Source organism: Palaemon carinicauda, chromosome 30 (assembly GCF_036898095.1).
Source record: "Palaemon carinicauda isolate YSFRI2023 chromosome 30, ASM3689809v2, whole genome shotgun sequence".
Classification (NCBI taxonomy): domain Eukaryota; kingdom Metazoa; phylum Arthropoda; class Malacostraca; order Decapoda; family Palaemonidae; genus Palaemon; species Palaemon carinicauda.
Window position 1 is genome coordinate 36,550,972 of NC_090754.1, and position 144,179 is coordinate 36,695,150.

Genomic DNA, 144,179 nt, shown 5'->3' on the forward strand with positions numbered 1-144,179 from the left:
TCCCATCGGCTACGCTGATCTTTGGCTCGTACCAGTGGTACTCCTAGCCTAGCTTGTGCCAGAATTAGCCACTGGCTCGTACCTAGTACTTGAATTAGTTGGATTTTCTGCCATGCACTATCCCCACATATCGAATCCTATTGAGCAATTTGTCAACATTCGCATATCTCCATTACCCAATTTAATCACCTTTAAGTTTATTTATAACTTCGGATATCTTCAGTTTGAAGTGGTCCTCAGTTAGATAGCGCTCAATCTGAGGGAAGGTTTCTACACACCCAATGATTTTAGGTTAATCCATTGTAGTATGATTACTAAGACTGGAATTCCCTTCTTCTTTCCCGTCGTTAAGGGGTCGGTTACCTAATGCGGCCTCTCCAGTGTCTTCTATCAAAGGTATCCACTTTCACCAAAGGCATCCTCGTCTACCAGACCTCTTCTCTCCATATCATCCTTCACGTTACCTCGCCATCTAATTCTCTCCCTCCTTCTCGATCTTTTCCCCTTAACAAGCTCCTCCCAATGCTTCCTCATCCCTCCCCACCATCAAATAACCACCTAAATACCTCTTAACTCATCTCCCAAACCTGAAACTTATATCCCTTTATCAAGAAATGCTCTCCAATCCCCATCATATCTCATGACATTCTTTCTTTCATGTTATATTTCATAAGGGGAATGGAGCTAACTTCTCCATAATCATATTTCTTTCCACAAAACAGTGCAGGCCTCAGGCTCATATCCCACCTCCACCCACTCTAATACACCCTCACTTTACATAGGTGGGATTGAGGATCTTGCATGTCTGCTCTATGATCAAAATAGTTGAATAATCAATGCGTCCCTTTTTGCTTTTTGTTTGACACTTCTCTTGTTAATTTTTCTAGTATCTAATCCTCCTAAACTCTCTCTCTCTCTCTCTCTCTCTCTCTCTCTCTCTCTCTCTCTCTCTCTCTCTCTCTCTCTCTCTCTCTCTCTAATTAATTAATTATTTCTTTGGCAGAGAACTTAGGTTCCAGTTTTTCGTTTTCATTTCCTGCAGAAGTATTATTTTTGAATCAGAGATCATGCGCTTTAAACCCATCGTTTTAGTTATGTGATTCAAACGTTGAAGCATAGTTATATTTGCCTACTGCATTACATACCCTTTAATTCAACGTTTGGCTAATTTGTAATACACATATTTGAGGATGGCACTTACAGCACCCATTCCAAGATCCAAAAAGAGAAGCATTGGAAGAAGTTACACTACTAAGCTAAAATCTGCCCTGATATTGTCTCTTAATGAAATAACAATCACCAATAACACAATTAATTGGGTAAACTTCCTTCATTCCAGCGTCCATTAGTGATCTCTCCTCCACCAAACCGTTTTCAGATTCATCAACGACTACATTTTAGGAGGTTTGTGAACCATTTAGCGCTCCACTTACTGACCTACGCTTCTAACCGTTCTTGATTACTCAGGATCATGTTCGATTAGCTGTTCCTCCATTTGTCAAGATTCGACCTTCATAGCATATATGAATGGTGGGGATATAATTTAAACGTTGCTAAACAGTTTACATATCTGGATAGTCTCTCGTAATATTCATTAATTGATATATAACTAGAAATATCAGCCTTTCTCCTCTTAAACCAAGTTGCTTTAAACGTTTATCGAAGAGCTCATTATATTTCATCGAATTGAATAATTCCAATCATGGGCGCAAAGCATCAATAAGTGTAAGCTACAGAATTAAGTTTTTTAAATTTGAGATGCCTACTTTTCAAAAGAATGAAAATCTTAGCTGAAACTGCGATGGATTAATTTAAAACTCTTTTTGAATTACTGATCCAGAGATTATAATTAATAAGTCTCCATATAAAATATAAATTGTATTTTCTTAGAATCATAGCCTCTGTGGCTATCGTGGAGCGACAATGAGGACCCAAATTTTAAAGAAGAATGTATTAGCAATACATTAATCATAAATTTTCAAGTGTAGTATGTGGCTCAGGTTAGCAGTGTACACCATTGGATTAATTCAGTTCAGTAACTCTCTCTCTCTCTCTCTCTCTCTCTCTCTCTCTCTCTCTCTCTCTCTCTCTCTCTCTCTCTCTCTCTGTGCCGGACTGTACTGCGTGTCGTCTATCAGGTCTGCTTGCATTTCTCTCAAGATTTGTGTTACGATCTTCCGGGAGTTGTGTTCGCAGGAAGTCATTAGTTCGGGGCCATTATTCTCAGATCCTGGTCATTACAGATTAAATACAATTCCCATTTCACCGATGTTACCTGGAACAATACAGAAAACACAAGCATTTCACGGGTAGTTGGATGTCTGACAAGAACAATGCCTAGTAAATTACCTGTCTATTTTCATAACTTTTAAGAAACTTAAGTATAAAACTCTGTACTTATTTAATGCAAAGTTGGAAGTCGCAGTGTGAATGATACAAATAGTTGGTAGTATGAACGGCCCAAATAGTATCCAATGTAAATGGGACAAATAGGTTGTATAAATGAGATGAATAGTTAGTAGTTAATGAGACAAATAGTTGGTAGCGTCTCAAAAATGACAGATGTCTACAAATGTTTGAGAAACAAAATTTCGCTTCAATTATTAGGACAATGAAGAAATCAGAACACTTTAGTTGCTGAACCAAATTGTCATGATTAATTACAGGAAATGAAAGCTTATCATAAATACTTGGATTCTGAATCGTAAAACGGAATGACATTAATTTGTTCAACATTTGGGCCATGTATCAACCACAAATCAACACAGCCAAACGAGGACGATAAAATCCGAAGAATGCATTGGTATTAATCAAAGAATAAACCCTGGTGGATAAAATCAAGGAAAACGATGTAGGAGGTAAGGAATAGAGCACTTATCAAGGAAATTGTTAAGAGTTGGGCGTATTTGAGTCTGATAGCATATGGATATTTTGTTTAATGGGATATCTTGGTCGATTTTGAGTACCTCTTATATGCGAAAAATTTTATGAGATTATTATTTTTCTATTATGGTTTACCATATATATATATATATATATATATATATATATATATATATATATATATTTATATTTATATTTATATATTATATATAATTATATATATATATATATATATATATATTGTCTCCGAAATATAAAGAAAGGAACGAGATAATGGTGTTTATTGTAATTCAATAAGTACTTAATCTTAATTTATCTTTGCCTGTGGTCGAAGAAATGTTAGTCTTTTTTAGCTTCATTCATAACTTTATATAAAAAGAAATAATGTAAGAAGATGGGAATTTTCTTTATAAAGAAATAAAAATGTACTAAGAACTTCTTGTCTATCAGATTACATGGATTGGTATATTGGGAAATTATGGCAACATTTTCTATATTCAAATTACTAACAAACTTTCATTCTTTCAGACTATGGTTCTTGAACGCAATTGGAAAAACTGCACTAGTTGTCTATCGGTTATTATTAAGAAAAGCTGCTGATCATCCAAAGTGATTAAAAGAATTGACATTGTTCGGTCTCCTGGCATTACAGATTTCAATGACATTTCTTCACCGGTAAGTTGGCAAGTTTAAATGATTCCGTTGGATGATCAAACTATATTCAAGTTTAAAAGCATTAGAAAATATTTTTCTTTACTGTAAAATAAATAATGCTTTCTAGTTTAATACCGATACAATTCTACTATGTCCCGAGGAAGAGATAATATTTTTCCTTCTGCTTTTTTATATATAGATGAATGCAACGACTCTAGTTCTATCATATTCCTCTTAAATGCACAACTATTGCGTGTTTACGTAATACACGCGTTTCTCGGTTATGGTCATCGCTGTTTGCACAAAGTCATTCCCATTACTTAGTTATGCCAAACCTGGATAAAGTAAGTCGGACTACCATAGAGTTGAAGAGTCGTGAACGTTTGCTTTGAATTGACCGTATTATTTGGTGTGATTGTGTGTGTTTCAAGAGCAACTTTAGCCCTCGAATTCTAGGGTAAACACTACTCAAATGAGGACTATGGTTTAGCATGTTGCCAAACTGACTCAAATAAACCTATATGGAGGACTTATATTTCTGTTAGCAAACCTATATGAATGACATTTATGTTAGTAAACTTCTATGGATGATTTCTATTTCTGTTAGCAAACTTAAATGAATGTCATAATTCTGTTAGTAAATTTATATGGATGACTTCTATTTCTGTTAGCAAACCTATATGAATGACATATTTCTGTTAGTAAATTTATATGGATGACTTCTATTTCTGTTAGCAAACCTAAATGAATGCCATAATTCTGTTAGTAAACCTATATGGAGGACTTATATTTCTGACAGTTCTGTCTAAGTTCTGTAAAGCCTCAGAGGATGAACAGCATCCCATGATTCACGGATGTCCGTGATAGGCTAGCAAGTGCTCGTTACTCTGTGATACGTGAAACCTATGACCAGTGAGATCACTGAGTTGTATGTTAGGGGGAGATTAATGTAGGATCCAGCCTTGCAGTTACCAGTGAAGAGACGAATTCCATGATGAAAACTATTTTTTTTATCTTTGTAAATCCTGCACAACGGAATGATTTTTCTTCTTTCCTGAGGAAGGTTTTTGAATGCGTAGGAAACGTGTTCTGGGAAAACCTCCCTTCAAATAAGTGTACCATGAGGTCACACCCGTGGTCATGTGACCTGAGACTTGAATACCATATAAAGAAAAATATACCCAAATATGTCGAGTACAATAAATTTCCCGCACAAAGCTTGAATTGTGTAAGCCAAAATTATCTAAAGAAATTGCATGACACCTAATCTAAAAGGGGGAATTGTGTAGCCACATGTAAACTTGCAGCTCATGTGAATGTTTTGTAATTTTAAGCCATGTGGTCAGATTTATGGTAGTGTCTTCAAGTTAACACTTTCTTCAAGCTGGTCCATCCCTAAATCCCTTGTTATTCGATGACTAGGGTTACTGAATCAGGTTCAAGGTTTGACCTTTCTTCCTGGGGTCACTGGTCCAACGAATCCTGTTCACAGGAACTCGTTTTTATTCTGTTGGGCAATCTTTTGGTTTCAGGGGAAATGCTCAGGGATAGACCAGAATTCAATGCCGGCATGACAGGTGTAACATGAACACCTGTAGGCCTACACTTGGTTCACGAGCGAATGGGTGATCCCTTGGGAAATTTGTCTGCCATTATCCCGGGAGAGTAGATCTACATGTGTAGTTTACATATCTTGAGTTATATCGGGTTTACACCTTGAGGCTTGGTTGACTTGTAGAAAGTTAATTTTATGCAGGTTTCCTATTTGTTGATACAAGGAGTAGTCTGTCGATTCCAGGGGGAATATACAGTCCATAAGAATTACCCTAACTGTCTGGCATACAAGAAATTAATCAATTAAAAAGGTATTATAGCAAAGGTCTGTGTGCAGTAGACCAAATATATTTCCTACACTCACAAAATCGAGTCGAAGTTAGAGAGATAAGAATGAAATGCTTAATAATAGAATCCAGTAAGTATTCAATCTCGAAATGCGTAGCTTAAAGAAGAATCAGCGTACGCGTCGTATGTCTTTTGTCTTGATATCTACCACCATGATGTCACGATAACAAGGCACATATAGCAATGGCAATTCTACCATAGTCTACCCATATTTAGTTAAAAGAAAGCGAAAATGGATCTCAAATAGGAAAACGAGAATACGGAGTTAGCATGCGTAACTATGCTATATTATACATGAACTAGAAATAAATAATAAAGAAGAGGAAAAAGTAAGGAGAAAAAATTCTTCACATTTCCTCCATAGGTACAGACAGTGGCAGTTAATGAGTTTTTCTTAGTACATAACCTAATCAGTTAGGTTTAGGAGTTTTTATATGCGATGGAGTTCCATAATTTTATCCGTGAATTGAGGTCGGAAACCACTATCTAACACAGTTGAAACAAAGGAGGAACTAGATACTAATAAGTACGCCAAGTTAACCATATTAATTCACTGATACTAGTTGGTTTTATTTTGAAACTCTCTCTCTCTCTCTCTCTCTCTCTCTCTCTCTCTCTCTCTCTCTCTCTCTCTCTCTCTCTCTCTCTCTCTCTCTCTCTCTCTCTCTCTCTCTCTCTCTCTCTCTCTCTCTCTCTCTTTACTAACTTACTTTGATGGCTGCTTTTCCGGTCCCATACAGCAGGGGAACCCCACTCTCTATAGGACCTCCACTGTCGTTTTACCTTGTTCGTTCAGAGTATTTAACGTTTCATATCGCTAATTGTTCATTTACTGTTAAATCGCCACTGTTGTATGACTGTTGAAATAAGAAAGTCTTTAGCTTCCTCTTGAAAGCCTTAATGTTTTCAATCATTCGAATGTTTCTTGGGAGCTTATTATATAGTCTTGGGGCCGCATATTTAAAGGCTCTGGAGCCTAAAGTAGACATAAATCTAGGTTCCAACAGTTTGAAGCCATCTGTACTATTCTCGTGTCGACATGATTTGTTGGCTGCGCAATATGTAGCAATTCTCTTGACTATTTTGGACGCCCGGTTCTGATAACTTGGTGGGTTATTGTACTTATTTTAAATTCAATTCTCGCTTTAATCGGCAGCCAGTGTAAATCGATTAGTATAGGGGTAATCCTTTCTCTAGGAGGGACACCTTTTATCAGTCTTGCTCCTCTGTTTATTATGTCTTGTAATTTCTTAAGTTGCACTTTTGGTAATTTGTAATAGATAGAGTTGCAGTAGCCAATCCTTGTAATAACACAGTTTATCACAAGTTTCTTTACAGAATTTTCGTCCCAGTTTTTATTACATTGTTTATTTGGGCATTTAGAGACAGGTTACAGTCAAGAAATACACCTAGATCTCGAACTTTACTAGATATCGGCACCGAGTCATTATTTATGTTCATTTGAATATCACTCAAGTTTCTCACGCTGTTTCTCTTGCCAACCACCATGAATTCAGTTTTGTTCTCATTTAATTTTAGTTGTTTAAATGTCATCCATTCTCTAACACTATCAAGGATTCGGTTTAGAGTTTCATTAGTGTCATGTATATCATTTATGGAGTAGTCAAATTGTGTCATCTGCAAATAGTTTGAACTTCACGCCATGCCTTTGTAGCATTTTCGATAGACCAATAGTATAGATGCAGAATAAGATTGGGCCAAGTACACTCCCCTAGGGTACCCCTCTGTTTAAGGGTTCATATGATGAATAAGAGTTTCCAATTTGTACACAGTAATTTCTATCAACTAAGTAGTCTTTTAGGTATTCGAAGGCTTGATCTTCAACACCGATGGACCGCAGTTCATGCACAACTGTATCAAAGCAGCACACACTCTCTCTCTCTCTCTCTCTCTCTCTCTCTCTCTCTCTCTCTCTCTCTCTCTCTCTCTCTCTCTCTCTCTCTCTCTCTCTCTCTCTCTCTCTCTCTCTCTTAGAAATGCCATTAAGATCAATGAAGAGGTAAGAGCGGCTTCAGCTAGTAAAGAAAATGGAAAATTATTTTTTGCATTGGAAAACAGTAGGAAACCAATCAAAAAAACAACATTTGCCCATTAAGAGACTCGGAGGGTAACAAATGATTTGGAAAAAGCCGAACTGATGAACGCATATTTCACAACCGTATTCACTATGGAAGAATCAATGACCCTCCCCGAATTAGCTATTAAATATGAAGGGCCACAACCATCAAATAGAATCACCTTTGCAATGAAATATGTCAAAAAGAAAATAAAAGGGACTTAGTAAGGCTGAGGCACCAGGCACAGATGATATTCATCCAAAAGAGATTATAAAACTAGAAGAAGAGATAACCCCACACTTTTTACAACATTTTCCGAAAGACAGCCAACGAAAGGAAGGCACCGCAAGGATGAATAGGCAATGTTACTCCAATCTATAATTAGGGACCAAGAGAAGAACCTGGTAACTACAGATCTGTGTGTCTAACTTCAGTGCCTTGCAAAAAAAAAAAAAAAAAAAATAATCACATATAGTAGATTCAATAGTAGAATATATAGAGAAAAGCGATCTTCTGACAGACAGCCAACATAGTTTTAGACAAAAGAGATCCTGTATGACAAATCCACGTGTTTAGCATTTATGATAAAAGCAGGACAATAGACATAATTTTTCTAGACTTTTCAAAGTCTTTTGACAAAGTCTCTCATTAAAAATTAATGGTTGAAATTATAGCACTAGACTTAATTGACGAGCCAGCTGAATGGATCAAAGATTGGCAAACAAACAGAAAATAGAGAGTTGTAATCAATGGAGAAGCTTCAGAGTGGACAGCTGTTACAAGCGTTGTACCTCGAGGATCCAACCTTGGTCCATTTATCATCATCATCTCCTCCTACGCCTATTTACGCAAAGGGTCTCGGTTAGGTTTCACCAGTCGTCTTTATCTTGATCTTTTAATTCAGTAATTCACCATTCATCATCTTCTACTTCATGCTTAATAGTCCTCAGCCATGTAGGCCTGGGTCTTCCAACTCTTCTTGTGCCTTGTGGAGCCCAGCTGAACGTTTGGTGAACTAATCTCTTGGAGTGTGCAAAGTGCATGCCCAAACCATCTTCACCTACCCCTCATCATGATCTCATCCACATATGGCACTCGAGTAATCTCTCTTATAGTTTCATTTCTAATCATGTCCTGCCATTTAACTCCCAATATTATTCTGAGGGCTTTGTTCTCAAATCTACTAAATCTATTGGAGATTGTTTCATTGTCATACCATGACTCATGTCCATATGGTAACACTGATCTCACTAAACTGATATATAATCTAATTTTTATATGTAATTTCAAACGATTTTATTTCCAAATTTTACTTAACCAAGCCATTGTCTGGTTTGCTCTTTTCAATCTTTCACTAAACTATAATTCTAAAGACCTTGTATTGGAGATCATAGTACTTATATTTAAATGCTTCTACCTCATTAATCCTTTGTCCTTCCAATGATGTTCCATCTTCCATTGCATAATCCGCTCTCATCATCTCTGACTTTCTTTTATTTATCTTGAGCCCAACCTCATGCATTTTAGTAAGCAAGCATTGCAAATCCTGTGGTGCTCTGCTAATAAGGACAGCATCATCGGCATATTCTACGTTTGCTAATGTCCTATCTCTAATCCAGTCTAATCCTTCCCCACCATCTCCGACTGTTCTATGCCCATTACGATTGCTGATTTACATTAACGACATAGATTTAGTATCAACTAGTAGAATAGCCAAATTTTCCGATGATACTAAACTTTGCATAAATGCTGCGAACTCAGAAGACGTAGAAGCCTTAAGAGAGGATATAATTAAGTTGAGAAAATGGTCCAGAAAATGACAAATACCCTTCAACTGTGGGCAATGCAAAGTCATACACATAGGTTATAGTAACCCACAAACAGATTACTCACTGCTGGGTAATGAAATCGAAAGTATGGACCAGAAGGAAGATCTCGGCATTATTATTAGCAAAGATTTGAAGTTCGCCAAACATAGCATTAAAGCTGAAAAGAAAGCACGAAAACCAAAAGGTTACATAAAGAGACAATTCAAATATAGAAACAAAGATAGATACTGTAATACAGCTGTGCATATCACTAGTAAGATCCCATCTAGAATACGGAGTCCAATTCTGTGCTTCAAGTATTCAGAAGGATGTAGATAAACTGGAATCAGTACAAGCTAGGGACATCAAACTAGTTCCAACGCTAAGGGAATTTAGATATAGGCATGGGATGGAACGTTTGAACTTATTTGATCGACAAACTCAATGTATTCAAAATTCTTAAAGGAATAACAAATGTAGATTACAACAATCTATTCACGCTTAGCACAAATCAGTCCAGAAGTAACGGATACAAACTGGAATTGAAAAGCTACAACACCACTAAATGTGGTAATTTTTTACATACTTTCCTCTTGGTAAGGGTAGAAGAGGCTCCTTAGTTATGGTAAGCAGCTCTTCTAGGAGAAGGATACTCCAAAATCAAACCATTGTTCTCTAGTCTTGGGTAGTGCTATAGCGTCTGCACCATGGTGTTCCACTGTCTTGGGTTAGGGTTCTCTTGCTTGAGGGTACACTCGGGCACACTGTTCTATCTAGTTTCTCTTCCTCTGGTTTTGTTAAAGTTTTTATAGTTTATATAGGAAATATTTATTTCAATGTTTTTGCTGTTCTTAAAATATTTTATTTTTCCTTGTTTCTTTTCCTCACTGGGGTATTTTCCCTGTTGAAGCCCCTGGGCTTATAGAATCCTGCTTTTCCAACTAGGGTTGTAGCTTAGCATTTAATAATAATAATAATAATAATAATAATAATAATAATAATAATAATAATTATAATAATAATAATAATAATGATAATAATAATAATAATAATAATAATAATAATAATAACAATAACAATAATAATAATAATAATAATAATAATAATAATAATAATAAATAGCAAATAAATGGAACAGACTTTCAGCGGACGTAATAAACAATAACGGGGTTTTTTCTTAGAATAAGGAATTTAAACGTTTTCTCTTGATATTTTTTACTTACCCTCATGTATATATATATATATATATATATATATATATATATATATATATATATATATATATATATATATATATATATGTATATATATATATGTGTGTGTGTGCGTGTGCGTGTGTGGTGTATATATATATATATATATATTATATATATATATATATATATATATATGTGTGTGTGTGTGTGTGTGTGTATATATATATATATATATATATATATATATATATATATATATATATATATATAAAACGTAATAAATCATAACAAAAACTTCATTGCGAAACGGACAAAGTGAAAACCTTTTTTTTTTTTTTTGTAGGAAAAGAACATCTTTTAATTACCTAAAGCAATCAAGCTTGAATACATACAAGTTAACAAGGGCGTTTTTTGTATGTTTTCTGGGGATTTAATCAAACAATAAATTATACCTCACTCCAAGGAACCATTGATTAATTTTATTTTCTTCACTTGTACTAAATGAATTCTGTAACTTAGAATTTATTGTAAAATTTTTTAATTAATTTTATTTCTGCATTGTTACCGGAATAGACCAAGAGATCATTCTTCCTCTATCTTGAATTAGGGGAGATTTTTCTTTTTTTCAAGAATATCTTTTTTTGTACTTGACTATTTTTGTTGTATATACATGGCCCATCAGAATTTTTTTAAATTTTTCATATATATATTTTTAAGGCCTTGTGAAATTTGTTATTTCTAATATACAATATATTTGTGCACTTCCTCGAATTCATATTTTTCTTGATACATATCATCGTCAACGGAATGTACTATTCTTGTTGTTATTTGTCAATTTGTGGTCTCCTTGGAAAGTACTATTTTTGTTAATACATATTTTATACCCTTTTTGTTTTAATACATATCTATTTACACTATTTATATGCCCTTCGTAAATTATTTTCTTTTCGATACATATACTGTAGATGTTCATGGAATGCACTGTTTTTGTTGTTAGGCCTACCTACTGATTTATGTCCTCATTGAAATGTACTTTTTCTTAATATATATTTTATACCCTTCCATGAATTTACATTTCTTTCTTGGTGTATATCAGTGCCCCATGAATGTACTATTTTTATTGTTATATATCATTTTATGGCCTACTTGGAATGTAGCTTTGTTTTTAGTATACAGTATATTTTATACCCTTTCTGGAATATTTTTTGAGTAAATATTCTTATATACTATTTATACCCAACCTGGAATTTACTTATATTTGTTAACTGTGCTTTGAATGCTTTCTGTGTATACAGGAAGCTCTTTTTCTTTTGAGGCCTTTCTAAATACCTTTCAATAAAAAGAAAAAACTACTATCAACATTAATATGGTTAGTTCCAATTTACACCAGCAATTCAGCGCAGATTTCAATGAAATAGGATGTTCAAGATGATTGAGAATTGGGAATAAATAATTGACAAAGTGTTAAATTTGTCTAAATATTGTTGGCACCCTTTTGGGGGTGCAAACGGTTGCTGAAAATTTTGAACCTTGAAATTGGAACAATAACGGTTTCAGAAATCAATTAATAAAGGCAGAATCATTATTTTTTTTTAGATGATGCCTTAATAATTGCAGAGGATATACATAATGCAAAGCGTAATATCCAGATATCAGTAGAAACTGGTAGAAAATGTGGATTAGAAATTAGTAAAGAAAAGAGTAATTTTATGATTTACAACATGAAAGAAAAGCCAGTTAACATAGAGGGAACCAAAGTAGTAGAAAATTTAACATACTTAGGAATAAAGCTAGACAATAATAAGAATATATTTAAAACTCAGAAAATGTTAATGATAGAAAGAACACAAAAATTAGCTAATTTAACATTCAGTTAAAGAGAAAAGTTGCAATAAAGTAATGATTGGAAAAACGTTCTGGAAAAGTATTGCTTTACTATCTATTTTGTATGGAACAAGTATTATAAATCTAACAGAAACTGAAATAGAGAAACTACGAAGAATAGAGAATGGGGTATACAGGAAGATTTTAGGTGCCACTAAAAGCACAGCTAATACTACTCTAAGAGGGGAGATAGATGCATCTTCTATGAAAGCAAGGGTGATGGATGGGAAGCTGCAATACTTAAATCGTACCCTGAATGGGATGAAGGAAATACTGAAAACAATTATCCTGGATATTCAAGAAAAAATAGGAAGATGGTGGAAACAACCTGCAAAGAACTTAGAAGAATTAAGTATAGGCATAAGACAGATAAGAAGAATGAACAAGGCAGAAATAAAATCGGAAACCAGAAAGTGGGATACTGAAAAGTGGAAAGAAGAAATAGAAAGTAAAGTGAGCTTAGAAATATATAGAATGCGGAAGAAAGAAATTAAAGAAGAGTTACTTCATGACAATACATTTGCTTCAGATATAATTTTAGAGCAAGAACTAATACATTAAAACTAAATATTGTAAATAGACACAGGGGGGGGATGTAAACTGTAATTTTTGTGAAAATGAGGAGGAAGATTTGATACATTTTTTGTTGTTTTGCCAGGAATATAGAAAAGAAAGGTATGAAGTAATTGAGCTACAGCAACCATACGAGGAAGACCTAAAGAAAATAGTAGGATTATTTTTATTTAGTAAAACAAATATAGAAAAGAATAAAAAGAAGTATTAAACCTGATGTGGAGGAAAAGACCAAACAGTATAAGAACTTAAAGAAGATAAACTTTGGAGGCGCCGTTGCAAAGGCTACGAATGCCTACGATGCCTCACCCCAGAAGAACCTAAACCTGAAGTTACTCCACCCTGGCAACAAGAAATAATGTTATATATATTTTATATATATTGAATTGTTCTGGTATGGTGTGCAATTCTTCTGTTTGACGTTACTGTGAAGGTAATGAGTGGTAATTACTTTATTGATATTCAAATGATTTTACAGTGAAAAAATGTGGTAGTCTTTGTGTGAAAGTAGCGTTATAGAAATTATTTTAAAGCCTAGCCCTAAATTTGTTTTCATTTTTCGAGGTTTGCAACTTTGTTAGATTAGGCCTACCCTCAATGTATGACATCATGGAATTTATAAGAAAAAAAATATTCAAGAAGGCAATAAAGTAGACGTAAACCAAATAAGAACAAAATTTATTAGGTAAACTCTCCTGTTAACATTGTACCTGCCTAACCTCACATTATTTACCCATATCTTACCTGCTATTACCTTACCCACCCCTATTTTATCTAATCTTACCTTACCTACTCATACCTTGTATACGTTAATTGCATACTATCATTTAACCGTACATTACCTAATCTCACTTTACCTAACCCTACTTTTTCGGTCATTTTTTATTGTATTACAGGGTGAGATTTCGAACAGAAAATATATGTTTTCCTATAGTAAATAACGTGATTTAACTGAATTTGCTATTCATTTCAATCGGAAACAAACAGATCAACCAATTCGGCTAACTTTAAGTTGCACTCACTTCTCTTAAGAATGTACTGCGAACGATAACATTAGCAACGTTACCAATAATACACAGTGTTACCAACGTTGACGTATGGTACACAGAGTTACCAACGGCACGCTGACATTACTAACGATAGCAATGATAGATATTTCCATGTGAATTTTAAATAATTTCTCCATATAAGTTTTACCCAATGTATAAAAAGTACAAAAAGGGCACAGAACCTAGCCTAGTAGTATGACAGGTCACAAAATAACATTTGATCTACAGTACATCGGACGTTGGCAGCACTGGTTATTGTATTTTTTCATGACACAAACTTTGCAACGGCGCCTCCAAAGTTTATTTAGATATATTGTTTTGTATTTTCCTCCGGTTATTATAATTTCAAGAAGGTAATGAATAGAGAAGAAAAGGCTTGTTTTACGTTTATATATCGATTCCCCAGTATGTTTTCCCCACCCAAAACCCCGAGTTCCCACTGGGGGTCCCCCGTTATCGGAGGATATAGATGTATATATATTTCTGAAACTATTCATTTGCGACGGGAACGAGTGTCATTTTCGAAGAGAGCGTAATTTTTTGTATAAGAAAAAGTAGTTGTTTTCCTAGGTTACATCGCCCTGTAATACACTACAATGAAACCACTTTTTCTAACCTTATTTTACCTAACCCTACCTTAGCTAACGTCACTTTACCTAACACTACCTTATCTAAACACACTTTACTTATCCTCACCTTACCTAGCCTCACTTTACCTAACCCTACCTTATACAGTGATACCTCGGTACTCGACCATAATCCGTTCGAGATCCGTGTTCGACCTCCGATTTGTTCGAGTACCGAATTTTTTTTCCCCATAAGAAATAATGGTATATATTCTATTCCGTTCCCAAGCACTCGAACAGGCCCAAAATATTAATAAAACGTGTACCTAAACAACAATAATTATCTAAATGTGTATGAAATTGGTCAGAAAATCCTATAAAACAATTTTAAACCATTTACTGTACTAAAATAAAACAATTTTAAACCATTTTCTGTACTGTAGTGAACATACCTTTGAGCAGCGGTTCGATGGCATACAGGGATGGATGTGGAGAGGATGGAAGGGGGAGGTTACTGCTTGGAAGGAGAGTCCCCTTCCATGATGTGGCGGGGTAGTTCTCCTTCAGGAGTTGTTTCTCTCTCCAATGAAAGGGTGGGCAGATCTATTTCAGGGGTTTCTTCTCTTCTTTGTCTCTTCTTTGGAGGAGAAACAGGCTTTGATGTAGCAGCTTTCTTTTCTTTTGTGAAAAACTGGTCTATTGTTAATTGTTTCTTCCTCCTCTGCAGTATTCTTCGAAAATGATACATGACACTATCATTAAACATATGCACTGCCCGGTTTGCTACTGCAATTTCTGGGTGGTATTTTTCAGCAAAAGCCTGCACATCTGCCCACTTGGAACAAATTTCATTGATGAGAGAACTTGGAACATCCTCCCTTACCTCATCCTCTTCTGAAGATTCCTGCTCCACAATCAGATCCTGCTGCTGTTGTTGTTGCAGGTGCAACAATTCCTCCACAGTCAACTCGGTAGAATGGCTTTCTACAAGCTCATCAATATCATCCTTGTCGACCTCAAGCCCCAAACTCCTGCCCATGACAACAATTTCCTCAACGACATCAGTGTCATCAGAAATTACAGGGGTAGCAGTGCTTGGACCCGCCTCTGGTTGGAAACCTTCAAACTCCCTCTCTGTGACACATGATGGCCACAGCTTACGCCAGGCAGAGTTCAATGTCCTATAGGTCACACCTCGCCAAGCTTGGTCAATCATGTTAACAGAGTTGAGGATGCTGAAGTGTTCCTTCCAGAATTCCTTTAGGGTCAACTTCGTGTCACTGGTCACTTCAAAACACTTTCTGAAAAGGGCCTTGGTATAGAGTTTTTTGAAGTTTGAAATGACCTGTTGGTCCATGGGCTGGAGTATGGGAGTAGTATTGGGGGGCAAGAATTTGATTTTGATAAAGCTGTATTCTTCTTTCAAGTCATCCTCGAGACCTGGAGGATGTGCAGGAGCATTGTCCATAACCAGAAGACATTTCATTGGCAAGCTCTTTTCAATGAGGTAAGCCTTAACCTGGGGGGCAAACACTTCGTTTATCCACTCAGTAAAGAATTGTCTTGTGACCCAAGATTTAGTGTTCGAGCGCCACATAACTGGTAGTGCACTTTTACAAATATTATTTCGTTTGAACACCCGGGGGTTGTCCGAGTGGTACACTAACAAGGGTTTGATCTTGCAATCGCCACTTGCATTTGCACACAGCAACAATGTTAGCCTATCTTTCATTGGCTTGTGACCTGGCATCTTCGTCTCGTCCTTGGTAATGTACGTATTGGCTGGCATTTTCTTCCAAAATAACCCAGTCTCATCACAATTAAAGACTTGTTGTGCGATCAAATTTTGTTCATTTATGTACCGATCGAATTCCCCCACGTATTTATCGGCTGCAATTTGATCCGAACTAGCTGCCTCCCCATGCCTAGTAACACGATGAATACCTGTTCTATTACGAAACTTTTCAAACCAACCCCTGCTCGCTTTAAATGTAAATGAATCACTTTCACTGGTACTCGGACTTTTCTTCACTAATTCTTCATAGATATGCAACGCTTTTTCACAAATGAACGCTTCACTAACACTTTCCCCGGCCAACTGTTTTTCTTTAATAAATATTAAAAGCAACTTTTCCATCTCCTCAATCACTTGTGGCCTTTGCTTAGTTACCGCCGTAACTCCCGTTGCAACATTCGCCTTCTTAATCATTTCTTTATGCTTTAAAAACGTAGAAATGGTCGACTTCGCCATTCCGTATTCTACCGCTAAATCGGACACTCGTACACCATTCTCATATTTCGCTATAATTTCCTTCTTCAACTCGATCGTTGTTCGCACTGTTTTCCTCTTCTCCTTCCCCTTAACACTCATTACTTTCTTGGGACTCATTATGAAAGCTAAAAAAGCAATTAAAAGCACTGAAAATCACTAAATCACAACGAATGCTGATCGCGCGTTGTCTGAGTGACGCTCTCGAGAGAACTGATGCTTCCCGAACAAGCGAGAGTGGCCGAGATGGCGCGATCATCACAAAGCCCATGCGGTCGTCACGTGTTCGGCTGGTCGAGTACCGAATTTTTGGTCGAGCACCGCAGCAAAAATTTCTCGAAAATTTTGGTCGAACTCCGAATTGTTCGAGTATAGAGTCGTTCGACTACCGAGGTATCACTGTATAACCTCACTTTACCTATCCTCATATTACCTAACCTCACTTTACCTAACCTCACTTTACCTATCCTCACTTTGCCTATCCTCACTTTAACTACCCTCACCATACCTAGCCTCACTATACCCAACCCAACTTTATCTAACGTTACTTTACCTAACCCTACCTTATTATATCTACTCTTACCTTGTGTACGTTAATTGCATACTATAACTTAACTTGCGAATCAGTTTGCCAACACTCATCACGACCGGTTACGGCAGGGAGTAGTCCAGAGGACAGTCCCGCAGCAACTAGCAGCAGGTGGTTGACAAAAAATCAGGCACCCCACAAGAGCCGGAAGGAAAGCAGTTGTGGACAACTGTGCCCACTGACACCTGCATGAGAAGGAGAAAAAGGATGAATAGTAGTGAGACTCAGTAAGTCAAAGGGACCGAGTGTGGAGTGGAAGTTTTTTAGTCGGATTTTAGTAGGAGAAGTTTGAAAGAACTGGGATTTAAGCCCCAGTAATTAGCCATAGCCAGAGGCCAGTCTAAGAGCAGCCCCTCCAAGGAGGTGTTAGCTCTAGCTCAGCACAAGAGCTCAGGGTTCCCTACCAGGGTAGAGAATAGTCAATTGATTTCTTTCTTATAAGATTGGGGCCGAAGCCCCAGTTTGCGACTGAGCCTAAAAGGCCAGTCATCAGGATAGGTTCCCCTGGGGGACACTGCATGAGCTCTGTCCAGGGACAGAGTGGGGGACCCCAACATACAGTAGTTGGGGCCACAGTCAATAAGATTTTTACTTTTTTAAATAGCCCTTTTATATACTTTTGTGCATTAGACAACCCGTTAAGGCTTTTGCGAGGTGTAATTACCCTTTGCTAGTTAGAGGAGGGGGGCTAGCAATAGTAGACCAGCCATCACACCCATACCTGCACTAGTAACAAACCGTCACTTTTTATTTCGGCTTAGTGGAGTACATGCGTTGTCTTGCTCCCCTGTCAAAACCAAATAAAATTTCCCAATAATGGCCTAAAAGCTAAAAAATTTTCTTTATCTTTTTCTCTTCCTGGTTTGTGTGCCTGTGGGGATCAATAACCATATGGGTTTGTCCCAGCATTGATGGGCACCGTTGCAGCACTTTCATGTCGGTAATGGAGACTGATCCTCACGACGGTCTCTGCCGTGTGTATAGGGATCACTCTTGCTCAGAGGAGTCTCCATGTAACGATTGTCGGGAGTGGTTGCCCTCCCAGTTGACAAGGTTCAACAGGCGGCAGAAGAAGGCTAAGAGGGCTTCTATCCATTTGGGGTCATCCTCGAAAGGGAAGAAGCCTCGCCATTTGACTCTGTCGGCTCGACCTCGCCCTCTTGACTCTACTCGGTCAGCTTCCCCTGGGGATGGGTAGAGTATGAGTGGTGCCCATGTGACTCCAGAACAATCCTATGCTTCGGAGACCTCTGTTGCTTCTCCTAGCATAGCAGCGCTGGCCGCCATCGTAGGAGAGTCTCTTTCTGATGATGTGATGCCTCTGCTATGGCTTTAGTGCTCACAGGTTTCCAGTGCAAGGAAAGGCTTTCGAGAGGACTTGCAGTTTGGTACACAATGGAAGCATACAGCCTCCTCAGCCGTTGATTCCCATCTTCCCCCTTGAAACTCTGTAGGTCGCTGACCGAAAGAATCTCATACATATCCAACCACCTCAGCCTCGGTACGTGCTCGCCTCAGTGCTCGCTTTGCTTTGGTGGGCAGGGATGTGCAGTTGTTGACAAGTACCCCTCACAGTGACTTGTCATGGATCTTTTTGAGGTGAACCCTGGGGCTACATTCGGCTATGTTCCAAGGGCAGTTCATGATATGGATCCTCTGTCTGGGTTTGCTCAGCCAAGGGGGGAGCAAATTGAGCTGCCCGGAGCTCTGCCTCCAGGTGTTGGACAACCTTCTCTTCTGATGAAAGTTGATTGATGGATTGATTTGGAGTTTTGTGGCATCTGAACATTCCCGAGGGAGAGTTGACCTTCACCAGGTGTTGGTCAGCCTTCCCTTCCAAGGAAGAGCTACCCTTCATCAGCCACTGTTCAGCATTTTTCTCATGTCCAGGGAGAATTGCCTATAGGCAAAAGTGGTTGATCATCCTTCCCGCCCGCGGGAGAGATGGCCTTCTTCTGATTGGGGATTCCACCGAAGGGCATTGGATTCTTCCATGACCCGCCTGGACGACGATGCAGTTAGGCAATGTCTTGTGATCCCACTCCTCTACCTCTCGTCAGGTAGAACCTGCTCCACTGCCTGAGCGCAAGTCCTTTGCAGTTTCCCGTCCTTCCTCTCCCTTGCAGGATAGAAAGGATAGAGGAGCATAAGAGTTTCTCCCCATGACACGTTAGCTGAGGAATGTGCTAACCTCAGTCTAGCAGATGATTCATGCGCAGTTTTGCACACCCTACCACCTAGCGAGGTGGGTGGGCAAGCTCATCCACCTGATGGGGTTATGTGCTCTACATCTACAAAGCGTATCGCTCACTATAGCGAGTCTTGTTACCTTTACTTGCAAGCACAAGAATCTTTGACTAAAGCGCAGGTGAGCTCTACTTCACTAATGCACTCTGTGTGCTATGCCCAGGTAGAAAGGCAAGCACGGTACACTACAACTTACCTGTGCACTCTGAGAAAGGTTTGCACACTAACACAAAATATCAGCTATCGCCTTGCCAGCGCTTATCTCGCTATCTGTCACCTCGCCATTGGTCTACCTTGTGAGAGGAACAGCATGTTATCTTACAAGGTAAGGTAGCTTTACCTGCTTGGACTGATCGCTAGGTTAGTCGTGCTGCATGTTGACGGTCTCTGCTTCCCTAGGGAAGCAGAGCATAGGGAACAGCACAAATCGACATTGTCTGGGGCCCTCCTATTCCTTAACACTCCATCCAAGTCGAGGAAACAGTCTTGTGGTGCTCAACCGAGAACAGTTCCATTCTCAAGAGAGACACAATGGTTCTTGAACCTCATTCAGGCAGTGAACCAGGTGGTCGCTGGACCGGCCAATCTTCGTCCCACTGTTCCACCCATGACATTCCAACTATTTCATTGGAGGCTTCGACTTCCTTCAATGGGAGTGAAGTCCCACTGATCCCAGTCATAGTGGTTCTACTAGGCAGGTACCTCTTCATGCCGTCCTCAAACCTCCTTCTCCCCAGAAGTCCGCAAAGTTTCAGAAGTATCTGACTACCAAGGATTCCATCGGCCAGGGTCCTATCTGGGGGAAGCTGGTGGTGATTCCCATCATTTGGTAGAGAAGGAAACGGAATCAGAGGAAAAACACTCCCCCGCCGGAGGACATGGTCTATCCATGAACCATGTACAGACAACTATAGGGTGTTGCAAGCCAGAGCGAGATCCTATGCCGATTCCCTTACTTCCAGGTAAGAGGTCTCTTTCTCCCTTCCAGATGCTAAAACCACCCACTCCAAGGAAGCAATCGCCAGCCCTTAGCTTTCCCAGTGAGATGCCTTCTTCAGTACCACCCTTTGAGAATGATGTACCCTGATTTGATGTGCAAGTGAGAGCAGTTAGCTTGGCAGTAACATGTGCTGCTCCAGCAGGTAAGCATGTTCCAGCAGCCTCTACTAGTACCCCAAGGATTCCATTGGAAATACAGTATTGCAATCTTTTAAGACTTTTTCTCTTCTGCACGACCCGAGGCGCAGGTCGGCGATTCTCTCACCTTCTAAGGACCAGTAGCCCCTGGTAATTGTCTCACCTGTCAGATCCAGGATGGGGCACTCCTCTGGCTCAGCAGGTGCAGTGCAGCAGGACTTCTCCCAACAGGAGATGACTGCAGTCATGCCCTCGAACAAGAGGAGAAAGCAGAGGAATCCGACTACCCCCTCCTTAGAAGACACGGTTCACCCCCGTATAAGCCAGGGTTTGAGATCCCCTCGGGAGATCTCTTTGACGTCTTCATATTGCCTCTCTCCCATTGGGCTCATCTCTCCAGGTCAAAGTATTGCAACAATGGTGTCAGACCAGCTTCGACCAGTTTCTTCCACTAAGGATGTTCATGATTCTTCCACACGCAAGGAGAATGCAAGACCTTTCCTGCATGCAGAGTTCCTTCTTCCTCAAAAAGAGAGTAAGGGCACAAAAACTGTACCAAAAAATAGGGCTGCTAGTGCTTCCTTTCAGGTACAGGAGAGATCCTTAGCGATAGCTAAGGCAGCAGTAGAGGCTCCCACGACATTAAGGCTGTCTTCGAGGCTTGATGAGGACTACGACCCATCCCAGGCTCCTATGGGTGAGAGCTCGTGGGAGGATGACATCCAGAACTCGGGAAATAATAACTACCTTTCAAGGGCAGTGAGTCCTAGATACTCCGAGACTGAACAAAAGGAGTCTGATTACCCCTTTTGGCAGGTGCTGGCATGCATGAGGGGTATCAATGCCTTAGACAACCCTTCAGTACCCCTTCAGGAAGATAAGGACACCATATTGAACCATCTCTACAGCATCCAAAGATCTCCTCCCAAGGCCATAACAGCTTTGCCATGATCAAGGGTGTTGAAAGGTGCCAGGAATAAAACTTTGGCGTAGATAGCCAGCACTTCAAACTCTCCGCACTGGCTCCTTTTTGAAGCTTCTCCTGCCTCCTTTCATCCAAAAGAGGGGGTACTACGAGGTGTCCAATGAAACCCTCCTATCATTGCCACTAGACCCAGCCATTGAAGCCCTGACAAGAGTGGTTTCTTGCAAAAGACTATCAAGCCTCTGGGTTACCTTCTCCTCAGCGGACACCCTGAACATGAAGAAAGTCGCGAAGTTTGCCATGCAAGCAACTTCGTAGCTGGACCTATGGTTAGGATTGGTTGGACATGTAATCAGGACTGAAGATTGATCCCAGGAGAGCACCAGGAAGTCGATGGTAACGTTCCTTTTGTCGTGGACCAGAACCATTGAGTTTCTCACCGACCAGGTGGTCAATCTGTGGGCTAGCCTGATTCTTAGGTTAAGGGACTCGATAATTGAGAATTGTTCCGTAACCGAAATACAAACCACACTATTTACAGAGGGTTTACCTTTTAGTGCAGCTGAAATGACGAGCCAATAGTTTTAACGATGGTTAATTACCCCCGCGCTAGTTAGCGGGGGGTGGGGAAGGGTAGCTTGCTACCCCTCCCCCCTCCACACACTGGTGACTTGCTTCACTTCACTTTTAGCTCGGCGGTGATCAGATGTGTCTGCTCATCGTCCTCGTGACAGCCTTTAATTTTCTGCTTTTTTCTTTTCAGCGTGTGTGTTGGTTGGAAGTTGACCTTCATTATTATTTCTTTACAATGCGTACATGCCCTGGAGTTGCCGGTCGTCCTTGTGGGACTTTCATGTCGGACGTAACTACGGGTCCGCACACCCTCTGCCCTCAATGTCGGGGCCGACGGTGTGACCAGGAGAACATGTGCCGTGAGTGCAGGGAGTGGTCTGCATCCCAGTGGGAGAGGTTTGGCCGTCGGCGTAAGAAGAAGTCCAAGAGAGACCGTTCTCCTTCGGGGTTAGCCTTGAAGGAGGAAGGTTCTCGGGACTCTTCTTCCGCCGCCCAAACCACCTCCGAAGCTCCCCCTCGTCCGCCTCCTAAGGAGAGTCGGCCGAGTGGGAGCGCAGGCCCTAGTTCTGTTTCCCGACCTTGGGTGGGGGGAGAGGGCGTCGCCTCCCATAGCGAGGCAGTTCCCCCTCCTCCTCCGGGGGAGGTTATTGATAATGCCTTAACCAATGATGATCTTTTACAGATTTGGTCGTCCCTGGGGCTTAAGGGCTTGCCCTCCAGGGTCGCTTTTATTGACCTTGTCTCGTTGGGGGCCGCTGTTAAGCAGTCGCCGGCGGTAGCAGAGGTAGACCCTCTGTCTATTGTCGACGTCTTGGTGACAGAGTCCTCCGACGTTGCTGGGCAATCCGCCGCAGGTGCTGTTGTGGATGATGGTGCTAAAGGCTCTCCTCCCCCTTCCGTACATCCTTCGAAGGGGGAAGTGAGTCCTTCGGTCTCTGCTGCTGCTCAGCTTCCTTCTGAGGGAAGTGCTTTGACGGAGACCCCCCTTCGGAGGACCGATGGTCCCGACGATCTTCCCCAAGGCCACCTCTGCCGTAAGGCTCACTGTCCGCTATGCCGCAAGGGCCTCCCTTCCCCTTACAGGGGGACTAAGAGGTGCCTTTTTGGGTTTTCATCCTCCGAGGGGGACTCTCCTCGTCAGCCTCAACCTACAGCTCCGTCTTCCTTGAACCTCTCTGCAGACCGTTCACCATCTCCTGCCAGATCTTCGCCTTCTGGAGAACTCGTCACCCGACGGGCAACGGTCCCTTCGGGGCTAAGGGATCCTTCCCTTCCACGAGCAGTGCTAGCGCACAGGCGCTCTCCTGCTCGCCAGCGCTCTCCTGATCTTCAGCGCTCTCCTGCTCGTCAAGACTCTCCTGCTCGCCGACGCTCACCTGCTCGTCGGCTCTCTCCTGATGTTCGCCCTCCTCGCCAGCGCTCTCCTGCTCGTCAGCTCTCTTCTGAGCGTCAGCGCTCATTTGAGGACCATCGCCCTGCGGTCTCTGACCATCCTATAGTTCCTGCTGAGCTCCCTGCTCACCATCTGCCTGGTCCTGTGGCTACGCAACATCGTGCTGCGCGTGTGTCAAAAACACATGTTCGCCAACGCGCCAGCGATCTTCCAGTTCCTGCTAGTGAACGCGCCGCACAACCTGCCGCGCCACCTGTCCTTTCACATGACACGCGTCGACCTTCTGCTCGCCAGCGATCTCCGGCTTGCCAGCGATCACCTCGCCAGCGTTCACCTGCTCGCCAGCGCGCACAGGCGATCTTAGTATCGCCTATTCAACAGCGACAGCCGGCGCGCCAACGTTCTCCAACGCTTCTGAAGGAACATGGTTCGCCAGCTACTAGCTCGCCATCACGCGATCGCCCTCCTGCGCATGCTGCTCGCCATCGCTCGCCATCGCACGATCGCCCTCCTGCGCATGCTGATCACCATCGCTCCCCATCACGCGATCGCCCACCTGCGCATGCTGCTCGCCATCGCTCGCCATCACGCGATCGCCCTCCTGCGTATGCTGATCGCCATCGCTCCACATCGCGCGATCGCCCTCCTGCGCATGCTGATCGCCATCGCTCCACATCGCGCGATCGCTCACCTGCGCATGCTGCTCGCCATCGCTCGCCATTGCGCGGTCGTTCACCTGCGCCTGCTGCTCGCCATCGCTCGCCAACGCGTCGACATGCCACATCGCGCCATCGCCAACCTGCGCGACCGCGCTCACCAGCTCATCATTGATCGCCTGTGGATCTACATCGCCAGCGGTCTTCCTCACCCACGCGGCAGCGCGTATCCTCGCCGTCGCGCCAACGCTTGCGTTCGCCGCCTCGGACACGCGTTCATTCACCTGCCCACCCTCGCGCCCGCGCGATCATTCGCCTGCGCGCCCGCGCGACCGCTCGCCTGTGCGCCCGCGCGATCATCCACCTGCGCGCCCGCGCGATCATCCACCTGCGCGCCCGCGCGATCGCTCGCCCGCGTTCCCACGCGACCATCGTTCGCGGCGAATTCCGCAGCCGGTGGTAGCAGCAGGAACGCGTGCTCCTAGACGGCACTCGGGATCACCTCCACCCAAACATAGGTTGGTAGTGCAGGACGAGGAGAGGTTAGTACATCATTCTTCCCCACCTTCTTTTCAGGCAGTTACCGTGGTGTCCACTCCAAAGGATCGCCCGATCCCTTTCCCTTTAGCGAGGATTTCGGACTCTGTGTCCTTGGAGCAACAGACTTGGTTTGGTCCTCTGGCACGGGCGTTAGTGAGGGTTATGAAACCAGCACTCGCCGACCAGGGTAACAAACCAACGGCTGTCTCTCCTACGCTGAAGAGAAAGAGAGGAGTGGACTTCGTGGTGACTTCCCCCAGGGCGAAGTTGGTTCCCAAGAGGTCGGTCGCGAAGGTCCCTTCTCCTGCACGAGTGCTCTCTCCTTCTCCCGTGGACGAGGCCTTTCCGTCCTCAGGTGACTCCAGTGGGGCGGTAGTCTTCCCCTCGGCACCAGGGGGGGAGACTTCGCTTCATGCAGGAGAATCGTCTCGTGAGGAAGGGGCCCCTCGAACCTCGTTGTTGGGATCCTGTATCCCTCCCAGGAGGGAATCCAAGGACTCCAAGACCGTCCCTAAATCCTCTGCAAGGATTCGTCAGGAATCCACGACTACCCAGGGGAATGTCCACATGTCACCCCAGGAAGAGATCCCTGGGGCAGGAGACTCAGCTGCCATCCCGCAGGGAGGAGAACAGCAAGAATCCGAACATGCCTTCTGGCAGGTCCTAAGCCTGATAAGGCAACTTAACGGGCTTATGGATCCAGTCATCGCCCCCCGTGAAGGCAAAGACACGATTTTGGATGAAGTGTTTGACGTTCGGAAGGCCCCTAAGACCAGTGCGGCTCTGCCCTGGTCTTAGGGGCTGAAGAGTGCCAGGGCTAGGGCCAACGCTCAGCTCGCACTTCTTGCCTCCTTCAGTCGTTCCACTGCCGGGAACTAGCTCATCCCTCCTCCTCGTCTTCAGCAGAGGAGGTATTTCGAGATCCTGGGTGAGCACAACCTCGCTCTTCCTCTCTATCACTCTGTGGAGGAGCTGGCGAAGGGAGTTCCCCTTAAGAAACTCTCTGCCCGGCAGGTGTCGTTCTCGGCGGCAGAGATCCTTAGCCACGAGAGATCGCTAAGTGTGCCATGGAGGCCACTTCGTGGCTGGACTTTTGGCTAGAATCTCTGGGCATCCTATTGCGATCGGAGGACTTGTCCAAGGAGACCAATAGGAAGGCCCTGGAGACCTTCTTGCTCTCGGGCACCCGCTCCATCGAGTTTTTGGCGCACCAGGTTACCACCTTGTGGGCCAACTCGGTGTTGAAGCGTCGCGATGCTGTGTCCGAGAGATTCCATCCGAAGGTCCCCGCCGTGGATGTGTGTAGGCTCCGACATGCTTCCCTTCTGGGGGAGAACCTGTTTGAGCCTCAAGACATGGAGCGAACGGCTGAGAGGTGGAGGAAATCCAGCACGGACTCCCTCCTCCATAGGGCCCTTACAACTCGGTCCTATAAGCCTCCAGCCCTGCCACAACAGCAGCAACAGCCTCGTAAGGCTCCCAAACAGGCACCGGCAGCTAAGAAGGTGGTGTCTAAGCCCCAGCCCTTTCCAGCCAAGGTCAAGAGGGGTGGTAAGTCCTCCAGGGGAGGCAAGACTCCTAGGGGTGGCGGCCGTGGCCGCAAGCCCTAGGGGTGGCAGTCCCCCTGCATGTCCACCTGTGGGGGGATGCCTTCAGCGTTGCGTCCGCAAGTGGCAGCAACACGGGGCCGATGCTTGGACGGTCTCAGTTATCGGCCAAGGCTTTCGCGTCCCGTTCACAACATCTCAACCTCCCCCGACAGCGAATCCAGTGTCTTTGAGCTCCTATGCCACGGGATCGGCAAAGGGGCTGGCCCTTCAGGCCGAAGTCGAGACCATGCTCGAGAAGGGTGCTCTCCAGGAGGTCGTGGACGGCTCCCCAGGCTTCTTCAGTCAACTCTTTCTTGTAGAGAAGGCTACTGGAGGCTGGAGACCCGTCATCGATCTCTCAGCTCTGAACAGGTTTGTCAAACAAACCCCGTTCAGCATGGAGACAGCAGACACGGTCAGACTTGCGGTGAGACCACAAGACTTCATGTGCACACTGGATCTAAAGGACGCGTACTTCCAGATCCCAATCCATCCGTCTTCCAGGAAGTACCTGAGATTCTGCCTAGACAACAAGATCTACCAGTTCAAGGTGCTGTGTTTCGGTCTCTCCACAGCTCCTCAGGTGTTCACCAGAGTGTTCACCCTGATTTCATCTTGGGCGCACAGGAACGGCATTCGTCTCCTTCGTTACCTGGACGATTGGCTGATCCAGCAGACTCGGAGTCGACCCTTTTCGGCACCGAGACAGGCTTCTGGATCTTTGCCAGGATCTGGGGATCGTGGTAAACCTCGAGAAGTCCTCTCTGCAGCCGTCCCAACGACTGGTTTATCTAGGCATGCTAATAGACACCAATCTCCACAAAGCCTTTCCATCAGACGACCGGATAGCAAGACTGAGGAGGGTGGCGGAACTCTTCCTCAGGCGAAAAGAACTCCCCGCCCAATCGTGGTTGCGTCTCTTAGGCCACCTATCCTCCCTGGCCCGTCTGGTTCCAAACAGCCGCCTCAGGATGAGATCCCTTCAATGGCGGCTCAAGTCCTGGTGGAATCAAGGATCCGATTCCCCGGACATTCTGATCCTAATGGGGTCTCTGGAACAGACGGACTTGCGGTGGTGGCTAGTCGACGAGAACCTGCGGAAGGGAGTGAGTCTTCTCGTCCTCCCCCCGGAATTGACTCTGTTTTCGGACGCGTCAAAAGAAGGGTGGGGGGGGCGCATGTTCTGAACCAGAGGGCCTCAGGCCTTTGGTCAGAATCAGAAAAGTGCCTACACATCAACCTGCTAGAATTGAAGGCCGTCTTTCTGGTTCTTCAGCAGTTCCAACGGTCCCTGGCGGGTCACTCCGTGGTGGTGATGAGCGACAACACCACGGTAGTGGCTTATATCAACAAGCAGGGAGGCACTTTTTCGCAACAGCTATCCCATCTTGCAGTAGAGACTCTGAGGTGGACCGAAACCCACTCGATAACACTATCAGCTCGCTTCATTCCTGGCAAGAGGTATGTGCTCGCCGACAGTCTGAGCAGGGCTTCGCAGATAGTGAGTATCGAGTGGTCTTTGTATCCTCAGATAGCCAACAAAGTCCTGACTTTGTGGGGTTCCCCGACTGTGGACTTGTTCGCGACAGCCTTGAACTTCAAGCTGCCCCTGTACTGCTCCCCAGTCCTGGACCCCAAGGCACTCTGGCAAGATGCTTTCCAGCAACGGTGGGACAACATCGACGTGTACGCCTTCCCACCGTTCTGTCTGATGAGAAGGGTGCTCAACAGGACCAGACTATCGGTCAACTGTTCGATGACTCTGGTAGCTCCGCTATGGCATCACGCGGAATGGTTTCCGGACCTTCTGCAGCTCCTGACGGAACTCCCGAGGGAGCTTCCTCCACGACACGAGCTTCTCAGACAACCCCACTCCGGCGTCCCTCACAGGGCCGTAGCCTCGCTTCGGCTTCACGCCTGGAGACTATCCAGCGTCTCCTCGCGGAGAGAGGCTTTTCGCAACAGGTTGCGGAGAGAATGTCTCGGCACCTGCGAAGGTCCTCTGAGGGAGTCTACCAAGCAAAGTGGAGAGTCTTTTGTGGTTGGTGTCGTGGAAGGGGTATCTCTCCACTCGATGCCACTATTCCAGCAATAGCGGACTTCCTCGTGTATCTGCGGGAAGAAATGCGCCTTTCTGTCTCGGCAGTGAAAGGCTATCGCTCAGCCTTAAGCTTGGCCTTCAGATTGAAGGGCGTGGATATTTCTTCATCGCTAGAACTCTCTTTACTCATACGTAGCTATGAGCTTACCTGCCCTCAGTCGGAAGTGAGACCCCCTCCTTGGAACGTGGTTCGAGTCCTCAGGTCTCTTAAGAGACCTCCCTTCGAGCCATTACGCCAGGCCTCCGATCGCCACCTGTCTTGGAAGACGGCTTTCCTACTCGCCTTGGCATCGGCCAAGCGAGTTAGTGAACTTCATGGTCTCTCGTACGACATCGCCCATTCAAGGGGATGGGGGGAGGTAACGTTCAGGTTCGTCCCTGAGTTTGTTGCCAAGACTCAGAATCCTGGAGTGCCGGATCCTCGGTTCGACTCTTTCAGGATCGCGAGTCTCCGTTCTGTAACAAGCGACCCAGACCAGCTGCTACTATGTCCAGTGAGGTGTCTGAGGCACTACTTGAAGAGAACGACTGCAGTCCGTCCTCATGTGCGAGCTTTTTTTGTGAGCACAGGCAGGACTAAGAGGGGGTCACCAGGAACACCATCTCAGCTTGGATTCGAAGGGTTATCCACCATGCCCTGAATCCTGACCCTCCTCCGTCACGTCGCCCTCGGGCCCACGATGTCAGGGGTATTGCTACATCCCTGGCCTTCAAGAGAAACTTCTCTGTGACGCAGGTACTTCAAGCTGGGGTCTGGAAGCGTTAAACGACCTTCACAGCCCACTACCTGCAAGACGTGACCCACAGGAGCCTCGATACGTTTTCTATCGGCCCTGTGGTGGCTGCACAACAGCTGGTCTAACCTCAGGCTCCTTTTTTGGACAAGTAGCAGTAGGTTGAGGGCGTTGTTACCCGGTCTTAGTCTGCGTGAATGAAAGAGTATGTCTGACCCTTACTTCTTTCTTCATTCTCCCCTCTCTTGGGGAAGCAGCATCCTGGTCCTCGCATAGCTGACCTCGACCTCTGCAGGTAACCCATGCTTCTTTGTGCTCCTAGTATTAAGCTTAATACTGTTGCGTCTCCCATACCCTGACGAGGTGGTATTGGGAACGTCCTATCCTAGAATTCCTATCTGAAGGTCTCAAGGTCAACTTCATAGGACGAGTCACACTCTCCTCCTCACACTGCTTATGTAGGCCACTCGTTCCTAGCGATGCTAGGAACTTGTGAGGTAGAGGGGCTCCCTCTCTCTAGTGCTGCTCACTGAGGGATCGAGCCCCCGGGCAAGCCGAAGTCAGTAAGGCTGGGGACTTTCCACCCTTCCTAAGGGGTAAGTCACCCTCTGTAAATAGCGTGGTTTGTATTTCGGTTACGGAACAAATGACAAATTCGAAGATAATTTGTATTTTTCCTAACCATACAAACCTTAGCTATTTACACATATGTGCCCGCCATCCCTGATCCCCAAGTCAAGTCCTACCTCTAAGTGAAGTGAAGCAAGTCACCGGTGTGTGAAGGGGGGAGGGGTAGCTAGCTACCCGGTAATTAACCCTCGTTAAAACTATTGGCTCGTCATTTCAGCTGCGCTAAAAGGTAAACCCTCTGTAAATAGCTAAGGTTTGTATGGTTAGGAAAAATACAAATTATCTTCGAATTTTTCATGTTCGATCAATAGGTTCCGAAGTCATAGGCCACCAAACTTCGGAATTCGATGATGGAGGATCCCTCCTTTTTCAGTTTGGACAATTTTGAGAGGGCGGTTGATCGTTGAAGGAAGTCTAACCAAGACTCCATCCTCTAGAGGGCCATGACTTTCAGGTCCTACACAGCAGCTCTTCCACTGAGGAAACCCCAATCGTCCAGGCCACAGACCAGCAGTAAGAGTGCAGGCTCTTCCAAAGATATGTCTAAGAACCCCTTTCTTGTCTGTGGCCAACAGAAGGGAAATAAATCCAGTCAAGGAGGCTAAGGAGGAGAGGTAGCCGTTGAGGCAGCTCCCACTAGGGAGGGCAATCCTCCCAGTCGTCCACCAGTTTGGGAATGCCTGCAACGCCGGTGGTATGGGTGGCTGCAGAATGGAGCCAAACCCTGGACAATCTCCGTGATCCGTTCTGGGTATCACGTCCCATTCACGCAATCTCTCCCTCCATTGACTTACAGTCCAGTTTCATTGAGCTCTTACACTAAGGGATCCGTGAAGTAGCTTGCCCCGAAGTTTAGACCATGTTGGAAAAGGGTGCTCTCCAAGAGGTCCTCGACGTATCCCAAGGCTTCTTCAGTTGACTCTTTCTTGTGAAAAGGTGTCTGGAGGCTGGAGACCCATCATCAACCTCTCAGCCCTGAACAAGTTTGTGCAACAAACTCTGTTCAGCATGGAGATGGATGACAAGGTCAGGTAAGCAGTAAGACCACAGGACTTCATGTGTACAGTGGACCTCAAGGACGCACACTACCAGATCCCAGTACATCCGTCGTCAAAGAAGTATCTAAGGATCATCCATGACAAAAGGCAATATCAGTTCAAGGTGCTTTACTTCAGTCTTTCTACAGCACCTCTGCTTTTCATGAGTTTTTACCCGAGTGTCAACCTGGGCCCACAGGATCGGCATCTGTCTCCTAAGATACCTGGACGACTGGCTGATCATAGCAGACTCGGTGGTGACCCTTCTTCAACAACGAGACAGACTACTCGAATTTTACCGTGATCTGAGGATTGTGGTAAATCTCAAGAAGTAATCCTTGCTTCCATCACAGAGGCTGGTATACCTAGGTATGATCATCAACCCCAGCCTGCAAAAAGTCTTCCCTTCAGATGACAGGATTCAGCGGTTGAAGAAGGAAGCAAGTCCCTTCCTTCAATTAGACGCTCTCCAAGCCCAGCAGTGATTATGTCTCATAGGTGATCTATTATCCCTGGTTTGTCCAGTCCTCAACGGCTGCCTTCTAATCCAATCTCTTCAATGGCAGCTAAAATGCTGGTGGGTTCAGCATGAGGACTCTCCGGATACTCTGGTTCCTATGGGACCCTAGCAGAAGACGGGCCTGAGATGGTGGGAGGCAGACGAGAATCTCCGAGGTGTTGACCTTCTTGTCCCTCCCCCAGAATTGATGCTCTTCTCAGATGCACTAAAAGAAGGCTGGGGAGCCCACTTGCTGCACCACATGGCCTCTGGGCTCTGGTCATGAGTCCAAAAGGTACCAGCTCTTTAATCTCCTAGCCATACAACAGTTCCATCAATTCCTGGCACGTCACTTGGTGGTGTTGATGAGTGATAACACTAAAGTAGTGGCTTATGTAAACAAGCAAGGTGATACTTTTCTGCAACACCTTTGCCATCTACCAGTGGAGGTGCCAAGATGGGCAGAAGACCACTCGGTTGTCCTATCAGCTTGCTTCATTCCTAGGAAAAGAAATGTACTCGGGGACAATCTTAGCTGAGCGACTCAGATAGTGGGCTCCGTGTGGTCTTTGAGTCATCGAGTAGCCAACAAAGTCCTGACTTTGTGGGGTTCCCCGACAGTAGACCTGTTTGCGACGTCCCTGAACAACAGGCTCCTGCTCTACTATTCACCAATCCTGGATCCCGAGGCTCTCTGGCAGGATGTATTCCAGTAACGGTGGGACAACATCAACATTTACGCTTTCCTTCATTTTGCTTGCTGAGAAGGGTGCTCAAGAAGGCGAGAATATCCTAAAGCCTAGCAATGACCCTCATAGCTTTGCTATGACATCACGCCGAATGGTTCCCAGACCTTCTGCAGCTGCTAATGGAAGTCCTGAGAGAACTCTCTCCATGACATGATCTACTCAGACAACCACATGTGAACATCTACCTCAAAGTTGTAGAATCTCTACGCCTTCATACCTGGAAACTATCCAGCATATCCTCACACAAAGAGGCTTTTCATAACAATTTGCGAAGAGGATGCTCAGATACCTCCGGAAATCTACAGCTGCTGTTTACCAGGCTAAGTGGACTGTCTTATGTGGTTGGTGTCGTGGAAGGGGTATCTCTCCCCTTGATGCCACTATTCCAGCAATAGCGGAGTTCCTCATGTATCTTCTGGAGGAAAAATCCCTTTGGTCTCAGTGGTGAAAGGCTACTGCTCATTCTCTTGAGACTCGCCTTTATGCTGGAAGGAGTTAACATTTCCTCTTCATTAGAGTTGTCTCTCCTCATTTGGAGTTTCGAGTTTACCTATCCTCAGTTGGAAGATAGACCACATCCACGGAACGTGGTTCGCGTCCTTCGATCCCTGAAGGGTGCCCCCTAAGAACCATTACGCCAGGCAATAGATCTTCACCTGACCTTGAAGAAGGTTTTCCTGCTCACGTTGGCTTCAGCCAAGAGAGTCGGCGAACTCCCTGGTCTTTCCTACGACATCTCCCAATTAAGGGGATGGGGAGGTAATGCTCGGCTTCATCCCTGAGTTTATTGCCAAAACTCAAAAAATCCGTGTGAGTAGCGGATACTAGATTCTGGCCCTACCGCATTGGGAATCTTTGTAACGTAACCGATGATCCAGATCAGCTGTTACTGTGTCCAGTGACAAGTTTGAGGTATTACCTCAAGAGAACTGTAGGAGCTTACCCCCGAGTGTCAGCACGGGGAAGGTCAAGAGGAGGATCACCAAGAACACGATCGCTGCTTTGATTCACCAGGTCTTGTCTTCCTTATAGACAAGATGACCCAAAGCTCATGACATTAGGGATGTAATTATGTTTCTAGCGTTCAAGAAAAACTACAGTGAAGCAGGTCCTACAAGCGGGTGTATGGAAGCATCAGATGATCTTCACCGCCCACTACCTGCAAGACATGACCCACAGAAACATTGAAACATTCTTCATTGGCTCTGTGGTGGCTGCACAACAAGTTGTTTAAATACCTACGGCTCTTTGATGGACAAGTAGCAGATGGTGGAGGTCAGAGGTTACCCGGGATTAAGTCCAAGATGAACGTTAAGAATGACTGGCTCTTTCTTTCCTTATTTTCCCCTCTCATGGGGAACAGTAGCAACATCTGTTTGCTAGCTGGCTTCCTCTGTCTGCTGGTAAAACCATTTCCCTTGGGTAACCTGGTATAGATATATATGCTTGTTGCGTCCCCATACCTCTGGCGAGGTGGGATTGGGTAACATCTATGGTTGATTCAAAGATTCCTACGTCTCTGAGAATTCTTGCATATACTAATCACATTGCTAGTATTATACAATCACACAGATTGCGCAGGCCACTAAAGCGTGCTATTGCACATGAAATTTAGTGAGATGTCATGGTTTTCTCCCTCATATGTGCAGAGCACATGCAAGAAAAGATGGATAAAACACAAGATAGCAAGTAAGAACAATATGTAGTTTGTATATTTGGCTTGAAATGAAACTATCATATATTTTTTGAACCTTCATGGAAAGAGTTCATACAAGGCGAGGCAGGATTTGCACTGTGAATCATTTCCTTCAAATTTCCTTTAGGTATGACAGCATCAGCTCTAACTTTCACTTGCTAAAACAAACATTGATCAAATGTAGGTCTTGTTCCTTGGAAATTACAGAAAGTTATTGCCAAAATTAAACGTCTTTTGTGGGGCGCATCATTGGCATTCAAGTGAATGAATCAGAGTTTGGGAGGTGAAAATATAACGAGGAAGACCTTCGTTTGGTGCTTAGATGTAAGGTAATATAGAGCAGAAGACCAAAAACTTCTTGGATTCCTCTTGGGAAATAATTAAAAATTAATACTCTTGTACCCAAGAAAAGAATTTTAATAAGTAGTAGTGGGCAATTCAAAATGGAGTGCCGATAAACATTTTACCAGTAATGGGTATGTGCACCTCTGTTAATCACTCGGAACTCTTTGTAGAACCTGTTACAGGTGCATATACCCAGAATGCCAAGAGGCTATGATCAGATATAGAGATATGTTCTCCACTGAGGTGTAAGAAAGTCATCTTTTAACTAATACCCCTTATGTTTATGTTCATTCCACCTGGTAAAAGTATCTTTAATGTAGATTTTTATAAAAATTTTGCGCTGTGAATCATTTCCTTCAAATTTCCTCTAGGTATAACAGCATTAGCCGTAACTTTCGCTTCCTATAACAAACACTGATTAAATGTAGGTCTTGTTGCTTGGAAATTACAGAAAGTTATTGCCAAAACTGAACATCCTTTGTGGAGTGCATTATATGCATACAAGTGAATGAATTGGAGTTTGGGAGGTAAAAATATAATGAGGAAGACCTTTGTATGGTGTTAGATGTATGGTAATATAGAGTAGAAGATAAAAAACTTCTTAATGATTCCACTTGGGGATTGAATAAGAAATATTAATACTCTTATGTCCAAGAAAAAGAATTTTACCGAACAGTAGTGAGTAATTCAAAATGGAGCCCTGATAAAGGTTTTGCCAATGATGTGTATATACCCCTCTGTTAATCACTCAGAACTCATTGTAGAGCCTGTTATAGGTACATATACCCAGAACACCAAGAGGCTATGATCAGAGATGGAGATATGTTTTCCATTTAGGTGTAAGAAATACATATTGTTCCGCAACTGAAATACAAACCACGCTATTTAATATGGGTAATTACTTTCAGCGTAGCTGAAATGACGAGCCAGAATTTTATCGAGGGTTTACTACCCCACTGCTAGTTGGCGTGGGGTAGGGAGGGTAGCTTGCTACACCACCACCCCCCTCACACACCTGTGCTTGAGCACACTTTGCTCTCGGCTTGGGTGGTAGTCGGACGTGTCCGCTGTCACCCTTGCCTTCTTTGACAGCCATTGCTAATACTTTTTGCTTTTCCTTTGACAGGTGTGTTTGAAGTTTACCTCTCCTATGCGAAAGTGTCCTGGATTACCTGACCGCCCTTGTGCCACGTATATGTCGAGACGGACCCCCACACCCTATGTCCTTACTGTAGGGGCCAGCGGTGTGATAGGAATAAAGTGTGTGGTGATTGTAGGGAGTGGTCTACCTTCCAGTGGAAGAGGTTTTCTCGGCGCCGGAAGAAGTAGTCCAGACGGGATATTTCTCCTTCGAAGGTTTCTTTGAAAGGAGAAAATCCCAAGGGCTCTTCTTCCGTGGCCCAAACCTCCTCCGAAACTCCCACTCGATCGGTTTCTTCGAGAAACTGTCGAGTAGTAGAGTAGGCCGTAGTTCTGTTGACCGATCTCGGGGTTTGGGAGAGGGAGTTGCCTCCCATAGCGAGGCAGCTCCTCCTCCTCCCTCGGGGGAGGATTTAAATATAAATATGCCTGTTTCTAATAATGATTTGTTACAGCTTTGGGCTTCCTTGGGGCTTGAGGGTTTGCCCTCCAAGGAAGCCTTTTTTGACATGATCAGGTTGGGGGCAGCTGTCAAACAATCGCCGTCTTTAATAGAGGTTGATCCTCTGTCTATCGTCGACGTTGTCGTGGCAGAGGCTTCCGATGAGTTATATCAAACCTCTGCTCGTGATGTTCCCGTTGTAGCTGAAGGCTTAGTTCCCCCCTCCGAACATCCTTCGAGGGACAAACTAAGTCCAACGGTCTCTCCTGCCGGTGATTCTCCCCCTCCCGGAGTTCACTCAGAGACTCCTCTTCGGAGGACTGCTGATGGTCAGCCCGCTGACCCCACGGCCCCCAGAGGGCATATAAGGCGTAAAGCCCGCCTTCCTCTTCGCCATAGAGGCCTTCTTTCTCCTCACAAGGGTGTTAGGTGGCGCCTCTTCGGTTCATCATCTCCGCAGTCCGCCGCAGAGGAACCTCGCTGTCGTTCTCCGACTCTACCAGCTACATCCCTGGACCTCTCTGCAGATTGTTCGCGATCTCCTTCGGTGGAAGGTCGTCCTTACAAAGGGCACGCCGACCTTCCACCCGCCAGACCTGCTGACCTGCTGTCGCCGGTCCTGGCTGCTGACGCGCTGTGGGCGCCAACACATCCCATTTTAAAACTGGCAACGGTCCCTTCGGGGCATCAAGGGCTTTCGCACAAGTTAGTGCATAAGTCCCTTACGCGCCAGGTCTCCCCTGCCCGCCAACGATCACCTGCGCGCAAGCGCTCGCCTTCAGAAGTGGTTCCTGTTAAAGCGCGCCAGCTCTCTCCTGATCGCCAGCGCGCTGCTGCGCGCCCTCATCCTGCTGCGCACCATGCGCGCCTTCGTTCTCCTACACGCCAGCGCTCGCCTGCGTGCCAACGATCTCCTGCGCGCCCACAATCTTCTGATCTGGGGAAGTTAACCTCTTCGCCTGCTCGCCAGCGCTCACCAACGCGCCATCGATCGCCAGCGCGCCATCGGTCCCCGCCTGCGCGTCATCCATCACCAGCGCGCCATCGCACCCTGTCTCCGACACACGCCCACGAGGTTGCGCACGCGCGCCCTGCGTGCCCACCACCACAGCCAGATGTGCACTCTCATGCGCGCCCGCGCGCAAGGGATATGTCTCCTGCGCGCGCCCCCAACGTTATCACCCGCACGGGCTCTTCGGCCGGACCCTGCACGCCCGCGCTCGCTAGCGCTTATTCATCCTTCAGCGCGCCCTCTGCCATCTCCAACCCGTGCGTGCCCTCGCCATCGCCCTCGCGCGCGAACAATCTCCCGCACACGACCCAGGGCAATTCCCACTCCTCCTAGGGATCGAACGATCCCCTTCCCTCCAGAGGGAGTTTCTGACAGCGCAGCTGTCATTCAGCAGCCTTTGTTTGGGTCCCTGGTCAGAGCGGTCATGCAGGCTTTTAAGCCTGTTCTGAGCTGGGTCACAAATCATTGGCAGCTTTACTCCACTGAAGAGGAAGAGAGGAGTGTCTGACGTGGTAACTTCTCCAAGGGCGAAGCTGACTCCTCGGAAGTCCTTGAGGAAGGCCGCCTCACCCCCCCAGACTTTCACTTCCTCCCCTTCGGACGAAGATTTCCCGTCCTCAGGGGAGTCACGCGAGGCGAGGCGTTCCCCCATCGCACCAATGAGGGAAACCCCACCTTGCGCTGGAAAGTCTTGTCGGGTAGGGGTGGAGAAGAGCCTCCCACCATCGCTGTTGGAGTCCTGCATTCCTCCCAGGAGGGAGTCGAAGGACTCTAAGACTTTGCCAAAGTCATCCTTAAGGATTAGACCTGAGCCAGCCAAGCACTCGGAGAACGTCCACGAGTCCCCCCAAGAAGAGCCTTTGGGGACAGGAGACTTCACTGCTAGCCCTTCAGGAGGGGAGCTGCAGGAGTCAGAGCATGCGTTCTGGCAGGTTTTGACTCTTATGAGGAATCTCAATGGGTTTGCGGATCCAAAGATTCCCCCTTGTGAGGGCAAGGACACGGTCTTGGACCGAGTCTTTGGTACTCAAAAACCCTCAAAGGCCAGCGCGGCTTTGCCCTGGTCTCAAGGGATTAAGAGTGCCAGAGACAAGGTCGAAGCCCAGCTCTCCGAGCTTGCCTCCTCCAGCTGATCCAGCGCCGGCAACAAACTCCTCCCGCCTCCTCGAGTCCATCAGAGGAGGTACTTTGACATCATGGAGGAGACTTGTTTAGCTCTTCTCATACACCACTCTTTGGAAGAGCTTAACAGGGGAATCCCTCTAGAGAGATTCCCCAACGGGCAGGTCCCATTCTCGGCAACGGAGATCCTTAGCCAGGAGAAGGTAGCGAAGTGTGCCATGCAGGCAACTTCGTGGCTGGACATCTGGCTAAGGTCTCTGGGCATCCTGTTACGATCAGAGGACTTGTCCAAAGAAAGTACCAGGAAGGCCTTGGAGACCTTTTTACTCTCAGGCACTCGTACAATCGAGTTTCTAGCCCACCAAGTCTCAAACTTGTGGGCTAATACCATCTTGAAACGTTAAGATGCGGTGTCTGAGAGATTCCATCAAAAGGTCCCCAGTACCGAGATCAGCAGGCTCAGACATTCTTCTGTTATGGGGAAGAACTTGTTTGAGCCTAAGGACGTGGAGCAGGCGGCTGAGAGGTGGAGGGAGTCCAACCAGGACTCTCTCCTACATAGGGCTCTAACATCGAAGCCCTATAAACCTCCAGCAACCTAGCAACCACGTCCTACCAAGACCACGAAACCGACAGCTACAGCGAAGACAACGGTGTCTAAGCCCTTTTCTGTCAAGGACAATAAAGGCAAAAAGTCCTCCAGGGGAGGAAAGAATCCTAGAGGGAGCGGCCGAGGCCGCAAACGCTAGGATTGGCAGTCCCCCTGCATGTCCACCAGTGGGGGATGCCTACAAAGTTGCGCAAACAGGTGGCAGCAACTCGGGGCCGATTCCTGGACAATTTCCGTAATCAGTCAAGGATATCGCGTCCTGTTCACAACATCTCTACCTCCCCTGACAGCGAATCCAGTGTCGTTGAGCTCCCTTGCCATGGGATTGGCAAGGGGGCAAGCCCTTCGGGCAGAAGTCCAGACCATGTTGAAGAAGGGCACTCTCCAAGAGGTTGTGGTCGGGTCCCCAGGCTTCTTCAGTCGACTCTTTCTTGTAAAGAAGGTGTTTGGAGGCGGGAGACCAGTCATCAACCTCTCAGCTCTGAACAGGTTTGTCAAGCAGACTCCGTTCAGAATGGAGACCACAGACACGGTCAGACTTGCAGTGAGACCGCAAGACTTCATGTGTACACTGGACCTGAAGGACGCGTACTTCCAGATCCCAGTCCATCTGTCTTCAAGGAAGTACTTAAGATTCAGCCTTGACAACAAGGTGTACCAGTTCAAGGTGCTGTGTTTCGGTCTCTCCACAGCACCACAGGTTTTCACCAGAGTGTTCACCCTAATATCGTCATGGGCACACAGGATCGGCATCCGTCTCCTACGTTATCTGGACGACTGGCTGAGCCTAGCAGACTCAGAGTCAGCCCTTCTTCGACACCGAGACAAACTTCTGGGACTTTGCCAAGATCTGGGGATCATGGTAAATCTCGAGAAGTCTTCTCTGCTTCCCACTCAAAGACTGGTATATCTAGACATGATCATAGACACCAGTCTCCACAAAGCCTTCCCATCAGACGACAGGATAGCAAGGCTGAGGAAGGTCGCAAGTACTTTCCTCAGACGAGAAGAGCTTCCAGCCCAATCTTGGTTATGTCTCCTCGGTCACCTCTCATCCTTGTCCCGTCTAGTTCCCAACGGTCACCTCAGGATGAGATCCCTCCAATGGTGACTCAAGTCCCGGTGGAATCAGGGTCACGATTCCCCGGACGTCATGATCCCTATGGGTCCTGCGGAACAGACTGACCTTCAGTGGTGGGTGACAGACGAGAACATACGAAGGGGAGTGGATCTTCTCGTCCTCCCCCCGGATTTGATGCTGTTTTCGGACGCCTCAAAGAAAGGGTGGGGGCCCACGTTCTGCACCACAGGACCTTAGGCCTGTGGTCAGAATCAGAAAAGTGCCTCCATATAAATCTGCTAGAAATGAAGGCTGTATTCCTGGCCCTTCAACAGTTCCAACAATACCTGGCGGGTCACTCTGTGGTGGTGATGAGTGACAACACCACAGTAGTGGCTTACATCAACAAGCAGGGAGGTACCTTTTCAAAGCAGCTACCCCATCTCACAGTAGAGATACTGAGATGGACCGAAGCCCACTCGATTCCACTATCGGCTCGCTTCATTCCAGGCAAAAGGAATGTGTTCTCCGACAGTCTGAGCAAAGCGTCTCAGATAGTGAGTACCGAGTGGTCTTTGGATCATCTAGTAGCCAACAAAGTCCTGACTTTGTGGGGTTCCCCGACTGTGGATCTGTTCGCTACAGCGCTGAATTTCAAGCTCCCGCTGTACTGCTCCCCAGTCCCGAATCCCAAGGCGCTCTGCAAGATGCCTTCCAACAACGGTGGGACAACATCGACGTATATGCTTTTCCCCCGTTCTGTCTGATGAGGAGGGTGCTCAACAAGACCAGAATATCGGTCAATCTTTCAATGACCCTTATAGCTCCGCTATGGCATCACGCGGAATGGTTTCCAGACCTTCTGCAACTCCTAACGGAACTTCTGAGAGAACTCCCTCCACGACACGAGCTATTCAAACAACCACACGCCAATATCTTCCACAAAGCCGTAGCTTCGCTACGACTTCACGCCTGGAGACTATCCAGCATCTCCTTGCTGAGAGAGGATTTTCGCAACAAGTTGCAAGCAGGACGTCTGGACACCTGCGAAGGTCATCCGCATCTGTCTACCAGGCAAAGTGGGGAGTTTTCTGTGGTTGGTGTCATGGAAGGGGTATCTCCACTCGATGCCACTTTTCCAGCAATAGCGGAGTTCTTCGTGTATTGGCGGGAAAAAATGTGCCTTTCAGTCTCAGCAGTGAAAGGCTATCGCTCAGCCTTAAGTCTAGCCTTCAGGCTCAAAGGAGTGGACATTTCTTCCTCGCTGGAACTTTCCCTACTCTTACGAAGTTATGAACTTACCTGCCCTCAGTCGGAAGTGAGACCTCCTCCATGGAACGTGGTTCGAGTTCTCAGGTCTCTTAAGAGACCTCCCTAAGAACCATTATGCCAGGCTTCAGATCGCCACCTAACTTGGAAGACAGTGTTCCTACTAGCTTTGGCCTCGGCCAAGCGAGTTGGTGAACTTCATGGTCTCTTTTATGACATCGCCCATTCAAGGGGATGGGGGGAGATAATGTTCAGATTCGTCCCTGAGTTTGTTGCTAAGACTCAGAATCCGGGAGTGCCGGACCCTTGGTTCGACTCTTTCCAGATTTCGAGTCTTCGTTCTGTAACAGATGACCCAGACCATCTCCTACTGTGTCCAGTAAGGAGTCTGAGGCTATATCTCAAAACAAATGGCTGCAGTTTGTCCCCAAGTGCAGGCATTGTTTATAAGCACGGGGAGAACTAAGTGGAGGGTTACCAAGAATACCATCTCGGCATGGATTCGTAGGGTGATCCTTCTGTCCCTGAATCCAGACCCTCCTCCGTCACATCGCCCTAGAGCACATGATGTCAGGGGCGTAGCTACGTCCCTGGCCTTCAAGAAGAATTTTTCAGTGACGCAGGTTCTACAGGCGGGGGTGTGGAAGCATCAGATACGTTCTCTATCGGCCCTGTGGTGGTTGCACAACAGCTGGTTTAAAACCTCAGGCTCCTTAATGGACAAGTAGCAGAAGGTTGAGGGCATTGTTACCCGGTCTTAGTCTGCATGAATAAAAAGGTATGTCTGGCCTTTACTCTTTTCTTCGTGCTCCCCTATCTTGGGGAAAGCAGCATCCTGGGTTCTCTGCACAGCTGACCTCGAACCACTGCAGGTAAACCATGTTTCCTTGTGTTCCTAGTATTAAGCTAATACTGTCCCGTCCCCATACCCTTACGAGGTGGTATTGGGAGAGTCCTAGCCTAAAGTTTCCATCTAAAGGACTACAGGTCAACTTCCTAGGACGAGTCACACTTCATACCTTCACTCAGCTTACGTAGGCCGCAGCCCTTGCACAGCAAGGTTCTAGCGAGGTGCAGGGACTCCTTATTGTTGAGTCCTGACACACTCAGATACTGAGACCCCGGGGAAAGCCAAAAGCCAGTACTGGCTGGGACTTGCCACCCTTCCTAAGGGGTGAGTCATGCATATTAAATAGCATGGTTTGTATTTCAGTTATAAAACAAATGACAAATTCGTAGGTGATTTGTATTTTTCCTAACTATACAAACCTTAGCTATTTAATCAAATTTGCCCGCCAGCCCTATCCCCTGTGAAGTCCTACCTCTAAGCAAAGTGAGTTCAAGTACAGGTGTGGGGGGGGGGGGGGCTGTTAGCAAGCTACCCTTCCTACCCCGCGCTAACTAGCGGTGGAGTAGTAAACCCTCGTTAAAATTCTAATGGCTCGTCATTTCAGCTACGCCGAAAGTAATTACCCATATTAAATAGCTAAGGTTTGTATAGTTAGGAAAAATACAAATTACCTACGAATCTGTCATTTTATGTATGTTCATTCCATTCATTAAAAGTATCTTTAATGTAAATTTTTATACCAAATATTTTTTCATTAATTATAGTTATAGTAATACAGATATTTTGATTCAACAGAACAAAAGCAGGAACAGTTACACAACTTCATGGAGGAAGCAACTACATTTTACATTCACCTAACAGTAGACAGTGGACTTAAATTGATAGTCCCCGTAGCTGCAGAAAGACCTCAGTCTTCGATCTCATAGACTTTGGAAAGGAGCAATTGAAATTTTACTTCAGCCAATGTTTTAATTATAGGTTTGTATGTGAAACCGTATTGGGAATGAACTGTCTATACCAATTAGTTGAAACTCATTGCTAAGTAAAGAGAAAGACCTGGATAATGTGAGTGGGATTATGCTAGCTAAAGTCCATTTTTGTTCCTTTTTCTATATTTTCTCAATTTGGGAGACCATAGTTTCCCAGGAAACACACATAGTTCCGTAACTGGAATACGAACCACGCTATTTATTAGGGGTATTACTTCCTGTGAAGCTGAAATGACGAGCCATTAGAATTTAGCGAGGGTTAATTACGCACACCGCTAGTTAGCGGGGGTTAGGGGGTGTAGCTTGCTACCACTCCCACTCACACACCGATGTTTAGCTCACTTTACCTTTGGCTCGGATGGAGAGCGGTTGCATCCGCTCTTCCTCCTCGCCTATTCTGGACTGCCATTAATTTTTGTCTTTCAACTTACTTTTTCTTATATGTATATATATATGAAAACATTCTTAATGTTTATGTATAATATATATATGTATACAAATGTTGTAAGTTTCCTTTTCAGTGTTTGTGCTATGCGTGTGATACTTATATGACAGGTTCTCAAGACACTTGCACAAGGCCAGGGAATCTTCCCTTCCGACCTCTCCCCCCCCTGGTCCATCGGTCTTCCCATCTACATGTAACCTACCGTTGACTTGGCTGCCGTCGGAGGGGTATCGTCATCGTTTGGACCCTCCTCGTTCAACTGTTGTCTTCGCCCTTCCCTCTTCCTACGGAAAACATGGATTACTGAACGAAGGGAGTGTGGCCTCTCAGAGATTAACTACGGTCTTTCTCTTCTCAAGACCGTTCACCTTTTATGGGCCTCCGACAGTGTACTAACGGGGAAAGTACCTTTCCCATTCGTGGGTTAGGTTACGCTTCCGATTGTTTTTCTCAATTATTTAAGTGAAATTATAATTGTTGTAATTTTAACTTTTCAGCTTCTTCTCCGTGGGGAACACTTCCCTTCGGAGGATCAGTGGTTCTTCCTATTAGTGAATATTTTAGCTGATTTAAATACTTGTAATTCTTGTTTTATTACAGTTACTCTCCACTCCCCATTTCCCGTCGATGTCGACTGGGGAAGGGAGGGCGCAATACTTATTTTATGTTTGTTCCCTCGGTGGTCCCTCTTCCCGTCGCGGACTAGGTGTTCCTCTCTAGGGAATTTTCGGTTACATGATTTATTTCATTTTTCCTCAGCTAGCGATGCAGTTTTCTTCGTTTGACTAAGTGCCGACAAAGCAGGGCTGTTCTGTTCAGGCCTGGGGAATCTGTTGTCACTGCTGTCCTTTAGAGGATGTCATCATTGGCGTCATCCCTTCTCTTGGAAGTATGCCCGTGGCAACACCTGATCAGCACTTCATCTTCGAGGAACTAGCTCCGGCTACGCTTCCTCAGGTAGCACTCTCGTCAGATCATCTTAGAGCTCTACCAGGAAGTTCGCCTCCAGGGGTTGGACAACTTTCCCTTCCGAGGGAGAGTTTCCTCACCAGGTGTTAGGTTGTTTCTCCCTTCCGAGGGAGAACTTCCTGCATCTTCATCACTTCATCGAATCCGACTGCTGTTGCTGTCTTCGCCTAGACTACACTCGCCCTTTGCTGAGTCTCTCTTCCTTCGGGGGCGGAGCATAGTCTTAGGCAAGTCTCTCCTGCAAAGTGATCACCTCTCTCGTTCGCGAGAGGGGCCACTCAAAGAGATTACTCTTCGGAGGATTGCTACTGGGCGTCATGGGCGTCATTGGTTCCTGAACTTTCTCCTGACGACACTACAGTGGATATTCGCCTTTCCAAAGGGCACATCCCAGTTCCTGATTGTCCTACCAGCTGACCTGCATGAGTTTACAAAAGAAGAGATACTGGCCATGTGTCCTTTAACTGTATGGAAAGTGCATAAAGTCCCTTGAACATCAATGATTATCCTTACTTTCTAGAATGCTGATGTACCTTTCCAGATTGACATAAAAAATGAAAGAATTAATGTTCGACCCTTTAAGCAGAAGCCACTTCAATGTTTTAATTGTTTTAAATTTGGACACCCATCTAAAGTTTGCCCGAATTAAGAAATGTACTATATAGCATTTGCAAAGTTCAAATCATACCATAGAGTGTGTACACTTGAGGCCAGGTGTTTAAACTGCAGTTTGAGCTGTATAAGTTGGAAACTGCCCTCAACAAATGCAGTTTAGAACACAAGTGTGAGACATGCCAAAAGACTACTGAATAAATCAAGCAGATACAAAGGTATTAAAATCAAGGTGAAACTTATCACAGGACAAATCAAATCCACCTAGTACTGCCAGTAGTTCTAGAAGAAGAAATACATCATTTAATAGTAAAATGCTGCATAAGAAAGTAAGTATATGGCCTCCTAAGGCTTTACCCATTTCTGTACAACCTTCATCCCCCATTACAAACATTAGTACAAACCTCTCCCAGGCCGTGTCCTTGCCTGATCGGATGGAGGTTCCACTTAAAACTAACTTACCTGATGCACCTCTGGGGAAGGTGCATACCTAGTAGTTCACCACCTCTTAGACGAAAAAGAGAGAGACCTCCATCCATCTTGCCCATTTCCATAAGAAACGCTAAAGTTATGACATCAAATGAATATGTTTGGTCTGATGATGTTTCTGATGAACCAGAAGACAATTTAAATAGATAAAAAATTCAAGTTGAGATCCACCATCTCCCTCAACAAAAGCAAAACCCATTCTGTCCAAGACCCCCTCTAATGAAAACACTGGGAAATAGTTTTAGATAAAGAATTTTTAATGGTAAGACTTCATCCAAGGTGTCTTCTAAAAATTAAATAATAATTTTTGCCTTCATTTTGCAATGGAATTGTCAGTGTTTAAGGGCCAAATAGGAAGAACTTAAACCCCTCATTCATCATCATTACCCTATAATTGTATGTTTACAGGAGAGCAAGCTTGATACTAATACTCCATGTCCTTGGGAGTATGGTAGCTATGAGACACCATGTAATCAACAAGCAGGGAGTCATGGTGGAAATCTTATATACAGTACGTTCATCAAGATGTTCCCCAAATATCTTTAATTATTTTTACACCTCTGGAGGCAGAGGTTGTACAAAAATATATAGGGAGAAAATACACAATTTTCTCTTTACTTCCCTTCAATTGATAACATCTTGCTTGATAATTTAGTAGAGGTGAGTCAACAACTCCCTCAACCATATCTCTTACTGAGAGATTTGAATAGTAGACATCCTTTATCGGGTGATGTTTTATCAAAAGCAAGGGGTAATATTATATTATCAATAGTGGAGAATGAAGATGTAGGACTCCTTAATACAGGAAACTCTATACACTTTCATGTCTAGACAGGTACCTTTTCATGCATTGACCTTTCAATTGCAAGCTCTGACTGCCTTCTTGGGTTTGATTGGAACACTTAAGATGATTGGCATACTTGTATGTGGATCAGATGTTTTCTATCTTCATTCACCAGGGAAGCTCCTCAATCTTTGTGGGGAAGGGTAACGCTCAGGATTTAGTGTCCTGGACCTAGAACCCTACTGCTCACGACTTCACGTCTTTCTGCATCTCTTCCCTACAAGAAGTAACTAGCGGGGAGAGAATGACTTACCTTCCAGTCCTAGGTGAACACTGACTCCTGCTACAGCAATAGAAGGAATAAGAAAAAAGATTCTAGAATACTGCGTTTTTTCTCGCTTCATGGGACATTCAGATGTGCTTCTATTGCAGGCAAGGGAAAGAAAGGATCACCCCAGATTCAAGCACATAAAGTCAATCATATCTGATCAATCCTAGCTCACAGGAAGAACCAGTCAAGCTTACAGCTCCTAAAAAAGAGTTAGGCGACAATAGACAAGCCTCTCCACTCGTTACTGATGAGGATATATTCACAAGTTCATAGATACTTGTATCTTTAGTCCAGCAATTTTTGTACAACAGATCGTATAACAAACCTAGCTTCTCTCTGGGACAGGAAACCTCTCATCTTAAGATAGCAGCCATAATGTAAGTCTAGAATGAGAGGTAAGATCAACTGGCCTTTCTACCTATTCTTGCTTCTCTTTCCTTATGTTGAAGCAGTTACTCCTATTTTTGCTGGATCACACACTAGATGGAGGAAGCTACATAAACGAGCAGCTTCTCGTAACAAGTTTATTTATTTGTATTTCCCCCATTTGTTTATTTGTATTTCCCCCATTCCCCCAGTTTAAGCAAACCCATAACCATAAATGCACACACATTCAGACTACATATCTTTTAAACAGATACAGGTTCTTCGTTGATTCTGGTAGAGACTAAGCCTAACACCTGACTCATCTTCATGCCCATGTCACTAGGAGGTTGACTTTTGAGACAACATTTTCTCCTATAGAGGATCAAAGGGCTTTGATATAACTCCAGAAAGTAAGCTAGCTAGTTATAGGTCCTTCCTCCCTCCTAAGGATAATGCTCCTATTAAATGACAAAGGTTTGTTAAGTTCTTGTAAGAACAAATCACAAATGTTTAAGTTTGTTTTTATTTGTTCTAACTATACACACGTTGAGTTCTTCAAGTTTCACCCCCTGCCTTAGCTACCCGGCAAGACGTAGATTTAAGGTCAAAGTGGGAGCTCAGTGGTCTGTCGGGAGAGTGGGGCATCCTCGTCACCCTCAGCTAACTACCACCATCTCATTAAGTTATAAGAGCCGTATCCAGCTTCACTGAAAGCATATTCCTGTTAAGAGACTCGAAGTTTGTGTAGTTAGGAAAAATACAAATTACTTTTTAATTTTGGAATAAAGTTTTTGCTGCAGTTTCCCATGTATATAAGCTGCTCTTAATCTAAATTTTTCACTTGTATAACATTAGGAATTTATTGTGGGATTTATGACTTTGCCATGCAATAATATTCAAAGTTTTAGTTCAACTTACCAGCTGTGTTTGTACAAGGTAGTGTATTAAACAATATGGTCCTCAATCCATCATCTAATCTATATTTACCTCTGATGTATGGAGTTATCCATCTTACCAAAGAATTTATAGGGAAAATGGTGCGACTAATCCTCATTAAAAAATTTTTATAGTCTTTATTAGGGTAGGTCATTCACTATTGAGATTGCTGTCCTACTTTTCTTAACATTTTTTTTTCAAAGAGTTAAAAGAACTCTGAAAATTAAGGATTGATAACAAAAAATAAGTTGTTGGTGACTGTATGTCTGCATCAACATATTAACTGTTGGAAATATAATTTTTAAATATTTAACTTAGCCGGTGAATATATAATAGCTGCAACTCTGCGGCTCGACAGAAAACACACTCAAAAAACTCGCGAGCGATCGCTATGAAGGTTGCGGGTGTGCCCACCAGCGCCAACTGTCGGCCAGATACCACTCTTGCATGTAAACAAACCCTTCAATTCTTCTCTGTCGACGTTGACGACAAGACGTATTCATACTCGCTGTAGAACCTGGAGTTTTCTCATCATATTTGGTGAAGTACTTTATTTTGGTTTGAGCTTTCGCAGTGCAGGTGTTTTTCCTCAACATAAACTCTTGAACTCTTTTTTTGAATCAGATTATTTGTTGATGACTTGGATTGTTTTTGGAATTTTCTTTGACTAATTCAAAATGGCTGACCCTTCTCAAGTACCTAGATTTCGAAAGTGTAATGCTAGGGACTGTAATAGGCATCTTCCAAAGGCTTCTCTCGACCCACATACTGTTTGTTCCAATTGTCGGGGTAAAACCTGTCAATTGGGAGATCGGTGTGAGGAATGCGTGGGCCTTTCGGAATTCGATTGGCTCGAATACGATAAATATGCACGTAGACTAGAGAGAGATAGGGTAAGGAGGAGTTCATCTAGGTCTGTAGATTTTTCCTCTCCACATGCCCCTGAACCTAATCCTTCCCCTGTAGTGGTTGGTCCTAACCCCCCTTCTAGCACTCAGGAACCGTCTATGCAAGACATGTTACGTGCTATTCATGCCTTGGGGGAAAGAGTTGAAGCGTTAGCAACTGATCGTAATCAACTCATGGCTGACGTGAAGGAACTTAAGTGTCATAGTGCCACGGCGGAAAGTGGGAAAGTGATTAGTGCGCAAAGTGTTGTGAACAGTGTTGCGACCGAGGGTTCGTCTGTTCGTTCCTGTCGTTCACCTAGTCCGGGACCTCTTGCAAGCTCCCAAGCCCAGGGGAGAAGTAATGTCGTACGACTTATGGGTTCGAGAGGCCTTGATCAGCGAACAGACGTTCCCTCTATGGTATCAGGCGTATCTCACCAAGATCGCCCCTACCATAAGACGAGAGAGCCCATTTTTCAATATTAATCTTACCCGATGATCATGTAGCTGCAACTCTGTTGCCCGACAGAAAAAACCTAAGGTCGGGATACGCCAGCGATCGCTATACAGGTGGGGGTGTACAACAACAGCGCCATCTGTCGAGTAGGTACTCAGGTACTTCTTGTCAACAAGAACCAATTTTTCCTCTGTCGTGCCACCGGCAAGACCTACTTGATACGCTGTTGTTTCTGGAGTTGATTTCACGCTTTTTGGTGATGTATTCTCTCTAGATATTAGCTTTCGCTGTACAGGAGTTATTATCATTAACTTATCAAGCTTTTTTGATTAGTTTTGGATTAATTGTTGACGACTTTGATAGATTTTGGATTCCCCCCTTGGCTAATTCAAGATGTCTGACCATTCTCAAGTCCCTAAGTACAGGCAGTGTAGCGCTAGGGACTGTTCTAGGCGTCTTCCGAAGGCCTCTATAGATCCTCACACCGTTTGTTCCAATTGTAGGGGTAAATCCTGTCAATTGGAAGATCGATGTGAGGAATGCGCTGGGCTTTCGGAATTCGATTTTAATGAATTCCTTAAGAATGCACGTAGGCTAGAGAAGGATAGGATCAGGAGGAGTTCGTCTCGCTCTTTTGATTTTTCCTCTCCCCATGCCCCTCAACCTATTCCTTCCCCTGTAGTGGTGACTCCCGACCCTGCTACTAGTGCTCAACCCTCGATGGCGGACATGATGCGTGCCATTCAGGCTCTTGGTGACAGAGTGGAGTCATTAGCTAATGACCGTAATCAACTCTTGGCCGATGTCAAAGAGTTGAAAGAGAAAAGTGCAGTGGGAAGTGTTGTGAGTGCAAGTGCGGTGAAAAGTGTCAGTGTCAGTGTTACGCATGAGGGTGCATCTGTTCGTGCCAGTCGTCCTCCCAGTCCGGGACCTCTTGCAAGCTCCCAAGCCCAGGGGAGAAGCAATGTCGAAGGACCAAAGGGTTCGACAGGCCTTGATCAGCGTACGGATGTACCCTCAGTGGTTGCGGACGTATCTTGCAGAGATCGTCCCATCCACAAACAGACGAGTGAGCCCATTCATTCCTCGTCTGTGGAAGAAGTTTCTAGGAAGAAACGTTGGACCAAGGTCTCACGACCTCTCAAGCGCAAGGTCCCTTCCGAGCGAGTCCAACGGCCCAGGTGTAGCCACTGGGTCAGTTCGGACTCGCCGCAGTCTTCCGAAGACTGCACACCTCCCAAGAGAGGTAGAGTGGTTCCGCAGCAGGCAATCACTCCGTCTGTTGCCGCACCAACCACGGTAGACCCTAAGTGGTCTATGCTGCAGTCTATGCAGTCTCAGCTTGCTTCCTTCATGCAGGAGTATCGTGCTGAGAAGGTTGACACTGCACCTGTTAACCTACAACCTGCCACGGTTGTGCGCTCAGCAGATACTGCGGCTGCCTGCTCCCACACTCCACCTGTGAGAGCTCCACCACCGATGCGCAGTCAACCCTGCCAGACGCATGTTGACGTTAGCCGACATGCGGCACCCTCCGTTGACATGCGTGAGCTACCGCATCAGCAGTGGGAAGGTGCTGTCAAGCTGCCGTGTTTTGACGCAATGCGGCAGTCTCCGCAACCCACGGCAGTCCCCACCACGCACCATCACTCCGCTTTTGTTGTTGCCAGCTCTCAGACTGACCAGCAGCGGCATGATGTTGGATCCAGTGCAGCTATGCATGCACCCGTGCTGCCGGATCCAGCCGTTCAGCTTTCTTCACCTCCTTTGCCGCTTCCTCCTCAGCATTCGGATGAAGGAGTCTTTGATGACGACGAAGCTGCGCATTTGGACGATCCGCACTCCGACATAGAGGAACCCAAGACTACGCCTCCCTCCTTAGACTTTAGGAAAGTCCTTGCCCTGTTTAAGGAGTTGTATCCGGACCAGTTTGTGTCTGCAACCCCGCGCTCACCTCCCTCTGAGTTCGCTTTAGGCATGCAGTCTGCAGCTCCTGCCTTTACGAAACTCGTACTCGCGCGCTCATCCAAGAGAGCTTTAAGGGTACTGGGAGAGTGGTTGCAGTCCAAGAAGCAACTTGGTAAGACAGCCTTCATCTTTCCACCGACCAAGCTTGCTTCCAAATCTAGCGTCTGGTATGCCACGGGAGAAGATCCCGGCTTGGGAGTTCCTGCCTCTGCCCAGGGCGACTTCTCAAGTCTGGTTGACTCTCCCCGCAGGCTGGCTATGAGACGCTCCAAGATTTGCTGGACCTTCTCAGACATGGACCATCTGTTGAAGGGAGTTTTTCGTGCTTTTGAGATCTTCAACTTCCTGGACTGGTGTTTGGGAGCGTTAAGCAGAAAGACCTCCCCTTCGGATAAGGACTCTGCCATGCTTATCATGTCATGCATGGATAAAGCCATTCGGGATGGATCTGGCGAGCTTGCGGCTTCGTACGTGTCTGGAGTTCTTAAGAAGCGAGATCACCTTTGCTCCTTCTTGTCTGCGGGGGTCACACCATGTCAGAAGTCGGAGTTGATGTTTGCTCCGCTTTCCAAGTGTCTCTTTCCGGAAGAGCTGATCAAGGGGATTGCTGCCTCGTTGATCCAGAAGGATACCCATGACCTGGTGGCGTCATCCGCACGTAAAGTCACAGCTTTACCTTCTGTGCCTAGACCTAGGATGGACACACCAGCGTCTAGGTTCATTCCGCCCTTTCGTGGAAGAACCTCCAGCAGAGGAGGTACCCGTGCCGACAGTCAACGTGGCAAAAAGAAGAAGGGTTCCAAGTCATCAAAAGGCAGAGTCTGACTGCCTACCTCTCCAGACAGCAGTGGGAGCCAGGCTCAAGAACTACTGGCAGGCTTGGGAGAACAGGGGTGCAGACGCACAGTCTGTGAAGTTGCTAAGAGAGGGGTACAGGATTCCGTTCTTGCGCAAGCCCCCTCTAGCAACTACTCCCATCAACCTCTCTCCCAGGTACAAAGAGGAGGACAAGAGGCTAGCTTTACAGCAAGAGGTGTCTCTCTTGCTACAAAAGGGAGCGGTAGTCATAGTCCGGGACCATCAATCCCCGGGCTTCTACAACCGTCTCTTCTTAGTAGCGAAGAGGACAGGAGGGTGGAGACCGGTGCTGGGCGTCAGTGCTCTCAATGCTTTTGTCACCAAGCAGACGTTCACCATGGAGACGACGAAGTCGGTGCTAGCATCGGTCAGGAAGGAAGACTGGATGGTCTCGTTGGACCTAAAAGACGCGTACTTTCACGTCCCCGTCCATCCAGACTCCCAACCTTTCCTAAGGTTCGTCTTTGGAAAGGTCGTTTACCAGTTCCAAGCCCTGTGCTTTGGCCTAAGCACGGCACCTTTAGTGTTTACCAAACTGATGAGGAATATTGCCAAATTCCTGCATTTGGCAGACATCAGAGCCTCCCTCTATTTGGACGACTGGCTTTTAAGAGCTCCGTCAAGTCGTCGCTGTCTGGAGAATCTCAAATGGACTATGGATCTGACCAAGGAACTGGGTCTCCTGGTCAATATAGAAAAGTCCCAGCTCGTCCCATCCCAAACTATAGTCTATCTAGGTATGGAGATTCAGAGTCGAGCTTTTCGGGCTTTTCCGTCGGCCCCCAGAATCAGTCAAGCCCAAGAATGCATCCAGAGCATGCTGAGAAGGAACCGATGTTCAGTCAGGCAGTGGATGAGTCTAACAGGGACGCTGTCATCGCTGGCCCAGTTCATCGCGTTAGGGAGACTCCACCTCCGACCCCTTCAGTTTCATCTAGCTGCTCACTGGAGAAAGGACATGACGCTAGAAGCGGTCTCAGTTCCTATATCCGAAGAGATGAAGTCTGCGCTGACTTGGTGGAAGAACAGCATTCTTCTCAAAGAAGGTCTTCCATTGGCTGTTCAGACCCCCGACCACCTTCTCTTCTCGGACGCATCGGACACGGGCTGGGGTGCGACACTGGACGGACGGGAATGCTCGGGCACGTGGAATCCGGATCAAAGAGCACTTCACATCAACTGCAAGGAGCTATTGGCAGTTCATCTGGCCTTGAGAAGCTTCAAGTCCCTCCTTCTAGGCAAGGTGGTGGAGGTGAACTCCGACAACACTACAGCCTTGGCGTACATCTCCAAGCAAGGAGGGACTCATTCGAGGAAGTTGTTCGAGATCGCAAGGGACCTCCTCACCTGGTCAAGAGATCGAAAGATTTCGCTTGTAACGAGGTTCATTCAAGGCGACATGAATGTCATGGCAGACCGCCTCAGCCGGAAGGGTCAGGTCATCCCTACAGAGTGGACCCTTCACAAGAATGTTTGCAGCAGACTGTGGGCCCTGTGGGGTCAGCCCACCATAGATCTGTTCGCTACCTCGATGACCAAGAGGCTCCCAAATTATTGCTCACCGATTCCGGACCCAGCAGCAGTTCACGTAGATGCCTTTCTTCTGGATTGGTCCCATCTAGACCTGTATGCGTTCCCCCCGTTCAAGATTGTCAACAAGGTACTGCAGAAGTTCGCATCTCACGAAGGGACACGGTTGACGTTGGTTGCTCCCCTCTGGCCCGCGAGAGAATGGTTCACCGAGGTACTGCAATGGCTAGTAGACGTTCCCAGGACTCTTCCTCTAAGAGTGGACCTTCTGCGTCAGCCGCACGTAAAGAAGGTACACCCAAGCCTCCACGCTCTTCGTCTGACTGCCTTCAGACTATCGAAAGACTCTCAAGAGCTAGAGGCTTTTCGAAGGAGGCAGCCAGAGCGATTGCCAGAGCAAGGAGGACATCCACTCTCAAGGTCTACCAGTCAAAATGGGAAGTCTTCCGAAGCTGGTGCAAGGCGAATTCAGTTTCCTCAACCAGTACCTCTGTAATGCAGATAGCTGACTTCCTTTTACATCTAAGGAATGTAAGATCCCTATCAGCTCCTACGATCAAAGGTTACAGAAGCATGTTGGCAGCAGTCTTCCGCCACAGAGGCTTAGATCTTTCCACCAGCAAAGATCTACAGGACCTCCTTAAGTCTTTTGAGACCTCAAAGGAGCGTCGGTTAGCCACACCAGGTTGGAACTTAGACGTGGTTTTAAGGTTCCTGATGTCAGCAAGGTTCGAACCGCTTCAATCAGCCTCTTTTAAAGATCTCACCTTGAAGACTCTTTTCCTCGTTTGCTTAGCAACAGCTAAAAGAGTCAGTGAGATTCACACCTTCAGCAGGAACATAGGTTTTACATCTGAAACGGCTACATGTTCCTTACAGCTTGGTTTTTTAGCTAAAAACGAGCTTCCTTCTCGTCCTTGGCCCAAATCGTTCGAGATCCCAAGCCTGTCCAACTTGGTTGGAAACGAACAAGAGAGAGTACTATGCCCAGTAAGAGCTCTTAAGTACTATTTAAGACGTACAAAGCCATTACGAGGACAATCAGAAGCTTTATGGTGTTCTATTAAGAAACCTGCTTTACCGATGTCTAAGAACGCAGTTTCTTATTACATCAGGCTTTTGATTAGAGAAGCCCATTCTCATCTGAATGAGGAAGACCATGCTTTGCTGAAGGTAAGGACACATGAAGTTAGAGCTGTCGCTACTTCAGTGGCCTTCAAACAGAACCGTTCTCTGCAGAGTGTAATGGATGCAACCTATTGGAGAAGCAAGTCAGTGTTCGCATCATTTTACCTTAAAGATGTCCAGTCTCTTTACGAGAACTGCTACACCCTGGGACCATTCGTAGCAGCGAGTGCAGTAGTAGGTGAGGGCTCAACCACTACATTCCCATAATCCCATAACCTTTTTTAATCTTTCTCTTGAAATGCTTTTTATTGTTGTTTTTTGGGTTGTACGGAAGGCTAAGAAGCCTTTCGCATCCTGGTTGATTTGGCGGGTGGTCAAATTCTTTCTTGAGAAGCGCCTAGATTAGAGGTTGTGATGAGGTCCTTTAGTATGGGTTGCAGCCCTTCATACTTCAGCACCTAGGAGTCGCTCAGCATCCTAAGAGGATCGCTAGGCTCAGTAAGGAAGACGTACTTAAAAAGGCAGAGTAATGGTTCAAGTCGACTTCCTTACCAGGTACTTATTTATTTTATGTTTGTTATTTTGAATAACTGCTAAAATGAAATACGGGATACTTAGCTTCTAATGTTAACATGTATGCTGGTCTCCACCCACCCCCCTGGGTGTGAATCAGCTACATGATCATCGGGTAAGATTAATATTGAAAAATGTTATTTTCCTTAGTAAAATAAATTTTTGAATATACTTACCCGATGATCATGAATTAAAGGACCCTCCCTTCCTCCCCATAGAGACCCAGTGGACCGAGGAGAAAATTGGTTCTTGTTGACAAGAAGTACCTGAGTACCTACTCGACAGATGGCGCTGTTGTTGTACACCCCCACCTGTATAGCGATCGCTGGCGTATCCCGACCTTAGGTTTTTTCTGTCGGGCAACAGAGTTGCAGCTACATGATCATCGGGTAAGTATATTCAAAAATTTATTTTACTAAGGAAAATAAAAATTTTTCCTCGTCTTCCAAAGGCTTTTCACGCAAGAAACCTTGGAGCAAGGTTTCTAGGCCTCTTAAACGGAAGTCGGTCCCTTCAGGACAGGTCCAACGTCCTGGATGTAGTCATTGGGACAGTTCGGACCCGTTATTATTATTATTATTATTATTACTATCCAAGCTACAACCCTCATTGGAAAAGCAAGATGCTATAAGCCCAGGGGCTCCAATAGGGAAAAATAGCCCAGTGAGGAAAGGAAATAAGGAAATAAATAACTGAAGAGAACAAATTAACAATAAATCATTCTAAAAAAAAGTAATGTCAAAGGAGATATATCATATATAAACTATTAACAACGTCAACAGTCATCGGATGACTGCTCGCCGCCTAAGCAAGGCAAAGTTGTGCCGTCTCAGACGCTAACCCCGTCGGTTACCGCACCCATTCCCGTGGACCCAAAATGGGTTATACTGCAGGACATGCAGTCTAAGCTTGCGTCCCTTATGGAAGACTTCAATGCCGATAAGGTTTCCGTTGAGCCTAGCCGTTTATCTCACCGAGATCCTGGCCTTCAGCCACCCAAACGTTCTTTTGTGCGTCCTGTTGACGCTGGTGTAGCCAGGTCACGTCAAGCAGTTGGGGTAGAACCACACTCGATGCGATCTCGTGTGGATTTTCAGCCGCATTTGGACGTTAGGCAACTTGCTGATGCGCCTGGTGACGTTCAGGACGTTCGCCAACCATCGGAGTTGACTTGTTTTGACACTGAGCGTCAACTTCCGCAACCTAGAGTTGTTTTGACTGCTCAGACTAGGCGGTCTAAGCAGTCTCGGGTGGACGCTGTGCGTCCTCAAGCACCTGTTGTTGTTGACAGTTCCCAGACTGTCAAGCAGTTACAGGACGCTGCGTCCTGGTCCGCCACTTATGCACCAGTGCGGGTGGACGCTGCGTGTCAAGCATTGCCAACCCCTTTGCTTGTTTCTCATCAGTTGTCAGATGAGGAACTTTCGGATGAGGACGTTGCTGACCCTCAGCCTGAGGATCATCCTTCAGATATTGATGAACCAAGAGCAGTTCCGCCATCTATGGACTTTAAGAAAGTCATGCTCATTTTTAAAGAGTTGTTTCCCGAACACTTTGTCTCTGTGGCTCCTCGTTCGCCGCCGTCTGAGTTTGTTTTAGGCGTACCTGCTGACATGCCAGCCTTTACAAAACTTGTACTCTCTCGCTCGTCCAAGAGAGCTTTACGGCTTTTAGGCGATTGGTTGGAAACCAAGAGGAGTTTAGGGAAGACGGCCTTTGCCTTCCCCCCATCTAAACTCTCGTCTAGATCGAGCGTCTGGTATGCCACGGGAGAAGTTCTCGGCTTGGGAGTCCCTGCCTCTGCCCAGGGCGACTTCTCAAGCCTTGTAGACTCTCCCCGCCGCCTAGCCATGAGACGCTCGAAGATTAGTTGGTCATCTTCGGACCTTGACCATCTACTTAAAGGCATTTTTAGAGCTTTTGAAGTTTTCAACTTCCTTGACTGGTGTTTGGGAGCCTTGAGTAGGAAAATCTCATCGGCTGATAGAGATGTCTCCTTACTCATTATGTCCTGCATGGATAAAGCCATCCGCGATGGATCCAATGAGCTCTCCTCCTCGTTTACTTCAGGAGTCCTTAAGAAGCGAGAGTCTCTTTGCTCTTTTCTATCGGCAGGAGTTACTCCCTGTCAACGATCTGAGCTACTCTTTGCCCCCTTATCGAAGTTTTTGTTCCCTGAACTTTTGGTTAAGGCCATAGCTTTGTCACTCGTGCAGAAGGACACCCATGACTTGGTAGCGTCCTCTGCTCGCAAAGGGAGACCACGAAATCAGTCTTAGCAGCGGTCAGAAAGGGAGACTGGATGGTCTCTCTCGACCTAAGAGACGCATACTTCCACATCCCCATTCACTCAGATTCCCAACCTTTTCTGAGGTTTGTTTTAGACAATGTGGTGTACCAGTTTCGGGCCCTGTGCTTTGGCCTAAGTCCTGCTCCTCTCGTGTTTACGAGGCTTATGAGGAATGTGGCAAAATTCCTCCATTTATCGGGAATCCGAGCCTCCCTTTACTTGGACGACTGGCTTCTCAGAGCCTCGTCCAGTCATCGCTGTCTGAAGGATCTCAATTGGACATTGGATCTGACCAAGGAATTGGGACTTTTGGTCAACATGGAAAAGTCACAGCTGATTCCATCCCAAACTATACTGTATTTAGGGATGGAGATTCGCAGTCCAGTTTTTCGGGCTTTTCCGTCTGCCCCCCGAATAGATCAAGCCTTGCTCGTAATCCAAAGGATGTTGAAGAGAGAACGTTGCTCTGTCAGGAATTGGATGAGTCTAGTAGGAACTCTATCATCCCTGGAGCAGTTTGTCTCGCTAGGAAGGCTACACCTCCGACCTCTTCAATTCCATCTAGCTTTTCACTGGAAAAAGGACAAGACGCTAGAGGCGGTCTCAATCCCGATTTCCGAAACAGTAAAGGCATGCCTGAATTGGTGGAAAGACAATATCAGTCTAAGAGAGGGACTTCCCCAAGCAGTTCAGAAACCAAACCACGTTCTATTCTCAGACGCATCGGATTTGGGTTGGGGTGCGACACTGGACGGTCGGGAATGCTCAGTTCTGTGGACCTCAAGTCAGAGGAGCATGCACATCAACGGCAAGGAGCTTTTGGCAGTCCACCTGGCCTTGATGAGCTTCGAGAGTCTCCTTCGAAACAAAGTGGTGGAGATCAACTCGGACAATACCACAGCCTTGGCTTACATTTCCAAGCAAGGAGGCACCCACTCCCTGACACTGTATGAGATCGCAAGGGACCTGCTCATTTGGTCAAGAGATCGAGGCATCTCCCTGGTAACGAGGTTTATCCAGGGCGACTTGAACGTCTTAGCAGATTGCCTCAGTCGGAGGGGTCAAGTAATTCCTACAGAATGGACCCTCCACAAGGACGTGTGCAAGAGGCTTTGGGCGACTTGGGGTCAACCCACCATAGACCTCTTTGCAACCTCGATGAACAAGAGGCTTCCAATCTATTGCTCTCCAGTCCCAGACCCAGCAGCAATACATATAGACGCCTTTCTCCTAGATTGGTCTCACCTAGACCTATATGCATTCCCACCATTCAAGATTGTCAACAAGGTACTGCAGAAATTCGCCTCTCACGAAGGGACAAGGTTGACGTTAGTTGCTCCCCTCTCTGGCCCGCGAGAGAATGGTTCACCGAGGTACTTCGATGGCTGGTAGACTTTCCAAGAAGTCTTCCTCTAAGAGTAGACCTGTTACGTCAGCCACACGTAAAGAAGGTACACCAAGGCCTCCACGCTCTTCGTCTGACTGCCTTCAGACTATCGAAAGACTCTCTAGAGCTAGAGGCTTTTCGAAGGAGGCAGCCAGTGTGATTGCAAGAGCGAGGAGAGCTTCTACCATTAGAGTTTACCAATCGAAGTGGGAAATCTTCCGAGACTGGTGCAAGTCAGTATCTGTATCCTCGTCCAGTACCTCTGTAGCCCAAATCGCTGATTTTCTCTTATACCTGAGAAGGGTTCGCTCCCTTTCAGCTCCCACGATCAAGGGCTACAGGAGCATGTTGGCTTCGGTCTTCCGGCATAGAGGCTTAGATCTTTCCAACAATAAAGATCTACAAGATCTCCTTAAGTCTTTTGAGACCTCTAAGGAACGTCGTTTGGCTACTCCTGGATGGAACTTAGACGTGGTCCTAAGGTTCCTCATGTCAGACAGGTTTGAGCCTTTACATTCAGCCTCCCTGAAGGATCTCACTCTTAAGACTTTTCCTGGTGTGCTTGGCCTCGGCTAAAAGAGTCAGTGAGCTTCATGCCTTCAGCAAGAACATCGGTTTTTCGACAGAAAAAGCCACTTGTTCTCTTCAACTTGGTTTCCTGGCCAAGAATGAACTGCCTTCTCGTCCTTGGCCTAAATCTTTTGATATTCCTAGCTTATCAGAGATCGTAGGCAACGAACTAGAGAGAGTATTATGTCCCGTTAGAGCTCTTAAGTTCTATTTAGCTCGTACTAAGCCTTTACGAGGTAAATCTGAAGCGTTATGGTGTTCGGTTACGAAACCATCCTTACCTATGTCAAAGAATGCTTTGTCATATTTTATCAGATTTTTAATACGAGAAGCCCATTCCCACTTGAGTGAGGAAGACCGATCTTTGCTTAAGGTTAAGACGCACGAGATTAGAGCTATAGCAACTTCCGTGGCCTTCAAGCAAAATAGATCTCTGCAAAGTATCATGGACGCGACCTTTTGGAGAAGCAAGTCAGTGTTTGCGTCATTTTACTTGAAAGATGTCCAGACTCTTTACGAGGACTGCTACACACTGGATCCATTCATAGCAGCGAGTGCAGTAGTGGGTGAGGGTTCTACCACTACACTTCCCTAATTCCAATATCCTTTTTAATCTGTCTCTTGAAATGTTTTTAATATTGTTTTATGGGTTGTTCGGAAGGCTAAGAAGCCTTTCGCATCCTGGTTGATTTGGCGGGTGGTCAAAGTCATTTCTTGAGAGCGCCCAGATTAGGGGTTTGATGAGGTCCTGTTGTATGGGTTGCAGCCCTTGATACTTCAGCTCCTGGGAGTCTTTCAGCATCCTAAGAGGATCGCTGGGCTCCGTGAGGAAGACAGACTTACAAGGCAGAGTAATCATCTAAGTCAACTTCCTTACCAGGTACCTATATATTTTGGTTTTGTTATATTGATAACTGTCAAAATGAAAAAACTCTTAGCTTATACGCTGTAAACTTTATTAAGTCTGGTCTCTACCCACCGCCTTGGGTGTGAATCAGCTATTATATATTCACCGGCTAAGTTAAATATTTAAAAATGATATTTTAATTATAAAATAAATTTTTGAATATACTTACCCGGTGAATATATAAATTAAATGACCCTCCCTTCCTCCCCAATAGAGACGCAGCGGGACGAGAAGAATTGAAGGGTTTGTTTACATGCAAGAGTGGTATCTGGCCGACAGTTGGCGCTGGTGAGCACACCCGCAACCTTCATAGCGATCGCTCGCGAGTTTTTTGAGTGTGTTTTCTGTCGAGCTGCAGAGTTGCAGCTATTATATATTCACCGGGTAAGTATATTCAAAAATTTATTTTATAATTAAGATATCATATTTTGTATTCTATACAGTATTGTGTTGTAGTTCCATTACTGTAAATATGGGTTCATTAATATATGAATTCAACATTTTTCAAGCTGTTGCTGCTATATAGTATTAGGTAAACATTCAAGTGTTTGTAGGCAGGGAAATATTGGATTACTGTATGTATATAATATATTTGCCTCAGAATACATTATGAAAGGGAAATTTCGTTATTTCTTCGCTTCTATTCATGTTTAAGTATTCTTTATGGTTTCAAGAGGAGTCATAAGGAAAATGTATATTTCAAGTTATTCAGTCATCGCACTAATTAGCCAACAAACCATTAATAGTTGGTTTTTGAAAAGCTGTCTGTTATTAACACTACAGTAATTCATATTACAAACTGCGTATTTCAAAACTGGTGCAAAGAAGCTGGTCTTAGTATATCAAATTCCTAGATGGTGTAAAATTACAACTGCCTGTTTTTACCCTTTGAATGCTATACTTCTCTATACTGTATTTATTAAAAAGAAGTTTACAATCTTTGCCAACTTCATGCCTGGTACCTTGGGAAAACAAAAAGCAGTGTCATTATGCAGGGATAGTTAGCGAGATTGAATTACTTCCACTTTATTTCAAATGTCTCCCTTTTCTTTCATAGAGTAAATCGATTGTACGATAGATTTCTGCATCACTGTTGTGTTGCCTCTTTTTACTGTAATGTTTGCTCTATTATTTTGTCTCTGTCCTTCGAAGGACACTGCTGTCAGTGCACCTCATGCAGTGCACTAAAGGTAGGAATTAAGTGGTTTCACAGTTTACTTGTGTCCCTTGCCTACATCCTCTTTTTATCTTTCTACCTTACCTTGTTCCAAATGCCTTCCTTGCAACCTTCTGTCCAATATATATCAATTTTTACTTAGTAGAGTATCTTAGGAGATTTTCTCTAGTTCAATTTCAGGACTGAATGACCCCCTTGACCCTAGAAATGTGCCACGTGAACACTAACAATAAATTTACTGATACAGTATTTACTTTGTGTACTAATTAGAAGATATCAATAAAATAAATCTTTATACCCCTTGTCTACCAACTCACATTTCGGGCTGTACCATGAAACGATTAGTTGACAACACATCAATAGCAAGGACTTGAAAAGTTTTGAGAGTAGCAGAGAGGACCAATTTATCTATAATTGACTTACTACTATCCTACAGAAAATTATAACTCACTGGATTTGAGTCCAAGATAGCTAAGTATTTGAAAAGATTGTAATGTTCTCAATTTTTTGCCCCAGAAAAAATATAATCATACTTTATTCTATATAATTGTGAGATTTTAAGCTTTATTCACTTCTTAATACTTCAAATGCAACATACCAGTGCAATGATGATACTGGTAACCTTATCAAGAATATTACTCATAAAACCATTACTTATAAAGAAGGGTTAATATGAAAGCTCCATGCTCATATTATATGTGGTTGCTACTGTAGGTTCGGATAATTATACAAACCTAACTTTGTCATATTCTTGTTTTGTTTCACAAACTTTTGTTATTAGAACTGTTCTTCCTACAGATATATTTGCTAAGAACATCACAGCATGGTCAAGTTTGAAGTTCAAAGGTGTCTGTTATCTTGATGTCTAAAGATGAAGTTGAATACTGTATGCCAGTTATTCAAGTAGATAATCCTAAAAAGTGACTCTTATGTATCAAGTTAATTATCAAGAGTCGGGTTATGACTTTGTGAAGAAAATTTGAAGTAAAGATATTTTACTTTTCTTTCAGAAGCTTAAAAAGCCAAAGCCAGGAAACAAAACACTTTCTATTGAGCAACCTGGTTCTGCCAACAATATGAGGAAATGGAAGCCAGAGGAACACTGGTGGAACTAGATCAAATTATTCATATCTAAATCAAAGCTGATAACAGGAATGCAAGGCTGTAACATTCAACTGACACCAGTGTAAAGATAAGTTGAAATTTTCATTAAAGTTACTTTTAAAGAATTTTACACATCAGTTGGGTTATCGTGTAGGTATTGAATATCTATGGAAGGTAGCTTATGTACAGTGTACAATATAGCGTTGAGCATAAACTATCTGAAAAAGTGCATTATTGCAGAAATTAGTTAGGTTGCACCATTTTATAAAATAGTCTCAATGGAAGGTGGTTAAAAAAGTGCTTAATAAGACTGGCTCTTATAGCTTATATAAAGGGGGAAGATGTTTAGATTAAGTCTGGTTACTAGAGCTTTGTTAGTACTAGGTTTGAGTAAGTAGTTTTCATGTATGTTACAGTACATGGAATTCCGTAAGATAAACATTATAATGCACAGTAAATTAAATTTTACATGGGCTCTTAACTGTTCAGTAACTTAATGACATCAGATGGTTTTTATATGAAAAAGTTGAGGTCATAAAATTATCTTCCTAGGTTCGTATACAAACTGTAATCATGATACTGTATGTATTTTTGGGCTCAGGCCATGTCGTCGTGATGGAAGTTCCTTCAAAGGTAGCTTCCTAGGTATATTTGACTACAGTGATATATCACAGAGAATTTACCAAAGGTATCCAGAATTCTAACTCCTGGAGCGAATATCCCTTAAAATTTTACAAAGGGATATCACGTAGTATCAGAGGACGTATTCTTGACACGTCTCATGGCTATCTACGCCCCCAATAGAGCTTTCACTTCGAGGGGAAAGAGAGGCAAGAATAAGGAGAGTCGTTAAAGAGACAACGCTCTCGACGCTCCCTACTGCTCTGCAAATAGTGCGCCAATCCGCCACCGCGAGGCGCCACCAAGTCATTCTTTCTATCGTAGCTTCGTTTGACCGGTGTTATCCCGTGTTCTCTCTAGCTAATTTGGAGTTTTTGGACGCTATGATGTCTTCACCAGCCTCATCAGCTTCTGGAAAGTTAAGTAATATCTTTATTTTGTGTAAATGTAAGCTCTTGCCAGTTTTGCTTTTCGATTGAGATCGTAATTAACGTAACAAGAGCTGTTGCCAGCCGGATGGCGTCATGGACGGGGTCGTTCTTTCTGTACATTTAGTTAGCCAGAACGACCCTTTCCCGGCATTATACGCTTTAATAACTTTAGCTATTTAGAAAATTAGCTAGGGATTCTTATATTATGTCATTGTTGTCGTGGATTTGGTTATTTATTTCGAGCCTCACGAGTGCTAAGCTTCCTAGCCTAGGCACCTACACACTTCATGCATGATATAACCTTCCTGGTAGAGTTTTATTGAAGCACAGGCAATATTTTACACATTTATGATATTACTTAATTATGCTTTCCTCTTCCAAGATAGTACTGTATACAGAGAGTTTCGGTGAACGATTCTCAATGCTCCTAGGCTACTAGCCTAGGGGCTTTAGTATACTTTCATACATGTCCCCATTGCTCTTGTATTGTCTTCTAAGGGGAGACTGACACCTCCTATACCTTTTAAGTCGATACTAATCTCCTAGGAGATTTAAGAGCAATCCCCCTTCCCTCTGATTAGCCTAGGCTATTCTCAGTTTTCTTTGCTGTGAGCCGAGTTCTGGCAAAGTTTTACTGAGACGTTCCGTTTTCTTTCTCCTAACCACTGAGTCGGTTTTGAGTTTAGAACGGGACATCAGAGTATCAGTCTGTGTTAGGCATCTTCCTGTCTTGGCGAAATGATTTCCCTTATCAGGTTAAGCTGCTCTTACAGGAGGCTAGACCTCCCTAGACCATACTTGGGGGTTTTGTATGACAATTCCCCCTTCCTTGGCATAGCAGACGGTCCTGTGCTGGTAGACCTTAGACCGAAGAAATGAATTCTTCACTGCCTAAGGTCTCTGACACAAGATTCTGTTCTCTGTGAGATTGTATCCTATGGACCGCTCTCTCACTTCACTAACCCAACCTGGGGAAATGATTTCTCCTACCTGAGGTTACTCCATGAGACCAGAATCCCTTAGGTTAAGTAGTGCCTTTGGGCATTACCTTACCTGTAGGACACCTACTCCCCTCCTCTATCTCTTTCGTGTTGAATGAACCAACACCCTCCTGGCCGTCGTTCTACATTGACCCTAAGGGTTATTGTAGGACTGGCCTGAGGTTCCCCGTCTGCCGCCGGCCAAGCCGGCTGCCGGCGGGTACCCTCATATTCTTTAGAGTGTTCTTCAGTCCTCCCTTGGACTGCCTTCCATAGCCCTTATGACTGGGATATGGTTGGGTGGAAGCCCGAATTTAATTCCCCCTTCCACTTGAACCCTCATTCTGGATGCAGGCCGGCAAGGCTGAGCCCTTGCCTTCCTCCATCCTCTCTTTCCCCCTTACTTTCGTACCGGGCCATGTCCATTGTCTGCCGGCCGGCAGTTGCCCTGCCGCCGCTTACTGGGAACGTCGTTGACCGACAACCCAAAGACAATAGACATTCAGGGACCAACTGCCGGTTGCTGAGTTGCCGGCCGGCAGCCGGCCACCCATACCTGGTCATCTGCCGCCGACTGCCGCCGGGTCCCCTTGATGGAAGGATCCTCGGCTGCCGGCCGGCAGAGCCGCGGCTGCCGGCAGAGCCGTTGCCGGCGGTCTACCACCCAATTTTATGAAGACAATAATTGCCTTCAATAGCCCAGAATAGGCCGGCATGTGCCGGCTTGCCCGGCAGACGCCGGCAGGCCCGGCAGGTGCTGGCAGACCTAACAGAACTGGCAACTTGTTACCAAACAGTCAGTGCTGTAGCCCAAAGTTTTTCCAACCTACAAGGTGCTTCATGGGCAGCCTATTGTGAGACCATCACATATAAGAGAGCGATTCTCTCTTCCATTAATGGTTATGATCCATTATTGTCCTTAATCCCCAATATTGAAACTGGAAGATTGTGTCAAGAGACACTTTATATCATAGGATACCATCTTCCCCTAAGAATTCTTAAGAATTCTACTTTCAATATTGGAGGAGGTCATAGCAATTGGCTGGACAGGAAACACATGTAGGTGTCTTTCCTATTTATAGCTTACCCTATCCAAGCTAATATAAATTATATATGTATGCTGAAATTTGAGAATTTCACCGAATACTTATATGCTTTTCTTTCTTTACAGGAGGAGCATCCCGAGTGCGGGAATAGTTTTTGCAGGGTCCGTAGTAAGAACTTCTACGGCCATGACATGTGCAGGGCCCATGCTCGCTGCGCAGTCACCAAGGGGGCTCTCAAGTACTGGGACCCACAGGTATGTACCGTTTGTGAAAAACTGGTAAGAGAGGCTTTTGATGATCAAAAGTCCACTGAGTCAAGGGACGCAGCAAGGGAAATGCTGCGGAAATGGGTTAGAGGCTTCCAGAAGAACATTTCTGGCCCATACCTTCCTAACAAAAAGATGAGGGCTTATCTTTTCCCTAGGGCATCTTCGGATGCGGTTATTCCCCAGGCTCAGCCTGAGATTCCCCTGGTTCAGATTCTGGTTGAATCTGAGGTTTCGGATGCCTTAGAGAGCATCCAATTAGAGGACAACATGTCAGTTGTCTCAGAGGAGACTGAGAACAATCTCCTAATGGAGGAATTAAATCAGGCGGATTACGTTCCACCTGAGACAGAAACCGAGAAAGCCGAAACGATTTCGGTATCATCGGCCACAGTGAATGAGCCGGTGCCTTCGACCTCCTCCACTGCACCCCAACTAGATTTTATCACGAGTACGTTGCACTCGTTGCTGTCCATGGTGCAGGACATTCAAAAGAAATCGTCCGAGAAGGAGGCCTCTCTTCGGACTGAAATGCATCAGCTAGTTGCAACACGTTTGGCCCTGAAGAAGGTAAACGTTAAGGATCTCCCCGCCTTCTCTGACGTTAAACCCTGGAGGTACGCAGAGCACATGCCTATGTCGGGGGGGAAGATCTTCCTCTCAGAAAAACTGGGCACTGTCCCAGTGGAGGAAATTGAGTTCTGGCCCAGCAAAGGGGCCTACCCGGATTGCTATGTCCATCTTAAGATGGAACCTGCATCCAAAGAGGAAACAGAGCCGAAGGAAACTATTGTCCTCGAACTCTCTAAGGCTCAGGCCTTATATACCACCACCTTAAAAGAGAGGGCCTTTACTAGCTCTGAGGTGCCGGCTCTCAGCAAGAAGCACCCGTCCTTCATTGCTGACCCTAAACGTGCCTTTCCCTTTATGGACAAAGGGCTTCAGGTAGCCTTAAAGGCAGTTGAGGCAGGGAAACCGTGCCCTACACTGGAGGAGTGTAGACCCTTCTCCCTTGCCTTCCCATCAGACGATGCGGACTGGAAGGATGTACACAACACCTTCACAGTTGGGAAGCTGGAGGCAGATATTGCCGGACGACAGTTCGGCGAAGACCTCCCCAAGCTGTCAGACTTTCTCCTGCGTAGGGAACAGGAGACAAAAGAACGTCTTGCTGCTTCCTTGTCTCTGCAGACTGGCCTGGAGACAATGGCAAGCATCCCAGTTACCCCGGACATGTACATGGTCTTCGCCAAATCCCATTTGGTGACAGTAACAAAAGACCTGTACAACTTTATTAAAGCCCGAAGGGCTTGCAGAGAGTTCGTGTTCGCCTCGGCTGCGGTGAGACACGAACCAAGGAAACTGATAGCTTTTAACATCTGGGGAAAAGACCTCTTCCCAAGTGAAGTGGTCAAAGAGGTCGTGGACAAAGCTGCCACTGAGAATAGAAACCTTCTCTCTAAATGGGGCTTGTCCTCTAAAAGAAAATCTTCAGCTGACGAGGGTCCCCAGCCGAAGAATAGACCAAAACGACCTAAAGTGCCCTCTCGGCCTAAGCAACAGCAACAGCTTCCCGTGGCCACGGTGTCCCAGACAGTGGCACAACCACCCACCACTTTCCAACTGGTGCCCCAAACACTGGTGACTCAGTCACCAGTGTTCACCCCAGTGTTTGAAAGGGAGTCTATGACCTTTCGGCCGAAGTCTCGAGGTTCCTCCAGACGCCCCTCCAGGGTGGACGTGGCCAAGGAGGTAAATCCTCCACCCAGCACTCAAAATGAGATGCTACCGGTAGGAGGGAGACTCCTCTTCTTCCGGGATCGTTGGACCTTCGATCCCTGGGCCCACAGCCTAATCAAGAACTGACTAGGGTGGAGTTGGAGCTCAACTCTACCAACACTCAACCCCCATATTGGAAGAATATGTTCAGGAACTCTTGAGCAAAAGAGTTATAAGGAAGGCGAAGTCTGTCAGATTCCAAGGAAGGCTATTTTGTGTTCCGAAGAAGGACTCGAAAAAGCTCAGAGTAATTCTGGACTTGTCACCACTCAACAAGTTCATAGTGAACTACAAGTTCAAAATGCTGACGCTTCAACACATCAGGACCCTGTTGCCCAAACGGGCATACACAGTCTCCATAGACATGACGGATGCGTACTGGCACGTTCCAATCAGCCATCAAGTTCCCCCTACTTGGGATTCAAACTACAAAGAAGACAGTATGTTTTCAGAGCCATGCCCTTCGGACTGAACATAACTCCAAGGGTATTCACCAAGCTTGCGAATGCAGTCATTCATCAACTATGCCTAAAGGGAATCCAGGTGGTAGCCTACCTGGACGACTGGCTGGTGTGGGCAGCATCCGAAGAAGAGTGCAGACAAGCCTCCAAGGAAGTGATCCAGTTCCTGGAACACTTGGGATTCAAGATCAACTTGGAAAAATCTCGACTGTCTCCAGCTCAAAAGTTTCAGTGGCTGGGCGTCCACTGGAACTTGCAGTCGCACTGCCTTTCCATTCCATCAAAGAAAAGGAAAGGATAGCAGGATCTGTCAAAAGCCTTCTTCGGTCCACAAGGATATCAAGAATGCAACAGGAGAGAGTGTTGGGGTCTCTCCAGTTCGCCTCAGTGACAGATCCAGTATTGAGAGCACAATTAAAAGATGCATCAGGAGTCTGGAGAAAATACGCATCAAACGCTCGAAGAGATCTACAAAGACCGATACCAAATCGTCTGCGATCCCTACTCAAGCCATGGTCGGAGGCCAAAAACCTAAAGAACAAGGTTCCCTTACAACCACCTCCACCGTCAGTCACCGTTCACACAGATGCCTCGAAAGAGGGGTGGGGAGGTCACTCTCATCATCGGAAAGTCCAAGGAACCTGGTCTCCCCTCTTCAAAACCTTCCACATCAATTTCCTGGAAGCCATAGCAGTTTTTCTTTCCCTAAAGAAACTGAAACTCTGCTGCTCTATCCACATCCGTCTGGTTCTAGACAGCGAAGTCATAATGAGATGCCTAAACCGACAGGGCTCGAGATCGCCTCACATAAATCAAGTGATACTAGCCATCCTCCACCTAGCGGAGAAGAAGAGATGGCACTTGTCAGCAGTCCACCTTCAAGGGTTCCGCAGTGTGACAGCGGACGCTCTATCCAGGACCAAACCGATAGAGTCAGAATGGTCCCTAGACGCAAGATCGTTTTCCTTCATCTTACGCAAAGTCCCAGGACTGCAGATAGACCTCTTCGCAACGACCGACAACAGGAAGCTACCCCGGTATGTAGCCCCGTACGAGGATCCTCTAGCGGAATCAATGGATGCGATGTCTATAGATTGGAACAGATGGTCCAAGATCTACCTATTCCCTCCAACCAACCTTCTGCTGAAAGTCCTCGACAAACTGAGATCCTTTCGGGGGACAGCAGCAATGGTGGCCCACAAGTGGCCCAACAGCGTTTGGTTCCCCCTGGTAACGGAACTACGCCTGAAACTGATTCCGTTGCCGGACCCAGTTCTGACTCAGCAAGTGCAGAAATTGACTGTCTCAGCTTCATCAGTGAAAACCCAGAACCTTCATCTCATGATTTTCTCGCCTTAGTGGTCAAGAAACGGTTCGGGATTTCTAGGGACAGTATTAACTTCCTAGAAGAATACAAGTGAAAGTCAACAAGAAGACAATATGAGTCTTCCTGGAAGAAGTGGGTGGCCTTCGTCAAGGCGAAGAAACCTAAGGAGATTTCTACGGACTTCTGTTTGTCCTTCTTCATCCATCTTCATGAACAAGGTTTAACAGCCAATACGATTACTACATGTAAATCTGCCCTGGCCAGACCAATGCTTTACGCCTTCCAGGTAGACTTTTCCAACGAAATCTTTAACAAGATCCCTAAAGCCTGCGCTAAACTTCGGCCCGCAGCTCCTCCTAAGCCCATTTCATGGTCTTTGGACAAAGTTCTTCATTTAGCATCAACCCTGAACAATGAGGATTGCTCGCTGAAAGACTTGACTCAGAAGGTGATATTCTTATTTGCACTAGCCTCGGGAGCCAGTTAGCGAAATAGTGGCCCTCTCGAGGGATGATGGCCACATTCAGTTCAGAGACAGACAATGGAGAACTGAACCTCTTTCCGGACCCGACGTTTCTCGCCAAGAACGAGCTGCCCACTAAGAGATGGGGTCTCTGGAGAATCTGCCCTCTGAAGGAAGAAGCATCCCTCTGCCCAGTGGAATGCCTAAAGGTCTATCTTCGTAGAACTTCAGACTTTAAGGGAGGTCAGCTTTTCAGGGGAGAAACTTCTGGTTCAACGTTATCCTTGAAACAGATAAGGGCGAAAATCACCTACTTTATTCGCAGAGCAGATCCAGACAGTACACCCGCAGGTCATGATCCGAGAAAAGTTGCCTCGTCTCTGAATTTCTTCTAAACGATGTCGTTTGAAAGCCTTCATGCTTACACTGGATGGAAGTCCTCGAGGGTCTTCTTCAAGCACTACGCGAAGCAATTACAAGAAATTAAATTTCATGTGGTGGCGGCGGGCAGTGTAATAAAACCTGCTGCTTGATTACTGCGAAGAACAGTGCACTATTTGGGACTTATAGTGAAGGGTGTACATGATAGACTCGTAAGGTATATCATGTTGAGTTTTGTGTTTAAGTGATGACACTATAGACTGTTCTCCCTACACAGGTGACATTAATCATAATACACTGACACAAGTGCCAGGCATTCTTATATGCACAGTGTTCCTAGTAACAACAGAATGTATAGTGAAATTTTTATATTTCCCTTAGAGTGGCTATTGTTTTCCTTTTCAGGTAAACCCTATTTATTCCGGTTATTACTGTTCATGCTTTTATGCAGAATTATTCAGCATACATTGTAATTGAATACAACCATGATTTCTATTTTTGTAATAAACAATAGAACGAATCTTTGCATCTCTTTCGCCCCAAATATTCCAGTGTATGTTTAAGTCAGAGCATCCTTGACTCTTTTGATATTTAAGTAAATATCGGAACTAAGATTCATATTGTTCCAGGCAAACAGGTAAGATCTTATTGTACTAGACTGTTCATTTTACTATTTAAGGTTTCCTACACGTATATAAACCTGTCCGTCTCTTTATCGACAGACCCGGGAGGTACAGTAACCTGTCCAGATCAATACCATCCTAGTACAGACTATACTTTACGTATATGAGGACACTAATATATAAACTGTTTACTAGATTGTTCCATGAACTCACAATCCTTTGGTTTTTTCTTCGAGTCTACCCAGACTCTTCCCTGTAGGGGGTAGGAAGTACTGACATATTTCATTATCAGCTGATTGATGTATAACGGTAACATCAAGTGTCTCTAGGTCTAAAGACCAAAAGGAAAGATTTAGCTCGAGATGAACGGCACTATTGAAAATCCACAGATACATTAATGCTCTGGTACACTTCCATCACGACGACATGGCCTGAGCACAAAAAACGGATTTTGAGCGAAGCGAAAAATCTATTTTTGGATGAGGTAGCCATGTCATCCTGAGGACCCACCCTCTTTTGGGACAAAAGGATAATGAATCCCTCCCTATGGTACTGTATCTGCAACACCTACAAAGATACAAAGAATGACTTGGTGGCACCTCGTGGTGGCGGATTGGCGCACTATTTGCAGAGCAGTAGGGAGCGTCGAGAGCGTTGTCTCTTTAACGACTCTCCTTATTCTTGCCTCTTTTTCCCCTCGAAGTGAAAGCTCTATTGGGGGCGTAGATAGCCATGAGACGTGTCAAGAATACGTCCTCTGATATTACGCGATGTGCCTTCGTAAAATTTTAAGGGATATTCGCTCCAGGAGTTAGAATTCTGGATACCTTTGGTAAATTCTCTGGGATATATCACTGTAGACAAATATACCTAGGAAGCTACCTTTGAAGGAACTTCCATCACGACGACATGGCTACCTCACCCAAAAATAGATTTTTCGCTTTGCTCAAAATCCGTTTTGTAAGTATTAGTTCTAGTTCAGTTTTATTGATAAGACTATACTAAACTTCTAATTCCATGTTGGGTAAATCAAAACATACTCAAGGAATAGAACAAACTTCAGGGGTTTCTTAGAATTAAATCATCCTTAATGGTAAAATTTCTGTATTTTTATTAAATCTGTGTTTTATAAGTATGTTTGAAGGTTTCCTTGCTGAATGTTTTGAAGATTTGTTCGTAAACATGAATAGAATATGACCTATAAAATTAATTACCTGGTAATCTACGAAAATATCTCATCGAGTGGTAGATGACAAACTATGTTTATAGTCCGGGAGCTCACAGAGATTTGTATTACATCTCGAGTACATAAGGTTTGATAGCTAAAATCATCAGCTAGTATGATGGGGATCCCCGAATGGTCATTCTTAAGTTATGCCGTTGGTGCGTTGAGTAGGGGGCGCAGCTTGAACTGCCCCCCAAATCCGGTTTAAATTGCATTTTGGAGTACATCAATCAAACCTGTGTTAAAAGTTTCGTTTTGGCACTGTTATTACAGATGTGCCATTCTTAAATGGCGCAATTGGTACAAAACGCATTTAAGAAGGGCTCAAAGAGGGCGCTACTGTCATATTTAAATCACAATTTGAGTACATCAATGAAAGTTTGTGGCAATATACCTTAGAGCTTCCTGATGAAGAATCAGTAATTCTTAAATGTCAAATTTGGTGGAAAACCCATTCAAGAACGACCTAAGGAGGGCGCTATTTTTTGCACATTTAAAACACGTCTTACGTACATTAATGAAACTTCGTAGAAATATTCTTTAGAGTCAAAGTTGGTGCAAAACCCATTTAAGAGCGGCCTAAAGAGAGTGCAATATTAGCACATGGAGGATTAAGGTATATTTTCTAGCGCCATGACCTCTCTATGTACCATGAATAAAACTGTGAGAATCTTTGTTTTATATGATATAGAAGAACAAAGGAATTGCAAATTTATATATTTAAGTATTTATTTTTACAAAAAAAGTGCACTGGTGAAGAGTGAATACAAGAAAAGGTGCACTGGTGAAGAGTGAATGCAAGAAAAGGTGCACTGGTGAAGATTAATATAAGAAAAAGTACACTGGTGAAGAATGAATTCAAGAAAAGGTGCACAGGTGAAGAGCGAATACAAGAAAAGGTGCACTGGTGAAGAGTGAATGCAAGAAAAGGTGCACTGGTGAAGATTAATATAAGAAAAAGTACACTGGTGAAGAATGAATTCAAGAAAAGGTGCACAGGTGAAGAGCGAATACAAGAAAAGGTGCACTGGTGAAGAGTGAATTCAAGTAAAGGTGCACTGGTGAAGAGTGAAAACAAGAAAAGGTGCACTGGTTAAGTGTAAATACAAGAAAAGGTACACTGGTGAAGCGTGAAAACAAGAAAAGGTGCACTGGTGAAGAGGGAAATACCATACGTGCCAATACTGTTCACAATTCGATCTTCATTTATGCTATTTACCTGGATATCATAATTTAATATCTAACTTATTTAACTCGTGAATTATTTTTTCTTTAAATATAATGTTTCACACCTTTTGTAAGATAGTAGATATGGTAAAACATTGCTATGTAATAATATGTGCTACAGGGGATGACCGGGCACCAATTAGTCTATTTGCAAGTAATTATGCTCTTTGAAACCAAAACTGCCTTATGATAAACGCATTCATATTAATTAGTGTACACATACAGTACATGTTTCACATTTGCTATAAATCTATTGCTAAAGTTTATAAGGTGAAACATTAAAACTTCTGATGAATATCTCTCTCTCTCTCTCTCTCTCTCTCTCTCTCTCTCTCTCTCTCTCTCTCTCTCTCTCTCTCTGGGAAAGATATATGAATATACTTATAATCATGAGTTCAACTAGTATTTACTGGTATAGTTAATTATCATCTCAGCCTGCCTTTCTGTAACAAGATTTTAGTTATCCTCATCACAACACTCATCTTCATCTGAAGATGCAATGTCCAAGTCGTCCTCATCATTCTCCAATGCTTCTAAATCATCTGTTTCTGGGATAAGGCATTCATGGAGTTGCTCCCCTTTGAATCAAACCGGTTTATAATGGCCATCAACCAACTGCCAGCCATTTTCTTCAGAGGGAAGCTGCTCGATAAGAGTTTGATCTGCTCTTTGTTGTTAGCAACAAAGGAGGCACGCTTAATGTGAGGACTGAGCTCGTCTTCGCAAGGTAGTAGTCCACTTGCATCTATGCCCTTCAAATTGGTTAGTAGGTGTTTTCCATTTCCATTTGGTCCATGATTCATAAACTTCTCATACCTGAATTCATTCACCCAAGTGTTTTCTCTATCCTCAGCTCCATACATTGTGGCTGTGAACCTCTGAAGAGCTTCATTCGTCGTGCTAGAAATTGTAGAGCTCATTGCCATTACTCTGAAAGTCTTCTGATAGTCAGGTTGCTTTCCTAGAGTTTGGAGAGGCCTGACCTTCCCTTTTCTGACAAACGCTGATGCATACTCTGATCCTGTGAAGGCATGGAAAGCTGGAACTGCTGCACAAAGATATGGTATTATTTCCTTCCATATTGCAGTCAGGCTGACTTAATGACGATTGCTCTTTGAAACTGTTCTTATATCCATCCATAATGTTGGCTGAAAGCTATTGCCAGTGGTACAATAATTTCTCTGTAATATCGGTGTCGGATGTAGTGACTACTGTGTCAATTCTCACGATCAGCTGATAAGGGCTAATCCATCTACTGCGTTTCGCTGTATCATACCCCCTGTCACCTGGAACTTATAACATTTCCCTTAGACATCTAGGAAGACTTCACAATCCCCAAAAATTTTAGCATATGAAGAGTTTTGCTATTCATTGATAAGAAACTGAGGTAACTGCTTCTTGAAGGACTTTAGGGCATCGTTTAGATTTCTTGGCACTCGTCTCTGCTCTGACCCTGTGATGATGAAGGTTCTGTTGTCAGGTCCCCACCTGTCTCTTTCAGTGTCCTTAATTGAAGTCTGTGGATAGTCCTCAAAGGCTATGTGTATGCGTTTGGCTGACGTTAAACTCTGGGTAAGAATACTTTTGGCTAGTCCTCTGTATGTGGGGACAAATTTAGTGGCAAGGTATATAAGAGAAAATGTCCATCTATGTTATAAGCACTTAACTGCTTTGGCTACTGTTCAAGACCTTTCAATTTACTCTCATTATTTTAAAGAGTGCACTCCTATCGGTCTTTGACATTACTTCTTCAGGGCTGGTCAAGGACAGAGGTATTGGAATCAATGGGTACTGGAGAATATGCTGCATGTCATGTCTCTTCTTGGTGGACAGTACAAGGAGATGTCCCATCAGATCACGTGATCCCTTAAGCACTGCAACTTAAGTGTTATTTATCCGACGATATCTTGCTCAGCCATTTACAAAGGTTTTCAGCTTTTCCTTCTTTATTAGATTTTCAAATTTTATTTAGATCACTCATGCAAGCCTGGATGCATTCCTTGTGTCTTGACTTTTCCTTTGGTTGGTACACAGAGGAGGCTTTCATGGATTTCATCATTGGTACCTTTTCCTGTGGAAATATTGTACAATACCTCTGAAACTTCCCGTTTCAAATAGATTGTTCGTATCTAAGATTTGTTTGTTGATTTTCTGAAGATCCTCATTGTCATGTTGAATTCGTCTTGGCCTAAGTTCTGTAGTGACATCATCTTTGCTAATCAATCCTGTCTTCTCTTGCTGCTGACTAATGAATGATGCTCGGGTAGCCTTTGTTACCATCCATCTAAGGTGAGCGGTGTAGTCATTAGATAAAGGGGTGATTCCTGTCAGTCGAGATGTGGCGTCGGCATTAATAGTTTGTTCCAGTTGTAAATCTACGAGAATTCTGCTGAAATCATGTTCTGTCCTTCGCACTGTGTATACACCCCAATTAAGTATCTCTCTAAGTCCGGGATGAGTCGCATCAATATTCAATAACACTAATTGGTATTTTGTTAACCACTGGGAATAGTTGATGTGGTCTGTGGCAAAGAACAGGTCAATAATCAGTGTAAGTGTGAAGACAGAGCTCGATGTTATTTGTCCGGATAGCTCTTTTAAGTTGGTGAAACATGTTTTTGTACTCCACATACATCATCCAGAACTTTGCAGTGTATCCATGAGCTCCTGATACAGTTGTCTTGGTGAATTTAGAATAGTCTTTCGAAAATTTTTCAAAAAGATCTGCATTGAAAACCAGCTCAATCCCATGTTCTCCTGTATTGGTATTTCCTTTCACAGTAGATATCAGGGTACGAAGCTCTTCTCTGTAATCTCATGTTTCTAGAAAGGCATTGAAATGCAGGCTTTCGAAGGCAAGGCAAAGAGAGGTTAGAGGCTCAGGCATTGGTTGAAGTGTTTACCTATGAGGAACCCAACCAAAGAACCTGGTGTAAGGACCCCAGTCTCTATACGCATGTCTGGTCGTCCTGATTCTGTTATGAGTTTTCCTTAAATTTTGAAATAACTCCGTAAACTCACAAAAGACCTCAATATGTTAGTGGGTTATCAAAATTTAAACTTGATTACAAAATATTACTAAATTTGTGATCAATTATTCAGCCAAAGCCAATAATAAAAACATCAGTTTAAACCCTTCTTAACTGGCTATTTTCCATAGAAAGCAAAGTTGCCACTATACTGGTATTATGCAACCCTAATCTTTATAATCACGAGCCCCTGAAAAGAAAAGTTACAATTAGTATTATTCAAAAAATTTTATCACTTATATATTCCGTGAAACAACAGTAGTGATAGCATAAACAGAAGAGCTCACAATAGCGTGTTGTGGTACATGTGGAGAAGAAATGATTGAATATATAGGCCTAAAGAAAGGGAATATAGGCCTTTTCAATAACCTAATAGTAGCACCCTCTTTAGGCCGTTCTTAAATGGGTTTTGCACCAACTTCGACTCTTAAGAAACGTTGATCCTTTATCAGGAAGGTCTAAAGAATTTTTCAATATCAAACTTACCCGATGATCATATAGCTGCATCCCTGCTGCCCGACAGAAAAAACCTACGGGAGGAATACGCCAGCGATCGCTATACAGGTGGGGTGTACATCAACAGCGCCATCTGTCAAGTAGGTACTCAAGTACTCTATGTCAACAACGAACCAATTTTCCCTCTGTCGTGCCACAGGCAAGACCTACTAAATACGCCGTCCCTAACTGGATTTGTTTTCACAACGATTTGGTGAAGTACACTATTCCAGTTTTGAGCTTTCGCTATGCAGGGGTTTTATCTTCATTTCAAAACTTGAACTCGTTTTGGATAGATTTAATTATGGTGACGAAGAGAGTATGAACTCTCTTTCACTTTTAAATGGCCGACCCTTCCCTTAGACGGAAGTGTGTTTAGGTTTTTGGTAATTTTGCTTAACAAGTTATAGATCTATTTATTTTATAACTCTCCGCCTTTATAGGCCTCTTCGATTAACTTTCCATTTATTATAAACTTATAAAATTAATTTTTATGTTTGTTTATATGCGACCTTTCCTAATAGTAGGCGGTCCTTACTTGGAACCGAAGTTAATTAACTTTGAGCCCGTCATATCGTATTTACCTTTTAAGAATTTATTCCTTTTTTAATTTTAATGTTTTTGAAAGAATTTCTTCGATAGTCTCGTACTGTTTTCAAAGATGAACTAACGTTTAGTTTTGTCTCCGCAGTTGTTGACGTTCAGAACGTTCAACATGCGCTCTATCGTTACGATAGAGAGAGATTATTTCACGGTTTCACGTTGCAGTAAGAGTTAACCGATTCTAGCGTTTCGTTCATTCTTTCTTAGCTTAAATAGTTTAAATTCTAAATAAAGGAACTTTTTATTTGGGAAACCTTTCAGTTTTTTCCTTTAACAAATAATATGTTTTAACGATATATAATTGGGCTCTTCTCTCAGGTTCTAAGTCAAGAGAGAAGAGAGAGAGAGATAGAGACGGAGGGAGAGAGAGGAGAATAAACGTTTCGTTCAAGCGGGTAACGTTGTTCTCGTTTTTTTTTACTCTTCTCCCTAGTCGCTGTAGGGGAAGAAGGTAAAACGTTTCTAGAGTTTTATTCTTGTTCCCAGGCTTTATGCGGTGAGAGATTTTAAACGTAGTTTATTTGATCTAGTGTTTAGTCTCTTTTCCAGCCACTGAATTCTTTATCTTTAATTATGTTTTTCTGTTGCATTATAAAACTGTTTTCGCAATTACTACCTTTTAATGAAGGATAAGATTGCGTGTTTCAGATAGAAATCAGTTAAAGTTTCGATTTCAGTGAAATAAGTGCTAACAGAAAATCAAAAGTGATAAAGTGATATGCGCAAAGTATTTCATTGTTGCGTTCGTCTGTTCGTGCCAGTGGTTCACCTAGTCCGATACCTCTTACAAGCTCCCAAGCCCAGGGGAGAAGTAATGTCGAAGGACTTATGGGTTCCACAGGCCTTGATCGACGAACAGACGTTTCCCTCCGTGGTTTCGGGTGTACAGTATCTACACACGTTGCCGACGTGATCACCCCACCCACACAAAGACGAGAGAGCCCATTTATTCCTCGTCTGCGGAAGAGGTTTCTCGCAGAAACCATGGACCAAATCTTGCAGCTTTTAAGTGCAAGTCGGTCCCTTCCGCGCAAGTCCAACGGCCTAGGTGTAGCCACTGGGTCAGTTCGGACTCGCTGCAGTCTTCGACGACTGCACACCTTCCGAGAGAGGCAAGGTGGTACCGCAACAGGCAGTAACTCCGTCTGTTGCCGCACCAGCTGTTTTAGACCCTCAGTCACAACGGACAGTAGCTCCGTTTGTTGCCGTCTTTTATAGACCCTAGTGGTCCATGCTGCAGATATGCAGTCTCAGCTTGCTTCCTTCATGCAGGAGTATCGTGCTGAGAAGGTTGACACTGCACCTGTTAACCTACAACCTGCCACGGTTGTGCGCTCAGCAGATACTGCGGCTGCCTGCTCCCACACTCCACCTGTGAGAGCTCCACCACCGATGCGCAGTCGACCCTGCCAGACGCATGTTCATGCTGCACCCTCCGTTGACATGCGTGAGCTACCGCATCAGCAGTGGGAAGGTGCTGTCAAGCTGCCGTGTTTTGCCACAATGCGGCATGCTCCGCAACCCACGGCAGTCCCTCCCACGCACCAGCACTCCGCTTTTGTTGTTGCCAGCTCCCACACTCCGACTGCGGAGAAGGTTGACGATGCACCCGTTGGCCTACAGCCTGCCACGGTTGTGCGCCCGGCATGGCTGCCTGCTCCCACACTCTTGTTGTGAGAGCTCCTCCACCCATGCGCAGTCGACCCTGCCAGACGCATGCTGACTCCCACAGACACACGGAGCACTCCGTTGCCGTGCGTGAGCTACCACAAGCTGCCGTGTTTTGACACGGTGTGTCAGCCTCCGCAACACACTGTGGTTACCGCCACTCGCCCGCAGCAAACTATTCAGTCAGGAGTTGAGGCTTCCCCACACAGCTTTGGTTGTTGCCAACTCACAGACTGTCAAACAGTTACATGACATTGCCTTCTGGTGTGCTACTAATACATCAGTGCTGTATGTCCTCACGCACCTGTTGGGGTTGACAGTTCAGTTTTTGACAGTTCACAGACTGTCAAGCAGTTTCATAACGTTGCCTTCTGGTCTGCTGCTTATGCACCAGTGAAACCCTCACTGAGTTAACCTAGCTTTTCTCGGACATGGTTCCTGTAGATGAGAAAGTGCTGTTCTCCCTCCTCCTGATATTCCCTTGAGGACTCTGTCATTTGGAGAGGAGCCTTAAGCTGCTTAGCCTCCTATGGACTTTAATTAAAGCATAACATGCTTCCAGGGAGGGTAAATGGTTCCGCTTCAGTCGCTAACCCCGTCTGTTGCCACACCTGCTCCCATAGACCTTAGGCTTTGTTGCAAGACATGCAGTCCAAGCTTAGTCCTTGATAGAGGATTTTTTACGGAGAAGAACCTTCTTGCCAACAACCTTCCTTCCGGTTGGTTGTTCGCCCTGTTGACGCTGAGGTATCCTACTCACGTCCGCCAGTTGAGATGGTTCCTCCACCGGTGCGACCCAGTGTGGGTTGCCAGTCGCACTTTGACGTTAAGCGACTCTCGGAGGTGGTTGTGGACGTTCAGTGTGTCACTGGGAAGACGTTCAACAACCAGCAGAGGTGACTTGTTGTGACGCTGTGAGGCAACCTCAGCAACCCGATAAGGGTTTGTCTGCACAACCCAGACAGTCTAGACAGTTTCGGGTTGTCGCTGTACTTCCTCGCTTCCCCATGGTTGACAGTTCACAGACTGTGCAGCAGTACCATGATCTTGTGTCCGGCTCCGTCACGCATCCACCAGTGCGACCGGATTCAGCGAGTCAGACGTTGCCCACTCCGTTGCCGTTTCCTCATCAGTTTCGGATGAGGAACCCTCTGATGAGGACATGGCTGAACAAGACGATCAACCCCCAGCCCTGCTATCCATCCAGAAGATGCTGAAGAAGGAACACGGCCCTGTCAGGCTGTGGATGAGTCTGGTTAGGACACTGTCATCCGTGGTTCAATTGGTGTCACTTGGAAGACTACACCTCCGTCCTCTTCGGTTTCATCTAGCTCTTCACTGGAAAAGGACAAGACGCTAGAAGCGGTCTCGATCCCGGTGTCCGGAAGATAAGTCTGGTCTGACTTGATGAAAGGACTTTATCAACCTTTAATAGGGTCTTCCCCTGACTGTTCAGACTTCCAACCACGTTCTCTTCTCAGACGCATCGGACGTAGGCTGGGGTGCGACCTTAGGCGGAAGGGAATGCTCGGGATTATGGAACTCGAGTCAAAGGACAATGCATTTCAACTGCAAGAAGCTTCTGGCAGTACGTCTGACCTGGAAAAGCTTCAGGTCTCTCCTTCAAGGCAAAGTAGTGGAGGTGAACACGGACAACTCCCTGCTTTGATGTTCATCTCCTAGCAAGGAGGGACCTACTCTCTGACATGGTACGAGTTCGCAAGTGACCTCCTCTTCTGTTCAACAGGTCTAGACTTTTCACTAGTAACAAGTTTCTTCCAAGGCAACTTGAATGTCTTAGCAGATTATCTCAGTAGGAAGGGACAATAATTCCAACATATTGGACCCTCCACAAAGATGTATGCAAGAGACTTTGGGTCACCTGGGGCCAGCCAACCATAGATCTCTTCGCAACCTCGATGTCCAAGAGGCTCTCAATACTTTGCTCACCTATCCCGGACCCAGCAGTGGTTCTTTTAGATGCCTTTCTACTAGATTAGTCTCATCTAGATCTATATGCATTCCCTCCGTTCTAGATTGTCAACAAGGTACTGCAGAAGTTCGCCTCTCACGAAGGGATAAAGTTGACACTAGTTGCTTCCCTCTGGCCCGCGAGAGAATAACTTACCGAGGTACTTCGATGGCTAGTAGACGTTCCCAGAACTCTTCCCCTAAGGGTGGACCTGCTACGTCTGCCACGCGTAAGAAGGTACTCCAAGGCCTCCACGCTCTTCGTCTCACTGCCTTCAGAGTATTGAAAGACTCTCGAGAACTAGAGATTTTTCGAAGGAGGCAACCAGAGCGATTGCTAGAGCAAGGAGAACATCCACCCTTAGAGTCTACCAATCGAAGTGGGAAATCTTCCGAAACTGGTGCAAGTCAGTATCCGTATCCTCGACCAGTACCTCTGTAACTCAAATAGCTGACTTCCTCTTATATCTGAGGAAAGAGCGATCTCTTTCAGCTCCCACTATCAAGGGTTACAGAAGCATGTTGGCATCAGTCTTCCGTCACAGAGGCTTAGATCTTTCCAACAATAAAGATCTACAGAACCTCCTTAAGTCTTTTGAGACCACGAAGGAGCGTCGTTTGGTTACACCTGGTTGGAATTTAGACGTGGTTCTAAGATTCCTTATGTTAGACAGGTTCGAACCACTTCAATTAGCCTCCCTGAAAGATCTCACCTTTAAGACTCTTTTCCTGATATGCTTAACCACAGCTAAAAGAGTTAGTGAGATTCATGCCTTCAGCAAGAACATCGGATTCTCATCCGAAACGGCTACATGTTCTACATCTTGGTTTTCTAGCCAAACACGAGCTGCCTTCTCGGCCTTGACCAATATCGTTCGATATTCCAAACTTATCGTATGGTTGGAAATGAACTAGAAAGAGTATTATGTCCTGTAAGAGCTCTTAAGTTCTATTTTAAAAACCTTTACGAGGCATTTCTGAAGCTTTATGGTGTTCAGTTAAGAATTCATCTTTGCCTATGTCAGAGAATTCTTTATCCTATTATTTTCAGACTGTTAACACGAGAAGCTCATTCCCTTCTGAATGAGGAAGACCAAGCTTGGCTGAAGGTAAGGACACACGAAGTTAGAGCTGTCACAACTTCCGTGACCTTTAAACAAAATAGATCTCTGCAAAATATATTCGACGCAACCTATTGGAAAAGCAAATCAGTGTTCGCGTCTTTTATCTTAAGAATGTCCAGTCTCTTTACGAGAACTGCTACACTCTGGGACCATTCGTAGCAACGAGTGCAGTAGTGGTGGGGGCTCCACCACTACAATTCCCTAATTCCAGAACCTTTTTAATCTTTCTCTTGAAATATTTTTGGGTTGTCCGGAAGGCTAAGAAGCCTCTCGCATCCTACTTGATTTGGCGGGTGGTCAAAATCATTTCTTGAGAAGCGCCTAGATTAGAGATTTTGATGAGGACCTTTAGTATGGGTTGCAACCCTTCATACTTCAGCTCCTAGGAGTCGCTCAGCATCCTATGAGGATCGCGAGGCTCAGTAAGGAAGACGTACTTAAAAAGGCAGAGTAATTGTTCAAGTCGTCTTCCTTACCAGGTACTTATTTATTTTATGCTTGTTATTTTGAATAACTGCTAAAATGAAATACGGAATACTTAGCTCATAATGTCAACTTGTTATGCTGGTCTCTACCCACCCCCCTGGGTGTGAATCAGCTATATGATCATCGGGTAAGTTTGATATTGAAAAATGTTATTTTCCTTAGTAAAATAAATTTTTGAATATACTTACCCGATGATCATAAATTAAAGGGCCCACCCTTCCTCCCCAATAGAGAACCAGTGGGACAGGAGAAAATTGGTTCGTTGTTGACATAGAGTACTTGAGTACCTACTTGACAGATGGCGCTGTTGATGTACACCCCACCTGTATAGCGATCGCTGGCGTATTCCTCCCGTAGGTTTTTTCTGTCGGGCAGCAGGGATGCAGCTATATGATCATCGGGTAAGTATATTCAAAAATTTATTTTACTAAGGAAAATAACATATTTCTACGAAGTTTCATTAATGTACGTAAGACATGTTTTAAATGTGCAAAAAATAGCGCCCTCTTTAGGTCGTTCTTAAATGGGTTTTGCACCAAATTTGACACTTAAAAATTACTGATTCTTCATCAGGAAGCTCTAAGGTATATTGCCACAAACTTTCATTGGTGTACTCAAATTGTGATTTAAATGTGACAGTAGCGCCCCTTTGAGCCCTTCTTAAATGCGTTTTACACCAATTGCACCATTTAAGAATGGCACATCTGTAATCACAGTGCCAAAACGAAACTTTTATCAAAGGTTTGATTGATGCACTCCAAAATGCAATTTAAACCGGATTTGGGGGGCAGTTCAAGCTGCGCCCCCTACTCAACGCACCAACGGCATAACTTAAGAATGACCATTCGGGGATCCCCATCATACTAGCTGATGATTTTAGCTCTCAAACCTTAAGTACTCGAGATGTAATACAAATCTCTGTGAGCTCCCGCACTATTAGGAATAGCTAGGAATTGGTAATATTAGTCAAAAGAGGAAATTGTTAAAGAAACTATAAAACACCAACACAAATTATATGTATGCATTTATATATATATATATATATGAATATATATATATATATATATATATATATATATATATATATATATATATATACATATATATATATATATATATATATATATATATATATATATATATATATATATATATATATATATATATATGTATATCTATATATATATATATATATATATATATATATATATATATATATATATATATATATATATATATATATATATATATATATGTAAACACATCCACAAAATTTTAGGGAAACTATAAAACAACAACACATTACTGTTTATGTATACTATATATGTATCTCTTTCTGATTGGCGATACCTTACATGGTGAAAAGGTTTGTATATCACCATGATCAGCAAAGCTTTACTAGTCAAGGCCACCCATAAAAGGTTGGTTTGTTGTGAGCGATTAGAGAAAAATCTCCCACCATCACCAATCCATACTGGCCAGCTTGGTGATGAAAACTGGCCAAACCCCAGACTTGTAAGTTGACATGTCTAATGCCTTTTTCCTGCAGTGGACTAGAAAAGGATTCATTTGTTCTTGCAACTTATGAAGATTATATGATACAGGTACCATATTTCAGGATTGAGTAATTCAGCTAGCAGTTGTATATACGAAATAAGGCAAATCTATACAAATTGTAGATAGTTTCTTTTAGAATTTTGGAAAGTTATTTACATAAAAGTTACATAAATTGTTTGAAATTTGAAATTTAATACTGTATAACTTAGATCTTTTGTAAATTGAATGTTTTAATCATTCTTGTTTATCAATTTGAAAGAAGATTTTATATAAAGAAATCAATTACTGTACTTCCATATTGAGAAGTCGTGTTTTATAATATTCTAAATGTTACTCCATAAATTGCTTGAAATGTTCTTTATAATTTCTAGACAATTATGTGCATACCAATTGATGCCATACTTTCCATTTGTTAAAGCTAATTTTCATCTAAGAACACTATTTTTTAGCAAATTCCGGAATGAAATCTGTTTAGTTTATGTAAAATCAAAATTATTTAAATCACATTTTCAAATTTATTTTTATAAACTATCAAAATTATTTAAATCACATTTTCAAATTTATTTTCATAAACTAAATCTATTGAATGCAGGTGGTTTTCATGAAAGAATAACTATGAAAAGCAAAAATATTTTTTTTTTATAATCTAGTTTAATAGAAGTTCTTATGATATTTTATTGTATGTTTCAGTTGGCTTATCCAAGAGATATTTGCCCCAAATTGTAAGAGGAGTAATTCCTAAAATATTTTTCCAGGGTACAGTGGTTGCGTGCTGAAGATTAGCAAATGACTGACGACAGATATAATGGTGATGCCCATTAATTACAAGAAAACTTCTGTTCTACTGTATGAGGATCTGCGACTTCATGAAATAAAATACATGCCATAGTTTTAGTTGTGGGGAGAATTTATAATTGTCAAAATTTTTTTATGGAGATGGTTACAGTGAGGCCATAAGTACCTTGATATTGAGTAATTAATTTGTTAAAATTAGCCGATAGAATTCAAGTGGAAAACTAATATTTTTCTTAAAATCCTTAAATTTATTGCTGTCTGTGCAATATACTTTTCTTTTTCCATTATAAAGATCAAGTCCAAGTTATTATAAATCTTACTGTCAATATTTTGAAAATTTCAACAAAGAATATAGTGTAAAATTAAGTTATACTTTATTCGCAACTTTAAAATATCACTGAATCACCACTTCAATAATTTGGATCACCATCTCATTTTTTGCCGTCTTGTGTTTTACTAAATTTACTAGAGGCCTCAATATTAGATCCCACTCTCACTAATGTATTGTCATTAATTTAGATTTTGACTTATATTTTTTTCATATATATATATATGAGGTATAGAAATTTTGGTAATATCTGGTTTTATCAGGTTATGTGATTTTTAGTTGTGCACCACTTAATTCTACTTAGATTAGACCACAATGTTTGTATGTCATTCTTCTAAGCACATTTAGGATAATATTTTTATGTTACGCAAATTTGTTCTTTGCATAATTGATAGCTATAATTTCTATGTAGTATTTGAAATGATACAAACGCTTGATTGTAGCACTATTCTAAATCAGAAAACATATTTAGCTAAAACTTTTGGTACTTATATTAAATGGTTAGTTTTTATTTTTTTTTAAACAAGCATTGTGCTATCTTTTGGTAATTTTTTTTTTTTTATAAAAATGACAGAAAGTCTTCAATCTAATTACATGGTATAATTTATGTTTTTAAAATGGTATACTGCCACAAGTACAGATATTTCTCAATCAGGTGATGTCCCTCTGGATGAAGATCTTGTATATACAATGATCTCTATTGTTCATTGTATTCCCATGATACCATTCTCTTGTTGGCACCTGTGGATATTGAACTAAGGCTGATAGACTACAAAGCTACTTCACCATTCTGGGTTTTTTACCCTGTGGTTTACCTTATGATGTTTTAAGGTTTTGTTTCTATTCTTATTTTCCATTAGGTCTTCTGATTTTATAAATATTTGTAGGGCATTAAGCTTTGCTTTTAATAAGAACACATCATATTGCTGGTAGTAGGTTGGCCAAGGCACCAGCCACCCATTGAGATACTACCGCTAGAGAGGTATTTGGTCCTTAGACTGGTTACGGCTAATTTTTCCTTTGACGACTACACATACACCGTACAGTCTGGTCTATTCTTTATAAAGTATCCTCTTTCCTCATGTACCTGACAACATCAAAATAAAAATTCTTCTTCACTGAAAAGGTTAACTACTAAACTATGTTGTTCAGTGGCTACTTTCCACTTGGTAAGGGTGGAAGAGAGACTTTAGCTATGGTAAGCAGGCCATCTAAGAGGACACTTCAAAACCAAACTATTGTTCTCGAGCCTTGGGTAGTGCCATAGCCACTGTACCATGGTCTTACACTGTCTTGAGTTAGAGGTCTCTTCCTTTCCTCACTGGGCTTTATTCCCTTTTGGAGCCCTTGGACGTATAGAATCCTTTTTTTCAAATTCGGTTGTATTTTAGCTAGCAATGATATCATTATTGGTTGGATCTCAAGAACAGTTTGGAATATCTTCTTCCTTATCAAAAAGGTCTTAAATTTGCTATTGAGACTATGAATTTTGGTAAATTTCAACAAGTCGAGTTGATTCCTTTTTATTTGTTTTTTGGGGGGGCTTTTGAGTTGGAGAACACAATTCAGAATTTTCTCCTTATAGTCAAAGAGTTCAAGAAAACAAAAGATCTGTTCAGACATAAGTGGATGAGTCTCTTAGGAACCAAGGCATCTTTAGAGATATTTATTCCCCATGCTCAATTCAGAATAAGACTTTTCCAATTTCATTTTGACCAGTACTAGGATAGATCAGTAGATCTGAAAATAGTTTTATATTCTATGCATCAGGAATTAGATGGAACCACTTGATGGATGGGATTCTTGTTAATGGCTTCTTTAAGTTGGGAGGCTAAAACTGCAAATTATGTAGGTAGTAGGATAGCCAAGGCACCAGCCAGCCATTGAGATACTACTGCTAGAGAGTTATTGGGTCCTTTGACTGGTCAGATCCCTCTCTGGTCATGGCTTATTTTTCCTTTGCCTACTCATACACCGAATAGTCTGGCCTATTCTTTACATTTTTTCCTCTTTCCTCATACACATGACAAGACTAAGATAACCAAAAAAAAAATTCTTCACTCAAGGGGTTAACTACTGCACTGTAATTGTTCAGTAGCTACTTTCCACTTGGTTTTGGAAAGAGACCTTAACCATGGTAAACAGGTCTTCTAAAAAGAGGACACTCCAAAAGCAAACCATTGCTCTCTAGTCTTTGGTAGTGTCATAACCTGTGTACCTTGGTTTTCCACTGTTTTGGGTTATAGTTTCTTAGCTTGATGATACACTCAGGCCCACCATTCTCTCTGTTCCCTTATTCCCTTTCCTCATTAAGCTATTTTCCTTTATGGAGCCTTTGGGCTTACAGCATCCTGCTTTTCCCAAAGTCTTCTAAAGTCTTTTCATGAATCTTTTTGAGGGCTGATATTCTATCATTGGTTAAATGTTGATTGTTTGATGAGTTGGAAATACTAGCATTGTTAAGGAGTTGAAGCTTTCTACAAAGTTCAAAGGTTATTTAATTTATTCCCAATTAAGTCCTGAAGCATGGTAATTTAGATAGTTTATTTCTCTTTTAATGATAGTTTATTATGTTTTTCTATACGGAAAATGAAATGTGGATCTAATTCAGAGATGTAATGATGATTTCACAGCTTAGGTTCCTTTAGATCTCAGGTTTTCTGAAGGCTTCTGGTTTGTCTCCTTTTTAAGGAGTAGATAAAATCCCTTTTGTCTAATTGCTACTGGAGGAAATTATTGAAATTGAGTTTAAATTTAGAATATTTCTAGTTATCTGGAGAACTAAATGGTTTGATGAAATTAATACCAACCAAAACTATTTCTTAATAATGGTAATAATTTCTCATGTTGGTTTCCAGAGATTATCACCCTAAGGACACTAGTAAATCTATGCTTTTCTTCTTTGGGGCTCTTATTGTTAGTTGTAAACATTTTTAAGAACATTAGGTAAACGGTTATGATCTTCTCATATCATTACAAAATATTGTCCTTCATACTTAGGTTTGCAAAGTTTTACAAGGCTTTTCTAAGTCAAAGTTATGCTTGCCTAAAGGAAATTTATAGGCCACTCTTATCTGACAGTTTTGGAAGGGCCAGTTCAGTTTCAAGAGATTTAAAATATTTCCTGGAATTGTTTTTGCGAGGGAATGATACAGCCTTGTTTGTTTGTTTGTTTATTCTTGGGCCTGGGGAGTTACTTTTGGTATTCCTTTCTCTAGAGTTATTAGCGAGCAATCCTTGTTTACAGACTTTTTTTCAGATAGTTCTGTTTAAAGCATATATTTTTAGTGCCTTTGGGGGTATAAAGGGCTTTCTTTAGTATTAGGTTTTTTGGTATATGCTACTGTATTTGAAAATGTCTTGCAGAATTCTTTTTTTATAAATTTCCTGTTGGAAAAGATTGGGTAATACCTTGATTTACCATGCTTTCGTGATTATACTCCCTACTTCTGATTTGCTAAGCACTTCTTTCGTAGCACTCCTTGGTCTATGGAGTTATCTCAGGAACTCCTTAATCATTGATTGTGGAGAAATTCAGGCTCTAAATGTTTTGTTTTTTATTTGGGATGCTCATTAGTATATGCAGTAATCTTGGAATCTTTTATCTATGAGTTATTCGAGGAGTGTCTTGATTCAATAAGCCAATTTTGAGTATTCCCTTGTTTGTAGAATTTTCTGTAGCACCCACTGGTTTTATTAAGGACACTACTTTGTCTATGGAGTTATTTGGGCCTCATTTCTTTTTCCATTTAGTTATTCATGACCCTTCTTGGTCTTGGATGTTATTCTGGACATTTTAATCTTTAGTGTTTAGAACATTTCTATGGGGTTTTCCTGGGCAATTAAAAGATAATGAAGTGATCTAATAAGTTGTTTGGAGCACTATATTGCCTATGCAGTTATTTAGAGCAATCCTTTGTATATGGAGTTATCCAATACACACCTTGGTCAAAGGAGCTGTTTCGTGCACTCATTAGATTGATTATTTCTTGCTGCTCATTGTTTTCTTGTTTCTATTCAAGTAATTCCGAGTTTTATTTTTTTTCAATCACTCTTGTTTTCAAGAGTTCCATTTCTTGTCAATTTTTTAGGCTCCAGACTAATGTAGCATTGCTCTGTGAATTAATATCCAATTGAAAAAATCTTTGTAATTAGTGGATTTAAGATTTATACATAATGATTCTGCTTTTGGGGGGATATATAAAAGAGAACTTCTGTATCAATGAAATTCAAGGTATGTTACTCGCATGCATCACCTCGAGCTTTTCTTCTTATGCTGTCTGCCAAACAATCATAAGACTAGCGAGAGATTTGCCCCATCCCCTTTTATTTCTTAAATAAGAAAATATTAAAATCATAATATTTTGTAAATTTCTGGTTGATTGGTAAGGAAAACCGTGTATAATAATTAACTTTTGCTTCACTTTTATAGAAAATAATGTATTCCTCTTTTACTATTCTGTTTTCTAAGGATGAAAACAAACTAGGTTACTTCTTTTGATTTATATGACGAAGGTAAAGACTAGCTTTGTAGCTAATATATCTTATTCTTCAATGTGTGAATAATTCTTGATTATTAGTCAAATTTCATCCCAATACCCATCCTTCCTATGATCTTATTATTGATTTGCAACAGGTGGCATTCTCTCTCTCTCTCTCTCTCTCTCTCTCTCTCTCTCTCTCTCTCTCTCTCTCTCTCTCTCTCTCTCTCTTTTGCAAGAAATTTAAGAAATTACACAGAGTGAGACATAATGGAAAGGCAGGCTAATGAAACGTAATAGATTAAATGGCAAATAAAGCACAGGTAATGAAATATAAGTCAATGAAGGTCCATTGAAAAAGAAGATAATGGAAACATCAGTTGGGGAGACTAAAGGTCATAGAATTTCAGTTATTGAAAGGATAGATATGAAATCAAATAAACTCTCAATAGGGTCACATTGCCATTAGTGTACCGCCAGAAGTCTCTAGTAGGCATTGTCTAAGGGTCTTTCTAACGTTACTTCTTACCCTATCGGCACTTGCATGTTCCGTCTGACCTTATCTGCAATTGCATGTTCCTTCTGACATTATATGCAATCGCATATTCCTTTAGACCCTACCTGCATCCATATGTTCATTCTGACAATAATTGCATTTGCTTGTTGCTTCTAATCCTACCTGCATTTGCACTTTCCTTCTAACCCTACCTGCACTCGCATATTTCACCTGATCCTACCTGCACAAGCATATTCCTTTTGAACCTACCTGCACTTGCATTTTCCTTCTGACCCTAGCTGTACTTACACTTTCCTTGTGACCCTAGCTGTACTTACACTTTCCTTCTGACCTTACCTGAAATTGCAGGGTCCTTCTGACCCTATCTGAAATTCCACATTCCTTCTGACCCTATCTGAAATTCCACATTCCTCCTGACCCTATCTGAAATTCCACATTCCTCCTGACCATACTTGCATTTATACATTCCTTCTGACCCTACCTGCATTACCCATTCCTTCTGACCCTACCTGCATTGCTCATTCCTTCTGTCCCTACCTACACTTTCAAGTTCCTTCTGATCATACCTGCACTTGCACATTCCTTCTGACCATATCTGCACTTAGACATTCCTTCTAACCCTACCTACACTTACCTGTTCCTTCTGATCCTTCCTGCATTTGCATGTTACTTTAAGACCCTATGTGCACTTGCACGTTCCTTCTGATCTTACCTACACTGGCACGTTCGCTCTGACTCGACCTACACTTATTTGTTCCTTCTGACCCTACCTGCACTTGCACATTACCTTAAGGCCTGCACTTGCACTCTTCTGACACTACCTACAGTTGCACTCTTCTGACCCTATCTGCACTTGCTTTATGTCCTTCTACTTAAGTTCTTTTCAATATTTTATCTCTTACTTCAGTGTAGTTGTAAGGGTATCCCCTAGTTGCAGCTGGGCACAGAATAGTCCCACAGGCCCAGCACTGAGTTTTATAGCCAAAATTTGTAAATCCAATCCAATCCAATCCTAAATATATTATGAACTAAGGATGATTGGCAGTATAAATGAATGTTGATAAATGAGTGAATAACCTTTGGTATATCAGTTAATGAAAGTCTAAAATATAATATATGTAATTATAAGAGAAATGAAGACCATTTGGTGAAATGAAGTAGAGTCTAGCTCATTAGATATTTGTGAATGAAAATTTACTCTATGTAAAGATTTAGGATATTGGAGGTTATAGTAGGTTCAAGTTAATATTACAGATTTAACGGAGACAAGTATATTTAATAGTGTTCGTAATGTCTTGGTAGATAGAAATAAGCTATGGCAAGTATTTCATTCAACTCCTAAAACTTTGTTCATTGCTGAATTACTAACTTTAAACCTATTGCCTGAAATAAGAGAATCGAAATGGCGTGACCGTTTTGCGATATTAAAAAGGATCAATCGTTAATTAGGAGTTTAGAAGGAGACTTCAGCAAGCAGCTGATTACTGAAAAACTTCAGCTGTGAAATGCATAGTCAGATGAAAATTTAAATATTTTGGACCAATAAACCAAAGTGTAAAGTGTGTGTGTTTAGCTAAAGGGAGCGGTTAGAGTTTGGAATCGTATGGTTGTGTAGGTAAAAGTGGAGTTTTTATTATGTATAAAGCAGATGGGATATAAACTAGATGCATTTTAATGGGCACTCCAATCTATGGAAACTGCTTCCAGGTACTTTAGGTAATTCAATAATGTATATACATACTGGTAAATCTCTCTCTCTCTCTCTCTCTCTCTCTCTCTCTCTCTCTCTCTCTCTCTCTCTCTCTCTCTCAGGGATACATGAATAATATACCTTGAAGAATAACATGCTAATTATTAAAATTAAAGGGAGATTTTGTAAACATTTTTCAGTAAGGTGTAATTATAAAGAAATTCTCTTATTTTATCCTGATGCTCACCTCCAATTTCAGATCTCCCACTCCCCATCCTTAATCCTTCCTTATCCCAATTTTGGAAATGTTATAAAAAAAAATGACACTCGCCTCATATGGCTGAGGAGTCTCCCGCTGCCCCCCTCCTCTTTGAGCATCAGCATTTGCCATTTTATTCCCCACCACAAAAAAGAGCTAAAGAGTCCATGAGTAGATCCTGATCTTAACTAGAGTAATCACTTGTTTTTTTAGACTGTTATTTTATTCCCCATGTACAGAATTTGTTCATTCTTTTACTGGTGTCTTGAGAGTTGTAGCTCAAATGTGTTAGCTTGAATATACTGTATTGTACTTGTCAAAAGGCCGGCAGCATGTACTGGTAAACATGTTGGTCTTTAGTCTGCTTATTGATCCAGCTGTCTTGTTCATGCAGGTTTTATTCTGACAGCTAAAGTCATGAAAAATTATGGCTGGGTTATGCCATTATTACCTTGCTCAAAAGCCTCATTCTTGAAGTTTGTAATGGTTTATCAAATTTTAGAATTTGGTATACTGTAATTTATCTTATTTGAATCAAATATTTCAGAATTTTTAAGAAGCTTACGTTGTAGGAGGTTATAATGTCAAATGTACAGGTTTTGGTATTGTCATTTCTATTTTTAGTAAAATTGTATACACTGTGTCAATGACTAATGCATCAAATTTGTAATGAACTGTGTAATGTAAGTAGTGAAAAGTATATCTAATGTAAAAGGATTGTGATTCAATGTGCTTCAGTCATGTTTATGCTCTTTTTGAAGTTAATGTGTAATTGATGGTAACTGTTATTTCCAAATTTTTCATAACTTTAAGTTCAAGCTTAATTAAAATTTTGAAGATTAATGATAAGTGGACTCAACATAAGTGTTTCAAGGAATTTGATGAGAGTCATTTTGAAGTCTTGCATTTCAGAGCTTTTTGTTATGGCGAGATACCTGGGCTCTTTGAAAAGGTGCACAGCTCGGTTCAGAAATTCCATTTTGTTTCTTGTCTTGCGTCATTTGTGCCCATGACATAAAGAAGGGATAAATAACACTAGAATAATTTTTAGAAGAATTGTGTAATAAGTTTTTGAATATCTAGTTGTCGATGCGATGGCTGTTTTTGTGTGTTCGTGTTGTTTGAAAGGTGTTAAAACTGATTTGGTATGAAAAAATAGGATTAGGCCTATAAATCGTTAAAGACTCATGACAGGTTAATGTACAGTATTTTAAGTGCTAAGTTTCCGGGATTTATGGCAAAGATCTTTTTATTTCCTTACATTGGCTAAGGTACGAAAGTTCCATTTCCATAAAATTGCTTTATTTACCTATCTCCATAAGCTGCATTTTAAAAATGTATTGATTTCTGGGTAGTTTTATACATACATACATACATATACCAAGGCACTTCCCCCAATTTTGGGGGGTAGCCGACATCAAAGAGGTAGTTTTTATGTTTGATGTAATATTGATGTGCAAAAATAGGCCTGTCTTCAAACAATATCCTTTCTTAAGGAAAATTCATAACATTGTAAGAGATGTGTTAGGTATTTTACACCTATGCAATTCACAATAATTGTGGTATCGTACTCAAAACTTCGTTAATTTCTTAAATAGAGATATGCTGTATAATTCATAATCTGCTATACTCCTTTTTAAAATAATTTTAACCATGTTTAGGGTTAGATATCTTCACAATTTACAGAAATCGTAAGATTATGATATTATACACTGGATCATGGACAGGTTTTACATGACTTTTTGTGTAGCCATTTTGGCTTTTTCTCATTTGTTACAAGGAGTTACAAGGACTTTGGATGTTTCAAAGACTTTTTAGTCCATCCGCTGAAGCTTCATTTGGTCTTGGATAGAGAGTTTTTATGGCCTCATCTAGCATATTCTTAAATTAATTTACCGTGTTACTATTCACTCCTTCTGCTGGAAGTCTGTTCCATGGATTTCCTGTTTTGTATGTAAAGAAATTGCCACATTGAGTGGTCTTGTATCTTTTCAATTCCAGTTTGTATCCAATACTTCTGGGCTGATTTGTGCTAAGTATGAAGAGGTGGTTGTAGTCTACATTTGTTATTCCTTTTTGAATGTCTTTATAAGCTGTCCCCTTAGTCATTGAGTTTGTTGATCAAATAAGTTCAAATGTTCTATTCTCTGTCGATATCTAAATTTTCTTAGTGTTGGAACTAGTTTGGGGGCCCTAGCTTGTACTGCTTCCAGTTTATCTAAATTTCAAGAATACTTGGAGCCCAGAATTGGACTCTTGTATTCTAGATGTGGTCTTACTAGTGATGTGTACAGCTATAGTACAATGCCTTTGTTTCTGTATTTGAATTGTCTCTTTACGTAATCTATAAGTTTCTGTGCTTTCTTTCCAACTTTCATGCTCTGTTTGGTGAACTTTAAATCTTTGCTAATAATAATGCCAAGATCTTCCTCCTGGTCCACACTTTCTATTTTATTACCCAGCAGTGAGTACAACTAATATGTTTGTGGGTTACTATAACCATATACATAACTTTGCATTTCCCACAGTTGAAAGTAATTTGCCATTTTCTGGACCATTTTCCCAACTTTATTAGATCTTCTCTTAAGGATTTAAGTCTTCTGACTTTGCAGCATTTATGCTTGGTTTAGTATTGACAAATTTTGCTATTCTACCAATTAATCCTAAATCTCTGCTGCTGATGCAAATAAAAAATAGTAATGGGCCAAGGACAGATACTTGAGGTACTCCGCTTGTAACAGGTGCCCACTCTGAGGCTTCGCCATCGATTACAACTCTCTGTTTTCTGTTTGTCGGTCAATTTTCATTCCATTCACCTGGCTCATCAATGATGCTTAGTGCTGTAATTTTAACCATTAATTTTTTGTGAGAGACTTTGTTAAAAGCCTTTTGAAAGTCTAGGTAAATGATGTCTATTGCCCTGCCTTTATCAAATATACTAAACATGTGGAAAAATTCTAACAGATTTGTCACAAAGGATCTCTTTTGTCTAAAACCATGTTGACTGTATCAGAAGATTGTTTTTTTTTTTTTCTAAATGTCTTACTTTTGAATCTACTATAATTGATTAAAAAATTTTGCAAAGCACTTAGGTTGGACACACAGGTCTGTAGTTTCCAGGTACTTCTTTTTGGTCCCTTCTTGTAGATTCAAGGAACATTGCGTAGTTTACATCTTTGTTAGGCCTTGCCTTTTGGCCCAGTTTTCTTTTACTGATTAGGTAACTGGTATCAATTTATCCAGTTTGAAACCAACTTGAAGTTGATTAGAATCGTAATGAATTAAAATACTTTACAATCAGAACATAGATAGTTATCAAAGTAATAACAATCTTTCCAAAAACAAAGTACCCACTATTGACCCTGCAAGTAATTATTTCTGTGCCCACATCCTCTGAAGATACCATTGGTTTAGTTGTTGGGAAATTGATCTTGCATAACTTTGCTACTTTAATGTTATATTTTTTATTCCTCGATGCAGTAACATAGTGTAACTCAAACCTTATCCTCTCTTCTCTGTCCCTCAAAAACCAGAAGGGCTTGGTGCCATCAGTGCAACTCTAAGGGCTCTCTGTAGGTGTTACTTCAATCCTTACAGTAGCTACACAGGCTTTATAGCCTTAATTTTACCTCCTCTCTTCTTGCCTTCATTCTTCCATCTTGCAGTCAGAGCTCTTATAACTTTAATTTCCAATCTCCCTCTAAAAACGCAAATCACAAGATTCCTCTTTGAATGATATCTTTTCAAATTTCTTATTGGTAAAACGCTCAATTGTTTTTTAAGCCACTTTTACTCTAAGATGGTTATACATCGCACATCCGTGTAGGAAAATGATCGCACATCCGTATAGGAAAAGGATTAAAACCCAGTAAAATGAGAGTTTTCAATATTAAACTTAGCCGGTGATCATATAAGCTGTCAGCTCTGCTGCCCGACAGAAAAACCTAAGGACAAAATACGCCAGCGATCGCTATACATGTGGGGGTGTACATCAACTGCGCCATCTGTCGAGCAGGTACTCAAGTACTCCATGTCAACACAGAACCAATTTTCTCTCTGTCGTGCCACTGGCAAGACCTACTAAATACGCTGTTACTAACTGGATTTGTTTTCACAACTATTTGGTGAAGTACACTATTCTAGTTTTGAGCTTTCGCTATGCAGGGGTTTTATCTTCATCTCAGAACTTGAACTCGTTTTGGATAGATTTAATTATGGTGACAAAGAGAGTATGGACTCTCTTTCACTTTTAAATGGCCGACCCTTCCCTTAGACGGAAGTGTGTTTAGGTTTTTAGTAATTTTGCTTAACACGTTATAGATCTATATATTTTATATCTCTCCGCCTTTTTTAGGCCTCTTCGATTAACTTTCCATTTATTATAAACATATAAAAAATAAATTTTTATGTTTTGTTTATATGCGACCTTTCCTGATAGTAGGCGGTCCTAACTTGGAACCGAAGTTAATCAACGTTGAGCCCGTTATATCGTATTTAGCCTTTAAAGAATTTAAAACTTTTTAAATTTAATGTTTTATGAAAGAATTTCTTTGATAGTCTCGTACTGTTTTCAAAGATGAACTAACGTTTAGTTTTTTAGACTACGCAGTTGTTGACGTTCAGGACGTTCAACATGCGCTCTATCGTTACGATAGAGAGAGAGTGTATCACGGTTTCACTTTGCAGTAAGAGTAAATCGATTCTGACGTTTCGTTCATTCTTTCTTAGCTTAAATGGTTTAAATTCTAAATTAAAGGAACTTTTTATTTGGAAAACCTTTGTTTTTTCCTTTAGCCAAATAACATGTTTTGACGATATATAATCGGGCTCTTCTCTCAGGTGCGAAATCAAGAGAGAAAGAGAGATAGAGACGGAGGGAGAGAGAGGAAAAAAAAAACGTTCCGTTCAAGCGGGTAACGTTGTTCTCGTGTTACTCTCCTCCCTAGTCGCTGTACGGGGAAGAAGGTAAAACGTTTCTAGGGTTTTATTTTTGTCCCCAGGCTATGTGCGGTGAGAGATTGTAAACGTAGTTTATTTGAACTAGTGTTTAGTCTTTCCCAGCCACTGAATTCTTTATCTTTATATATGTTTTCTGTTTTTGCTAGTATTAATGAGCTGCATTATACGACTGTTTTCGCAATTACTACCTTTTAATGAAGGGTAGAATTGCGTGTTTCAGGTAGAAATCAGTAAAAGTTTCGATTTCAGTGAAATAAGTGCAAAACAGAAAATCGAAGTGATAAAGTGATATGCGCAAAGTGTTACAGTGTTGCGTCCGAGGGTTCGTCTGTTCGTGCCTGTCGTTCACCTAGTCCGGGACCTCTTGCAAGCTCCCAAGCCCAGGGGAGAAGTAATGTCGAACGACTTATGGGTTCGTCAGGCCTTGATCAACGAACAGACGTTTTCCCTCCGTGGTTTCGGGCGTATCTACCCAAGATCGCCCCACCCACACAAAGACGAGAGAGCCCATTTACTTCTCGTCTGCGGAAGAGGTTTCTCGTAAGAAACCTTGGACCAAGGTCTCGCAGCTTATTAAGCGCAAGTCGGTCCCTTCCGCGCAAGTCCAACGGTCCAGGTGTAGCCACTGGGTCAGTTCGGACTCGCTGCAGTCTTCCGATGACTGCACACCTCCTAAGAGAGGCAAAGTGGTACCGCAACAGGCAGTAACACCGTCTGTTGCCGCACCTGCTGCTGTAGACCCTAAGTGGTCTTTGCTACAGTCTATGCAGACACAGTTAGCATCTTTTATGCAGGAGTATCGTGCGGAGAAGGTTGACGCTGCACCAGTTAGCCTACAACCAACCACGGTTGTGCGTACAGTAGACGCTGACGCTATCTGCTCCCGCACTCCGCCTGTGAGAGTTCCACCACCCATGCGCAGTGTACCCTGCCAGCCGCACGTTGACGTTCACAGACGCACGCTACCCTCCGTTGACGTTCGCGAGTTACCACAACAACAGGAGGGTGGAGTTAAGTTGCTTTGTTTTGACGCTGTGCGTCAACCTCCGCAACCCACTGTGGTTACCGCTACTCGCCCGCAGCAGACTAGTCAGTCAGGAGTAGAGGCTTTGCTTCCCCACACAGCTATGGTTGTTGCCAGCTCACAGACTGTCAAGCAGTTACATGACGTTGCCTTCTGGTCTGCTACTAATGCACCAGTGCTGTATGTCCTCACGCACCTGTTGTGGTTGACAGTTCAGTTTTTGACAGTTCACAGACTGTCAAGCAGTTACATAACGTTGCCTTCTGGTCTGCTGCTAATGCACCAGTGAGACCCTCACTGAGATAACCTAGCTTTTATCTGACAAGGTTCCTGTAGATGAGAAAGTGCTGTTCTCCCTCCTACTGATATTCCTTTGAGGACTCTGTCATTTGGAGAGGAGCCTTAAGCTGCTTAGCCTCCTATGGACTTTAATTAAATCATGATGATTTTTTAAGGATCTTCGTCCGGATCTTGTAACTGCTGCTCCTCGTTCGCCTAACGTCAGAACTTACACTAGGCCTAACTACTTCGAAGCCGTTGTTGTTAAGCTAGTGCTCTCTCGCTCTCCTAGAGAGCGTTACGTTGGCTAGGCGACTGGTTTTTGCGCCAGGAGGAGTTTTAGGGATACAGCCTTTGATTTCCCTTCTTTTAAACTGGCTTATAGAGCGAGAGTCTGTTAGGACACGAGAGAAGTTCTCGGCTTGGGAGTTCATGCCTCTGCCCAGATAGACTTCTCAATTCTGGTAGACTCGCCCTGGCGCCTAGCCAGGAGACGCTCCAAGTTGTTTACAGGTCAACTTCTCAACTTTTGTCGAGCCTTTGAAGTTTTGCTGTACTATTATGTCACACATAACAAGGCTTCCAGGGATGGTAAATGGTTCCGCCTCAGTCGCTAACCCCGTCTGTTGCCACACCTGCTCCCGTAGACCCTAAATGGGCTTTGCTGCAAGACATGCAGTCCAAGCTTGTGTCCTTGATAGAGGACTTAAATACGGAGAAGAACCTTCTGGCCAACAACCTTCCAACCGGTTGGTTGTGCGCCCTGTTGACGCTGAGGTATCCTACTCGCGTCTGCCAGTTGAGGTGGTTCCTCCACCGATGCGACCCAGTGTGGGTTGCCAGTCGCACGTTGACGTTTAGCGACGCTCGGAGGTGGTTGACGTTCAGTGTGTCACTAGGAAGACGTTCAACAACCAGCAGAGGTGACTTGTTGTGACGCAGTGCGTCAACCTCAGCAACCCGGTAGGGTGTTGACTGCACAACCCAGACAGTCTAGACAGTTTCGGGTTGACGCTGTACTTCCTCGCGCACCCATGGTTGTTGACAGTTCACAGACTGTGCAGCAGTGCCATGATATTGCGTCCGGCTCCGTCACGCATCCACCAGTGCGACCGGATTCAGCGAGTCAGACGTTGCCCACTCCGTTGCCGTTTCCTCATCAGTTTCGGATGAGGAACCCTCTGATGAGGACGTTGCTGAACAAGACAATCAACCCCCAGCCCTGCTATCCATCCAGAAGATGCTGAAGAAGGAACGCTGCCCAGTCAGGCTGTGGATGAGTCTGGTAGGGACACTGTCATCCGTGGATCAATTTGTGTCACTAGGAAGACTACTCCTCCGTCCTCTTCTATACCATCTAGCTTTTCACTGGAAAAAGGACAAGACGCTAGAAGCGGTCTCGATCCCGGTTTCCGGAAAGATAAAGTCTGGTCTGACTTGGTGAAAGGACTATATCAACCTTAGAGAGGGTCTTCCCCTGACTGTTCAGACTCCCAACCACATTCTCTTCTCGGACGCATCGGACGTAGGCTGGGGTGCGACATTAGACGGTAGGGAATGCTCGGGATTATGGAACTCGAGTCAAAGGACAATGCATTTCAACTGCAAGAAGCTACTGGCAGTACGTCTGACCTGGAAAAGCTTCAGGTCTCTCCTTCAAGGCAAAGTGGTGGAGGTGAACTCGGACAACACCACGGCTTTGGCGTACATCTCCAAGCAAGGAGGGACCTACTCTCAGACTTGGTACGAGATCGCAAGGGACCTCCTCACCTGGTCAAAAGGTCTAGACATTTCACTAGTAACGAGGTTCATCCAAGGCAACTTGAATGTCATGGCAGATTGTCTCAGTCGGAAGGGACAAATAATTCCAACAGAATGGACCCTCCACAAGGATGTATGCAAGAGACTTTGGGCCACCTGGGGCCAGCCAACCATAGATCTCTTCGCAACCTCGATGACCAAGAGGCTCCCAATATTTTGCTCACCAATCCCGGACCCAGCAGCAGTTCATTTAGATGCCTTTCTACTAGATTGGTCACATCTAGATCTATATGCATTCCCTCCGTTCAAGATTGTCAACAAGGTACTGCAGAAGTTCGCCTCTCACGAAGGGACAAGGTTGACGCTAGTTGCTTCCCTCTGGCCCGCGAGAGAATGGCTCACCGAGGTACTTCGATGGCTAGTAGACGTTCCTAGAACACTTCCCCTTAGGGTGGACCTTCTACGTCAGCCACGCGTAAAGAAGGTACACCAAGGCCTCCACGCTCTTCGTCTGACTGCCTTCAGACTATCGAAAGACTCTCGAGAGCTAGAGGCTTTTCGAAGGAGGCAACCAGAGCGATTGCTAGAGCAAGGAGAACATCCACCCTTAGAGTCTACCAATCGAAGTGGGAAATCTTCCGAAACTGGTGCAAGTCAGTATCCGTATCCTCGACCAGTACCTCTGTAACTCAAATAGCTGACTTTCTCTTATATCTGAGGAAAGAACGATCTCTTTCAGCTCCCACTATCAAGGGTTACAGAAGCATGTTGGCATCAGTCTTCCGTCACAGAGGCTTAGATCTTTCCAACAATAAAGATCTACAGGACCTCCTTAAGTCTTTTGAGACCACGAAGGAGCGTCGTTTGGTTACACCTGGTTGGAATTTAGACGTGGTACTAAGATTCCTTATGTCAGATAGGTTCGAACCGCTACAATCAGCCTCCCTGAAAGATCTCACCTTTAAGACTCTTTTCCTGATATGCTTAGCCACAGCTAAAAGAGTCAGTGAGATTCATGCCTTCAGCAAGAACATCGGATTCTCATCCGAAATGGCTACATGTTCTACAACTTGGTTTTCTAGCCAAACACGAGCTGCCTTCTCGGCCTTGACCAATATCGTTCGATATTCCAAACTTATCGTATGGTTGGAAATGAACTAGAAAGAGTCTTATGTCCTGTAAGAGCTCTTAAGTTCTTTTTAAAAACCTTTACGAGGCCCGTCTGAAGCTTTATGGTGTTCAGTTAAGAATCCATCTTTGCCTATGTCAAAGAATGCTTTATCCTATTTTATCAGACTGTTAATACGAGAAGCTCATTCCCATCTGAGTGAGGAAGACCAAGCTTTGCTGAAGGTAAGGACACACGAAGTTAGAGCTGTCGCAACTTCCGTGGCCTTTAAACAAAATAGATCTCTGCAAAGTATAATCGACGCAACCTATTGGAAAAGCAAATCAGTGTTCGCGTCTTTTTATCTTAAGAATGTCCAGTCTCTTTACGAGAACTGCTACACTCTGGGACCATTCGTAGCAACGAGTGCAGTAGTGGGTGAGGGCTCAACCACTACAATTCCCTAATTCCATAACCTTTTTTAATCTTTCTCTTGAAATGTTTTATTATTGTTTTTGGGTTGTCCGGAAGGCTAAGAAGCCTTTCGCATCCTACTTGATTTGGCGGGTGGTCAAAGTCATTTCTTGAGAAGCGCCTAGATTAGAGGTTTTGATGAGGTCCTTTAGTATGGGTTGCAACCCTTCATACTTCAGCTCCTAGGAGTCGCTCAGCATCCTATGAGGATCGCGAGGCTCAGTAAGGAAGACGTACTTAAAAAGGCAGAGTAATTGTTCAAGTCGACTTCCTTACCAGGTACTTATTTATTTTATGTTTGTTATTTTGAATAACTGCTAAAATGAAATACAAAATACTTAGCTCATAATAATGTCAACATGTAATGCTGGTCTCTACCCACCCCCCTGGGTGTGAATCAGCTTATATGATCACCGGCTAAGTTTAATATTGAAAAATGTTATTTTTATTAATAAAATAAATTTTTGAATATACTTACCCGGTGATTATATATTAAAGGACCCTCCCTTCCTCCCCAATAGAGACCCAGTGGGCCGAGGAGAAAATTGGTTCTGTGTTGACATGGAGTACTTGAGTACCTGCTCGACAGATGGCACAGTTGATGTACACCCCCACCTGTATAGCGATCGCTGGCGTATTTTGTCCTTAGGTTTTTCTGTCGGGCAGCAGAGCTGACAGCTTATATGATCACCGGGTAAGTATATTCAAAAATTTATTTTATTAATAAAAATAACATTTTTTATGGTCTCGTCTATCTTATTCTTAAATCCATTTACTGTGTTACTATTCACTCCTTCTGCTGGAATTCTGTTCCATGGATTTCCTGTTTTGTATGTAAAGAAATTGCCACTTTGAGTGGTCTTGTATCTTTTCAATTCCAGTTTGTATCCAATACTTCTGGACTGATTTATGAAGAGGTGGTTATAGTCTACATTTATTATTCCTTCAAGAATTTTGAATGTCTTTATAAGCTGTCCCCTTAGTCATTGAGTTTGTAGATCAAATAAGTTCAAACGTTCTATTCTCCGTCGATATCTAAATTTTCTTTGTTGGAACTAGTTTGGCGGCCCTAACTTGTGCTGCTTCCAGTTTATCTAAATTTTAAGAATACTAGGAGCCCAGAATTGGACTCTTGTATTCTAGATGTGGTCTTACTAGTGATGTGTACAGCTGTAGTACAATGCCTTTTGTTTCTGTATTTGAATTGTCTCTTTATGTAATTTGTAAGTTTCTGTGCTTTCTTTTCAACTTTCATGCTCTGTTTGGTGAACTTTAAATCTTTGCTAATAATAATGCCAAGATCTTCTTCCTGGTCCACACTTTCTATTTCATTACCTTGCAGTGAATACAACTATGTTTGTGGGTTACTATAACCATGTGCATAACTTTGCATTTCCCACAGTTGAAAGGCATTTGCCATTTTCTGGACCATTTTCCCAACTTGATTAGATCGTCTTTATAAAGCTTTTACATCTTCTGACTTAGCAGCATTTATGCCTAGTTTAGTACCGTCAAAAAATTTTGCTATTCTACTAGTTAATCCTAAATCTATGTTGCTAATGTAAGTCAAAATTAGTAATGGGCCAAGGACAGATCCTTGAGGTACTCTGCTTGTAACGAGGTACTCCGCTTGTAACGGGTGCCCACTCTGTGGCTTTGCCATCGATTACAACTCTCTGTTTGTCGGCCAATTTTCATTCCATTCACCTGGCTCATCAATGATGCCTAGTGCTTAATTTCTCATGAGAGACTTTGTCAAAAGCCTTTTGAAAGTTTAGGTATATGATGTCTATTGTCCTGCTTTTGTCAAATATTCTAAACATGTGGAAAAATTCCAACAGATTTGTTATAAAGGATCTTTTATCTAAAACCATGTTGGCTGTCTATCAGAAGACACTTTTTTTTTTCTAAATGTCTTACTTTTGAATCTACTATAATTGATTAAAAGATTTTGCAAAGCACTAAAGTTAGACACACATGTCTACAGTTTCCATGTTCTTCTTTTTGGTCTCTTTTTGTAGATTTGAGGAACATTGCCTAGTTTCTATTTTTGTTACGCTTTGCCTTTTGGCCCATTTTTTTTTTTTTATCGATTTGGTAACTGGTATCAATTTATCCAGTTTGAAACCAACTTTAAGTTGATTAGAATCATATTGAATTAAAGTACTTTACACTCAGGACGTAGATAGTTATCAAATTAATAACAAACCTTACTCATTATTTGTAATGAGAAATTTACAAATCGTCATATTGAAAGTGAAAGAGTGTACATTTTAAAATGTTACAGTACAATTTAATCTTTCTAAAAACAAAGTACCCACTATTGACCCTGCAAGTTAATTATTTCTGTGCCCACATCCTTCGAAGATACCATTGGTTTAGTTGTTGGGAAATTGGATTTTGCATAACTTGGCTACCTTAGTGTTGAATTTTTATTCCACGACGCAGTAACATAGTGTAACTCGCACCTCACCTCTCTTCTCTGTCCCTCAAAAACCAGAAGGGCTTGGTGCCATCAGTGCAACTCTCAGGATTCTCTGGAGGCGTTACTTCTAACCTTACTGTAGCTACACAAGCTTTATAGCCTTCAATTTTACCTCCTCCCTTCTTGCCTTCATTCTTCCATCTTGCTGTCAGAGCTCTTATACCTTTTATTTCCAATCACCATCTAAAAACACTAATCACAAGATTCCTCTTTTTTTTTTTTTTTTTTTTTTTTTATTGGTAACAAGCTCAATTGTTTTTTAAGCCACTTTTGCTCTCTAAGATGGTTATGCATCGCACATCCGTATAGGAAAATGTTTGCACATCCTTATAGGAAAGGGATTAAAACCCAGTAAATAATTATCCTTGATATCAATGTCTGATATAATTACGATGAGAATTTGCAAATATTGAATGTTGGGACTCTGATATGAAAGTGTTATGAATGCCACTGTAAGGAATTGGGATTGCTGTGCTAGTATCGAGTTATTGGTGTGAAGTTCTTATGGAATAGTTATGTTGTTCGTTTGTCCATGTCCCAAGGTGGATAAGGGAAGTCAGTTTTTGTTTTTGTCAGTATTTCCTTGAAGAATTTAGACAAAGGGTTTTAGTTTTAGTTTTTTATGTAAATGAGTAAGAATTAGCATTGCAGGTTTTTTTTTATGTAGAATTAGGGTAGGTTTTGCATTTTAATTTGTGTAGCGTAGCTTATGAAGAAATTTTATTGAACTATGTAAAAAGATGGAAAAATATCCTCTATCCATTTAGCAAGTAGGCTACAACACCCAGTCAGCCAGCCCATTGGCAAGCTTCAAACTCGAGTTTCTTCCAAAATATATTTTCTAAGTGTAGAATCCTCAGCTTCAGGAAATAGAGCATATATGAAATTTGTTATCTTATGTTTTGGAAACAGCCTCTCATAATCTTAAAAGTGTATCAGAGTAAAATATTCACTTAAAGTTTTAATTTATGCCTAAATGTTGACTTTGAGATAACTGTATTAACTGAAAACTTTAGCTTTTTATATGAACTTTTAAAAGAAATCTTTAAAAAAAAAAAAATTTTATCTTTTTTAGAGTATTAAGGAGTTATTTCTGGAATTTGCTGAACTATGTAAGGAGAAGGTTTTAGTCTTCATAAAGTCACAGAGAAATAAATGATAGAAGATAATTTTCTTTTTGTTCAGAGAGATTTGAGTTTGATGCTTCGCTCATTATAAGCATTTATTTTCATAACATAATTAACTTTTATAGAAGTCTCAATTCCTGTCCTGTATTATTCTATTATGAAAACGATTCCAGTTTTTTATCGGAAAGTGTGCTATAAATTCATTATTAAATGTCATGAAATAGGTGAACACTGGGTATTATAGAGAATTAAGTATTCAATAATCTAAAACTATATTTTCCTTCGTTGGTACTTTTTTCAGCTGAATTACATTGAAAGATATTTAGAACCTCAGAGCCATTCATGTTCCGAAAAGAACTAAAATCACTTGGAGGCCCATGAACTTAGTCTGTCTTTCTCTTGTGTCTGAGCTCATTCTAGCAACTTAAAAAAAGGAATTTTAAACTTCATTTCAGGTTGATACAATCTAAAGTCTATCTATTAAGGACAAGAATCCAGAAAGTATCAAATTATTCTAATTACTAAAATAACTTGATCATTACTATTTTGAACATAACTTTCAGGGATATACTGTATTAAGTTACACAGGACATGAGTAAAATACCTAATAAATGATAGAGAATCATCTCCTTTGATTATGGGCTGATGATATCTTAGTCAAGGAATATATGCTTGTTATAGTTTAGTAAGGGATTATGAGCTGAGGATCATATAGGAAGAGATTATAAGAGGAGTGTATTATGAATAATTATAAGATGATGTTAGTATATTAAGGGCTTATATGCTGAGGATAGTATACTGCTGTAAGGTATTATAATCTGAGGATTGTACAAGCTGAGAATAGGATAAAGTGGGTTGACTTTATTTGGTTCTCTAGGTGTATAAGACACACATATTTCTATGAGTACAGTATTGTACAATTTAGGGATATTAGTTATTAGCCTAAGTTTGTTATTAGGGAGTTATATGAACTTCAAATTAAAACTTGAAGCTACCTCAAACTAGGTAAAAATGCAATTTTATAACACATCTGCATGTAAATATAAATCAATTTTCATATTATTATTATCAAATGAGTGGCATTAGCTTTATGAAGTGTTTATTTAAAATTGCTTTCCAGCATTGCATTGTCAAGGGTTTGTATTTGAAAACTTATTACACAGCTAAAGTGATTTAGGTGTCCATGTGTAAGGTGAATGCGTACTTCGGTCCGATCTGACTATCTGCTGGGAGAAGTAGCAAGGGTGGTCAGGGCAGTAGGCTTGCATGTCTCTTCTCTTTTACCTGACTCAATCATGTGTATAAAATGGAATGAGATAGGGAAGCACCTTGGCATTTGTGAATCTTGTCTGCTTTTCACCGAGCTTCAGGTGTCTGTAGTAATGAATCGTTCAGAAATTGCACCAAGGACTCAAAATGACTTTTTAATTTGTTTTCCATTCTAAAAATATTAGCTAGTTTTTTCTTGTCTAAGTGTATAATTACATTTTTCATTGAAGAATTATTGCAACTATAATTGCTGGAATCTGCCTTATAGTAATGTAAATAGGGACATAAATGTTTTACCATTTAACTTCAAAAGAGCTCCAAACTATTCCTGAAATCTTTGAATGACAATCTTGATGACATTGTTTTTAAAATTATTAATAAAAAGAAAAAAAAGAAAAAGAAGGAAAAGGAAAGCATTCAAGGGCCTAGTAACATTGCTTCCTCAGAAGAAAACTTTGCTTTAGATTTTCAGTTACTAGGTGGGACAGGGGATGGCCTTGGTGGGCTTTCCTTTTCCTCCTTTTTTTTATTAATAATTTTATCTTTCTATCAGAGAAAGCACTGCTTACTTATGCAATCATGAAATATGTAACCTCAAATGCTGAGCTTCAAACACTCAACAGTTGTTCTTAAAAAGAAAACGGACACTGTCTAGTAAAACAAAGAAAATTGGACGTTTAGTCATTCTGTGCACCATATTGGATGAAGAGGGACTCTCCTAAGAGCCTTACTTTGTCTAATCATGAGCTTAATGCATGACAAATGTTAGGTTTTCTTTGATTCTAAGGTATTTAAAGCTTTCAGAAAATGGGGTTTCATGAATCTGATGTATACATGTCATTGACTTCAGTGTTTGTATTACCATTATATAAGTAAACTGATTACACTGAAACCTGTCATATTTGGCATTCAATCTTCTACAATAAAAGTTATTAACTTATTTCTATGTTTTCTTTATCAATACTGTATAGTTAATTGGAAGCTTTAAGAATATTCAGGTATACTTTTGTACCTGAGATTTTGATTATTTAATAGCTTCAACATTGAACAAGAGGCTTTTGAGATATATTAAACTAATGGAAATAACAGGACCATTGTTTATCATGACTTTAATCAGGAAAAAAACCAACTTTGATAAACAGTTGGATTAAGAAGTGGACTTATTGTCCAAAATGAATTATGAGACAGATTGGCCATCTTGACTTTAGTACTGTATATCATGAACACTGGCACTGCTGCTCTCATTACCTTCTCAGTAGGGGAGTGAACAAACTGTATGTGGGGGATCAATAACAGTCCAAATGGACAAGCGACTAGTTAGGAGCGAGAACTACTACATGAACCATTTGGCCCATTTTTCAAGGGGAATAAGGCATTTGCTGTCTTCAAAGAGGCAGGGGGGCCATTTAGGGAGAATACTCTGTCATATGAGGTTTAATAAAGGAGAATAATCAAAGTTTCTTTACATTTCCATTCTTATTTAATTTTTTTTCAATGTACCAGGGAATCTAAATTAAAAATAGTAATACCTTTATACGTATTTTATTTTGAAATTCCACAAGATGTTACAAAGTTTGAGTATGGTAAAAATATATATCAAGTGACAGGCTATATAATGAACAGCACATCATCAATAAAACAATATTTTCAAGAGTTATGTTGTTGTATATAAGAGGTGCTACTCAATAAGATCTACTGCCTAAGAATAATTGGTAGGCTTTAGACAAAAATACTCAAAAGATGCAAGAGCTAAGTGTCTTGAATGATAATTTATGTTAAAAAAGTGACATGCCACTGCAAATAGCATAACTACATATATTGAATAAGCAAAGGTAGATGGCCCAACATTTTAACCTTGGTAATATGGGAATTACTGGCTACTATGGTCATATTCTAGGTTCATTAAAGTCAGAGCTGGAAAAGGTTTGTTCATGATATTGAGTGAAGATATTAAAATCAGCTTCTTCATTCATAACAGAAATGAGACTTCTTAAGATTTGCAATCCTGGCGTTCAGCAACGGGGTTAACTTCATATTCCCCTTAATGGCAACGCTCAAGATTTAATGGCAATTTTCAAAATTTTAAGAGATAGGTAGGACCAGTCTTTAAATGATAGAGCTTGACTTTTTCTAGAAATGTCTTATTTGACCTATAAAGGCTCTCTAAAGTCTGTTTGTCATTGCCAATTGATATTAATAATGGGTTTTTTTTTGGAAATAGTTTACAGAACAAAGGAAGTTCAGAGTCAATATCTTGTCTGAACAAAGGTTGTTACGATTCAATATCTTGTATATAAGGGTAAGTCCTCCATTTCTATTTCAGTTTTGAGAAATGAACATAATCTTAGGCTTTAACATTTCTTTAGGGGGATATTAGGAATTAACAAAGCCCCCCTTTTGCTAGACACCAGGATTACTCAAGTTAAGATGAATCGTCTGTTATAAATTAAGTTTACCCTAGTTAGATATTAAGATATCTTGCACTCAATATCATGAATAAACCCCTCCCAGCTCTTTGATTATAATGAATCTAGGATATGGTTGAAGCAGTCAGTAATGCCCATATTACAGATGTTAAAATACCGAACCATCTACCTTTAATTTTTTAATATATGTAGTTATGCTATTCACAGTGGTATGCCACTTTTGGCCATAAATTATCATTCAAGACCTTTGCTCTTGCATCTTGAGTATTTTCGTCCATACTAATTATAATTATGCAATTGACATTATTGAGTAGCACCTATTATTTACAACCAACATAATTGATATTCTAACCAATTTACAGACATGAATTATACAAGCATCTCACATCACAATTGAAGTTTTAATAGTTAATATTTGTCTAATAAAATCATATTTGACAAAACAATATTTTATTGTATATAAGCAACTGGTTTTAAGCTTTTGATAAACTGGTTTTAAGCTTTTGATATCTGCTCACCATTTTCCATTCACATCCTATTATGAAGTTATTTTCTGGATTTGCAAAGAAATTCTACCTATAAAACCACTTTTGATATGCTTAAAATGTGAAATTTTTTGCAAAGCATTTCTACCTATACAACAACTTTTGATAGGTTTAAAATGTGAAATCTACATTTCTATTCTACCACAATGTTACCCTGAACATTTTTTAAATGTTATTCTTAAAAGAAAAATGCTACATTGAAAAGAATCGGGCATCATTCACTATATTGTTTCAAGAAACTTTTTTTTTTCTTTGAACTTTCCTATAGGTAACTATTCCTCATATCCTAAATAATTGATCACAACCTAATTATTTTTTTCCTCCGAGGCAGTGTCTTAGGTAGAATTCTTAAAACCCCTTTTAACTTTAGCCTACACAACAAGAACCAAATTTGTCTGAGCATTCTCTTTACAAAATATATACCTACTTCTTTACGATTCCAGGAATAATCTCTAAGTTTTGCATTAAACCACTCTTAGAACATCTACTTTAAGAATGAAATATTCTGCGAACATTGATTTAAAACTACTTCACTAATGGTTTCCTACTCTTGAGACTGTCATAACTCAAAATACCATTACTTAAATAATTTTTTTTTATATCAATTCAATTTAATAAAGGCTGCAAACTTCTACTTATTAATTATATTAATTCAATTTAATAAAGGCTCCAAACTTCTACTTATTAATTATATTAATTCAATTTAATAAAGGCTCCAAACTTCTACTTATTAACTATATTAGCTATATTCTAGACTAAGAGTATGAGGCAGTTGCTTGTATCTTTTGTATAAAGAATATGCAAAGCTTAAAACCAGTAGACATTAAATTCTTTTACTAGCATTTTTGTCATTTTAATGTTTCAAAACTCAAAATTTCATTCACAAGATTCAAGGAAAATAAATAAGATTTACTGCAAACAAGAATTTGGATATTATACTGATTTTGGGGAAATGATTTATCTAATGAAAATTATCAAAACATCTGATATGAAGTTTTGAGAGAGAGAGAGAGAGAGAGAGAGAGAGAGAGAGAGAGAGAGAGAGAGAGAGAGAGAGATTAGCCTTCCAATGCTTAATACTATTCATGACATATTCATGATTGTTCTATTCATGAATTTCCTTGCTTCTCATTACACAAGATCAATGGAATAGTTGTTGACACTGTAAATCCATTAATAAATAGAAAGCAAAATTTTTACAGCGCATACCTGGCTCTCTTTGTTTAGCTTAAAAATATTGAAAAAAAAAAGTACTGCGGCTTTATGTGAAATACAACTTTTATTTTCAAATATATGAACCAAAATCATTATTCAGTATTTTTATTTTACTTCCCTAGTATATTTATAATACCAACACTTACATATATATTAATTGATAAAATAGGATAAGCTATTCTTCCCCCCAAAAGAAAAAAAGTGACTGAACACCCATGGCAAGATGTGGCTAATTAACCCTTTGGTGATCCAGCGACCCATGAAAATATTCATTACCGTGAGTGATCAGATGACATGAATTGCCGCATCATAAGCAACTTGTTTGGGGGGAAATTCAGCATAATTAAGAGCGTCACTCAACGAAACTCATACCATGCGAGGGCAGATGGTTGAGGGACACGTAGAGCCTAAAGGAAAATGGGTAGTAGCAGCGCATGTGTTACAGACCTATACTGATTTCCAATGTGAACTATTTTTTTTTTTTTTTTCGATTTACTCGGAAAATTTTTTCTAGTCAGCTTTGTGCGTATGTAAATAAATGCTATATACGTCTCATACATGATTAGAAAGCGCATTAATTGTATTTTTATATGGTATAAAAAATAATAAAATTATTAACGCTTCTATAGAAAGAAAAATTATCATAAAAACATCAACTTGCAAAACTTTCTCCATTTTCTAACAATAAATTGCTCAATATTTTTCCAATATTTATTTTTAATTTTTTAATTTTCTTGATAATTCAATCAGCTTTATAATGATGCCTATAATTTTTCCTCATCTTTACTTGTTACGTCGTAACAATGAAAAACGTCAATATAAGTAGGTCGTAACATCTGAAATTTTTGCTCCGTAAAAAAAAAAAAAAAAAAAAAAAAAGCTATTCTTTTATGCATTCAGACCTCTAATATATTTATTGGAAAAACAGGTTGCATCCAAGTATACTAAAAAATCCTCCAACATACCGAAGTTATTGCATTTTTTATGAATTTCTAAAAAAATAAACAATTTAAAAAAAAAAATCCCGCTCGATACGCATTTTTTAGCATTAAAGTTATGTTTTTTTTACATTAGTATAAATTTCAATCTTTTGCCAATATAATGCAACAAACCAGAAGCCTTAATCTTATAGTTTGACAATCACAATTTAAAAAAGAAATTAGAAAAAAAAAGTTGTTCGCGAATGTCATTTTTCAGCAAAGGCCCGACTTTTGTTAAGAACATAGACGCCAAAGGGTTAAAGAGCCACATTTTTTTTGTCCAATACCTACACTCTAAAGCATATCTATTTAAACTTTCAAGAGAAGAGACATACCATAGATTTAACGATGTTTAGAACAAAATTCAATGAAAGTTGTGTAATAATTGGAAAGTCTTGAAAGAGATGAAATGGTATATATAGGCAAAGAAGAAATATTCAATTAAAAGAATTGCCCGGAGGTTATACTCACAAGTAGTTAATGTACTTTAATATACAGATTGCAAATTAAATTTGAATCAATACCTAAAAAGTTTAATAAATTTCCCTTCAGTTACATATCTAGATAACTTGTTTACAGTACTTTACATCATTCTAAAAGTGATTAAGATTCAGACCTATGATAAGTGGTCAAGATGAAATTGACATTTGATTCAACAGTTAGTTAAAGAAAATTGAAAATAGGGGCAACAATTTTCTAAGGAAGAAGTCTTAATTAGTTGTTAATGTTAAATTTCTCCTTTTTTTCAAGAATATTTACAATAATACATACAGTAATACGAAAACCACCCCATTTAGCATTACCTATAATAATTCTGGCTAATTATTCTACAAGGCAATAGGAATCCATTAACATTCGGTATATTCATATTCCTAATGACTGTACTTATTTAATATCTAATAATAATTAGGAAATTTCAATCTGAATCTTAATTACAAAGTCATAAGAAGCTCATATGTATATCGGGGCATAATTTTCTACCTAAATTTAGGGCATTTAGAACTTACTAGAAAAAATAGCATCGTGTAATTTTTAACAAAGATGCAAACAATTAAAAGCTAAAAATAACTTTATATACACTGGCTTTCTAAAGATTAAGAGCTAATAAAATAACACTAGACTGAGTAAAAATTTTTAGCTTTGATAACTAAAATCATGGCTGCCAGAAGTAAACACAATTGATGAACTTGAAATAATCTGGTAATATCTTTGTTGTAAAACTTTATATTACTGTAACTTGACTAGTTTTTTTTATCTTCAGTTAGTGATTGCTATTGAACCTATGGAATATAAATGGAGTGGTCATTATAACACATAACCTCAAAATCTCAATAACTCTAGTCAATTGAGTGTTTCAATAATTGTAATATTGTAATGATCTTTCTCAAAAGGTTGGATGATGGAGTGGCCGCTTCAGTCGAGACGATTGAAATTAATATTTGATCATCTTCGGTAACTTTCTGGAATTTTTCCTGTAGTAAATCCCACATCATTCGCTGCTGATCTTCACTATCATGCATATTTACTGTTTATTTTCTAGTCTTGAGAAGGCTCTAAATAACTTCATTTTCTTTTCTTTTGATGATTCTAGTCTGAAATATAAATAAAAGATGTTAATTGTACAGATATATTTCTTATTCAAATACTTTCCTGTGTACTTCAATATCAAGACTTTACTTCTAGTAAGTTATTCTCGATGATAAACTACAAAGCACACGAGATATTCTAGTGTAATAAATATAAGATAGTGGAAATAATGACAAACTAGACATGGCCATGACATTTATAATAGCAAACATTACAACCTAAGTATATCTTGTAAAGTGGAAAAGTATTACCTCTTAAATCCTAACAAAGAAATACTTCATTATTATAATCTAATGACTTGCCTCTGGTAATTCACCAAATAACAGCAGCTCCCCTAATCTTTAATTTTCTTCAAGACACTAAATAAACCTGAATAAAACATTCTACCTTTCACCTGACCAGACACAATACTCATAAATAAATTATTTATTATAAAAAGTTATGTATAAATTCTAAGTAAAAGTAATATTTCCTGACACGGTAACATTTTCAGGCGCAGAATATTACTTAGCATATAAGAGCATAGCTCTGTGCAAATGAGCAATCATTGTTGTTGTTTTAACTCCTAAAAACATGAAAAAAAAAACAACCTATAACTTCGTAAATTTATGAAGCACATCTGTCATCCTTATAATTGAACTGGCATAAATTTTCATTATATACTGTATGGTTCTTCCATAAACTAACTCGTTATTCAATCATATTAATTAATTTACCTAAGTGGATTATTTGGTTAACCTTCAATCAATGAACCAGCCTATTCTGCCAATATTCACCATCTTACTTATATTGCCTTAACCTACAGTAAAATTTACCACACTCTCTGACTCACTAACCTAGTCTCGATTAGTTCATTGTCAAGCTTATTCAACGTCGTTTTTGGACTTGCTAGTATACTTCTTAAACGGACTAACCTATCCAATACAAACAGAAAACCTGCTTTACCCGGGGTCACGTCTTTAACATTCATACACACATTAACAATATGTATATTTTAACAATGATTAAACAGTGTTAACCTCAAATCAATGAAAATTCTATCCGACCTTATCCGTTAACTATGTAATCCTGCCTTTATCCACAATTGGCTGCCCTATCTTGCCTTTGTCCCTAGAATGACCTGGCATTGTCCAATCAAACTACTCTACTAGTCTTATTTTACATCAACTAAAACTAATTATTGTTTTGACCAATATAGTGTTTACATCCCCGAATATTTAGTAAGAGTCGGCATGACTCTCACAATTTCAAGCTCCTTTGTGCTAATCTAATTATTATTACTAGCTCAGCTACAACCCTAGTTGGAAAAGCTGGATACTATAACCCCAAGGGATCCAATAAGAAAAAAAATAGCCCAGTGAGGAAAGGAAATAGTCAAGAAATAAACTATTTGAGAAGTAATGAACAATTAAAATAAAATAATCTTAAGAACACAACAACATTAAAACAAATCTCACATAAAACTATAAAAAAAATACCTACGTTAGCCTGTTCAACATAAAATCATCTGCTGCAAGTTTGAACTTTAGAAGTTAAGCTTCAGGTTATATACTGTATCTAATAAATAAACAATAGGTTAGGTTAAGCCATCTATCCTACAACCCTAAAAATTAATAAAAATAATATCATAGGATCATAACTACCGGTATCTTACTGTATTCCTTTTAATGAGTTAGAAGTATATTTTTCAGATTTCTTTATTGATATTAGGAGGATTGTAAAGGTTTTTATAATATTTCATAAAGTGTGTGTTCCCTGGGTATGCAACTAAACTAAAATGATGAAATGCCTCAAGTAGCTATTTGTTATTATACCATTACTAACTATCATTTTTGAAGCAACACAGAATATCAAATAAAAATTGTCCTTAGAAAAAACTTATGCAACAAACCATAGATTTTTCTTCTTATTTAAAAGCGTACGATTGTCAACAGGTCAGAGAGTCCTTAAAATCTGAATTCCTCTTTAGCTTGGAGACTCAGCGAGTGGGGATCTAGCTTTTAGGGATCCAGCGTGTGGAGATCTAGCCCTTAGAAATCCAGAGCATGGGAAACTAGCACCACTACTCTCGATACAAAACTGAGCACCAGCAACAGGTGCGAGAGCACATATTTTGGCTACCAAGGCACCACCCATATACATGCTTGCTGACTATCGGCACTAACAGGAGGTTGGTACCACACTTCACTCTCCCAGGGGAGAAACAGTAGAGTCACTCAAACGTAACTCCTATCGATCAAACTTCCTAGACTTCTTGAACGTCTCTGTTGTTCACCTTCTGGAAGTAGCAATGAAGGCTCCAGCAAAGAAGAGGCAGATGAGAGAAGAATTCGAAGTTTGCATTCATAGGGTGGCCAGGTCAAAGACAACACTCAGGGATAATGAGGAACTCAGAAACTGGAATCAGGTGAATGTCTTTGGCATCTTCTCAGGACCATGAAGACATTGAAAGGGGATGGGCAGCAACCTTTTCAATCCCACTAGGCAGTGGCTTCCTTCAATGGAAGTACTGTGCATCTAAGTCTATGAGTACACTCTTTCCTAAGGATTTGTTATTATAAGTCATTCAGCCATACTAGTGAGGGATACAGCAATAAGTTATGCTGTTCAACAAGAACAAGGAGGGGATGGCAGGATGCCCAGACTGCTGTCCCACAGCTACAGTTATTGGTCATAACTAAAAGCTTCGTATTCCGTAAAATACCTTGCACCCGACAATCTGTAGATACTATACCATTACATAACAGAAAAACCAAAAATTTAAAACCACCAGATAAGAGCACTGGAAGTACATCTATACTCTCTGCTGACCAAAATGTGCGAGCTCAGTGGCCTGTCTGGTGGGTGGGGCTTGCCAGCCACCCAGCAATAATTACCAACACCTAGTTAAAAGTTTTAACTACCATCTCCAGCTTCACTCAAAGCATACTCCTATTAAAGGATGAGGGTTTATATTCTAGTAGGAACAAACATTAATCCTGCATCCACATAATTGGGTAGTGCACAACGCATAACCATCATTAACAGAACAGAAAGAGTAGTGGCAAGGATGTCAGAAGAATAACATCACAGGAAAACAGTCTTACTGCCAGAGTCGAATGTCCATAGTTCAGCAACACTAGATTCCAAATTAACAAGTTTACAAAATAACAATTGGCATTTGGTAAAATTGCTAGTACAGTATTCTAAACGTCCATAAAATTTGGGTAAAGTTTGATTCTTATCAATATTGCAGTGCATTATTATCTTTACATAGCTTTCCCTTCTAGTTCTAGGTAATTGTCCTTGCACTTTTTTTTTTTTTGGACACTTCCTTGTTTTAGCAATGTGTAGCAACTATAATGGATCATCCTTGAGATTGCCATTCTATATTTTCCTTTCAATCTTGCTGCCCACCATGCATTGGATTTATAAATTTGGGCTATATACCAGCACCAGAGTCTGTGAGGCCATTAAATGCTTAAGTGAACCTTCGGGAAAAAAGCCTCAGAGGTTAGAAGAGAGAAGACAGCAAGATGTACGAAAGGAGGCGGTATCAAAGGTAAGATAGAAAAGGATATAAAGTAAGAACAGCTATGAGGAAAGGGAATGCAGCAAAGACCATAAGTAATGCCCAAGGCACCAAATGTGAGGTGCACTGATGCTCACCATGGTAATGATACCATAATTTACTGGGCTGGAAACTATCAAATACAGTACAGTACTGTACATCCTATGCACAAAATACAAATGAGTTAGTAGCAACTTGTAGACATTGATTTTCAACTTTGCCTTCTTAATGAGTGAGGTGACCATGGGGCTAAGATAGGCCTTGTAGCACTTCTTGTTGCTAGATTAATGCTCTTGGTTTTAGCTTCCGTACTTTTGGAACCGTTGGCCGTTGTACACTACCTCGTCAAGCGACACCATAAAAATTTTTTCAACGAGATTTTCAATCTATTCCAATCCAATAACTTAGTAACCAGTCCTACCTTATTGCAGTAAATATCTATTCATACATGAATCTTTGTTATTTGAAAAAATTCAACTTCTATTTTTATTCATTACATGAAAGCCAAACTAGATCCATTATCTGGAGTTCAAGTTCATTCTAATGACTAGAAATCCTAATGCGTATGGGATCAAACCAGCCATACTTTAATCTGTTGATCAGGAAATATATCTAATTTCAGTGGTAATCCAATCCTTCCCAAATATCACAAATTTAGAAAATAATTTGTATTTTTCTTAACTATAAAAACCTGGGTTCTTCAATAGAGGCTGTTAAAATTTATAAAGCAAGGTCAGTAGTTACTGGCGGGTAGTGGGGATATCCCGGCCCATTGCCATCACACACACAAGCCACTTTGATCTTCACTTAAGGCATGTGGGGTTTGAGGCTTGAAGTGAAACGTAAAGGACTAAGGTTTGTATAGTTGGAAAAATAAAACTATTATTTAAAATCTCGAAATGTTAACACACTCAGACCATAAGAAGTGTGAAGTCATGACTCCTACTTTGATGGTTGCTTTTCCGGTCCCATACAGCAGGGGAACCCCACTCTCTACCTTCTAACTTTTGAGAGAGATTTTCAAAGGTTAGACTAGATTACTGTCTATGGACAAATGGTCACAGAAGAACCTACATCCTTGTAAGAATATGCTGTAATGATGTAGGGCCTATATTAAGTAATGGATTCTGCACACAAACCATCCTCTCCCACGTGAGGAGGATGGGGGGGGAGATACTTCTTAAACATTATATATAGAAAAAGAGTTGTGTGTGAAAGCTTATATGTAACAAACATCCCATCCAGTAAATAACAAAGACAAAATTGTAAATAATCCTACTGTTCGTTGCATCCCTAAGGGAGAATAGGGAGAAAAACTCAACTTGTCGTCCTCAATGGCAGGGTTCTTGGTTTTCGCTACAAAATCTGGAACGAAGGTGAGACCATACCCCACCCATCAGAAGGACTTACAATTCTGGAAATACCATAAAGTATGCCTAATCTCTTTGCCAAAGCTAATACCAAGACAAAAACCATCTTCCCGAGTGAGGGCCTTAGCCGACGCCTGTCATAATGGTTTGTAATGGGCCCTTTTAGGGAAATAGGGACTTGTTACATTCCATGTCAATTGTTTGAGTTCCCTTGACGGGCAAGATTGTTCAAAAGCTCTTCATGAGCATAGCTTATTACCACAATCAAAAAAGGTCCCAGACCTTAAAGTCTAAAGAAATAACTCAAGAGTGAGTGATAGCTTTACACCAGAAGAGCTTCAACCGGCAAAGATGCAAGAGAAAACTGCAGAGGGGCTCCGACCATAGAGTTACCCTTATTATGGTAATAATTACAGAAGATGGTCCACTTTGCTTGATATACAGTACTGCTGCAAAAAACTTCCAGAGGTATTCAGACTTCTTTGCAATGCCTTGCAAAAAGTTTTTTGTATCCATGAAGGAATAGGGTGTCAGTGAGCTGTGGAGCATCTGCAGATGAGGTTGGCAAAGGAACCCCTTAGAACTTCATTTGAGGAGCATCAGCAGATCTGTGTACCATTATGACCATGGCCATTTGAGAGCCCCCAGGGTCAGCCTAAAATTCAGGGGTAATCACGACCTAGTTGATTAACCTTTAAATCAGACAAAAATGCAGGAAAGCATAAGGATTGTGCTAGTCTACTAGAAATGTCACTGCCTAACAATCTGTTATTATTATTATCATTATTATTCCTTGGTATACTACAACCCTAGTTGGAAAAGCAGGATGCTATAAGCCCAGGGGCTCCAATAGGGAAAATAGCCAAGTGAGGAAAGGAAACAAGGAAAAATAAAATATTTTAAGAACAATAATATTAAAATTAATATTTTCTACATAAATTATAAAAACTTCAAAAAAAAACAAGAGGAAGAGAAACAAGATAGACTAGCATGCCCGAGTCTACCCTCAAATAAAAGAACTCGAATCCAAGACAGTGGAAGACCATGGTACAGAAGCTATGGCACTACGCAGTGGTTTGATTTTGGAGTGTCCTTCTCCTAGAAGAGCTATTTACCATGGCTGCAGTCTCTACTACCCTTACCAAGAGGAAAGTTGCCACTGAACATTTTAAGAGTGCAGTAGTTAACCCCTTGAGTGAAGAAGAATTGTTTGGTAATCTCAGTGCTGTCAGGTGTATGAAGACAGATGAGAATATGTAAAGAAAAGGCCAAACTACTCAAGTGTATGTGTAGGCAAAGGGAAAATCAACCGTAACCAGAGAGAAGGATCCAATGTAGTACTATCTGACCAGTCAATGGACCCCATAACTCGCTAGACGTAGTATTTCAACGAGCGGCTGGTGCCCTAACCAACATACTATCTTTAAATGGCAAACTCAGTCCTTATGGTACTGTCCTGTTCTTTGCCTCTGCCATTCATGAATGTCCCTTAAATATCTAAGCCTGGAGTCCGTCACAGTAATGTTGAAAGGTATTTTCTAGAGCTGCTACAGAGTCCAAGATTAGTGAACAGTAAACTAGAAGCATATTGAGCTTGTGGTCAACAGGTTTGTTGAGGGGGAGCCCACGGAAGGTCAGCGTACTTATGGCTGTTTCCTTACCATTGTTGTCCAATTAGGTTTGAGACTTACTATCAGGCAAAGACCAGGGAAAAGGTGCCTCTTCTGGGTAACCAGCTACCACTTTCTCTAGTAGTTTACCCATGAGGGGGATCAAAATGGACATCTTTCCTTGTCTCTGCCCTAAAAGAGGGTTCGGAGATGGGTCAAAAGTTTAGGTACCAAAGAAAAAAAAAGATGACCCCAATGGTGAATGGTTTTATTTTGGCTTTTTCTTCTCCTTACTGTACATCACTTAATGCACCGACAGCCATTCCTTAGACTCGTAGCAGGGAAAAGACTGCAAACTGTCATGCCCCATACCAGAAGTGCAAAAAGAATGGGGATCTACATAGCTCCTGCTCATAAAGGTTCTGCAATTATGTCCAGCAAATCCAGGGAAGGATTACATGTCCTCCATCACACACACACATCTTTCACTAAGGAGAGAAAAAAACAAGTTAAATAGTCAAGACATGGAGACACTGGGCTTACTTGTGTATGGCCCAGCAGCTTTAGTCATCAAAGTGGCTTCTTGATGTTCTGTAAGGGAGGGGAGGGCATCCCCGACACACCAGTAATTACGGGGATTATAAATCTTAACAGCGTTGTTCTAGCCAAGCTGAAATAATACTCCTATTAAGGGAGAAAGATTTATATTTGTGTAGGAACATATATTGGAAATCAAACGCTATCATAATATATTGGCAATAAAATACCCTTATTCATTAGTAATCCAAAACTACTTTCGACTTCTAACAATAACACTTAAAACATTCAACTCTCTTCATTGGGTAAAATTCAAAAATACTCCAAATAACAATTGTCAATGCAGTACAGAACAAAAATAATCCTACAGTAATCTACTACCAAGAAAATTCTGCCTTGAATAACTAATTATGAATCAAATCATTTCAATTAAATCTTAGCCTAATCAATAAACTTACTTGTCCTCATGCAATCTATAATCATCATCAATCCATACAAGGGCTAATCCAGTTTTAATTCACTTACGTCAATTTGACCTCCATGATCCATCTACTAACAAGCCTACATTTATTTTATAATACTATTCAAATCTAACAAAAACATTGCTCTAAATCAACCTTACCTTTAAAATTCCAGCCAACACTGCTAGTTGGTTTTCTTAGATTCTATGCTCTCATTGAAGAGAGACAAAATTATAAAACTTCAATTTACTAATACCTCATTGTTCAAGATGCACCTGAAAAAAAAAAAATTCAAAACTTCTCCTATCATTTTTATAATAATATAATTGAAATGAATAAGGCATTCTCTCTTTCATAATAAAAGGATCTTTCAAAAAGCAATGTTACCTATTCATTGGTATTAATGGATGAACTACCAAATAATATCTGAAATTACCTCCAAGATATTTTTTAATGAAAAATACTAATAAATAATCATCTACATCCTATCCTTAATAACCAAATACTAAAAGATTGTTATTTTTTATACAAAACAATCAATGCTGTGTGCCTACTACCTTTGATCCCAATCATTAAGAGTGGCATGCTGATATAGACATCCTTCAATGAAGATGAATGAGAGGATGTCTCCATCTGTCAAATACAAAAACTTTATGGATAAATTACACTTAACCACAGCCAAGGCTCTCTCTAGGAACCTCATCTAGTATCCCTTGGAGTCTAATAGGAATCAGAAAAGTAGACAGATGCTCCACCTTCCCCCTGAATGAAGAGGGTACTCTGATAATTGCTCACTACCAGTATGTCAGTAGCATCTGAAATACTAAGCTCATGCACTGGTTAATGAAACTTAGCAAAAACAGTCACTGGGCTAGCTCCATTACTCCCTTCTTGAGAGGATGAGTGGATTCCAAGGGAAGTATATTTTATACTCGTACCAGGCCTATGGTGATGAGTCAGTGTGGGACTGCTCAGCAGTAACCTGTGTAACAGGTATAGCTGCCAAAGCAGAATCTTCCTCTGCTTGATATCCCTGGTTGGGTAAGCTCCATTACTTCTTCCAGCAGAGGCGAGTGGCTTTCTAAATGAGAGAACCTTCCCCTTATGTCATGGTTGGAATGTGGAGTGTAGGTATAACAGCTTTCACTTGATCAATGGTGTTGGTGCTCTATCCCTAGTGGGATCGTTCAATAGCAACCGATTTAAGAAAGTAGCCTTCATACTTGGTTCTTTATGTGCTCGACCAGACCAAGTGATACCAGTTAGAGAGAGTTCAGATACAGGTACTCTTTCCTAGGGAGGAAAATGGCTTACTCAAGGCCAGGGTGTTGTTCTCATGCCACACCAGTAACAATGAAGGCTGCTGCATAAACTCACCCTCACCTGGACTACAGTACTGATGCCTGGACTGGACCATTCACCTGATGACTTGGCAACAGCTGTAGCTATTGTACCAGGCTCACCATCCTCTTGACCGAGACTAGAAATACCAGCTAGCTGGTAAGATGTTACTCCGTCCAGAAAATGAAAAGCTCTCACTAGAAGTCCCAAATAAGTTATTGGAAAATAACTCTACAAGCCTTATACTACAGTACTACTTGCTCCTCTTCTTTAGAGAATTTGAAGAGAATAGGAGAAAAATGTTATTTTTATTAATAAAATAAATTTTTGAATATACTTACCCGATAATCATGTAGCTGTCAACTCCGTTGCCCGACAGAATTCTATGGAGGGATACGCCAGCTATCACAATACTAGAAGGGGGTGTACTTACCAGCGCCACCTGTGGCCAGGTACTCAATCATTTGTTGTTGACACCTCCTCAATTATTCCTCGGTCCACTGGTTCTCTCTGGGGAGGAAAGGGAGGGTCGATTAAATCATGATTATCGGGTAAGTATATTCAAAAATTTATTTTATTAATAAAAATAACATTTTTCAATATTAAACTTACCCGATAATCATGTAGCTGATTCACACCCAGGGAGGTGGGTGAAAACCAGTGTACATGATTAAAGGATAGCTAAGTATCCCAAATTTCATATAACAGTTATCTCAAATAACAATGAAATAATAAGTACCTGGTAAGGAAGTCGAATAGAACCGTTACTCTGCCTTTTATTTAAAGTTCGTCTTCCTTACTGAGCGCAGCGTTCCTCTTGGAGGCTGAATCAACCCAAAGGTGCCAAAGTACAAGGGGTTGCAACCCTACTAAAGGACCTCTACCAAACCTTTAACCCAGGCGCTTCTCAAGAATGAATAGACCACCCGCCAAATCCAAGGATGCGGAAGGCTTCTTAGCCTACCGTAACAACCATAAAAACAACAATAAAAGTATTCAAGAGAAAGGTTAAAAAGGTTATGGGATTAAGGGAATGTAGTGGCTGAGCCCTCACCTACTACTGCACTCGCTGCTACGAATGGTCCCAGGGTGTAGCAGTTCTCGTAAAGAGACTGGACATCTTTCAGATAAAATGATGCAAACACTGACTTGCTCCTCCAATAGGTTGCATCCATAATGCTCTGCAGAGAACGGTTTTTATTAAAGGCCAACGAAGTAGCTACAGCTCTTACTTCGTGGGTCCTTACCTTCAGCAATGCAAGGTCTTCCTCCTTTAAGTGAGAATGTGCTTCTCTGATCAGAAGCCTTATATAGTACGAAAGCCCATTCTTGGACATGGGTCTCGAGGGTTTCTTGATGGCACACCATAAGGCTTCTGACTGTCCTCGAATAGGTTTAGACCTCTTCAGATAATATTTGAGAGCTCTGACAGGGCAAAGAACTCTCTCTAGTTCGTTACCTACCATGTTGGAGAGGCTAGGTATTTCGAACGATCTAGGCCAAGGACGTGAAGGAAGCTCGTTCTTTGCTAGGAATCCAAGCTGAAAAGAACATGTAGCTGATTCGGTTGTGAAACCAATGTTCTTGCTGAAGGCATGAACCTCACTGACTCTCTTAGCTGTTGCAAGGCAAACGAGAAAAGCAGTCTTGAGGGTAAGATCCTTGAAGGAAGCTGACTGGAGAGGTTCGAACCTAGATGTCATAAGGAACCTTAAGACTACGTCTAGATTCCAGCCTGGAGTGGAAAGACGACGTTCTTTAGACGTCTCAAAAGACTTGAGAATGTCTTGAAGGTCCTTGTTGGAAGACAGGTCCAAACCCCTGTGGCGGAGGACTGAGGCCAACATGCTCCTATACCCTTTAATCGTAGATGTTGAAAGGGATCTCTCATTCCTAAGATGAAGAAGGAAGTCAGCTATTTGGATCACAGAGGTATTGGTAGAGGATATTGAATTGGCTCTACACCAGCTTCGGAAGACCTCCCACTTAGACTGGTAGACTCTACGAGTGGAAATTCTTCTAGCTCTGGCAATCGCACTGGCTGCCTCCTTCGAAAAGCCTCTAGCTCTAGCGAATCTTTCGACAGTCTGAAGGCAGTCAGTCGAAGAGCGTGGAGGTTTGGGTGCAACCTGTCTACGTGTGGTTGACGTAGAAGGTCCACTCTTAGAGGTAGAGTCCTGGGGAAGTCGACTAGCCATTGAAGTACCTCTGTGTACCATTCTCTTGCAGGCCAAAGGGGAGCAACCAGCGTCAGCCGTGTCCCTTCGTGCGAGACGAATTTCTGCAGAACTTTGTTTATAATCTTGAACGGAGGGAATGCGTACAGGTCGAGATGGGACCAGTTCAGAAGAAAAGCATCTACATGAACCGCTGCAGGGTCTGGAACAGGGGAACAATAAAGCGGAAGTCTCTTGGTGATGGAGGTGGCAAACAGGTCTATGGTAGGTTGACCCCACAAGGTCCAAAGTCTGTTGCACACACTCTTGTGGAGGGTCCATTCCGTGGGAATGACCTGATTCCTTCTGCTGAGGCGATCCGCTGAAACATTCATATCGCCCTGGATGAACCTCGTGACCAGTGTGAGGTTTAGACCTCTTGACCAAATGAGGAGGTCCCTTGCGATCTCGTAAAGGCTCCTCGAATGGGTCCCTCCTTGCTTGGAGATGTAAGCCAAGGCTGTGGTGTTGTCTGAATTCACCTCCACCACTTTGCCTAGCAGGAGGGACTTGAAGTTCAACAGGGCAAGATGAACTGCTAACAGTTCCTTGCAGTTGATGTGGAGTAAAGCTTGATCCTTGTTCCATACTCCTGAGCATTCCCGTCCGTCCAAGGTCGCACCCCAGCCCGAGTCCGATGCATCCGAGAAGAGATGAAGATGGGGGGTCTGGATGGCCAATGATAGACCCTCCTTGAGAAGAAGATTGTGCTTCCACCACCGGAGAGTGGTCTTCATCTCTTGGTTGATAGGGATAGAGACTGCTTCTAGAGTCGAGCCCTTGTCCCAATGAGCTGCAAGATGGAATTGAAGAGGGCGGAGGTGGAGTCTCCCTAGCTCGACAAACAGGGCCAGAGATGAGAGGGTCCCTGTGAGACTCATCCACTGTCTCACTGAGCAATTGCTCCTCTTCAGCATGCTCATGATGCACTCTAGGGCTTGGTTTATCCTGGGGGCCGATGGAAAAGCCCGAAAATCCCGACTCTGAATCTCCATTCCCAGGTACACAATGGATTGGGAGGGAATGAGTTGAGATTTCTCTATATTGACTAATAGACCTAGGTCTCTGATTAGATCTAAAGTCCAAGAGAGGTTCTCCAGACAACGACGACTCGTGGAGGCTCTCAACAGCCAGTCGTCTAGGTAGAGGGAGGCTCTGATGTTCGATAAGTGCAGGAATTTCGCTACATTCCTCATCAGATGAGTAAAGACCATAGGAGCTGTGCTTAGGCCAAAACACAGGGCTTGGAACTGATAGACAACCTTTCCGAAAACGAATCTCAGGAAAGGTTGGGAGTCTGGATGAATGGGAACGTGAAAGTATGCATCTTTCAAGTCCAACGAGACCATCCAGTCCTCCTGTCTGACCGCTGCTAAGACCGACTTGGTCGTCTCCATTGTGAACGTCTGCTTGGTGACATACTCGTTGAGAGAGCTGACGTCCAGCACCGGTCTCCAACCTCCTGTCTTTTTGGCCACAAGAAAGAGACGGTTGTAGAAGCCCGGGGATTGATGGTCCCGGACTATAACCACTGCCTTCTTCTGCACAAGTAGCGACACCTCCTGTTGCAATGCTAGCCTCTTGTCCTCTTCTTTGTAGTTGGGAGAGAGGTTGATGGGCGATGTGGTCAGAGGCGGTTTGAGGCAGAATGGAATCCTGTAACCGTACCTCAGCCAACTGACAGACTGTGCGTCTGCACCTCTCTTCTCCCAGGCTTGCCAGAAGATCTTGAGCCTGGCTCCTACTGTTGTCTGGAGAATCTGAGAGTCAGTGCTTTCCCTTAGATGTCCTGGGTCCTTTCCTAGACTTGCCCCTTTGAGAGTCTGGACGGGAGCTTCCTCGGCTGGGGGCTCTACTACGAAAGGGCGGTATGAACCTAGTGGCCGGGGTATCAGCCACTGGAGAGCGATAAGTCTTGGGGACAGAGGTGGTAACCTTAGACTTACGAGCCGATGAGGCTACAAGATCGTGCGTGTCCTTCTGTATCAGGGCAGCCGACAAGTCCTTAACTAGCTCCTCGGGAAAGAGGAACTTTGAGAGTGGAGCAAAAAGGAGCTGTGACCGCTGGCACGGTGTAATGCTGGCTGAGAGGAAGGTACACAGTTGTTCCCTTTTCTTCAACACCCCTGATACAAATAACGACGCTAGCTCACCCGATCCATCCCTGATAGCCTTATCCATGCAGGACATAATTAGCATGGCAGAGTCTTTGTCCGCAGGAGATGTTTTCTTGCTGAGGGCTCCCAGGCACCAGTCGAGAAAGTTGAACATTTCGAAAGCTCTGAACAACCCTTTCAGAAGATGATCCAGGTCTGAGAAGGTCCAACAAACCTTCGAGCGTCTCATCGCAGTCCTCCTAGGCGAGTCCACCAGACTTGAGAAGTCAGCCTGGGCAGAGGCAGGAACTCCCAAGCCTGGTGCTTCCCCTGTGGCATACCAAACGCAACCTTTCGATGCGAGCTTCGTTGGAGGGAACATGAAGGAGGTCTTGCCCAGGTGTTGTTTAGACTGAAGCCACTCCCCTAAGGTCCTTAAGGCCCTCTTGGAGGATCTAGCTAGGACAAGCTTAGTATAGCTCGACTTAGCTTGTTGTACGCCTAGCGAAAACTCAGATGGAGGAGAGCGGGGAACAGCAGAGACGAAGTGGTCAGGGTAAAGCTCCCTGAGTAGAGCCAAGACCTTTCTAAAATCAACAGACAATGGAGAAAGCTTAGACTCCTCCACGTCTGATGAGGGATCAAGATGTGCCTCCTCATCATCCGACACTTCATCAGCAGAAGGTAGCGAAGCAAAAGGACCAGAATGCTGAACCGCAGAGTCAGAACGGGTAGGAACAACAACAGAGGTTTCCTCAACTTGAGGGAAAACCTGAGGTTCAGACTGCATAGGCTGAACAACAGTCGGAGCAGAAGGCAGGTGCAAGGGTGAAGGAGGTTGACTCCTAGCAAGAGTTGCACCCAAGGATTGCACCAGCTGAGCGGAGGACGGAGGCGGAGTAGTCCGTTCCTGTTCCTGAGAGATGAGTGGAGCATGAGAAGGTTGAGGCTGCGCAGAACAAGGTAAAGTTCTAGCAAGCTGAGGCTCCTGAGGCGCAAGTCCATGGTGTAGATGAGCTTGCCTAGAAGAGGGTTGAACTCGGTGCAGCGCTGGTTGAGCAGACAGACTCACGGAGGGGAGAGGTTGTACCCCAACCGAGAGTTGCACCACTGGTGGAGCAGCAAGGGGAGGAGGAGGAAGAGTGTAACTCTCCTGATCCCAAAGCAAGGGTTGCCTTAAAGAAGGCTGAGGCTGAACAACACTGTGAACAGCAAACTCCGAAAGTGGTTCAACATCGTACGCCTGGCAGATGGTGCTGCGACCAGGCGGAGCAGGTGCAGGCTGGGCGAGCACAGGCGGAGCAGGTGCAGGCTGGGCGAGCACAGGTGCAGCGAGAACAGGTGGAGGGAGTGCAGGCGGTGCAACACTCTCAGCCCGACACTCACGCATCAAGTCCGAAAGCTGAACTTGCATGGACTGAAGCAGGGTCCACTTGGGGTCGGCAGAAACGATAACAGACTGAGGTAAAGTCACAGTCGGGGTCTGTATAGGCAGAACCTTACTCCTCTTGGGCGGAGTACAGTCGACCGATGACAGAGGCGAGTCGGAGCTGAGCCAATGACTACAACCTGGCTGAGCACTCGCTGACTGAACTCTACGTTTAAGCGGTCTCGAGACCTGAGACCAACGTTTCTTCCCTGCATGAAGATCAGCGGACGAGAAGACGGGCTCAATCGTCTGCAGGTGGGAGTGACGGTCTAAGGAAGACACGCCCGCAACCACCGAGGATAATTCTGTGCGCCTAACAAGGCCTGTCGAACCCTTAAGCCCTTCGACATTGCTTCTCCCCTGGGCATGGGAGCTTGCAAGAGGTCCCGGACTGGGAGGACGACTGGCTCGCACAGAAAAATCCTCACGCACCACACTGGCACCACTAGCACTTGGCACTGCACAGACACTAGCACTCGTCACAGCACTGGCACTATTTCCACCCACTGCACTCTTGACCTTCAGTTCTTTAACCTCGGCCATCAGAGACTTATGGTCACTTACCACTGATTCTACTTTATCTCCTAAAGCCTGAATAGCACGCAAAACAGTTGACATATCAGGCGGAGGGCACACAGTAGGTTCGGGGGTAGCCACTACAGGGGTAGGAAAAGGTAGGGGATCATGAGGTGAGGAAAACATAGAAGAGTGAGAAGAACTTCTCCTAACTCTAGTTCTCTCTAACTTGGATGAATATTTTAAAAGACGTACAAAATCCAATTCCGAAAGTCCGGCGCACTCCTCACACCGATTTTCTAATAGACAGGGCCTGTCCCTACAGTCAGAACAAGCGGTGTGAGGATCTACCGAGACCTTCGGAATACGCCTATTGCAAGACCTACATCGTCTATGGGAGGGAGCTTGCGAAACGTCAGACATCTTGTTTCAAAGAGTAAGTCAAAGGGTGATCCAAAAACAAGCAAAAATTCATTAACCGTTAATCAAAGTTTATATAAAAGCTAACTAGCTAATATAAAAAGGATTCCAGTATGCGACAGCCGTTAATCTAAGAGAATACTTCACCAAATATCCATGAATAAACTCGAAGACCATGAGCGTATCCCAGAACGTCTAGCCGGAAGCACGACAGAGGAATAATTGAGGAGGTGTCAACAACAAATGATTGAGTACCTGGCCACAGGTGGCGCTGGTAAGTACACCCCCTTCTAGTATTGTGATAGCTGGCGTATCCCTCCATAGAATTCTGTCGGGCAACGGAGTTGACAGCTACATGATTATCGGGTAAGTTTAATATTGAAAAGTGTAATTTGTTGGAGGAATAATGGAAAGCCTCCATCCACACAACACCACGACTGTCATCCTGTAACAACCTGCCTTAAAGGTTGACTAGCCGGTGAAAAAGAAAAGATAATCTCTTTCATCCTGATAACACAAGCATGGGTAACTTTGTCCAGCAGTCAAACCAACTACATCATTGAATAAATTTCAATACCTTGACCCAACCACTAGTTGGTCAACGGGACTTTGCTACAGGTGGTGTTTATTGTTTTATGTCACATGTAAACTTTTAGTCAAGCCATTGTAGAGGCAAAATCAATCCAAATTATGTAAAAAAAAAAAAAAAAAAGAATTTAGACAAAAGACCTGAGCATTTACTTTATACAAATTCTCCCTTAAAGCTCCCAACCGGGGGTCTATGGAAGGTTCCAGATCTAGTGTAGTGGTAAAATGCCCCAATTCAGGCACAACACTCAAGGATTGAGGCAAGGTGGCTTTCTACCAAAATCCATTTACTCCTAAAATCCACAGGACTTAAAAATTATCACTGACACCGAGATTCTCTTACTGTGTTGAAATGCTACCATAGCCAGGTCCTAAAGGTTATGATACCTCTTTGACACTGATCCACACACAATGTTGTTTGACAACAAATACTGGGGGTGGTTCTCTTTCCTCTTAATACAAACTCACTAATCCGGGAACAGATCTGGAAACGTACAATTAGGAGGTGGACAATGGGTCGAGATCAGAACAGTTAAGTTTCACAAACAAACAAAAATTATCCCAGGTACCACTGTTGGACAGTGGTGAAGTAGTACTGTGTACCCTACCCTCTAGTCCCTGTCCTTGTTCAGTGCTTGGAAGCATGGCGAGCAAGGATCAATCACTCACAGGGCTTGAATTAGCATCGCTCCTACAAACACAAGGTGAGAGAAAATTGACATGCCATCCAATCCCTTACTGCAGTGCCATCCCAGTGACAAGGACAGTAAAAGATAAGAGGGGCATCCAGAAACTGACTTAAGATGCAACCCCCGTAGAAGCGTCCCGGTCATTTTAGCTATAAAAAAACAAACAAACAAGCAAACAAAGAGAGAGAGAGAGAGAGAGAGAGAGAGAGAGAGAGAGAGAGAGAGAGAGAGAGAGAGAGAGAGAGAGAGAGAGAGAGAGAGCGCATATATAGCCATAATCTAATGTATTTTTGGGCTCAGGCCATGTCGTGCTGATGGAAGTTCCTTCGTTAGTAGCTTCCTAGGTTATATTTGACTACAGTGATATAACAAAGGGAATTTACCAAAGGTATCCAGAATTATAACTCCAGGAGCGAATATCCCTTGAAGATTTTTAATAAGGGGTATCGCATAAAATCAGAGGACGCATTCTTGACACGTCTCATAGCTATCTACGCCCCTAATAGCGTTTTCGCTTCGAGGGGAAAAAGTGGCAAGAACATAGGAGAGCTGTTAAGGCAACGCTCCTACTGTACTGTAAATAGGCGTCACCCCGCTGCCTCGTGGCGCCATCTAGCCATTCTTTCCCTTGTAGCTTTGCTGACCGGTGTTTATCTTGTGTTATCTCTCGCTATTTTGGATTTATTTCGCTGCTATGATGTCTTCACCAGCTTCATCTGCCTCTGGAAAGTTAAGTAATATCTTTGAATTGTGTAAATGTAAGCTCTTGCCAGTTTTACTCTTCGATTGAGATCGTAATTAACGTAACAAGAGCTGTTGGCAGCCGGATGTCATGGACAAGGCCGCTCTTTTTGTACATTTAGTTAGCCAAGAACGACTTTCCCGGCATCGCTTGCTTCTTAACTTTAGCTATTTAGCAATTTAGCTAGGGATTTTTATATTATGTCCTTGTTGTCGTGAATTTGGCTAAATATTTTGAGCCTCACGAGTGCTAGGCTTCCTAGCCCAGGCACTTTCACACTTCATGCATGATATAACCTTCCTGGTAAAGTTTTACTGAAGCTCAGGCAATATTTTATACATTCAAGATATTACTGCATTCAATTTTCCTCTTCCAAGATAGTATACGAGAGTTTCGGTGAACGATTCTCACTGCTCCTAGGCTACTAACCTAGGGGCTTTAGTATACTTTCATAAATGTCCCCAATTGCTCTTGTATTGCCTTTTAAGGGGAGACTGACACCACCTATACCTTTCAAGCCAATACCAATCTCCTGGTGGGATTTAAGAGCAATTCCTCTCCCTCTGATTAGCCTAGGCTACCCTCAGTTAGATTTGCCCTAAACTGAGTTCTGGCAAATCTTTACTGAGATGTCCCGTTTCTTTCTCTTAACCACTGAGTCGGTTTCGAGCCTAGAACTGGACATCAGAGTAGTTTATCTGTGTTCGGCATCTGTCTGTTTGGTGAAATGATTTCCTAGGTCGGGTTAGGTTGCCCTTACAGGAGGCTAGACCTCCCTAGGCCTTACCCGGGAGGTTTTTGTATGACAATTCCCCCTCTTGGCCTAGCAGACAGTCCTGTGCTGGTAGATCTTCAGCCGAAGAATTGAATTCTTCCCCTGCCGAAGATCTCTGGTACGAGATTCCGTTCCCTTTGAGATTGCGTCCTGGGTATCGCCTTCTCACCTAGACTAACCCAGCCTGGGGAATTGAATTCCCCTACCATGAGGTTGTCTTCTATGGGATCAGAATCGCCCAGGTAGGTAGTACCTTCGGGTATTACCTCACCTATAGGACCTTGCCCCTCCCCTGCAGTCCTTTTTGTGTTGGCCTAGCCTTCACATACCCTGACCATTGTTTTACATTCGACCCTATGGGTAGTCTGTAGAATTGGCCTGGGGTCTCCTGCCTGCCGCCGGCAGGAGCCCCCATCTGTCTTTGAGAGTTCTTCAGCCCTTCCTTGGACTGCCTTCCATATCCATGCTACCAATATGGATGGGATATGGTAGGATGGAAGCCCAAATCTAATTCCTCCTTCCATTTGAACCCTCATTCCGGATGTAGGCCGGCAAGGCTGAGCCTTGGCCTTCCTCCATCCTTCTTTTCCTTTGCCTTTCCCCATTCTGGGCCAACTGCCGGCAGTTAGCTCTGCCGCCACTTGCCTTGGGCGCCGTTGATCAACGACCAAAGGCAATAGGCAGCCAGCAGCTGTGTTGTCTGCCGGCAGCCGGCAACCCAAAGTCTAGACAATTTCTCGCCGGCTGCCGCCGGGTCCTACTTGATAGAAGGTCCCTCTGGCTGCCGGCGACCTGCCGGCAGACACGGCACTCCTGGCGGCATGCCGCCGGCAGAGCAATTGCCGGCGACCTGCTGCCCATCACCCTGAAGGCAGTGCTTGCCTTCTATAGCCCAGAACACGCCGACATGTGCCGGCCGGCACGGCAGTACTGGCGGCATGTCGCCAGCAGTCATTGCCATAGCCCATACAAAATTTTTTCCAACCTACACGGTGCTCATGGGCACCCCATTGTGAGACAATCATAATTAAGAGAGCGATTCTCTCTGCCTTTCTAATGGTTAACAACCATTACTAATTCCCCAATATTGAATAAAGAAGACAGTGTTAAGAAGACACCTTATATCCAAGGATATTCTTCCCAAATTCATTAAGAATTCAGTATTCAATATTGAGGGAGGTCACAGCAATGGGCTGGAGAGGAGACACAGTAGGTGTCTTTTTCTTCATCTAGCTTACCCTATCCTAAGCTAAATATTTTTGAATAAATATGTATGATGAAATCTGAGAATTTCACCGAATACTTACATGCATTTCTTTCTTTACAGGAGGAGCATCCCGAGTGCGGGGACAACTTCTGCAGGGTCCGAAGTAGGAACTTCTGCAGCCATGACATGTGCATGGCCCATGCTCGCTGCGCAGTCACGAAGGGATCTCTTAAATACTGGGACCCACAGGTATGTACTGTTTGTGACAAGCTTGTTAAAGAGGCTTTTGATGATCCAAAGTCTATAGAGTCTAGGGATGCAGCAAAAGAGACGCTGCGCAAATGAGTCAGGGGTTTTCAGAAGAACACCTCTGGCCCATATCTTCCTAATGAGAAGATGAGGGCTTGTCAGTTCCCTAGGGCATCTTCGGATGCAATTATTCCCCAGGCTCAACCCGAGATTCCCCTCGTCCAGATTCCGATAGAATCTGTCGTTTTGGATGCCTTGCAGGGCATCCAGCTTGAGGACAACATGTCGGTTGTCTCAGAGGAGACCGAGCTTAATCTCCTCGTTGAAGAATTAGAACAGGAGGATGACGTACCCCCTGAAGGCGAGACCGAGAAAGCCGAAACAATTTCGGTTTCTTCTGAGACGGTGGCCGAACCGGTGCCTTCGACCTCTTCTTCTGCCCCCCAATCGGATTCGCTCACGAGCACGCTGCACTCTCTTCTTTCCATGTTCCAGGACATGCAAAAGAAATCGTCAGAGAAGGAGGCTTCCCCTCAGACGGAGATGCACCAGCTCGTGGCGACGCGTCTAGCCCCGAAGAAGCTAAACATCAAGGACCTTCCTGCTTTCTCTGACGTCAATCCTTGGAGGTATGCTGAGCATATGCCGATGTCAGGGGGGAAGATCTTCCTCTCCGAGAAACTGGGCACTGTCCCAGTGGACGATGTAGAGTTCTGGCCCAGTAAAGGGGCCTACCAGGATTGCTATGTCCGTCTGAGGACGGAGCCTTCGTCCAAAGAGGAGTCAGAGCCAAAAGAGGTCATCGTTTTTTACCTCCCCAAGGCCTAGGTCTTGTTCTCAAACACCTTGAAAGAGAGGGCCTTTACTAATTCCAAGGTGCCGGCTCTCAGCAAAAAGCACCCTTCCTTTGTTGCTGATCCCTCTCGTGCCTTCCCCTTTATGGACAAAGGGTTTAAGGCTGCCTTAAAGGCAGTGGAGGCAGGGAAACCTTGTCCTACACTTGAAGAGTGTAGACCCTTCTCCCTCGCTTTTCCATCGGATGACAAGGACTGGAAAGATGTGCATAACACTTTCACAATCGGGAAGCTGGAGGCAGACATTGCCGGACGTCAGTTCGGCGAAGACCTCCCCAAGCTGTCGGACCTTCTCCTGCGCAGGGAGCAAGAGACAAAAGAACGTCTTGCCGCCTCTATGTCTCTGCAGACGAGACTAGAAACGATTGATTGATTAATTGATTTAAAGTTTTCAGGCATCCTGACATCTAAGGTCATTGACGCCGGTAACATTTAATTTATGTATACAAAAAAAAGAAATTAAATAAATAAATAAAATAAAAAATAAAAGAGTATTCAATTAAAATCATAAAAGTTGAATGTCATAAAAGTTAAATAGTTTTCAGAAGACCTGCTTCGGAAATAAATCTAAAAATGCCACTTCCATATCGGAAACCCCAGATATGTACATGGTCTTCGCCAAGGCTCATCTGGCGACGGTCACCAAAGACCTGTTCAACTTTATCAAAGCCCGTAGGGCTTGCAGAGAGTTCGTGTTCGCCTCGGCTGCAGTGAGGCACGAATTGAGGAAGCTGATAGCTTCCAACATCTGGGGAAAAGACCTCTTCCCGAGCGAAGTGGTCAAAGAGGTCGTGGACAAAGCCGCTTCGGAGAATAGGAATCTCCTCTCCAAGTGGGGCTTGTCCTCCAAAAGGAAGTCTTCCGCTGACGAGGGTCCCCAGCCGAAAAGGAAGACGAAACGACCAAGAGTGCCCTCTCGTCCTGGACAACAACAGCTTCCCATGGCCACGGTGCAACAGCCTGTAGCACAGCCAACCACCACCTTCCAGCTGGTTCCCCAGACGGTGGCGACAGTCGCCCGCCTTCACCCTAGCTTTTGAAAGGCAGTCGCCGACTTTCAGGCCGAAGTCTCAAGGTTCCTTTCGAGGATCCTCTAAGCACCCCTCCCGAGGCAAGGGCAACAGAGGTGGACGTGGACAAGGAGGTAAATCCTCAAACCAGCACTCCAAGTGAGATGCTACCGGTAGGAGGGAGACTTCTTCTCTTCCGTGATCGTTGGACCTTCGATCCCTGGGCCCACAGCCTAGTCAAGAATGGACTGGGGTGGAGTTGGAACACAACTCCACCAAACTTCCCTCAATTCTTCCAACACTCAACCCCCATACTGGAAGAATATGTTCAGGAACTCTTAAACAAGAGGGTTATAGGAAGGGCGAAGTCCATCAAATTCCAAGGAAGGCTATTTTGTGTTCCGAAAAAGGACTCGGAAAAGCTCAGTCATTCTGGACCTATCACCACTCAACAAGTTCATAGTGAACTACAAGTTCAGAATGCTGACGCTTCAACACATAAGGACCCTTTTGCCCAAACAGGCATTCACAGTCTCCATAGACATGACGGATGCGTACTGGCACGTACCAATCAACCGTCAGGTTTCCCCCTACCTAGGGTTCAAGTTACAGAAAAGACAATACGTCTTCAGAGCCATGCCCTTTGGCTTGAACATAGCCCCAAGTGTATTCACCAAGTTTGCGAATGCAGTCATTCATCAACTACGCCTAAAGGGAATCAAGGTAGCAGCCTACCTGCACGACTGGCTGGTGTGGGCAGCATCCAAGGAGGAGTGCACGCAAGCCTCCAAGGAAGTGATCCAGTTCCTGGAACACCTGGGATTCAAGATCAACTTGGAAGTCTCGTCTTTCTCCAGCTCAGAAGTTACAGTGGCTGGGTGTCCACTGGGACTTACAGTCACACTGCCTTTCCATTCCATCAAAGAAGAGGAAAGAGATAGCAGGATCTGTCAAGAGACTCCTTCAATCCGCCAGGATATCAAGAAGGCAACAGGAGTGCGTTTTGGGGTCCCTCCAGTTTGTCTCAGTGGCAGATCCAGTGTTGAGAGCACAATTAAAAGATGCATCAGGAGTTTGGAGAAAATACGCATCAAACGCTCGAAGAGATCTAAAGAAACCCGTACCAAATCGTCTGCGATCCCTACTCAAGCCATGGTCGGAGGTCAAGAACATAAAGAAGAAGGTACCCTTGCAACCACCTCCATCGTCAGCCACCGTTCACACGGATGCCTCAAGAGAAGGGTGGGGAGGCCACTTTCGTCATCAGAAAGTCCAAGGAACCTGGTCTCCTCTCTTCCGAACCTTCCACATCAACTTTCCGGAAGCCATGGCAGTTTTTCTCTCGCTGAAAAAACAAACTTCGCTGCTCGATCCACATTCGCCTGGTCCTAGACAGCGAGGTTGTAATGAGATGCCTCAATCGACAGGGCTTGAGATCGCCTCATCTGAATTAGGTAATACTGGCCATCCTCCGTTTAGCGGAGAAGAGGAGATGGCACTTGTCAGCAGTCCACCTTCAAGGATTCTGCAGTGTGACGGCGGACGCTCTTTCCAGATTCAACCCAGTAGTCGGAATGGTCCCTAGATGCAAGATCATTCTCCTTCATCTTACGCAAAGTCCAAGGACTGCAGATAGACCACTTCGCAACGAGCGACAACAAGAAGCTACCCCGGTACGTAGCTCCGTACGAGGATCCCCTAGCGGAAGCAACGGTCGCGATGTCAATAGACTGGAACAGATGGTCCAAGATACAGTATACCTGTTCCCTCCAACCAACCTTCTACTGAAAGTCCTCGACAAGCTGAGATCCTTCCGCGGGACAGCAGCAATAGTGGCCCACAAATGGCCCAACAGTGTCTGGTTCCCCCTGGTAACGGAACTATGCCTGAAGCTGATCCCGTTGCCGGACCCAGTTCTGACTCAGCAAGTGCAGAAATTGACGGTCTCCGCTTCATCACTTAAGTCTCAGAACTTCATCTCATGATTTTCTCACCTTGGCAGTCAAGGAAAGGTTCGGGATTTCAAAAAACAGTATCGACTTCTTAGAAGAGTATAAGTCAAAGTCAACAAGAAGACAATAAGTGTCTTCCTGGAAGAAATGGGTCGCCTTCGTCAAGGCAAAGAAACTTAAGGAGATTTCTACGGATTTTTGCCTGTCCTTCTTCATCCATCTCCATGAACAAGGTCTAGCAGCCAATACAATCACTACATGCAAATCCGCCCTATCCAGACCAGTGCTTTATGCCTTCCAGGTAGACTTCTCTAACGAAATCTTCGACATGATTCCCAAAGCCTGTGCTAAACTTCGGCCCGCAGCCCCTCCTAAGCCCATTTCATGGTCCCTGGACAAGGTTCTTCACTTAGCATCAACTCTGAACAATGAAGATTGTTCGCTAAAGGACTTGACTCAAAAGGTGATAATCTTATTTGCACTAGCCTCTGGAGCCAGAGTCAGCGAAATAGTGGCCCTCTCGAGGGATGATGGCCACATTCAGTTCACAGACTGCGGAGAACTGAACCTCTTTCCAGACCCAACGTTTCTCGCCAAGAACGAGCTGCCCGCTAAGAGATGGGGTCCCTTGAAAATCTGCCCTCTGAAGGAAGAAGCATCCCTCTTCCCAGTGGAATGCTTAAAGGTCTATCTTCGTTGAACTTCACACTTTAAGGGAGGTCAGGTTTTTAGGGGAGAAACATCAGGTTCAACATTATCCTTGTAACAGATAAGGGCGAAAATCACCTATTTTATTCGCAGAGCGGATCCAGACAGTACAGCCGCAGGTCATGATCCGAGGAAAGTCGCCTCGTCCCTTAATTTCTTTCAGACTATGTCGTTTGAAAGCCTTCGCGCTTATACTGGATGGAAGTCATCCAGAGTCTTTTTCAAACACTACGCGAAGCAACTACAGGAAATTAAACATTTCGTGGTGGCAGCAGGTAGTGTTCTGAAACCTGCCGCCTGACCTCTGCAAAGAACAGTGCACTATTTGGGACTTTCTAGTGAAGGGTGTACATGATAGACTCTTAAGGTACATCATGTGAGTTATGTGTCTAGTGTCGACACTATAAGAAGTTCTAACTACACAGGTGACATTCAGCATAATAGACCAACACAAGTGCCATGCATATTTATATGCATAGTGTTCCTCGTAACAACGGAATACATAGTGAAATCTTTACATATTTCCCATACAGTGGGTTGTGTTCCCTTTTTCAGGTGAAACTTTATTTATTTCTGTTATTACCAATAACGCTCCTATGCAGATTCATTCAGCATAAACTGAAATTGTAATTGATTGTTACAACCTTGATTTCTATTTTTACTTTTGTAATAAACAATAGTAGGAATCTTTGCGTCTCATTTTGCCCCAAATATTCTAAACTTTATATATATATATATGTCAGAGCATCTTTTGATCCTATTATTATCTAGGAAAACACCAGGAACTGAGACTATTACTGTTCCGAGCAACCAGGTAAGGACTTATTGTACTAAACTGTCTATCTTACTGAACTAAGGTTTCCTACATGCGTATAAACCTGTCTGTCTGTATCAACATCCAGACTCGGGAGGTTCTTCAGTAACCTACACAGATCAATTCCAAGTACAATCTATGCTTTACGCATATGACGACACTAATATACAAACTGTTTGCTAGTCTGTTCCTTGAACTCACAATCCTCGGGGTTTTTCCTAAAGTCTACCAAGACTCTTCCCTGTAGGGGGCAGGAAGCACTGACATCTGATAAATTCAGTTGAATGACGTTTTAACGGTAACGTCAAGTGTCTCTAGGTCCTGAGGGCCAAAAGGAAAACTTATCTCGAGATGAACGGCACTATTGGAAATCCACAGATACATTAATGCTCTGGTAAACTTCCATCAGCACGACATGGCCTGAGCCCAAAAAACGGATTTTGAGCGAAGCGAAAAATCTATTTTTGGGTGAGGTAGCCATGTCGTCCTGATGGACCCGCCCTCCTTTTGACAAAGGATAACGATTCCCTCCCTAATATACTGTATCTGTTATACCTACAAAGCCACAAAGAATGGCTAGATGGCACCACGAGGCGGCAGGCTCTCCTATATTCTTGCCACTTTTTTCACCTCAAAGCGAAAACGCTATTAGGGGTGTAGATAGCTATGAGCCATATCAAGAATACGTCCTCTGATTTTAAGCGATACCCCTTATCAAAAATCTTCAAGGGATATTCGCTCCAGGAGTTAGAATTCTGGACACCTTTGGTAAATTTTCTGGGATATATCACTGTAGTCAAATATAACCTAGGAAGCTACTAACGAAGGAACTTCCATCAGGACGACATGGCTACCTCACCCAAAAATAGATTTTTCGCTTCGCTCAAAATCCGTTTTTGAATCTGAGTAACTGATTTTATTTTGCCATTAAATTTGAATTAATTTTGAAGTACTGTATTTCTTTTAAATACTTAGTTCAACTAATGGCAGCCATCACACTTTATCACATTGGGCCCCAAAACGCACACCAAACACATAACAGCTACAAAGGAACCGAGATGTCCAAAGAAATTGGGGTGTGTCACAGAACGGCCTAAGTCACACTCAAGCAGACATACATGCCCAAATATGGTAAACTTTGTCATATGGTAGGGGAAGGAAGGAGGAAGAGCTACTTACAAATGAATGAACAGGAGTAATTCAAGTGGTAGAAAGAAAGTAGAAGGATGGCTTGTGCGTAGGAAGTAGAATGTCGTTATCACGCAACAAGCTTTCCACAAACAGGAGCAAATTAGTCCGACTTGACAAATGTATACAGAAGAGATAAATATTTCAGGGAAAGAGGATCCCCTAATTTTGTGCAATATTTTGTCGATCTATTATGTGTCCCAGACAATAATGAAGAAAGTTAGTTTTACCATTATCGACTCGCCAGTAAATTTATTCTCGTTACGGACGGAAAAAGCTTTCCTGCTAAAAACAGGTGTTTGCTATAGAAAAGCGTCCGTTTTCTTTGAAAATTCCACTTATTTTTACTGCAAATAAAAACTTAATCCTCAACATAATTATAATCAATGAGGTTAGTGTGCACAGCTCAGCATATACCGCTTGCAAGTACATAGTGACTTTGTTTTTCTTTTCCGCAAGAAAAGCGAGCACACAAAGAAGCAAAAACCATTGAATTTCTAAAAGATATCCCTGTTGTTAGACAGTTGAATGGGTTTTCAGTTTGAATTGCTGTTGAAATGAAGGTCAAATTGGGTGAAAACTTTATTTCCTTCACGAAAAACTTTTTTTCTGCTCAAAATGTTGTTCCGGTCGATATTAAAATTTTACCGCCCCAACGTTTTAAATGTTAACCTTTAGGGAGTCTCTGTATATCAGCGGCCAGTTCCTCCCGTTTTGATTGTAAATGGGGTAAATTTTTACAATAGTTCCAACTCCATTTTTGTAGAGTAATTATATATTTTCGTGTGTGTTTTAATGTGTTGTGAATGGTTACGATAGTAATAGTTCGGGGAAATAAGTTTTTTCAGTTAGTAGCTTATACCCCCCTACTACATCCAACAAGGTTGGGGACCCTTTGGGAACAGGGGTTTTGGGTGGGGTAAATCACCATGGACACAAAACAGCATATGAATTAATGATAGTGTTTAAATGACCTAACCAGATCAAACCAACCTAACCTAACCTAGGATGCGGAGCCCTGACTGGGGGGGCTCCGTTGCCCCCGTACCCCCCCCCCCCCCCCAATAGTGTGTAAATGACCTAACCAGAACAAACCAACCTAACCTAACCTAGGACGCGGAGCCCTTACCGCATACCCCCCCCCCCCCCCCCCGGATAGTATTTAAATCACCTAACCAGATCAAACCAACCTAACCTAACCTAGGACACGGAGCCCTGACCGCATAACCCCCCCCCCCCCCCCCGGATAGTGTTTAAATGACCTAACCAGATCAAATAGTGTGTAAATGACCTAACCAGAACAAACCAACCTAACCTAACCTAGGACGCAGAGCCCTTACCGCATACCCCCCCGGATAGTATTTAAATGACCTAACCAGATCAAACCAACCTAACCTAACCTAGGACACCTAACCTAACCTAGGACACGGAGCCCTGACCTGGGTGCTCTGCGCCCCTGTACCTCCCCGGATAGTGTTTAAATGACCTAACCAGATCAAACCAACCTAACCTAACCTAACTTGGGAAGTATATTGTTACAATACTAATTGAAATACAATTAAAAATTTACCTTAATTGGATGGACTCAAACGTTTTGATGGTTTATATCCAGAACAAGAAGGTAGGTAGCACTCCATGTTCTCTTAAAAATTCAATGCACCGTGTTTCATTTTCATAAAAATCATGAATTAATCGAAAATAATCAAAATTGCAAGACAAACACAGAGACATAGCTTAATTCTATGAGAGACTTCAACCAAATGACAAGCAAATATGGCTGACAGCTGTCAGATTTTCACCAGGTCACGTGACTCCTAGACATACGATGTAACTACCCACAATGCAATTTTAAGAGGGAAAAATTCGCATCAGAACCACAATGCAGTTCCAATCAAAAACCAATTCGCATCACAGCACAAACTGCAAACTGTGTCTGTGATAAAGTAAACAAAACACTTCGAAATTTTTCGAGGATAGGAATTCTATAACCATTCATATCGCATATGGTGAATTTCACCAAAAAGTGTTCAGAGACAAAGTTTAACAATTTCTTATGCAAAATGCATCTATAATACTATAATTATTATAGAAAGAGTTGGAACTATAGTAAAATAATACCGAAAAGGGATATCAATTAGCCTATACTTTCCTACCTAACCTAACCTACAAGCCGTGTCCTTACCTAGTTACCTGAAGGGGGAGAGGGCTAACAGCTTACAGCCCCTGCGACCCCCCCTTACACTGGCGTATTCTAAGTTAGTCGTAATCAAATGTACAGGTGGCTGCTATCATACATGCACCTCTACCTTTTGTTATTTGCAATATCGGAATATGTGATATAATCATAGCTCTATTTTATTGACCATGTTAATAATAAAAAGTTAGGTTTAAATGTGTGATTGATATATATAGCCGGTAAAGTTTTGGATTCAACCAAATTGGGAAATGTATTATATTAATATATTTTCCTAGTAAAGCACGTGATAACAAAACACTTCTTCTCAATACATTATTGTCGCTAATACATACTTACAGAGAAAAAAAATATTTCAGGAATTGAAGGTCTTGACTTTTTCTAAGTTTAGTGTATATCTTTCCATGGGCACCCAAGGTAGCTCTTGTTAGTTTGTATGTCTGTTTTCATCTTACTTAGCTCCGGCCCATTGCGTAATGTGACAACATTTGCTTGAATGCGCATTTGCTCCTCCCACTAATGTCGCTCCTCCAATCTAAATACTACTGGGATCTTTTCAAGGGTTATTATTGGACGATTCATTGGTCTCTCAGTCTTGTTTCAAGGATCTATTTTTCGTGCAATATAACATTGTAAACGATAGTATTTTGTTTTTTTCCCTATTTCATTATGGGAGAAACCCGTGATTGTCGTTTGTTTTCGGTTTTCAAAAGTTCCGGTTTCTATATTTTCAACACACGTCATGGATCCTCCGGTACGGTTGTGTGAAATATGTCGTTATTCCTATTTTGATGTGATCGGCCGATTTCATGGGAATTATAATGGAACTCCTGAAGTAGTGAATCGTTTTCTAAGGGAACATTCCGTATTACCTTTAAGTGTCCAGTGTGTAAATGTGATTCGCCTTTACATTTTCGTGAGGATAGACATGTGTGGTATTGTACCAAATCTGTAAAAATACCTAAAACGCGAAAAAGACGTTTGTGTAATTACACTGTCAGTGATTTTAAGGGACATTGCAGCCAGTAAATTGTATCCTCCCCAATCAGAGGCTGAACGTATTCCAGTACTTGATTCAGAAGAGGGTCAACCACAACCTTCCACATCTTCATCGTCATCTTCCGTTTAAGGTAAGAAGTGATTTAACAAAATATATATATTCAAATTTACCCCTGGTTAAAGGGGGGGGGCGAAGCCCCCCCCGGTAGGGATACAGGGCCCCTAGGTTAGGTTAGGTGGGTTTGTTAGGTTCTGTGGTGCCCTGAAAATTACTGTGGCCTTAAGGGGGGGGGGCGAAGCCCCCCCGGTAGGGGTACAGGGCCCCTAGGTTAGGTTAGGTGGGTTTGTTAGGTTCTGTGGTGCCTTGAAAATTACTGTGGCCATAAGGGGGGGTCGCAGGGGGGGCAAAGCCCCCCCGGTAGGGGTACAGGGCCCCTAGGTTAGGTTAGGTGGGTTTGTTAGGTTCTGTGGTGCCCTGAAAATTACTGTGGCTTTAAGGGGGGGTCGCTGGGGGGCCCTACCCCCCTCCCCCCGGTAGGCCTAGTTAGGGGTATGGGGGAGGGGTGCTGGAACATTAATTATTCATTTATTGCAAATATCATTCAATGCCCCAACACCCTCCCCCCCCTTCCCCCACCCAAAACCCCGGTTCCCAAAGGGTGTCCCCCATAATTGGTGGGATGAACTAGGGTATACATAGTAAATCTCTAAATCGGTTGGTTTGCAGTCAAAATAAACGTTAAATTCATTGAAACCACACTATTTCTGATGCAACAAATATATTTTTATTGCATTTTTCCAAATTTGGCTGAAACTAAAAATTTACCGTTGGGGCTCCTAATTCTGTTCGAACAAGTAACTTAAGGCAGAAGCAACATCTTTCAGTGTTTTTAGGAACTACCAGGTGGAAGGTGGCTCCTTTATGCGCTACGATGCCAAATGGAGCAAACCAAGCATTTCTTGATTAAAAACTGTAATTTCGTTAATAGGTTTCCACCGGTATTATATGGTATTCAAAGTAGTGT